This window comes from Heterocephalus glaber, unplaced genomic scaffold, assembly GCF_053883595.1.
Source record: "Heterocephalus glaber isolate CG9 unplaced genomic scaffold, H.glaber_assembly_v1.0 deba00001572, whole genome shotgun sequence".
NCBI lineage: Eukaryota > Metazoa > Chordata > Mammalia > Rodentia > Bathyergidae > Heterocephalus > Heterocephalus glaber.
Window position 1 is genome coordinate 10,869,289 of NW_028258357.1, and position 144,179 is coordinate 11,013,467.

The window sequence follows — 144,179 nt, forward strand, 5'->3', positions numbered from 1 at the left end:
TACACAATATCAATTATACATTTTTTAAATTACAGTATCAAGATCTACAAGACATTACCACAGATTTTACAGAATGTAAAAGGATTTAGAAAGCATATTACAAAAAAAACTGTTTTGAAATAAATTTGACAACTTCTAAGAAGTACTTTGGAAGACAAATTAATGAAACTAACCCTGGAGGAAATTTAAAATTTGAATAGCACCTACTAAAGAAAGTATATTCCTAGCTAGAAAACCTACCTATATGACAACAACAGGCTCATATACATTTTAACTGATAAATTATATCAAACATTTAAAGCAAAAAAAGGAAGGAAAACTTTTCCCCTCATTTTAGGAAATCAACATTGTGCTAATCCTAAAACTGGATAAAGATAATAGAAGAAAAATGTATGAACATAGACAGAAATTGGTTTAACCAAACAAACTATTAGAAGTCAGATCTGGTAGTATGTAGAAAGTGTGGTTTTTTTATAGGGATGGCAGTGTTGGTTCAGCATTGGAAGATCCACCCCCGAAAGTCATCATTTTAACAGAGGAAAGGAAAAAGCCATATGATCCTGTCAGTAGTCGGAGAAAAAGTATTGGACTAAATTCTACAGCTGTACATGGTAAAAGCTATCAGGAGACTAGAAGTAGAACAGAACCTTCTCAACAGATTAAAGACATGTACTCCATACTTCCAGCAAAAATGCCTCAGAGAAGATAAAATGCTTTCTCCCTAAGGTGAGGAACAAGGGCAGATATGCCTACTCTTCATCTACCCATTAAAATTTGAAACATAGGCCTACACCAAAATAGCCTGGCAATAAAATGACATAATTAGGTTAGGATTGGCAAGGTAGAAGCAAAATCTTTATATGTAGATGAAATGATCATCTACAGAGAAAATACTAAGAAATCTCTAGGAGCCCTTAGAACTTGTATTTGAATTTAGCAGAATTAGAAAACACAAGCTATATATAAAAATTCAGGTCTATGTATACTTGCTATAAGTGAAGAATTAGATATTGAAATTTAAAAGTTAAGTAGGAGTACAACATACCTGGAAAAGTAAAAAAAAAAAACAAAACAATGTTGGAAGACGTTTAGTACCTAATTTTAAGACTTCCTCTAAAGCTACAGTAATCAAGGCAGTGTTGGTGTAAGGAAAGACATATAGATCATTGGAATAAAACAGAGACTCTAGAAAGAAACACACATATATGGTCCACTAAGTTTTGAAAGATTATTTAACATTAACATTTTATAGAATATAAACTCAATTCAAGAGCCGAGGAAAAGATAGTGTTTTCAGCAAATAGCACTAGAACACCTGGTATCTGTGTGTAAAAACTTAACCTCAACCTTTTATTTCCATACATAAAGATAACTTGAAAGGATCTATGAACCTAAATATGAAAGACTAAAACTATAAAACTTTAAGAAGAAATTATAAGGGAAAATGTTCATGAATTTAGGGTAGGCAAGAACTTCTTAGGATACAAGAAACATGATGCATAAAAGAAAAAAATTGATAAATGAGATTTTATCAAAATTTAGAACTTTAAATGACATCATTAAGAAAATGAAAAGTAGTCCTTAAACAGGCCATATTTACAATGCATATAACCTATGACCAGAATATATAAAGAACTCTTACAGCTCATTGATAGACAACCCAATTAAAAAGTAGACACAAGAAGATGATAAATAGCCAGTACAGCATAAGGAAAGGTGTGCAACTCTAGAATCAGAAAAATACTAATCAGTACAATAACAAGACTGAATTATACACTCATTAGGGAGATGAAGTTAAAAGTTTTAAAAACCTTGTTATGACTTTTTCTTTTTGTTGGATTCTCCCCCTTTGCATTTAATTTGTCACGCCCAATGGAGTCATTCTGCTGGGCTTCCTGGGGTTGTAATCCTCACTGTCTTTTCCTAGGATATTGTCTAAAATTATGTGGAGTGCTAGTTTGGTATTCATGAAGTTCCTAAAGTTCTGTTTATCATGAAAGTATCTTATTTCTCCAACAATGTTGAAAGATAGTTTTGCAGGGTACATCGATCTGGGTTGGAGGCTGTTTTCCTTTAGGATTTGAAATACATCACTCCAAGCTCTTCTTGCCTTGAAGGTTTGCATTGAGAAGTCTGCTGTGATTCTGATGGGCTTTCCTTTGTATGTGATTTGTTTCTTTTCTCTCACTGCTTATAGAATTTTGTTGTTCTGTTGGGTTTCTGGAATCCTAACAATTATATGTCTGTGTGTAGATTTTTTTTGATCAAGGCTATTTGGGGTCCTATGGCCTCACTTATCTGTATGTCAAGTTCTTTTCCCCTCCTTGGGAAGTTTTCTGCCATCACTTCTGTGAACAGATTTTTTATGTCACTTGCACTCTCTCCTGTTTCTTCATTGATTCTGATCAGTCTTATGTTATTCTTCTTTGCATCATCTAGCAGCTGCTGGATTGATTTCTCATGGTCCCTTACAATTTTAAAGCAATTTTTCTTCCCTGGTCACTAATTGCAATCTTATCTTCTATATGTGAAATTCTATCCTCACATTGGTTCATTCTGCTGCTTAGACTTTCAATGGAATTTTTAATCTCCTGGAAATCTGTTTGCACCTGTTTTATGAATTCCATTTGTTTCCTATGTTGGGATTCCATCATGTTCCTCAGATCCTCTATTTTTTTATCTGTGTCCTCTCTAGATTTATTAATCATGTCTTGCAATATAGGCACAATCTTTGCTGTTATCTGAGAAATTATTTCTGATTTCATTTTTTCCAGATCCTCTTTTGTTGACAGTTCAGGGAGTCTAGGTGGTTGAGTATCAGATTGTTCCATCTCATTTCCCTTTGGAGTTGCTCTAGGTGATCTGAAAGTCTGTTTTTGAGGCTTGTTAAGTGTCTTCTCATTTCCACCATTGGGGGGGTTGCTGGTGGCACCCATGTGACTCACCTCCTCTGCCCTAGGAGTGGTGGAATGGCGGTAGGGAGCCTCCTCCTGGGTGTTGGGATTGGCTCACCTCTGGCCTAGGATTGTGGAATGGTGGTGGGGGAGCCTCCTCCTGGGCCCTGGGATTGGCTCACCTCTTCTGCCTTAGGAGCAGTGGAATGGTGGCCTAGATCCAAGTTTCTGTGTGGTATCATGGTCCTTCAATCTGAAGGATTTCTTTTAAGATTTTATATAATGCAGTTATCATGAGAATAAATTCAGTTTTGGGGTTCCCTGGGGGAAAAAAATTTATTCCTCCTTTGTCTGTGAAAGGTACCTTGCTGAGTAAAGAATACTGGGTTGACCTTTTTCCCCAGCACTTCAAAGATGTCACTCCATTGGCTTTGGCTGGTGTAGTTTCTGATGACAAGCCTATTCTCACTCTTATTTTACAAGTGTTTACTCCATTCTCTCCTTTTGTTTTTCTGAGATTCCTACTACACATGTGCTAGACCATTTTATATTTTTTCATAGCTCTTATATGTTCTTTATTTTTTACTTTTTTCTCTCTGTTCCATTTTGAGTAACTTCTATTAACCAACTGCCAAGTTCACTCATCCTTCTCTTGTCTATGTCCAGTCTATTGATAATGCTGTTATGGACAATCATTGTCTGTTAGCATGGCATTCTCTATGATTTTTATGATTCTTCTATATAGTTTCTATTTCTGGTGAAATTCTCTAGCTACTTATGATTTTTATCTACCTATTTCACTAGAACCTTTCATGAAATAATCAAGGAAATTTTCAATGCTTGTCTCATGTTTCCAACATTTACCTATATCTGAATTCTGTCTCTTGACAATAGGTGGATTTTTCATGCTTTATTTTGAGTGTTTTTTTGAGTGTAGTGAATTGGAATTGAGTGAAAATTGAACATTGTGTACAGGGTAGCTGCATAATTTACTAAGGTAAATATTATTTATTTCTGCAAATGGAAATTATTCTTCCACTAGATTTGATTTTTTTTTGTTCTGGGTGGGGTTCGGTGGATTAATAACCCTACTTAGGAGCTGAGCTAGGTTGAGTTTGGATGTTTCTCTGTTTATTTTCAGTACACCACCTGTTTCAAATTCCTTTAGTATGTTTGTGTTATCATTCTTTTGCTGTGAAAAAATACCTGAGAAAAATAATTTAAAAGAAGAAAGATTTATTTTGCTCCTGCTTTCCGAAGTTTCAGTAAGTGATTGGCTGGCTCCATTGTTTCTGGTTCTGTAGTGAGACAGAACATCTTGGAGGTAATGTAAAACTACTCGCTTCATGGCAGTCAAACAGCAAAGGGTGTGGGGGAAAGGACAAAAATATACCCTTGGAAGGCAGTCCCCCAGTGTCCTTGTTCCTTAAACCAGGCCCCACTTCCTGCAGTTTCTAGTATTTCCCAACAGCATCACCATCTGGGAACAAGGCCTTCAATACATGGGGCTTTGGAGAACATTATACAGTGCTTAGAATGGGATTTTCCCGCCATGGTCTTCCAAACTCAGTTGTTTCTGGCTTCTCTGATACTTGGTTTATGAAGAGTTTTCTTCCATGCTTTGCTCACACTAACAGTGGTACACTGTGAGTATCACTTTTTACCTGATACTTGGTAACCTAATGGTCAGTTGATAATGGGGAGTTTTCTTCTGCTTCACTCTCCAGCTTAGGCAAGTCCTGTGTCCCTGGGTCTTTGGATGTTGGGATTTTTCAATACTTCTTTCCCTCTCCAACAGCAGGACATCTCTAGAGAGCTAGCTCCAAGATGGGATTTTGCTTTTCTTCCAGTGGTGGGAATTTATTTTCTCTCGTTCCTTCACCTGGAGCAATAGAGTTTATTGCTTTTTCCCTGGTGAGAAGAAGCTTGTTTTCTGTAGGAGATATTCAAAGAAGGGTGAAGACCAAGATTTCCGTCTTTCTCAAGAGCAACACTACAGTCTATGGTGAAGAACAAATGCATTAATGCAAACTGGTCTTGCATGTGCAGCTCCTGTGAGCTCAATACACTCATAAAAACACTCTTCCCTTTTAATAATTTAACTAATCTTTTTGAGTTCTTTATATCCACTTTCTTGACAACTTTTTCTTCCTCCCACCTTCTGCTCCAAGTGCATTAGTGTTCAGATAATTTATAGCCTTCAAAACTTTCTCTAAACAACTTTCATATGTTCATTATAACAGCATAAAGAAATTGTATTTAGACAGTCACTAATAGTTGATCTTTTATTCCTTTTATTTTAAAAATGGTAATATTTAAAGTCAGATTTATGTTTTCAGTCTATAATCAGTTTATCCAATCCTGACTTAGCCAAACTAATCACTCAGAGCTATCAGATACATGGAAATTTGTAGACCAAATTAGGCACAAACTTCAGGAATACTGGGAGAACTCCAGAACCTACTAGTCCTGGACAGGATGTGGAGCAGCAAGACTGCTCATCCATTGCACATGGAGTGCAAAATGGTACTGGCACTTTGGAATAGAGTTTGGAAATTTCTTACAAAGCCAAATATACTCTTGTCATGTGATCCAGTATTGCATTTGCTAGTACTTACATAAAGGAACTGAAAACATACTTATATCCACATAAAAATCTATCCATAGATGTCGACAGCAACTCTATTCATAATTACCAAAACTGGGAAGCAACCAAGAAGTCCCTTAATAGATAAATACACTGTGGTACATCCATATAACAGAATGTTATTCAACACTAAAAGCAAATGACTTACTGTCTTAGTTACTTTTCTCATTACTGAGACAAAATACACAACACCCACAAGCTAAAGAAGGAAAGGTCTATTTACCACACAATTAGTAGAGGTTTCTTCCCAAAATCAACTGGCTCCAAGGCAGACAGGCATGGCAGACAGGTATCACAGAAAAGAAACACTTTATGGTGGGAAGAAGATAGCAAAGCAACAAGGAAGCAACAACCAAACATCTTTCTATCCATTATATCTCATCCAGGCTATGTAGAGCAGGTAGCACTCACACCCTTAATCTTGGTGCCCTTGATCTTAGCATTGAACCATGAATCAATCCCAGCATCACATACTCTAGTAGATCCACCCACCTGTGAAAAAGCCCTATCTATGACTTTGGGGGGGAATATCTAGACACAAACCATAACATTCTACCCCTAGCCTCTCAAAGACTCATGCTCATCCCTTTATGCAAAAGACATTTAGTGCATCTCTAAGCACTGCCAAAGTCCTAATTGTTTCAGCATTGCTGAAACATCCAAGTCCAAAGTCTCCTCTGAGATTTAAGGCAATCTCTTAGCTGCAAGCCCCTGCACAAATGAAAACAAGGTCAAACATTTCCAACATTCAATGGCACAAAATAAATATTTCCATTCCAAAAGTTACAAATGGGGATACAAAGGAATGGGAGCAAAGCAAGTCCAAAATCCAGCAAGACAAACATTAAATCCCACAGTTCCACTTCCAGCAATCTGTGGCAAGTTGTGAACTCCAAAGGGCTTGAGTGACTCCACCTCTATAGCACTGTTGGTGATGGTAGCTCTCATGGCTTCTCTCTAGGGCCAACTCTGCACCCTCCTTGTAGTTTTCCTCAGACAATCCATGTTCCTGGCTTCTTCAAACTTCTCAGTTCTCCACTGCACCTTTGACTTCACACTCACAGCTTCACACATTGCCCTTTTGGGAGCACACTATCCGGCCTCCCAGGCCTTCTTTGGAAATCTGGGTGGAAGTCTTCCTGACTCCACAACTCTTGCATTCTGCAGGTCCTTAAAATCAGCACCACATGGATGATGCCAAGGTCTCCTGCCAGCTGGAGCAGTAGCTAGGCTTCCTTCCCTCTTGGTTGTAGGGGTTGCATGCCTATGAACCAAATTCCAAGGAAAAACTTCCCTAGTCCACTGCCATTCTGGAACATGGTGCTCTGGGGCTCTCTTCTCAAAGTCTTTCACTTTTGCAATTTTGAGACTGCAAAGGGTGGATTCCTGCTGCTTCTTGTGATGCCCTCAGGTCATCTCCTCTGTTGTCTTCTTTTGAGATACTTGCCTTTTTCTTGATAGTATTTCATTTCACCTCTGTTCTATCATTGCAGGCTGCAACTTTACTGGAGCTTCCTTTCCAGCCAAACTCAAAACATTGTAAATCATTCTGGTAGGCTCTTTATTTGATTCTCAACATAAAAAGCCCCCAACATTAGCCATTCCACCTCCTCAATATTACACTGCTTTGAAATTTCTTCTGCCAGATTAATTAGTCCATTGCCCTTAATATCAGTCTCAGGCAAAGTCTCTGGACATAAGCAAAATGCAGACAAACTTTCTACATCATATGGAGTCCAACAGACAGTGCAGTTCTTCCCAGCAGAAACCTTCTGAGCCTGGACTTTACTGGCAGAATTTCTATCAGTATTCTGGTCTTCTGAGCTCTGACTAGTATCTCCCATCAAGCACAGGCTTAGGTGTTCCAGTTTTACTTTTCAGCCAGCATCTCCAAGCCTTTCCTAATTCTTCCCTTTCCCACAAGCCAGCTCCAAAGGCTCCTAAACTACATGGCCAGTGAAGCCATTCCTGGTACAAAATTTTGTCTTAGTTACTTTTCTAATTGCTGAGAGTAAACACTTGACACCCAAATTTAAGAGAGGAAAGGTTTATTTAGATCACAGTTTGTAGTTTGCAGTCCATAATTGGCTGTCAGGGTGGCATCAGAGAGTAGAATAGTTCATGGCAGGCAGAAGGCAGAAAAATGACAAGAAAGGGACAACCAAACCTCTTTCTATCCATTATATCTCATCCAGGCTACTTAGGGCAGGTAGCATTCACACCCTTAATCCTAATGCCCTTGATCCTAGAATTGAACCATGAATCAATCCCAGCATCACACTCTCTAGATCCAGCCACCTCTGAAAAAGCCCCATCGATGACTTCTAGATCTTGGGGGGACACCTAAAGAGAAGCCATAACACCTATCAAGCCATGAAAATATGCAGAGTAAACTTAAATGTATATTACTAAGTGAAAAAGGTTCATTTGAAGAGGTTGTTTATAATCTTATTCTAACTATAGAACATTCTGGAGAAGGCAAAAACACAAACACCATAAAAAAATTAGTGGGGAGGCCCACCATTCCATCAGTAAGTTTGCACAGATCCTAGGGATCAGCTGATTGGACTAGAGTGGCACGGCTGCAGGTGGATCCCAGCCTGGCAGTGCCCTGGCCCCAGAGGCTCAGGCACACCTGCCCAAGCCAAAGGATCACCTGGAAAAGAGATGCAAAGGAGCACAAGCAACAGCCAGAGGCTCACTCCGATACCATTGGTAAGTGCATGGAGACCCTAGCCAGAAGTCTATGCAGACAACAGTAACTGGGGTGCACAGCCCCCAGTCAAAAGCCTTCCCAGACAATGGCTACACAGGGGACCTAGCCAGAGGTACACCTAGATACCATCCCAGGTGTCCATGGGCCCCAGTCAGAAGACCACCCAGACAACAGGTAGGCTCAGGGATCCAGAAGGCAACCATTCTGAACCCAGGAATTGGTGTACTGATGAGCAGCTGAGTAAAGGTTGCTCGGTGGCTTGCTGAGAATTGAAGACCACTGGGTGAGCAAAAAGTCACCTCAACAGAGGCACAGCAGGCTGCATCTGTTGAAATGAGAAGACATGTAAATAAGTCTCAAAACCAGACTTCCAGATCACCTAAGGCAACCCCAAAGGGCAACAAAATGGAAGAATCTGATACTCAACCACCTGGATTTTGTGAACTGGCAACAAAAGAGCACCTGGAATAAATGAAATCAGAAATAATTTCTCAGATAACAGCAGAGATTGTGCCCATAGAACAAGACACGATTAATAAATCCAGAGCACACACAGACTAAAATAAATTGGAGGAGCTGAGGAACATGATGGAATCCAAGCATAGGACACAAGTAGAATCCATGAAACAGATGCGAACAGATTTCTAGGAAACTAAAAACTCCATTGAAATTTTATGCAGCAGAATGAGCCAATGTGAGAACAGAATTTCAGATATAGAAGATAAGATTTCAATTAGTGACCAGGAAAAGAAAAATTTCTAAAACATAGAAAGGGACCTCGAGAAACCAATCCAGCAGATGCTAGACAATGCAAAGAAGAATTACATAAGACTTATTAGACTCAGAGAAGAAACAGGAGAGAGTGCACATGACATAAAAAAAAAAAAAAAACTGTTCACAGAAGTAAAGGCAGAAAATTTCCCAAATCAGGGAAAAGAACTTGAAATACAGATGAGTGAGGCATATAGGACTCCAAGTAGCTATGATCAAAAGAAATCTACACATAGGCATATAGTAGTTAAGATTTCAGAAACCAAACAAAAGAACAAACTTTTACAAGCACTTAGAGAAAAGAAACAAATCACATACAAAAGAAAGTACATCAGAATCACAGCAGACTTCTCAACACAAAACCACAAGGCAAGAAGGGCATGGAGTGACGTATTTCAATCCCTAAAGGAAAACAACCTCCAACCCAGATTGATGTACTCTGCAAAATTATCTTTCAAAATTTTTGGAGAAAGAAGATACTTTCACGACAAACAGCACCTTAGGAACTTCATGAATATCAAACTAGCACTCCAAAAAAATTTTAAACAATATCCTAGGAAAAGACAAGGACCACAACTTCAGGAAGCCCAGAAGAATGAATCAATCAGGCACCACAAGAAATTAAACACAAAGGAGGAGAATCCAACAAAAAGAAAAAGTTATGACAAAGATAAGTCAATACATATCAGTTATAACCATCAGTGTTAATGGTCTCAATTCACCAATCAAAAGAAATAGACTGGCAGAATGGGTCAAGAAACAAGATCCAACAATATGCTGCATAGAAGAAACACACTTACTTCAAAATGAAACTCATAGACTGAAAGATAAAGGGTGGAAAACAATACTCCATGCAACAGGACCCTTCCAAAAAGCAGGAATAGCTATCCTCTTTGTAGATCAAATGGATTATAAACCCACACTGAATAAGAGAGACAAAGAAGGAAATTACATCCTTGTAAAGGAAACAATCCAAGAGGAAGTGATGACAATCATAAATACATATGCACCAAACACTAGTGGGCCCAACTATATAAAACAAATACTAAGGAACATGAAAACTCAAATAAGCTCTAATACAATAGTAGTGGGGGACCTCAATAGCCTGCTGTCACAAATAGATATATCAACTGGACAAAAAATAAACAATGAAATACTAGAACTCAATCAAACTCTTGAACAAATGAACTCAACAGATGTTTACAGTGTGTTCCACCCAAAAAAATCAGAATACACATTCTTTTCAGTTGCAAATGGGTTGTTCTCCAAATTAGACCACATACTTGCTCATAGAACATGTTTAAGTAAGTGCAAAGGAATTGAAGTTATCCTTTGTATGTTATCACACCACAGTGCAATGAAATTGGAGATCAATAGCAAAAGACACTGCAAGAATTTCATAAAAACATGGAAATTGAACAACACACTTCTGAATAACCAATGGGTCTCAGAGGAGAATAAAGAAGAAATCAGACAGCTCCTACAATTAAATGACAATGACAATACAACATATCAGAATATATGGGACACAATGAAAGCAGTCTTATGAGGGAAATTCATAGTAGTGAATACTCATATTAGGAAAACAGAGCGAGCCCAATTAAACAACCTGATGCTGAACCTCAAGTTTCTAGAAAAAGAAGAGCAGGACAAACCCAAAGCTCATACAAGTGAGGAAATTATAAAAAGCAGAGCAGAAATCAATGCAATGGAGACTAAGAAAAGAATACAAAAAAATCAATGAAGCCAAGAGTTGGTTCTTCGAAAGAATCAACAAAATTGATAAGCACTTAGCCAACCTTATCAGAAAAAGGAAAGAAAAGGCCCAAATCCATGCAATTAGGAATGAAAAAGATGAAATTACAATGGACCCAGCAGAAATCCAGTGGATCACCAATACCTACTTTGAGAACCTATATGCCAATGAGATAGAAAACACAGAAGAAATGAACAGATTCCTAGATACATGTGAACAAAGTTGAACAAAGCAGATGTAAAAATTCTAAACAAACCAATATCAATCAATAAAATTAAAAATATAATTAGAAACTTACCAACTAAGAAAAGCCTGGGTCCTGATGCTTCACTGCTGAATTCTACAAGACATTTAGAGAGGAACTACTGCCATTACTGTTTAAACTCTTCAATGAAATTGAAAGGGAAACAATACTCCTAAATTCATTCCTAGAACCAAGCATCACCTTGATCCCCAAAGCAGAGAAAGACCCAACCGAAAAAGAGAACTATAGGCCAATCTCACTAATGAACATAGGTGCAAAAATTCTTAATAAGATCCTGGCAAATAGAATGCAAAAGATCATCAAGAAGATCACACACCCTGTATTTAAAATTTCATTACATGTATACAGCAAATAGCCAAGCATGGCTTTTACATCCTTAATGATTTTTTTCTATACAGGGTGGTTTAAAAATACATTTGAATAGGTTGTCCAGTAATGTGACATATAATGCATGTACCTTGTTCTCATACATATTTTTGAGGAGGTGTAAAATAAAGTTTCAGTAATTTTTATTCAGATATTCATCTTTTTAAAAATAGTGTTGCAGTTTTGTTTTTTGCATTACTTTTCAAAACTCTTTGTTAAGTTTTTTCCTCATGGCACACTTTTCTTCTAATACTTCAAATTTTGGTAGGAAATATAACCCTGACCAAGTGGGATTCATCCCAGGGAATCACGGATGGTTCAACATATGCAAATCAATCAATGTAATACGCTATATCAATAGAGCAAAGGTCAAAAATCATATGATCATCTCAACAGATGCAGAAAAAGCATTTGACAAAATCCAACATGCATTTATGATAAAAATCTACAAAATATTGGAATAGATGGTCTCTACCTCAAACTGATGAGAGCCATCCATGAAAAATCAACAGCCAATATTATACTAAATGTTCAAAAACTGAAATCCTTCACACTAAAATCAGGAACAAGACAAGGATGTCCACTATCACCACTCCTGCTTAATATAGTTTTAGAAACATTAGCCACAGCAATTAGACAAGAGAAAGAAATAAAAGGAATAAAGATAGGAAATGAAGAAGTCAAATCGTCATTATTTGCAGATGACATGATACTCTATATGGAAGACCCCAACAACTCCACCAAAAGTCTTCTACACTTAACAACCAAATTCAGTAATGTGGCTGATTACAAGGTCAACACACAAAAATCAATAGCTTTCCTCTACATGAACAACAGAGTCACTGAGAGAGAAATAGGGCAAACAATTCCTTTCACAATAGCATTCAAAAAATTGAAATACCTAGGAATCATCCTAACAAAAGAAATCAAAGATCTCTACTCTGAAAACTATAGTACTATGAAAAAACAGAATGAAGAGTATATCAGAAAATGAAAAGACATCACTGGCTCCTTGGTAGGAAGAATCAATATAGTGAAAATGGCCATACTTCCAAAACTGCTATGTAGATTATATGCAATCCCTATTGAAATTCCATCAACATACTTCACAGATCTTGAGAAACAATCCAAAAATTCATTTGAAGCAAGAGACCTAGAATAACAAGAGACCTAGAATAGCAAAAGCAATTCTAGGCAACAGAGACATGGCAAGGGGTATCACAATCCCCAACTTGAAACTATACTAAAAAGCTACTGTGATAAATACTGTGGTATTTGCAAAGAAACAGACCTGAGGACCAGTGGAACAGATTAGAAGAGGCAGAAACAACTCCAGACACAATCAGCCACCTCATGTTCAACAAAGGAGCCAAACACCCTCACTGGAGGAAAGATAGCCTCTTTAATAAACGGTGTTAGAAAAATTGGGTTTCAACTTGCCAAAGATTACAAGTAGACCTATATCTCTCACCATGTACTAAACTAAAATCAAAATGGATTAAAGATCTAAATATTAAAATAGAAACCCTGAACCGGCTGGAAGAGTAGTTGAGTAGAACGTTTGAAGACATTGGTGTAGGAAAAGATTTTATGAACAAAACCTCAGTTGCCCATGAACTAGCATAAATAATCAACAAGTGGGATCTCTTCTTATCAAAAAGCTTCTACACTTAAAGAGAAACCACCAACAGTGTGAAGAGACAACCTACTATGTGGGAAAAAATTTTCACCAGCGGTCCCTCAGACCTAGGTCTACTATCTAGAATAAAAAAAGACCTTAAAAAAAATCAGACCTCCCAAATTTAAAGACCCAATCCGAAAATGGGCATCTGAAATGAACAGACCTTTCTCAGACAAAGAAATAGAAATAGCAAATAAACATATGAAAAAATGTTCAACATCACTGGTCATTCCAGAGATGCAAATGAAAACAATGCTGAGATTCCACCTCACCCCAGAAAGAATGGCTGCTATCATGAAATCAACCAATGACAAATGCTGGCATGGTTGTTGGGAAAGAACACTGCTCCACTGCTGGTGGGAGTGTAGAACCACTGTGCAGCCACTGTGGAAAACATTATGGAGATACCTCAAAGAACTAAGATTGGAAGTCCTGTTTGACCCATCTATTCCCCTGCTATTCTCCTCTTTGTATCTTCCCCAAAGAATTAAAAGAATCATACCACAGTGATATATGTGCACCCATGTTCATAGCAGCACAGTTTGTAATAGCTAAAACTTGGAAACAGCCCAAATGTCCATCAAGTGGAGACTGGATAAAGAAAATGTGGCTTTCTTATAAAATGGAGTACTACTCAGCCATAAAGAATGAGAAACTAGAGACATTTATAGCTAAATGGATGCATATTGAGGCCATCCTCTTCAGTGAAATAAATAGGACACATGTGTAAATACTGAATAGTTTCTCCAGTGTGAGAAACTGAAAGTGTAAATAAGGACTAAAAGGTATAATAGATAATGTGAAATAGGAAGAAAAAGGGCAAAGGGGAGGGGGAAGTGGGAGGGGTAGGGGAAAGGAAAGAAGGGAATGGAATTAATATGAGAAAAAGAAAAAATGGGAATAAAGTCTTTGTAGATAGGGAGGGATGGAGGGGTTGAAGGGAGGGCAGGAGAATGGGGAAATAATAAGAACCAAGATGAGTTATGTAAAGGTGCAAATTTCCAATGATGAATGTCATCACATTTATACTTTAAATGTATCAATAAAATTAAGTGAAATAAAAATATTAGTAGGGAAAGAGAGATTAATAGGCAGAGCACATATATTTCTTTTTCTTTTTTGATAGTACTAGGTACTGATCCCATGACCTTTACACCGAACTACATTGCCAGCCCACAGAGACAGAGTCTCACTAGGTGGCAAGCTGCCAAAGCTGGGCTTGAACACACAATCCTGCCTTAGCCTCCCATAGTGCTAAAATCACAGGTATATATAGCATAAAGAATCATTAAGGCAGTAAAACTCAATAATAATAAATATATGCTGTTTTAAATTTGTCCAAACTCAAAGAATGTACATCACCAAGAAAGAAAACTGTCAACTTTGTAAACCAGGGACATTGGGTGATGATGTATCAACATAAATTTAGTAGATTATGACTAATGTGCCACCTGGGTAAGGGATGTTGGCAGTGGGGTCAGTTGTATATGGAAATACCTGTATTTTCTGTTCAATTACTTTGTGAAACTAAAGCTATCCCAATGTCCATTTAAAGGGCACAGGGGAAAGAAATGCAACATCTAAGCCAAGGATCTAGACATTATGGCAAGCCCTTTACCATGTGTTATAAAAATGGGAAAACAAATTTAAGAAAATTGATAAGTACAAGCACCAAATCATGCATCCAGGAAAATTTAAAACACACTTGAAAAGCAGTAAGAAGGTGATACATGGGTCTGTCTTGGCATCTAGAAATGTTGGAAGCAAGGCCAGAAAAGCAGGCAAATTATCCTAGACATCTGGTGGACCCAATCAGATGTATGAATCTGCAATATCAGCTAAGGAGCTCAACTCGGAGGCAAGGAGAAGCAATAACACTTATGCGCAGAATAGTGATATGGAAAACGCTATCCTCTAAGAAAATCTGTCTGGTGACAAGCTAGAGACAGACTGAAGGTAAAAGAAACCAGAAACAAAGAAATGAGCTATTTAGTGTAATAGCCTATGAGTAAAGGGGCCAAACCCACATTAAGATGCTAGCAGTGCAAAGAGAGAAAATGAGGAGACATTACAGCCAAAAAAAAAAAAAAAAAGATAGATAGGGTTGACTGATTTTCTAAGAGTGATGAAGGGAATGGAGAAATCAAATACACAAGGTTTCATACTGGGATAATAGTTGTGTAATTTTTTCACAAATATCTTCAATCCATCTTTTTCCAAAAGCTTTCTCCTTTCTGCTTTTAAACTTGCCCATGCTTGAATTAGCATAAATGTTTGGAAAAGGTAAAAAACATTTATCCTCAAAATGTTTCTGAGGTAAACTATTTCTGAAATAAGAACTTGTTTGCCAGCCAAAACTCAATTTGTATTCAAACTGTGGTTTAAACATTCTGTCCAAACATGACAGATGTTGAAATCAATTGGTTTGCAGGTCTTATTTTTTCCCTTTGCTTGAAAAATAAAATCTTCTTAATTTATCTTCTATCAAATGTATTTACCAAAACCTCACAATGCATATAGACCTTTGTAAAGTTAGTTCAAAGCCAATTTGTTGGTTTTTAGGAGCTAAAAAGAAAGGTAATACAGACAAAAACTATTAAATAATTTTAAAAATGCAAAAGAATATGTCAGAGAAAGCACACACACACACACACACACACACCATAAAAAATTTCTCTTTTAATTATCCAATTTTTTACTAACTTTTTACCTAAGGTTTCAAATAAATTTTAGAATAATTTCAATTAGGAAGCTACTTGAAATTTTTATCAGACCCTATTAATGATGTAAGAAAGCTTAACATTTTTATAACATTTTAAATTCAATCATTTAAAATGTCTTGTTTGTTCATATTATCTCGAACATGCTAGAGTCTGCTAAAAATATCTCATATGTAAAATGAGTTTGAGACTCCTTCTATATATTATGGTGAACAATAAATATTGACACTCTGCTTGATAGAAAAAAATGAGTATAAGGCTAAATTCAATTAATACAAAAGAAAATGAGATATACAACTCAGCCCTAAGGCCACCTGGCCTCTCTCTGCCTATTTACTTATCTATAATTAGGACTAATAATAGAATTTAGCTTTTAGGGTTGTGAAGATTAAATGAAATAATATGCACAAATACATACTATGGTACCTAGTGTACGGTAAATGTTCAGTGAATATTATCTATCATTATATTATAACATCCTATTATTATTCAGTTATAGCCTTATATTTATTTTGAAATAAAACCTCTCTCTGTGTTTAGTACCCATTGAAATCTTATATTTTAATTCAAGATTAATATTTTTTTATACATTAAAATACTACTGAAAATTCAGTTCCAATTATTTTGCCTTTCAAATGTTTTTAACCTACAATTTTTGAAATGGCTTTTAATAGTATTAGTTTTCTATCTTTGGTTCTTAATATTTATGTGTGTGTGTTACTTGGGATTGAACCCAGGGCCTTTTCACAAAGCTACATCATCAGCCCTATTTTTAAAACTTTATACAAGACCTTGCTAAGACACCACATCTCCCAGGCTGGCCTCATACTTGAGATCCTTCTGCCTCAAACTCTCAGAGTGCTGGGATTATAGGTGTGTGCCATCACACCCAGATCCATTGCTTTTAAATGTAGAAAACCTTCCGGGTTCTAAAATGCAAAATAGCATGTTACTTTTTTATACTGGCTGCTCATTTCATCTTTATCTGTTTAGCGGACATGGGATTATGGGAAAGATTAAAGTGGAGCCCAAATTTAATTTTTTAGCAAACATTGCTTAAAACACAAGTCTCGCATATTGAATAGCCCTTTTCTTCATCATTGATTTATATTATATGTTCATTCTGGCTTACTGACCAGATACAAACGTCTGGGTCCCACCTCCCACCCTCTCTCTGGTCTGAGCACTTGGTCAAGTGCACCACTTCAAACTGAAATTTTCTCCTCTCTCCACAAGCTCTTCAGGTTTCTTGGTTGCATCCCGTGTTTCTTACTTCAGTGGGATGCTCAACATCACATGTGGGTGAAGCCCCAATCTGTTCCCTAGTGAGACAGGAGATGAGAACGTGCAAAACTGGCTGGGGAAGTAGGTGTGACTTGTTATTCCCAGGAAATGTGTGCAAAGCAGTTCCCGGAGCCCTGGGCTTAGTGCAAGAACAGGTTTTGGATAGGAGGCCTTAGACCTGACATCAGCCTGAGGAGTGGGTGTCACAAAAAGGACAGTTCACATTGAGTTTCTGCTGCTGTTCTCCTGTAGCTTGACATTTTTGCTACTTTTACTCAACCCAAACTCACACTGCAGAGCCTGATTTTTTTCCTACCTTTAACAAAACTTTGTTACCATTTGTGTTTGTCTTGACAAATTCTTTACTCAGAGTGGAAAGAACCTTGAAACTACCTCCAGGAGGAGACGTCAGCCTCCCCAAACACTAGGAGTGGGATCAGACATCCCCGTGTTGTCACTGGCTTGGCCAGCTTTGCACGCTCTAGGCTTTTACTTCCATTCTCTTCTATACTCTTCTATACTCTTCCATTCTCTTCTATACTCTTCCTTCAAACTCTGTGTTGGACACCATAATTTAATTTATATTACAGGTGTCCCAAGGCCACAGCAATGATCTGCTCACCTCTCTAAATCCTAAATCTTAAACAGTTCCATACTATTCCAGGTTAGATCTTCAATGTTTTCATGAAAGAATTTTATATTTTACCTGATAATTTTAGTTGTTCTAAGTCTCCACTCACTAGATATACAGTAGCTCTGCATTATAATTTATCTTTTCCATGTATCTAAATTATGTTTCTTCATTATGAAATCATCCTAGGTAGTACCAATATAGTACTTAACCCAAGGTAAACAGATATAAATAATACTTGGGGATAATTATAGAGAGATCAATAGTGCTGTTGGCCAGTCAAAGCTTCAGGTTGCAAAAAAGGGTCAAATACCTCTGAACCAGTAACTCCGAACTGAATGATTCTAACTCTGAAACACCAATTCTTAAATATTATGCCAGAAACAATTATAACTCAATTGTAAAAGAAGAAAGAATCTAGATTATGTTTATAATGTGCCTTTATGTGTTCAATTGCAAGATATGTATAAGGCAAGTATAAAAGAAGAAAGGAAAAATACAAATGTCCAAGAGTATGAGGAGGCGGCCTCATAAATATGATTTTCTGCTCTCCAGCAGGAGCTTAAGAAGAAATTTTTTTACATCCTTGATTTCATTAACAGTTAGGAGAACTCACAGGTACTCTAAATGGCTATGAAACCGTATAATCATATTTTTATTTTCCCCCTGTCTGTATCCTCTGCTAAACCACGAGGAGGCCACAAGGAAAAGCACCGTTGATTTGTTCATGACTCTGTTCACAGTGTAGTTCTAAGTGCGCTGCTTATTTCTAAGTGCCAAATACACTCTTTACTAAATGAATGTGTGGATATAATATTTCTACAGGCATAGACATGGCTCTGCCTCAGGGAATTTTAAATCTACATAGAAGATAGAAGAACAAAGGATGACCATTTGTTTGGCATTTACTACATAAAGTTTTCACACATTATATCATTTATTGCTTGCAAAGAATTCATGAAACACTAAAAATACTATAACTTGTGAATACTGCTATCTACTTTTAAGCTGAGGAAGTTGAGGAATACAAAGGATATGGAGCTTTCCCAGCATCACATTCTTTTTACATGGTAAAGCCAGTTTTTAATTCAGTGTTTATGGTCTTCCTCACAATTCCTTGCTAGTGAAACACAAGTGAAAAATACAACATATAATTAAATTTAAAATGTACAGGTGTGACTATAAGTGATCTAGAAATGAAAAAGAATGAGAAAATTGAAAACAAAATAGAATAGGCTCATGGAGTAGAGTAGTGTGTATTCGAATTAACGCCTCAAATCGAGAAGTAAAAAGTGAAGCAGAGGTCATTTCAGGACAAGCAATTTCAGAACTCTCATCAAGACTTTTAAAAGTCAATAAGAAATTTAAATAGAACTGGTTGATTAGCACTATAAATACTGGAGATGAAAAATGCTATACTCACAAGTCACAGGCTTATTGATAGCATAGGCATTATAGTGGCACGTGAGAATGAAATTGATAGTCTTAACTTTTGCCTCCTAAGAGTGTTCTGAAAAATAATTGGCTGGGAAATGTTGAGAATATCCATATGATCCATTATTAATCTAAATGATAATACTCAATATCTGAATCTGTGTTCTGCCTAATGATAACTGCCCAGAAAAGCCTGAAGAGCCAATGACATGTTCTGATTCCTGCAAAGAGCTAACATGGTAATTTTACCACTTGATGAGAAGGAGGATGCTAATTGTTCAGTGCAAAATTGGCAGTGACCTCTCTGATACTTTGAAATGACTGGACTCTGGATTCATGTAAAAGGTAGACAATATATCTTGTTGGTTAAGCATTGCTTTTATGAAAGCAATGCCATTATGCTGATTTGAGAAACCCCGTTCTGATTGTTAATGAAAACTTAATGGAGCTAACATAAGTAAGATGATCTTAAGCTTGCCTCACTCACTGAATCACTTTTTTTCCTTTTGGGAAGTTGCTGGGTCATTGAACATTGATATTGTGCCAGTATATGCAAGAAAAACTGGCGAACAGCACTGAGAAGGTGAAGTAGCTCCAGACAGCAGGCGAGGAAACATATCTGCTCCAAAAAGATGAAAAAATAGGACTTGAATACCAGAGTAAAGGTTGGGAAATAAAGAAGGTAGAAATGATCCAGGCAGACCTAATTTTGCTTCCCAACTCTACCATTTAATAGTTTCATTGACTCAGGGAAGTTAGTTAACTTCTCTGAGGTTCTTCTTCTCTTCTCCTCTCCTCTCCTCTCCTCTCCTCTCCTTTCTTTTCCTCCCTACCCTGCTAGCCCAGGCTCCCTCCTCTGCAACCACTCATTGCCTTGCCAGGCCTCTCTCCCAGCCCCTCTGAGCTTCCTTCTTCATCACAAAGATAGTTTATGAAAAGAGTACTACCAATGCTTACAGTGAGGAATAAATGAGAAAATTCAGGTAAAACATTTAGCACCGTGTTTGACACAAATAGCTTCCTATCATCAGCAACAACAGCAGTAGCACTGACATTAGGGCAAACAAGATAAAGGTATAAAAATGAAGATATGAAAAGAAAAGTGAGGAAGAATAAAGTCGAGTAGCTCAGGGCAGACAGGTGTGAGAAATCTAACACATTAAACCCCAGAGCCACAAAATATGGGAAAGGAATTTAGAGATCATTTAGTCAAACACTTTTGTCTTGCAAATGAGCACCCCAACCCTAAAAATTGTCTCAATGGTACAACTACTTTTGAAAATATTTTGGCAGATTTTTAAATAAGGTTAAGCATAGACTTACCATGTTAACATGGGTAACCTAGTAATTCCATTCTTCACTATTTATTCAAGAGAAATAAAAACTTATGTCCATGCAAAGGTTTGCATACAAATGTTTATAGAAGTTTTATTAAGAATAGCTCTAACTGGAAACAATCAACTGTACATCAACAGGAGAATATATAAATAAATTTCATACAATGGAACGTATGCCAGCAATAAAAACCAGTGAACTGCAGGAACACACAAGAATGTAAATGAATCTCAAAAGCATTAATGCTTGGCAGAGCGATGCAGATTCTATTTATAGAAAGTTCTAGAAAATATATGCTGACCTACAGAGATCTGTCATAGTAGCCCCAGGCTTGGGGATATGTCTGTGATATTGTAAGCAATAATCTTTTGGGGTAATGGAAATATTTTATATCTTTTATAAAATAGTTTATAAATGTGTCTTCATTTATTCAAACAATAAAGATTAGTGTACTTTATTATATATAAATTATACCAAAATATACTCAGTTTTTAAAAGAGAGTGAGAAAGAACTGGCTTGATTCCTTGTCCTTTTCAGGGGCAATGGTAGAATTCACAGTCAGGTCTTAATTAGTTAGCTAGTTAGCTAAACTAGCAATTAGCTAGTGCTCATTAAGCTGATCTTTGCTTAGTAATTAGTGCAACATTCCACTGTTTTGCTCTTACTGTGGGAGGTAGCCCAGTGCAGTGGCATAAATCTCAGCTTTCAATGCGACTCAATGGCATGGCTTCTCTCGTCATAACCATGCCCTTGTCCACTTCCTTAGAGCTCTCTGAGCTGTTTCCTCAACTCTCAATTGGAGATAAAAGTCATATTATAAGATGCTTATAAAGAGAAAAGGATATTATATAAAAGGTGATCAGAAAATGGCACTCCATAAACGTCTATTAATTAAGGACATGTCCGACCTAGAACTAAGGGTGGGCGCTTCCGGCTGCATTCATTCATTTGTGCCTCAAATATTACTTGGTGTCTGTGAAGGGGCAAGTGCTGATCTAGACTCTTAGACTTCAGCAGAAAGCCAAAGAAATGCATTTTAGAGGGCGGAGATTGCAAATCAACAAACCAACACGCTCATAACATGGCAGGTGGAGATCCATTCCAAAAACATTAACAGAGTAAGGGGGAAAGAGTATGGCTGGGGATGACAGGAAGATGCTATTTTACATAGGTGCTCAGAGGTAGCTGACTTACTAAAATGGTATTTGAACAGAAGCCAGAAAAAGAAATGAGAAGAAGTTATGCCGAGAAATAGCTGAGTGGAAAGAATTCCAGGGAAAAGAAGAGCGGGAAATCGACTTGCCTTGATGCAGAAATTACTTGGCAAGTTTGGGGTTATCAAAAAGACCTGGGCAGCTGAGCACAATGTTTTCAAGATGCAGAGTTGTGCTGTCCTCTGGGCAGGATGTAATGACAGTTTACCACCTGTTCTGAATGTTTGACCTCTGCCTCTCCTGAATTTGTAACAGGATTTTCCACATAGACTCAGACCTTCAAATCAAATTTCTATTGCTATTTTTATGCTTAGCTAATGGTTTTGGAGGCCATGAGGGAGTAGTTACTTGGATATGTACACTTTGTAAATAGTAAACATTTATTTATTTTGTTTCAATCTGGTTTTTTGTTTTGTTTTGTTTTATCCATACGTGTTTGCAGTCCAAAATGTTTACATTCTTTGTGTGGGACTGGTACATGCACATAAATAACACATCTTAGTTCCTTTTTTATCCCTTCTCTTTCTTCCCTTTCCCTCCCTCCATGTCTTGATCCCCTTCCCATTTGAGAAAGTTCTTAAAATAAAATAAAAATAAATTGATACTGTCTAAATCAGTTGCTTCTTTGCTGTAGGAAGATGTAAATCCAAGCAGTATTCTGAGGGGCAGCAGTACTCCAGGATGCCATTTTCCATCAGCATGGGGATTAATGTTTTCCATTCCCATCATGCAGTGAGAGAAGAGAGAAGGCTATACTGAAGAAAAGGCAAAAGAAAATGCTCATTGCAGCACTTCTCAATTCAATTTTCTCCTGTGTTTTAAGAATCAAAAACTCAAAGTCCAAAAGCACTAAAACAATAGTTCCATTAGCTTAACCATTATCTATTAATCTATGTCAACAACGTGCTGGAGCCTAGCATCAGCATTCGGGGAACTGAAGACAGGTGTCAAGGCTGGGTCATCCAGGAATGCTCAATTCCTTTGTAAGTGACAGGGAGCCTTGAAGACAGTCCTGATGGCAGCAAGTCCAATGATTTGATCCCAGGAAGTATCTATGGTAGAGGATAAAGACTGAAAACGCTTCCTTGTCTTCTTAAAACAGTATAATCCAATGGAACCCTGGACTACTACAGCCACAGACTAGGACGTAGTAGACTACAACCCCCAAAAGCCTCAGGGTCCCTCCAGGGCAGTACCATCTATGATCTAATGGCCCAGGTGGTTAAAGACTACAGGCACGGTGCGCACTGGTAAAACACCCCAAATGCACAAGAAATAAACATGACATCTCTGAAAAACATGGACTGAGTCAGGACCCATCAGCAAAACACTGGAGACCTGGGTGGGAATTCAGGAGGGCAGCTTCTCCTTAGTTCTCAGGGGATGTTTTGCTGAAGATCCCTTTAAAAGTCTAAGTGCCTTTTCAATGCTATTACTGTGTACCTCCCAGTACATTTTGTTCACATCATATAATCTGCACCTGAGCTCTACTTTCACTGGAACAAACAGTGAAAGTCAGTTGTGTTAACAAATATTCTACTGAGAAAAGAATGGAGAAAGAACCCCGTGAGGGACCCAGTTCATCTGTGGGAGGACCATGAGTCTTCAGTCAATTCAGCCCACTGCCCTGGACAAAACAGTAAATAAACAGATTGAAGTCTATTTGGCTACGACTGAACCACAAAAGCACCAAGTTGAAATACAAATTTAATTTTAGCAGAACATAGAGATAAGGCACTGCTTAGTTTTCTGAAGTTCACAGGCTGTGGCCTGTGCTCATCTTACGTGTAGACCAAAAGCAATAGTGGTCACACCATCCTCACAATAAACAGCAACTAGAAGTGTTCCTGAGTCCACATCGGTTACCGTATAATGTTATCACAGCCAAGAAATTCAAAGGAAACAAGTATTACAACACATCACCTGAATTTAATAATATTGTCTCTATATGAAACAAAATATGGAAAGCTCTGTATTTTAAGGCTTTAGTTTAACATTTTTAAAAATACTCGTAACAGTCTTGCTGGATAGCAATAAATACTGTGCGCTTTGGATTTTTAAAAGTGTTTTACTTATCATTTACCAAAAATTTCCCATATTTGTCAGTGCTTTACAGTTTTCAACTGTTGCCAGAAAAGTTCACTCATTTAATCCTCAAAAAAGCCATGAAAAAATAAATATTATTGCCTTTTTTATTGCTGCCAGCCGTTTTCCTGAGGAAACCAAGACTCTGAGATGGTAAATTATTTTCCCAGATTTCTTCAGGCAAGTACCACTGACACGACCAAGGATTACAAAGAGAGCTTTGACTTCAAAATCCATTTCAATTTTCCCATTTCTGCCTTCTTCAGAAAAACCTCAAAATATAATTTGACACAAATAAAACCCATGAGTGAAGACTCTCCCCATATGCAAGGCATATTTTATGGCCATAAATATTAAATGCAACTGTTTTATTTGTGGGTGGGGCATAGGAGGGAAAGAACTGACTCAATTTATACCTCATGTCTTTCTCCACACATCCCCCAGGCTTTTAAATAAAAATCCTTTTTGTAAGTTAGAGCAACCCATTGCCTTTGCCAAACTCCAAATCTAGTCAGATTACATTTTCTGAAATCCATACAATGAGAATGCTCAACATTAAAATTTTCACTAAAATCTGTTCTAATGCATAGGTTTTAACTAAAAACTACATTTTAAGACTGGTTTCCCTAAGCAAAGATGACTATACATTCTCATTTATGCAAATTCAGTGTTCCCGTTAATTTTAAATATGTTATTTGTAAGGTATATCATGCCTTGGTTTTCTGCTACTGTATATGTAGTAAGTTAAACAGAACACCATAGAGTACAAAGATGCCAATTTGCAGGGCTACTCTGACCAATGGGCAGTGGTGACTTGGAGCGCCATATTGCTCTGAGAGCAGGCCCAGACCCAAGACAGGGAGGGCAGAGACTGGTGAATGGTGCCTGGCATGGAAGGGAGCCATACCTACTTCCCATTCTGAAGTTATTTCTTACCAGACTGTGAAATAAAATATTAAAATGCCTTTCATTAAAAGTCAAATTCATAATTTACATGTCAGTCTATAAAGAGAATCACATACTTCTTTCTAGCTCTCCGAGTCGGGCTTCTGGAAGGACTCCAAGGGATGGTTTTAATCAATGGCACATTGGGTGGGTAATTTTAGAGCCTGAGACAGCCCTGTCTGGCATCTGACCGGGCTTCGTTGGTGCAGTGTTTGCACTGTGGGCAGTTAAGCAGAGATGTGGAGAAGGGAGAAAGGAAGGGGAAAGGTCGAACTTGGAGACCGATTAGAATATTTAAAAGCGTGTTCTAAATATTAGCAACATCTGACCTGCCGCTGCCACATGAAAGTTCAGCAGGTCTGGGAAGGGCAAGCGTCGGGTGTCACCCCTCCGCTTTCAGCTCCATCCTTACCATGTGTCCCCATGTGTGCTGTCTCCAGTTCACTGTGGGCCTGTTGGGAGACTGAGAGACTTGGTATAAAATTCAAAATATTGATACTGAAATGCAAAACAGTTTAATTAAATAAAAACTGCCAATAACTCAGCCTTCAGCTTTCTCGTTGATTTGGAAGGGAGTTGGTTATTTGTCGGTGGTATACTAAGACTGTAAGACAAACAATATAAATAAACTCTGAATAAATAGCCACACCCTCCTTCCAATCACCAGAAAACTCAAAGAGCCTCTGTTTCCCCCTTATTTTTCATTTACTAGGAGAATACAATCCTTTTTAGGAGCTGATGTGAGGTGAAGAAATTATGGACCTGAACCTGACTTAAGTATGGTTTCAGAACTCCATCCTCTTCTGATCATTTTGGCTTGCAAGATCTTTGGTGCAGCCCAACAGGAGGGGCAGCGGCTCGTGTGGCCACCCCCAGCCACTCCATACTGTGGATTCCAGTGAAGCAGCCAGCTCCAGCCGGCTCTGTATCTTGGTGCCCCTCGGCACAGGGGCAGAGGTGACAGTCAACCAACTGACTCGATGTAGGATGATGCCAGCCCCTAAGAGAGAAGACAGGCTCAGAGGAGTCAGTAGCTTCAGGGGGAAACAGCACATGGGCCATCACCCTAGCCCCCAAGGAAAGCCCACAGCTACTATAAACAACAGCATGGAGTTTTACCCTGCAAGTGACTTTTCCATGGCAGGTTAGAGATGGAGAAGAAACTAGTGCAACATCTGAATATGGCCGGAGAGAGTCAAATCAGGTGCCATTTGGGGAAGGGATTGATTGTGTGGCACTGGGCCACAGGCTAGCTTCACCTTAGCATTTTCTGTGTTACCCTAACATGTGACTGGGTGAAGGGAAGTCAGAGCAGGCAAGATGCAGAGAGAGTAAGGGCTTGACATAGATTCTTGGCTAGGAAAAAGCAACCCTTCTTCATTGCTGGGGGAATGTAAGCTGGTATAGCCACTATGGAAATCAGTATTGAGATTCCTCAAAACTAAAATAAAAATTCCCATTCTAGGTATCTTCCTGAAAGAGTGAAAGACATTATATTACAGTGATGCATGCATACCCATGTTTACAGCAGCACAATTTTTAACAGACAAATCTTGGAAGGGCCCAGTATGGCCATTAATAGATGAATGGAACAAGAAAATGTGGTATTTACACCCAATGGAGTACTACTCTGCCACAAAGAAGGGTAAACTTGAATACTTTGTAAGTAAATGGATGCACCTTGAAAACAAAATATTAAGTGCAAAAATCAGACACACAAGCTTAGATCTTCATGGTTTCTCTCATACAAAAAACCCAAAATATAAATAAAGACCAAAACAAAAGGTAGATATAGGAAGTAGGTAGATCTTTTTCAAATGGGAAGGAAAACAAGAGATAGATGGAGAAGGGAACACAGAAGGAAGGGAGGGGAAAAGGACAAAAAGAGAATTGGAAAAATGGAGAAAGAAGTTTTGCAAATAAGGAGACCAAGGTGTAAAAGGAGCAGGGAGGAAGAAGAGGGGGGAGGGGAGCAAAAAAGAATGTAGATGTGTTAGGCACATGTACCCACTCCCCAGGATGCATGGAATCGCCTTGCACTGCAAATACACACTAAGAAATTTTTTTAGAAAGATCTTCGTTGCTGTAGGAGACAGATGTGATCCTTCCTATTTGTAAAATTCCTGGAGGAAAAGTAAGCCACCCAAGGCTTCCTGCTGTGGGTCGTGGACTGAAGTATATTTAACCAACAAAAGTGAAAGCCACAGCTGACACAGTAACAAGGGGACAGTGTGTATTTCTTGCCCTGGGCCTTGAAAAGCAAGGGATCAAGAGGCAATCTCCTCACCACGGGCACCCCAGGCAGATACTCTCATTCCTTGTTCCCTATGTCAGATGTGAGTTTCTAGCTATTGTTCAGTGTTCATGATCCTATTTCTCTTTTCATCATGCAGTCTACTTTTGGGTATTGTAAATCCAAAAACTTGTTGGAGAAACATTAAAAAACCAAGCACTGCCTTCAAAAAGAGATCATTTTTTTGTGGCGCGGAAAACATTATCAATTACTCAGGTGTTCCCTCCTCAGAGAAGCTCCTTTTGCTCTACCATTTAAAATGGTAACTCCCTTGCCTGTAATCCCAGCACTCTGGGAGGCTGAGGCAGGAGAATTGCACACTGGAGCCCAGCCCGGGCAACTCAGTGATTTAACAAGACCCTGTCTCAAAATTTAAAAAAAACAAAAAAGGGGTGGGGAAGTATCTCAGTGCTCAGAATCTAGGTTCAATACCCAATGCCAAAAAATAAAGATAGTAAATCATTCTCTATCCTCCATGTTATTTCTCTTCACTGTATTTATAACTTCCTGGGATGATGTTACATATGTATAGGCTTCTTTATTGTCATCCTTCCCCAGTAGAAGGTAAACTCCATGTGGGCTGAGGCTGTATCAGTTTTGTTCATTTTGCTGGATACATGAGTAAACAGATGAGCTGGCAGCAGCTTACATAGTGGTTAAAACTTGGGTTCTGAAGGCGTACATCTGGGTATGAATTTTTTACAGAGATTACCTTGGGAGAATTATTAACTTCCCTAAAGGCTCAGTTTTCTCATCTATTAAATGGGAGATAAAAACACTCATTCATAAATTGGTTGTCCTTGATACATAACTAGCACTCAAAAATACCAGAAAGAAGCATCATACAAAGAGAAACAGAGAGAAGCTGTAGATGCGTCATAAAGAGAGAAAAGGGTCCAACCCAAAGACAGGACAATATATACAAAAGTCAGAACATAACACAGCTAGGGCTGAGGATTTAGCTCAGTGGTGTTACCACCTGCTTTGCAAGCGCAAGGTCCGTACTTCGATCTCCAGTACCAAAAAAAAAAAGACACAGTAACACAGCTATACAGTGTCACCAGCAATGTGTCATGACAGTGTCATAACCTCATAACATATTTTCATCTATTATCAAAAAAACAAACTATCATTTGTCTTCAACAAAGGGACTCGGCAAACTCTAACAGCCTGGGTAGATTATTTTATAGCTAAGATGATGCGGGGATGGACAGTGGTGAAAGAGAAAGCATCCGAGTCTGTCTCACCGGCCACGGACCCTTAAACCTTACCTGACCCTCACCACCCTCCACACCACACATCTGAGAGAGGTGAATTACAAAGAACTACGATAATAGAGAGACTGTTGGGCTCCCACTTGTCCTTTGAACTGTCTTCAGCATTTAGTGTGTTTCATTCAATTCAGTTTCAAGTCCTAGCTCTTGCTTTTCTGACCTTTTATCCTATAAATCACCATTGGTATGTGAGTTTTCTGTTTTTAAGGGGAATGTGGAACAGTCCTTGGACTGCCAGCTTCCTTTATTATGTTGAGCAAAAGGACCTTTCTGGAGCCTCAAGTCATGGATTTCAGTTCCTATCTTCATCAAAACAGTCTACACTAAAACAACGAGCTCTAGCCATCATCCTTCAACACCATGTGCAACAAAGAATGTAGTCAGGAGACATGGGCTTCATTTCAGTTATGCCTTTCGTGAGACATACATGAGCTTTCCCAGTTAGGAACTACCAAACAGGCCACCTAAGAGTGACCAAGACCTGTGAAAGATCCAGGTGGTCTTGAACCTTGGATCATAGCAGACCCTGAGCTCCAAGAGGATGCAATTCATTTGGCAGGAACAATATGACACCCTGAGGAATAGCAGCAGGGACCAGGTAAAAGCTTAAGCAACAGTTGCCATCAGAAAATTCAGAGCAAATTCAGAAAACCCCTGCAGATTGGGGCAGTTTCAGATGAAAGGGAATCCAAGACACAATACAGCACAGATTGGAAGACAGACAGGCTGGAGAAATCAAATCAGAAATGAGCAGAGGGTAGAGCTCCAGCTTCCTGGTGCATGGAAAAGTTCTAGTTTCTTCCTGTGGGATTGGAAGGAGCACTGTAGGACACCAACAGGAGAGACCACATTACTGAGGGAAGAACTCCCACCCCCAGAGCAACACCGATGCTTGCTTGTGGGCTTGGAACCCGTGAGTGGTACCAGAGGCAGCGGGCTTGACTCACTCAGCTCATCTGCTCTGCCTCGTGGCTGTGATTTCGGACCTCTAGTCTCCATTTCCTTGTCTATTAAAGTGATTCAGACTACTCACCTTACTGAGGTTTGGAAGGGTCAACTGGTACTCAGGTAAGAGACTTTCAATAATGGTTAGGCTTTATAAGCATTCAATAAATGTTCATTGGGATTTTGGGCTTATACACAGTAATAATTAAGGTTCAGTCATTACATTTGCCAGCCACTCTTCAAAGTGGGATATATATATATATATATATATATATATATATATATATATATATATATTAGTCCCTTAAATCCTTCAACAACCTGATGAAGTCTGTACCATTACCATCTCCATTGTTTAGATGAAGAAGCAGAGGTACAACGAGTGAAAGCAACTTGGCCCAGAAGTCAAGCTAGAATGCTCCAAGCCTGAGCTGTGCACTCTCTGCTCACTCTGCTGCCTCCCTAAATGAAGGTACAAGGTCACCCTCTAAAGCAAGACTACAGAGTCAGCACAGGTTCTGCAAAATTTCTCCAAAGAGGCAGAACTGCCATCTGGCCAAAGTAGGCCTTCCCCATAAACTCATTAGAGATATTGATGTAATAATCCCAATAGGGCAATTGGTCAACCATCAAACACAGAAAAATGAAGGTCCAAGGGACTAAACCCAACAATGAGTGTACAACCAAACCAGGTGAGAAGGGACCACCGGTCCCATGAAGAGCATTGGAAGAGGTGTGGCTGGCAATCCTACAGAAGAGCACAGGGCTCCAGTTACCTTAACTGAGGTGTGCATATTTCTTAAGATCAACCAAATCCCATGGCTGTGATTTGATTCTACAAACCACTTATTGGTTTGCCTATGAGGAAGCCATGGCAATGTAACTGTTTTTGGCAACTTAATAAAGTAGGGTACTGACTTTTTCTTTCCCATGTGCTCTTCCCCTGAAGATCTGTACTCTCAGATAACATGAAAATCAGGTCTTCAGTGTGAAGGGTCAGATTTACATAATAACACAGAGTCTGTGAGAGCAGAGTCTGCTTCCCCAGTGCTTTTGCAGTCTTCTGGTCAACCTTGCCTAGAGAGAGGCCTGCACTCTAATGGACTTCTTTTGCAGCTTCAATGTGGACCAAAGTGTGGCCACAGCAGCAAGATCATAATGTTGCACACTATTCTACATTAGAACATCATAAATCCTAAAATCTTTAGAGTGGACCATCCTCAAATTAGGGTTGGTGACAGTGCATCTACACATGAGTACGTGTGACTTCAAAGTCAAGCTGTAGGGAATAGAGAGAATAAACTGAAAATAGGATAGAATCGGGTCCCAACTAATGAGGTAACCTTAGACAAGTTATTTTAAGTAAGCGTTCTAAGGCTTGATTTCTTCAAATAAAGAATAGTAAACTGAATACTTACTTCACTTACTTATAGTTCCTTTATTAGGAACAAAATCTACAAGAAATTCTTTTATACAACAATACACTACATACTACACAATGTGAAGGAACGCCACTGTAAGTCTCGAGTATAGTTACAACTGTCATCCATGTAGCACTAACTACTCACCTGGTACCCTTCTAAGGATATCTTGTATCCTAGCTCATTTGATGTTCACAATACTGTAGTACCTTCTATGATGTGTTCCCTGAGAGCTGCCTTATTTCCCCAGCTATTCAAGACAATATGGGCAGTTAGTTCACTGCTCACAGGGAGTTTCTCTCCAGGAATTTCTTTCAGCCAAAGAGAAGTGTCTCATCTGAGATTATAAACCCTCTCTGGGAGTTGCCCACTTCCAGAGACTCGTTGGTGTTGGTGAGAGGGGACAAAACCTAGCTCCTCTTTTTGAGGTGGACTGAAGCTGCTAAAGCACCTGCCTCACAGCCTGGCTTCTCCTTCAACCCCATGGTGTACATCTACTCCTCACACTGCCATTCCTGAGAGCCTCTCAGCTAGCCCTCTACACAGATGCCTGTTTGGGGGAGCACTGGCCTGCAGCATTATCATCTTCATGCTCAAGAGGTGAATGTCTTCGAGGTCATGTCACTAGTCAACAGCACAGCTAAGATTTAGAACCAGACCATTTGGAAAATGTTATGATTGTAACATTCTGCACAGGAATTTCCCTAAGTGAATGGACCATCTGTGTCGGATGTGTCATTTGGTTAATGGGTGGGCTAAAATCTAAACCCTAGGATCTGGACATTGGTTGCTGCCACAACTTCAAAGGAAGAGAAGAGCTACTCTTAAAAAAAAATACAGGAAGACAAATTTGAATCTTGGAAATTAACCTAGGATGGAGGAATTAGGAACAAGAGAAAGTGGAGGAGGAGGTGAGACAATTTAACTGTGATTCTTCTCCGTGAGATTCCTCCTCCCAGATACCTTCAGGAAAATCGACCTAATTTCAGAAATACTTGGCATTGTGTTGATTTGTTAGGGTTGCCACAACAAAGTGCCTCAAATGGGGTGGTTTAAAAGATAGAAATTTATTACCACAGTTCTGAAAGCTAGAAATCCATGATCACTGTGTGGTGGGGATGGGCTCTTCTGAGGGTACTGAAGGAAAGATCTCTTCCAGCTTCTGATAGTTTTCTGGCCCTGTATGGCATTCTTTGATATGTGTAGAAACATCACTTTCATGTGGCTTTTAATGCTCACATAGTGTTCTCCCTGCATCTGTCCAAATTTCTCCTTTTATTTAGGACAATATTCATAATGGCTAAAGCCCCATCCTATCCCAGTATGGCCTCATCTTAACTGTTTACATATGAAACAACCCTACTGCCCAGGAAGGTTGCAATCTGAGGTACTGGAAGTTAAGAGCTCACCAAATGAACGTCTGTGTACGCCCATCAATCCATAACTAGTTTGGGTCGGATTTCTCTCAGAAACTTACAAAGGGGTTGAGCTCTATGTTTGAGTTGATGTGGAGCACAGATCATTTATTGACCATCACATGTGGCCAACAGGACAGTGAGAAGAAATTCTGGAGCAGCCCAGCACTTTTTCAAATTGAGGAATTGAGGTTAGAGCCAAGCCCACCCACCTCTCAAAGGGAGGCAGATCCAATTAAAATCTTGATGACAGCGTCTTTAAGTAAACTCAAGCGCTGCTGTCAGTTGCCTCCCTGCTATGACCCTAAGACCCTGTAGAACTGATTCTATTCTCCCAACTTCCCTCTTCCCCAGAAAAGATAATCCACTCCTATAAATCTTTAAATCCATTAAGAGGAAATATTTCTTCCATTTCTTTTATGTTCTTTAATATGTCCAGTACACAAAGAAATATCCTGCTGGACATTGATTACTAGAAAATGTGTTGAAGAGACTCGCAGTACCTAGACTGCCTGTAAACACAACTCTGAATGATGGGGCACTGCTGTGGCTAGATTGATGCATATCATTTCTCTTGACATCTAACTTAAAGATTGGCTGGGAGTACAAGAAATATAATGTTGTCTAGCACAGAAATTTTCCACTCAAATATCCTCAGCTAAAAATCCAGCTCTGTCATTTACTAACTATTGGGCTTTCAGAAATCTGTTTTATCTTTCTGTGCCTCAATTCTCACATCTATAAAATGTGGATAGTAATAGATTCCATCTTAATGAGGTGTTGCAAGAGATAAATGAGTTAATCCAAATAAAAAACTTAGAACGTTGGCTCTCATGTAGCAAATTCTCTATAAATGGTGGCTGTTACAAATATGGTCACAATAGCAACTGTCTTTCATGTGTCAAAATATGATGCAACCAGAAGTTATAAGAAATAATTAAATTAATTCGAGCTCTTAAAATTAAGTACAGCAGAGAAAACATTCTACATACAACACTCATTCTCTTAGGAAAAACTAAAATCAATGTTCAAGGGGCAGAAAGTATTCACCAGGTACTTAGCCAATGGTATATATTTCAGAAACTCCCTGTACTCTGCACCTATATCATCATCAACCAAGGAAGTACATCATCATAAATATTAACTATTGGCTCAAACCTCTGATTTAAATCTGTTTTTAGTCCATTAACATTATCAAATAAATAATCCAGAGATTTAAGAATATATATATTAAGCCAAGATACAAACTCATAGTGCCCATTATCTTTTTCTTCTTTTAAGAATGTATTTGGGAGGAAAAAAAGGTCATTTTATAAGCAATAGCTATTATGAAAAGAATTGGGATAAATGAAAAAAACTGTAATGCTAGATTAGGTTTATACTAGGTAATAAAAGCCAAGGATCTGAGTTATTTAGCAAGTCTGACTCTTTTAAAGGAAACTCTAGTAGGATGTTGTTCATATCTTAGCAAAACCTGTCTATGGTCTCAGCTTTATAAATCTGACCATTTAGAAGACAGCAGAGGTTCTTCATGGGCAAAATAAGAAAATAAAAATTTGATTTTCAGGGCATCATTGGAGATGATTTATCCAAAAGCAACTTGAAAACTGTGAAATATATACACATATATATTATATATAGTTGGTATTGTTAGACTTATAAAGGGAATTACAACTTCTCAGACACTAGATGTAAAAAAATAGAACAAATTGAATATGACATTTTGAAGCAGCAACATTGGTATATCACTTTGGATTTTTAAGGGAATTTTTATATTTACTACATCTGTTCATTTTCATGAACACCTTTGGAGGAAGGTAAGTAGCTATAATTATATCTGTTTACCAAGAATAAGACTGAATCTCAAGGTAATATACATATAGATCAAAATCAAAATTAGAACATTCTTTTTCTTTTCTGGTGTCAGACCTTGGTCCTGTCTTCTATGCTTTTTTAACAAAAGAAATATATATGTGTATTACCTTTATCTTTAATCATCAAACTTAGAATTCACCTCCTTCATTGAGCATCTCTTTTTGTTACCTGCAAAAAAAAAAAAATGTCAAAATTATAGAAGTAGCAAAGCCTATGCCACTCCACATTATCTTGCCTCTGTCTTCCAAGGAGAACCCAGACTAGATCCATTTATTTAAGTTACAGCTCTTTGTTCTTTGTTCAGAAGGCTACTTTATCTCTTGGTTGTGCTGCATAACAAAGAAGCCCAAAGGATAATGCTTTAATAATCACTTATTGCTCACAATAATAATCACTTATGCTGCTCACAAGTGTAGGGGGTCACCTGGGCAGTTAAGACTGCAGTTGAGTTTTCTTGTGGTACTATAGTCGGTTGTGAGTAGGGTGAGAAATTCTGTCTGCTACTTTGGGTTGGGCATATATTTGCCTTCCTGGAATCACACCAGACACAAGGGACTCAGAGCCCTTACTTTTGTCCCTGTCCTCCTTGCTCCTTCTGTACCCCCTCTTTGCCCTTTGCTTTCTCAGCCACCTTCCACTCCCCATCTGAATGATGCCATGACTAGGATTTCATTTCTGAAGTTGCAGTTTAAGAACAAAATGTCTTATTCATTTGAAATTCCTGTTTCAGAATAATGATTTCAAATGTTAGAAAAAAATTGAGTTGGCTCTCTTCCAAAGAAGTTCACATTAAAATATCAGCATGACCCTAAAGAAGTTTAAAGCACTCAATACTTTAGCGGGAATTCCATATGAACATAGTATTGGTTAATCACGCATTTAGTTTTCATTATCTCCTAAAGCAGTCTTTTTTCCAAGAAGACAAGAAGGTTAGAAAGCTGAGATACTGAAATAAAAATACAAAGAGATCATACTTTTTCTGAAATATCTAGAGCCATCCTATTTATAGTGAAATATTTTTTTCATTCAGGAAAAAAGAAAAGGATTTCAGTAGCAACAGGTTTATTTCATTCAAGAACTTAATGTGAGCCAGAGACAGTGAAACAAAAATCCAGTAAATTAACTATTTTCTGAGGCATAAGGCAGGATGGTGTCTTTACATTAAGCAACTGGATCGCAAGTCATAGTTATAAGATACTACTCAATCCTCTAGGTTTATGTGCATGGCATTTTAGATTCAAGTGCTTGAAAATATTACATCTTTTTTTTTAATTCCCTTGTAGTTCTGAAAAGTTTTGAACTTATTTAATTCTTCTTGTCTTCTCCCTCTTTAAAGATGTTCTACGTTTTCTCTTTTCAAAATCAAGACTGCTTGAACTTTAGCTGAGAGTAATGAAATTTCAATCTTGCCCACAATGGTGACTACATCCTCTTTCTGTTCTCTTGGTATAGTAAGAATAGCAACCACCCAGCATGAACAATAGGACTCCTTTTCAATTCTGCGGGTTGGCTGTTGCTGAATGGCCATGCATAGATATAATCCTTGGCAATCCCATGGGTGGTATTTCTCATTCCTTATCATCCATGCTGCACACAGGCAGAACTTGATAAGACACCCAGAAAGAAGATAATGGCTGCTATCAAGCTGTCTAGGTAGAAATAATAATAATAATCTGTTTATGGGAAAGCAGCTGTCCTATTGTTGTGAATTTCATGAAATCCTAGAGTCAGATTCTCTCTCCCTTGCCAGCCCATCCCCACTCCTCATGCCAATCCAATCACTTTGGGGCTTTAATGATGGGCATTTTTTTCATGATCTTTTGATATGATAGATAAGGATGCATGGAAATATCCCATAATCATATTCAGCCATAGAATATACTTAAAAGACTAGACAAGAGATGCTTTATAGAAAGATCAGGAGGTTGGAAGACTTTGAAATGAACACAAGGAAGTCCACTCTTTCCTTTTAAAATATGCACAAAACCCAAAAGTAAAACAGAGAAACAGTCCAGTATTTGCTGCAGTCGGAAATCTGAACCTGCAACATTTCATAGGTAGGTTTTAATATCTCAGAGTGAAACTCTAAAGAATTGTGATGTGATTTTGTCAGCCGTAGGGATCCCACCGGTGTGTGCTGCTTTTCATTTGTCCTGAACAGAACAGCAAAAGGCTCAGAAGCAAGCTGGCAGCCACTTCGTTATTCTCCTTTCTTTAAGCCACATTGCTCTCCTGGCTGGGGGAAAAATAAGTCTCCCTGGGCCAAATACGTGGTGATCTTGCTTCCCAGTGTTGAGAAAGAGCATTCCCTTCAACAGAGGGGTGCAAAGACACTCCTTTCCTCACCTGTCCACCTGTTTCCAGGGAAAGAACTAGGTAGCCATTCCCTTCAGGGGAAACAAACAGTCGAAGAGAACCAAACAGAAATCAGATCCTTAGTCCCTCCTGAAACGTTAAAACACAGGCAAAAGTTTGCATTTTCCTTTCCAGGGAGAGGAGAGATCTTTCATGCCAGAAATAACCCATAAATGTTCTGTCACTGTCATGAGCGATGCCTGTGCTATGGCTTCCGGAGAGGTTCTCCACACTTCTCCCTGACACAACTGCCTGCGCTGTCCCCAGGTGTGCCTTTTAGTGAGGTGTGGCAGAAGCCAAAGGGGAGGAAAGAGAAGGTCAGGGCAAGGTAAGTGGGCACATGACCTGGAAGAATGTCCACTGGTGAGCTCCCCATCTCGTGCAATAAAATCACTCTGTAAGCTCAAAGTTCTCTGCCCACAGTGAGTCTCACACCCTCTCTGCACAACAATGTCACTCCCAGCTGAGCGATGTCCCTTTCTCTCTCTGCGAGCCAACGAATCCTACCTCTGACACTGACTACCTGTGTGCCTTTAAGTTTTCTAGGACTCGGTTTACTAATATGTAAGATGAGCCTATTTCACAAAGTTTTTTTTTAAAACTAAGTGAATTAAAATACGTGAATGTAAAATGTTTACCATAATGCTGACAGGCAGTAAGTTCTGGATAAATATGGTAGTCATTATCATTAACTTGGTATCACCAGCCACTTCACAGTAGCTATCAATAAATATAATCCAAAGAGGAAAGTGAAAGAACAGATGAAATACACACATGGATATAGAATATGTAAGCTCACACTGTAAATGCGCGCACACACACACACACACACACATTCTGTCGTCCTCCCACTGTAAGCTGCACTTCTCTCTGCCCAGCTCAGATCTCAGAATGGGATTCTCCTGTCCACTGACCTACAGGGCTGTGTGAGAGTGGGGAAGACACTGATTAGTGTTCAGGAATTCTTCTTTCCGGCAGCGTTACTGGAAATGGCAGCCTCATGGAACCCACAGGCTTTCCTCTGACAGAATCTGACACCAGCTTGACATGAAGACACCACCACACGTGGGGCACGAGCAATATGCCCCTCACCACAAGTCAGGCCCAAGGAGGGACAGAGTCGTGTTCTGTCCACTGGTCAGCAGGAGACACGGCAGAATTCAGCAAAGAGGAGATATGGCCCTTGACGTGCACTTCCTCCTCCCAGTGGACTTGTTTTGCGGGTCTCTATAAATCACAAACGACCGCAGAATTCTGGAAATATCTGGATTCAGACTTGGCATCTCTTCCATAGGACATCAAAGGGGTTAATGTCTGGCCAGTAATCAAAATCTGGCAGCTCCTACTGCACACATAATAGGCATTGTTGTTCTTGAGAGTTTGTCTGTTTTTTCTGGCAGGCTTGAGTGTTTGGAACCAATTCTGAAACAGAAAAAAAAAAAAATCAGTCTGCTGCTTTTTTTTTGCTTTTTTTTCTTTCTTTTTTTTAAACATGCATATGCAACAAAACATAAGGCTGGTTTTAGAATGGTTGTTTTGTTAAATTTCCAAGAAAGTTGGTGGCTTACTATTGAGAGAAGATGATTTATCACCTTAAAACACATCTACTTCAAAAGAAAATGAATTTATATATGTGCATGACACAGGCACCATATAGTATGGTGGTTACGTTCTCTCAGATATGAAGCAACACATTACAACTGTATTAGCTGATCAGTGAACTGTAGCTCTTCCATTCATCTGCATAGAAAATCCATTTGCATGACGTTATTGATGTGCTTGCTCATCAACCTTCCCAGGTCACTTGCAATCTCAGGACATGCTTGGCACTCCCACCTGATGGGCCCCCAGATGTTGCCATCTGAAACAACATGAATACGTCTTACTAAGTTACGGATACAACAAAATCCCACCACAAAACCCCAGATTCCTTGCCAGTGGGAGAGGTGAGGTTTTATTCCCCCTTCCAATCTCTCATACACCAACACTTTTGTGTAAACCACAATGGTGCACTTTGTTTTTGATGGCAAATGGCTATGGAATTTCTAAATGCTGATTCTGACTTTCTGTTCTTACCTTGTTGCGGATCTTAAGCGGTCCGTGGATCAAACTGGTTCATGGAGGACCGTCCTGGACCATGGACTTAGTTGTGTTGGAGACCAATATTCCAAAGGAGGGTACATGAATTTTTTTCTCTAAAGAACCACAAAGTACATATTTTAGGCTTTTCAACCCATATAGTCTCTTGTATCTACTCAATTAACTGTTGTAATATGAAAGGAGCTACAGTAAGTCCCAACTTAGGAATATTTGAGCTGCGAGTTTGCACAGATGCAAACAGACCTCACATTAGGAACATTCATGGGTGCAAACAAATCCTGGCAGTATCTCACCGCTGGACATTGTCACAGTGGTGCCGCTGTGTGCTTACTGTAAGTGCGGTAGTGTAAAATAGTACAGTAGTTGGGGACTTACCATATTTGTGTGTGTGCAGTTGGGTTTTTTATGTTTTATATTGTATGTCTGTGTCAAAGGTGTATAAGACTCACTTTGTCTGACTTACAAATGAATTCGACTTATGAGCATCCTCCTGGAACACAACTGGTTTTAAATCAGGGACTTACTATACAATGAAATGAATGAGCTGTGTTCAATAAAACTTTGTTAAAAGCAAGCCACAGGCCTATGGACAATGGATAGTCAATGATGATGATAGCTTTTGCTGACAAACTACCATGTATCAGGCCCTTCTGATTGTCCCATTATACCATAGGTTAGGTGACACTGCTTTCTTTTTACAGGTAATGAAAATGTGAAAACAAAAAAATTAGGAATCATTTTGATATATTCTGAAAATTGATGGATGCTCTAGGATACAAACCACAGTCTCTGAGCCTGTAATATACCACATACAGAACTTTTTCATTTCGGTCCCGAGACAAAGTCATTAAATGAATTGGTCACTGAATGAGGAATTCTATATTGTGTGTACATTACAATATTCAGAATGAAGTAATGGTCAAAGGAAACTCCAATGTGATCACTTTGCTTTTATTTCCATAACTCTTATATGCACTACAGTGTATATAACAGAACACAAAACCACAGTACTATACAGTACAATCACCAAAAATTATAGTACTATATGAAAAAGACATTGATGTTCTCTAAACAAGATGTACAGAACTGTACAAAAAAAGATGGGTCATAAGTCCAAGCAGTGAGTTGTAAATCCAAACTGTCATTAAACAGGTAGCTCTTTAAATGAGGAATATATATGTAATATATGTATATTATATATATATATAAAACGAATGAGATGTCTTTTTAACTATGAATGAAAAACTTACAATTTAATACCTTATAGGTCATCTTGTTTCCCTTTCTATCTCCCCATCCAACATCCTCCTCAGAAGTACCAAAGTCTTACTGACCAATCATGCCATGGGCTCCATATACAGTCAAGGCCAGACCTGGATACAGTCTATACCAAACACACTCATCCGAACATTTGCATGTTCAGCAAATATGTGTTGGTTGTCTACTGTGTATCAGGCACTGGGGTAATAAATGGGACTACTGTAGTAAACAAAATACACAAAATCCTGTCTTCCATTAAGTAAAACAGCAGGTTACAAAATAGTATATATGGTATTGCCAACTTTTTTATTTTCAAAAATGCATTAATGTATAGAGAAATCAAGAAATTGTCTAGAAAGGTGTTTACTTAACTATTTTAATCTGTTGCTGGCAGTGAGATACTAAGCATATTTTTTATTTAGGAGTGTTTTTGATTTGTGCTCCTATAAAATATTTCTAAGTACAAGAATTTAAATGCTATAAGTATGTGAAGTGGTGAATATATTCATTAGCTTGATTATAGTAATCATTTCACAACGTATATGTATCTCAGAACATGATGTACATCTTAAGTATATATGATTTTTTTGTCAATTACAATCAAAAAGGGAAAAATTTTATATTGTAGTATGGAAAGATAGATAATAAACAAAAAAAATACGTTCGGTGTGGGAGTTGTTGGAAGAAAAATCAAATAATAAGATAACCTAAAGTAACAAGGGAATGCTTCTTTTTTAATCCAACTCTTTTATTTCTTCCTTACCAATTAAATTGTGTAAACCTTGAAAAAAATCTATACTCTCAAATGTATCTACTAGATAAAAATACATTTATAGAATATTTTTATGTCCCATGGTACCAATCATACCCAAAGAGTCCTGTAGGGAAAGATACTGAGGAACTATAGATACCACTTGTACCGGAAAAGACGTTGAGGGAGAAACTAATTCATTCGCTTATCCTGCAAATATTTAGTGTCCACTTCATGCCGGGCACTCTTTTTAGAACAAGTAATCCAACAGCAAACAGGAAGATATTAACTCTCGTGGAGTTCCCGTTATGGCCATTACAATCTAAGCAGTTGGAGAATAAACCAAAAAAAAAAGTAATAAACTATGTTCAAAGGTGTTAACTCCGATGGAGAAGAGACAAGACACTATGGGATAAGGAGATGGGAGTGTACAGGAGAGGGCAGGGCGAACCTTAAAATATCCAAGGGGCGTTTTCTTCACCGCCCAGCTGGCAGCTCCAACACCAACTCTCTCAACATCCAGCCCTGCTTTTTAGTTCACTCACGGCGACAAGCAGCACGTTATCCATGAAAAGGAAGCACAGGATGTTTTGTGTTGAGTGTTCTATTTAAGTCCATAGAAAGAAATGTTATTCTTTCAAAGTCATTTTTGCCCTTCCCTTTCCCTTGCTGGAGAGAAAATATTGAGGATCTGGCAGCTGAAACAATGTCGGGATGGGAGAGGGGAAAGGCAGGAAACTCGGGGCCAGTCTTCCCGCCATGACTGTTTTAACAAGGATGTAGCTGTGGCCCTGTCCTCTGGGGTCCCAGCACAGTGACAGCCAGAGGCAGAGCCTGCAGCCACCGGACCTGTGGACTCCGAGCCGTTCTCCTTAAGCGTGAAGGTTGCTTTTTTCAAATAGTAATGAGATGCTAAGATAGATTTGAATTTTAATCAGATTCAACACGGGAAACAAGTGTTTTTCTTCAAATGTGAAATATTTCTAGGCTTTTAAAAGTGTTATCCACATAAAGACTAACTACTGTTTTACATATCAAAACTGCCATTCTTCATTGGTATTTCAGGAAAAAAAATGTGATGATTCAATGAAACATTACTGTGAAGATTTCTTATTTTCCTATGAACTTTAATTGTTTCTCAGGGTATTTTTTTATCACTTTTTACAAACTAAAATATGTTTATAAGCTTAAGACAAAAACTAAGGGATTTCGGTTACTGTACCATGAAAACAGACATAACCAAAATCTATTTCTTGGTAATAACACTTTTAAGAGATTGCAACCAGTTCTTCAAATATTATGTGGCCTTAATGCTAGGAATACCAATACCAGTAATTCTCCCCCAAACCAAAAGGGGTTCAAAGTCAGTCCCATTTGCCTGGAAAGGATGTAGTCAGTAGCTATCCTACCAGCAGTAAAAACACTTACCTCACCTGTATTATGGTAACACTATTCTATACCAAGAATTTTTCTAAGTGCTTTTACAAAATACACTTTAGCAAACCCTTACCACATGACAGACAGAGAGGTTGTTCCCATTTTGCAGATGAGAAGAATGCACTCAGCAATGTGAAGTAACTCACCCAAGGGTATACAGCAAGTAAGGCTGATTCTAGTCCGTATGGCCCTGATTCTAAAATCAGCACTCTTGCCTGTACTTTCTGTCTTATTTTTTTCCTACATTCCTCTTTCTCCCATAATCCTTTTAAGAGGTATGTACTTCTTTTATAATTAAAAAAAATATGTTTGGAATAGAACTCTATGTATTTATTAGTCTTAAATTGATTCATAAAACAATTTCTTCTGCAAACTTCAGAAGAGAATAAATCCCTCTGGGATGCTGTGGGGCAGGCTGGGTCCTGGGACTCTCTGCTACTTCTGTGGGATGAATCAAGCTGTTTTCTATATGTCATGTCTATCCAGCAATCCATGGGTCAAACAGCAGATAGAAACTCGACCCCATCTTCAATCCACTTCCTTCTCTCCTCCATGAGAATTCTCTGAAGGCCGCTAAAAAAATCAAAAGAACAGAGTCAGAGCCAGCACTTGGTGGAAACTAGGAGACAAGGGAAGCTCCCTTGTTCAACTGTGACTTTAGTTTTCCTTAGAGAAAATAGAGCCAAAAGGCCTTGAGTGTCCATGCTTGGGGGATGACCTTGTCCTGTAAGCTTGATATTTTTCATCTGTGCATATATTTGGATCTGTAAGTGTATGTTTATAACAGATAATCCTATTATAGAGCATCCAGAGTAATGAGACAAATATATTGGAGGGAGGAACAATTATTTACTCTATTAAAAGGATATTTCACATGAAAATATAAATCTCTACTGCATTAATTTGCAATAAATTCCCTTAAATGTGAGATGTCAATTTTTCCATTTAACCCAGAGGGGCAGACAGACTGGGAAACCGAGCAGGCCATGGCAGAGGGGGAAATGCAGACAATGAAGAGGTAAGGGTAGCCCAACACATATTCTAAGAGCTCCCCTCAAATCCACCGGCCCCAAACCTCTTAAAAGGATGTCCATTTGTAAAAGTTAAATCTGTTCATTTTAAATGATAATACTACCTACAGAAAGCTCTTCCTAGCTACTAAGCTTGAACATTTTTATCAGTCAAAGAGAATGTGGTCCCATGGATGTCAAGTTTGATATGCATCAGAAGCACATGGAGTGGTTTTCAACTGACTTAATTTGGACATCACAGCTAAAAATTCTGATTCTGTGGACTTAGGGGAATCTAGGCATAGGAAATTGACGAAGTCCACCTCCGATCCCCCCAGTTAACACACAAATTGTGAAATTCACCTAATTTGAAAATCCCTGAGCTAGTTAATAGGAAGCAGTAGACATTTCTTTCAACTTGAGAGAAATAAGGAAATTACTTTACAGGACAGCTGTGAGGTAAGAAATAATTCCAGACTTTTTCAAGCTGTTAATTGAAAAGACATATCCATCCTTTGTAAAGACAAACTGAAGGCTGCAGCTCTTTCATATAAGGTATTCCTAAGTGCTTGTAAACCAATGTCCTCATATTGCTCCATTAGCCCATTTTATGTTGCTTTAAAAAAAAAAATACCTGAGGTTGGGTACTTTATGAGGAGAAGGGGCTTATTTAGCTCACAGTTTTGGGGGCTGAAGGTTGAAGATCCAGTCACTCCCACAGTCACCCTGCTGTAAGAGTGTCACAGCGGATGGCACCACAATGGCAGGAGTGTGCCTGAAAGAGATCACAGGGTGAAACAGGAAGCCAGAGCCACTCAGAGGGCAGGCTTGCTCTTTTTATAGGACTCACTCTTGCAAAAGCACCACTAACCCCTTACAAGTACAGTGTCCTAGTTGACCTAATTATCTTGCACTGGGCCCTACCTTTAAAAGATTTCCACCACTTTAGGGCTGCCACACTGGAGATCAAGCCTCCAATACACAAAACTTTGGGATGACACAGTTAAGCCACATCCAAACTGCTATACCAAAATACTACAGAGTAGGTGGTAACTTAAACAACTGATGTTTATTTCTCACCGTACTTGAGGATGGGAAGTTTTAGATCAAGTTGCTGGTCATTTCAATTCCTGAATGAAGGATCTTTTTCTGACTGCAAATAGCTGCTTTCTCACTGTGTCAGAGAGAGAGAGAGAGAGAGCACACTTTTTTGGGTTTTTTTCCTCTTTTGATAAGAACACTAATCCTATCATGAGGCTTCTCATGGCTTCAAATAAATCTAATTACCACCCATTATGGTTGATATCTAGATATTTCCCCAAAGCCTCACGTGACCATAGGTGGGGCTTTTGGGGGTGACTGGATCATGGGTGTGTGATGCTCATCACTGGATCCATCCACCGATGTGTTTTATAGCTGGGTATGATGTTGGGAGGTGAAACCCGGAGGGAAGAGGTGGGTCACTGGGGGCGTGGCCACAAGGGTATAATCCTGCCTCCTTCCTTGACCCCTTGCTGCTTCTGGCCTCCCACACCATGAACTGCTTCTCCCCTGTGTTGCCCCTCTGCCACACCATCCTGCCTAGGAACCACCCAAATATAGACTGAAACCTCTACAAACTCTACAAACTACGAGCCAAAATAAACCTTTCCTCCTTTAATTTGTGGGTATCAGGTATTTTGTCCCAGCAACAAGAAAGTAACTAAGACAACTCCCCAAGTCTCTACTTCCTATTACCATTACACTTGGAGATAAAGTGTCAACATATGAAGAATTTTGGAGATACACAAACATTCAGTCTGTAACATGTTCAATTCTTCAGAGAAGAGGCCATGAGCACCAGCCTGTGTCAGGCTATTGTTCCCCTCAGATAGATCCCTCCAACTTAGTTGAGTAAATGTGAGTCAATCTTCTTTTCAAAAACAAAATAGTTGCTGATATTATTTTCTACTTCCCAGTAGTCAAGAATTTGTAGGAATCAAAAAACTACTGAAGAACAAATTATAAGCATTTAGCATCCAATTTACTAACTACTTGACAATCGCTTGATTAGTGCCATTAATTTACCTGTTCGAGGTGAAACAGGAAAGAATGAAGTTATCTTTCCACATCTTGTTCTGTGACTGTATCCATGAATTATCAGTCTACTTCATATAACTACTGTCTTGTGGAAGTTATGTAACTTTTCCTATTTCAATTTTTTCTTTCAATTCAGACAGACTACAATTCATATTTTATAAAAGTACTATGCAGTCTAGTAACTTTGAGATATTTATATTTAGACATACCAAGGATGGGACAGATTTCTCTCCTTCTATATTTCTGTTCCATTAAAAGGCTGATGAACCAGTGTACGTTCCATCATTTCATTATCTGCTTGCTCCCTTCCAGCTACCACTGTCAAGATTTTGAGCATAGACTTGCTATCAGATCTGTACTCCTGAAAATAAGGAGTTTGTTCAGTGAATAGCAGTTACATTCTAATTATATTAATTCAGACTGCAATTTCATTGAAATATAAAGAACCTGCTGTCGGGGTGGTGTGGACAATGGAGGCTGAACATGTCAACGACATGACAAATTCCTCGAGCAGAGTGCCAGATGTATTGTTGCCCGGGAATTCTTTGCTGAGAGCAAATTCAGTGAGCACTATCAGTGTCAACTGGAATAAGGAATTGGTTCATTTGTTATCTTTCCAAGTTGCAGGTACATCTGCCAGAAGAGTCTGCCAACAGATGAATTGGTAATTAAAATCATTTCCGTCTTTGGAAGGAGTGATTCAGAAATTGTCCCTCTTTTATTTCTTTCTTTCCCTGTGTAGGAGAAAGAATACTTGGGTGAATATTGATGAGAATTTTACATGGGTGATACCAGAATTGTGTGAGTTACTAAAGCCTTGCTATTCATATTAGTATTTGATCACTTTTACTGGGATATTTTCTTTCAGCTCTCCATATAGACTTTTAAAGCTCTGTGTTTTTCCTAAGGCTTTATCTTCCTTTGTGTTGTAGAAGTTATTTGCCACAAAACCTAATATGGGTTAAATTCACCTAACAATATTGTATTCCTTCCCTCTGCCAACTAATGTGCTAGAATACATAATGAATAATGATGATCAATTATCCTGGGTTTCTTTTGCTTTAGATAACCAAATAGTAATACAGGGGAAAGTTTCTCCATATAGAAATATCCCAGTCAAAAAGTGAAAAAGAAATGATTAGCAGATATGTGTCTTTCAATATTTTCAAAACTTATAGAATATACAACGCCAAGAGTGAACCCTAATGAAAAGACAGACCTTGGGTGATCATGACACATCAATGAGGGTTCATCCATTGTAGTCCATAAATGTATGACCCAGTGAGGGACATTGGTAATGGAGAAAGACATGCTCGTGTGGGGATATGGCATATTTAGAAATTTCAGGTACTTTCTACTCAATTTTGCTGTGAACCTAAAGTTGCTCTAAAATATGAAGTTTGTTTTATAAAAAAGCATAATGTTAAGATATTCTCTTTTTTAAAAACAAATGAATTAATGGGCTTAGGTGAAAATCCTTAATAGCTGGTAACATCACACACACACACACACACACACACACACACACACTTCCACTTCTGGAAATATCATTACTTACACATCGCTACTTAAGTAATAATGCCAAAAACATGAAACCAAAACCTGATAAGATCTCCAGCTCTATGAATTTCCAGGAAGTACAAAGGACAAGATGATAAATATGTTAAGATCTCCTTAGAGAATATTGTCAAGAAAATACACACAGTTAAACAATGTTCAGAGAAAACAATCCAATCTCTGCAACCAAAAATTCCAAGAAAAAAAATAGAAGATGAAGATTAAGAGAAGCCTTAGAAACACATCAAGTCATCACCCTCTACAGTTGAGATCTAGGTTCATCTTTTTAAACAATAGATTGTAGGGCAACTGGGGATATGGGCAAACTGCGTATTTCTTGGTGAGAAGAATTATTGGCAATGTATTGAGGTGTGATAAAGGTGCTGTGGTTATTTTATGTGAAATAATTACTATCTCTTAGACATATTGAAATATATGCAGTAAAAACAAGGAAGTTGGAGTTTGCTTCAAAATAAATGGAGGCAGGGCTGGGGATTTAGCTCAGTGGTTCCAGTGCCTGGCTCACAAGACCAAGGTCCCAAGTTTGATCCCCAGTATGAAAAAATAAAATAAAATAAAAAAATAAAAATAAATAAATGGAGATAGCAGATGAACAAGATTGACCTGAGTGGGTGCAGCACTTATGCGCAGTGGTTCATCACACCATTTATTTTCCTTTTTATATATTTGAAATGTTGTAAAATAAAAGTTTATATAATACAGAAATTTATTTAATCTCCCCAAGCCACAGTTTCCATATTTATAAAACAAAAGTAGTAATATCTATAATAGGGATAATACTGCTTTTTAGGTTTTTCTGGAAATTTAGTGTACTTAAAAGCAGCTGACACATAACAGATATTAGGTAAAGTTTTAGGGATAAGTTTGATCCATTTGTCACTGAACTGATCAGTCTGGTGTTAGTGGTGATTTTATAGCATTCCTGGAAACTAGCAAAGCTGGGGAGGGAGGGAAAACCAACAGAAGTGTCTAAATCCTCAGGTGCCACCTATTCAGGCACATAAGATGCTGATTGAGATTTTTTTTCAAGCTTGAGTTGTTATTTTTAGATTTGCTGCTCCTGGAAAAAAATATATATATGTGTGTGAACCCTGGTTTTATTAACTATTTATTTATTCAATTCCAGGCAACTCCAGTTGGAGGAAGAAAAAAAGCAAATATATTATATCTCTAAAAGCCATTTACTCTGGCTCCACCCTCACTTCCATTTTCTTCTGTGATATATCAAAAATACCAGGTTACCTTCAAAACTAAACAGTTCTAAACCTACCAGTTTCCTCAATTCATTCCAATATCCTAACCAATCTCTCTCAGCTTTGCATCCTTATCCTATTTACTACCCTCACAAAATCCTGTTTACAAAAAAACTAAGGTTTAAAGGGGGAAAAAAATTAAAAAGTGAAGCACAGCCAGAAAAGCTTAGACTCTGTCTCAGCTTGCTCTCAGGGATGATAAGGCCTGACCAAGTAGGCATTCTTCCGGCTGCTTATGCAATGGCTGAGTTTGTTTGGATTCTGCTGCAGACTGCAGGCATGAGTGTGGGACCTGTGTCCTTTCCAGTTCGCGCCTGCATGTCCATTCATCTTATTTCTAATAAAGCCAATTCTTATTTTTCTAACTTGCTTCCAATTCTCAAATGCAGCTCCAAAGAAAACAGAAAGTAATTAAAATGTCAGCACTTCCCGGAGAAAGAACATTAAACTCTCTTTGGATTTTCTTCCCACTAGAAATGTTGATTTTCTCTAAGGCACCAGGTCCCATGTGTAGCAACCTGCAGTCACCCAGAGCAGAGCTGGCCCATCAGCCAATGCACTCAATCCCCTCTGTCCTTTACTTTGTTTGCATTTCTTTTCCCTTGCCATTTTCCAAGTGGAGAGATTCTCTAAATGAAGTACTTAAACCTATCTCTTATAATGAGCTAATATCTACTCCATTATAATATATCCAAATTTTATGCAATAGGAAACAAGGTCCGGCAGCAATAAGCTATTTGATCTAACGTGAAAAAGTAATGTGGAGCCTAACAGCTTATTATTCAGTGCAGTGCAATAAATTAACTGAGCAGCATTTTGCATGATGAGAGCCTGATTATTCCTTTTACTTTCCTTTGGATTGGTTTGGATGGATTATGATTCTCTTCAGAGTTAATCAGGTTTATGTGAAACAACTTCTTTTTAAAATGTATCCCATTAAAGAATGAAATAAGGGAGAGAAAACATGTGCCATCATCTTGTGATTTGTGTCTGTAAGGCTAGTCCTTTGGAAGAGAATTCCCCAGAAAGAAGAAAATTTTGTGACCACTGGCTCAGCAACTGTTCAATTAAGGAGAAACAAATGTTCCTGTCCCAAGCCAGCCCCTTTCCCACTTTCTCTCCATAGATTCCTGCCATTTCCTTGGTTTGATTTTGCAAAGTACAGTTGCCTTTTGTTCCCTGAGGGAGACTGGTTCCAGGACTCCAGTGCTCAAGTTCAAGTCAACTGGCATTGTATTTGCATATAACCTACGCAGAATACCTAATAAAATGTAAAACACTATGTAAATAGTGGCTATGCTGTATTGTTTGGGGAATGACCACAAGAAAATCTGCATGTGTTCAGTACAGACACAATTTTTCTTTCCATATTTTTGGTCCACAGTTGGTTGAATCTGCAGATGTAGAATCTGGAAATGTTGACGGTGAGCTGTACTTTTAGAGAAACTCTTGGATCTTTCTGTCTAATATCTCCCATACCCTGTCATCTCTCCTCCCTGTACCCTATTACTTAGCACTTTGGCGCACACATCAGGCTGACCAGCACGATGATCAGTGAATATAGAGGTCCCAACTCCGGTAGCAGCCCCACCTCCCATTAAAGGTCCCCAGTATGCCTCAGAATCCACGCCAACAACCAGGACTGCCACAAAGCATCACAACTGTCAATTCTGAGGACTAAGCACAATTCAGGCACTTCTTTAATCCTTACAGCAACCCTAAAATAGGTATTATCATCTCAATTTTATAAGTGGAAACTGAATTTAATGGGGACTAATATCTTGGCAAATTTGCACAAGTGAGTAAAAGGGTTGAATCTGAGTAACTTCAAAATCTGTGATGTGTTATGTTTCTGCTGAGAAAAGAAAAAAACAGCAAAATAGTGTCTCCCTGTTTCTGCATCACTGCCAGGAGAAAAACAACTCAAAATAGTGTTCTCTGAGCAGCAAGGGTGAATGTTCATAATCACCTGAATGGAGTTGATTTTATGATACTTGGAAGATAAATATATGGTACAAACTCTGCCTTTTATGGAGAAATTTGCACTTATTTTGTGGATTAGAAACTGTTTGGGGCCAGGAGACTTGTTTTTGTATATAAAAAGACATCAGTGTTGTATGGTGTTTGAGCCAGAAAGCCATAGTTTTCCACGTGTAATGTACTTAGTACTGACTGTAATGAGTTTTCTTAACACAAAAATATGCTTCTGAAGCAACTGAAGGATTCAGTGAAGTACATTACACAAACACACAGCACAGGTATTCCAACTAATAAATGTCTCTCTCTCTCTCTCTCTCTCTCTCTCCCGACTTGCTTTCAACCCCTTCCACCCCCCATATCCAAACATCAATTTTCCATTCATAAAGGTATTTGACGTATGTGTCCCTAGAACATAAAAGTGTTGTAAATGAAACCCTTGAGTGAAACCCTTCCTCTCGTATTAGCTGCTCTTACAATTATTAAATCTCAGCAAAATGATACTTTTTAAAGATTATTTTAGTTATAAAATTTGGAATGAAGGTAACCAGCATTCATCTCTACCTCTTTTTTCTCCTAATTCCTCCTCCTTTATTACTTCCCTTCTTTCTTCAGGTTGTGATAGTAACTGCTGCTAATAATTTAAGAAATATTTAGATGGAGATCAAGGATATATGCTTTTAAACTTTTATCTCCTCACTCTGACATGAAACTTTCACTTAAGAGGGAAGAGAGAGAGAGAGAGAGAGAGAATTTTAATTTTTTTACAAAGTTTAAGGAAAAATTGGAGAAATGGTCATCTAGTGCACAAGAAAAAAATTGCATGGTACAGTTTTATAATATTATAAATGGCTTCAATTTTAAAGATGTGTATGGGTAACATTTTTCTCTGAAAATAGCACACTTTGTTGGGATCTGAATAAAATGTCTGATAAAAATATGATATAATCATTTTTTAAGATGCCAATTTATTTTACCTTTGGCTTATGACATCTTTTTTCCTAGAGAACTCAAAGAATTGTATAGCTTTCCTTGTACTAGAATTAGAATATTGTTTGACACCATTTGGATTGATAAAATGGCAGCTCAGACAGATTAGATAAAATAGACAGGTTCTTACAGAAAATAACATCAAATTTTGTAATTGAGAAAGTAGGGAAAGCTCACCATGAGGAAACAGTGGGTCACTCGCTACATGGGGTAGCTTTCTTGGAGATAGGTGCTTTGCTCTGGAATCTTCCTCTCCAGGTTCTAAAAGATACGCAACCAAACTGGATATGGAATGGAACGCTGTGCAGCATTTTGGGAAGGGATACAAAGGTGACTGATAAGGTGAGCCTTGCAGAACAAGGAGAGCTTCCCAAGCTCATATCTGTGGAGCAAGGGTGAGGAGGGAAGACATCCAGGTAGATAGAGACATCAGCATGTCCAGCCTGAGTGGCGATGGGCTGGGCTGTGAAAGATGAAGGGCATGGAAGCTGGACTGTGGTCAGATTTGTTTTTTGGGAAGACAAAGATGACAAGAGGGAAGGATGGAGCTAAGGTGTGAATGGAAGAGACCAGTTAGGGCACCCTCATCCTCTTCAGGGGTGTTGACCAAGAACTCTTGGCTATGATACTCATTGAACTGAGTTCAGCATTCTGGATTCAAAGTGATTGGCCAAGATCCCCTGTCAGATTTGGTCCTTATTCCTGCACATCTATATCACACCCATCTCAGCAAATTAAAAGTACATCGTAGGTTGTTGGGCAGCTTTAACCAAATTTGTACATGCCATGATTAAAAGCAAACAAAGTTTAAGACAGGATGCTGCAGGAAACCATGGATAAAGCAGAGAAAGAAAAGAGGAACCCACGAAGGTTACTTGGAAGAAAAAAATCAAAGGGGATAAAGCAATCCAGAGATCTGACAGATGGAAGTGAATAGAGAGGAACTGTGTCAGACTCAGGGAGAGACTGGACAGGGGCCACAAATGCTGGTAATGAACACAACCAAGCCTACACAAATGGAGTCAATGAGATCATTAGTGAACCCTGAGAATTTGTGGAGGGTGAAAGTACAGAGGTCCAAGTACAAGTGAATTGGGGAGTCTAAAGGGATAGAGACAGCACACAAGAAGCATGTTTTTAAATTTGTCTATGAAAGGAGGAAAGAGGAAATCAGAGGGGCGGGTAGATTAAGGTCAGGAATTTTTTTCATTTTATTCTGTCATTTGTTTGTTTGTTTTGTTTGTTTTGGCAGTGCTGGGGATAGAACACACAGCCCTGTGCATGCTAAGGGCTACTTGGAGCTACTCTCCAAGCTCTACTTTGGGAAGAACATAGAAAATTTAATGATGGTAATGAGCCTAGGGAAAAGATACAGTCTGAGGCTGTTCTGACCAACAGAAATATAGATGCTAGAAATAAATACTTCAGGTGATGCTGGAGATGGTTACCAGTGAGTTAAGGAAGGAGAATTTCATTAAAAGAAAGCAAAGACAATCTTGGTTTCTAGTGACAGTATATACAACAGCACAGTGGAAAAGAAACTTTAGCCCCTCAATGGTCAGAAACCTCCTCCATCAAGTCCTAGCTTATCTTAGTGGCAATGTCTCCCTTAAATAAATATTCACCTCTCTAAAGCTTAGTTTATTCATTCATAAATAGGAAGAAATCCACCTACTATATTGGTTAGCTTTCCAGCTCTGTGGCAAAATATCTGAGGAAAACAGTCTAAAAGAGAAAATTTTTATTTTGGCTCATGGTTTCAGAGATTTCAGTCTATAGTGGCCTGGCTCCTGATTGCTTTTAGGCCTAAGGTAAGATCATCAGGACAGAAGCATGGATGCAACAGTGGAAAGCTGCTTACCTCATGGTGACCAGGAGGCATGGAGAGAGGGGGCTGGGAACAAGATACACCCTTCCTGAGCACACTCACAATAGCCTATGTCCTCAAACAAGACCTCATCTCCTAAAGGTTGCACAACCTCCCAATAGCACAAGCTGGCAATTAGGCCTTAGCTATGGCTTTTGGATGACTTTTCAGGTCCAAACCATAACACACACCTTAACAAGTGGTGTGATGTTTCAGTATCCACTGATCCCTGCTGACACTTCCCATCCCCTTCCCAGTTTTCTTTGTTCCCTGTACCCCTGGACTTAAAACGTTCTAATATACTCAATGGCTATTTATCTCATTTATTTCCTGTTTCTCCTACTAGAAGTCCAAAAACCACTGAGGATTTTTTCCAATTTTCCTCACTGCTACATCCTCATCATTCTCATTTCTGGCACATAGCAGGTTCTCAATACATAATTTTTGAATGAATAAATTAACAAATGATTAAGATGTTACAAAGCAGTTTCTCAATTTCAGCACTATTGACATCTGAAGCCACATAACTAATTTGTTTAGGGGATTATCCTGTGCTTCTGTATCCTGTAGCATGTTTAGCAATATGCCCAGGCTCTGAGCAGTAAATGTCAACAGCACCCCAACCCCCGTGTGGCAAGTAAAACTGCTCCCAGACATTACCAAATGTCCACTGAGGGGCAAAACCATCCAGAACTGAGAACCTCTACCACAGAGTAAGTGAGAAAATTGGTAGTTTTTAATGTTATTATAAAGGAGGGAGGAATGCAAAATAAAAGTAACACTTACCAAATTCTCTTAAAACCTGCTTAATTTAAAGGGAAAAACATACTGCATCTGTGGTGGTGTTGGCTTCCCAGAAAACTAACATTTTTTTTTTCTTTTTGGCTATTTTACCAAGAAACATGTTTAGAGAAAAAAATAGCTCATAAATCAAGAAAGTGCTTGCTTAGCTTTTTGTCTGATCGTTGAATGTGAGAATTTTTTCCTTGTCACCTCTGTGGACAAACCATAATTATCCCTATCCATGTGGTTTTATACTATCAAAGCTAATAATGTGCAATAGATAATTTATGGGTGATGCTTTAAAGAAAATGACATCTCTGCCTCCACATTCTAATTAATAAAGGATTATAAGGAGCCTGATGATACAGTGATTTGTGCTTCAGGATAATCTTCCCTTTAGCTTTTCCATTTTACCACCTCTTTCCTTCGCTTTGAATAGAAATCAGTTGTTTTGTATTAAAATGGCTAATATTGACCTCTCCATGACACGCAGATCTCATGAAACGAAGAATGTTGCAAAAATTGCTTTAGGGAGAATGAAAAGAAAATGTCAGAGAAAGATCCAGAGAAACCTTGGCCTTAGATACTCCCCTTAAGCACAGACATCACTAACCAGGCAGTAGTCATCCGACCAGCAGGGCACTCACGGTTTAGGGCAACCACATGGCTGCATGTGTTGAAACAGTCCCCGTTTATGCCTGATGTTTCAGTGTATCCATTCACAGAAGCCCCTTTCACCCCTAAAATATCTGGAGAGCGATGGTATGGTCACCTTACTCAGAGTTAGTTACTTAATGCAGGACTGCCCACACAAAAGCAAAGTGAACTGAGAGATTTGTTAGAAACCAGCTCTTTGCTTTCCCATGTTCAAGCCTCAGGCACAGCTCAGGCATTTCTCAGCCCTCCATGGCAGACTCAGCTACAAAGATGGTCTTCACTGTAGCACCAGCTCAGAGATAAACTATCTGCCAGTCAATAAATGAATCAGTCTTCCACCTAGCTTTATTGATCTGTGTCATTTCTTCCTCACTCCCAAGAAAAGTGGAATGGCAATTAGGTCATCATGGTGCAGGGTCTGGCTTGCTTGGGGTTCCTGAAGACATTGAGATTCCCAGAGGCCAAGTGGTGTGCACTGGCTCTCAATCAGCCTGCCCTCTGATTCTGGTGCTGGCTGGGAATGGCTTTCCAGACTGCTAAGTACTATCCAAAGGGTCCTAATAAGACCCTCATTGCCCCAGGACCCAGGACTCCTCAGATTAGGGTAGGGACAAAAAATAGAGATTGCTAACTAACCAAGACATCCTGCTCAGTTACTAAGAAGATCAGCCTGTTTTTCTTAGGACCAAGAATACACTCCAGAGACTGTATAGTACAAGGACCTGGGGTTAGCAGCATAGCCATCTGCCTACTCATACCAAGGTCCATGGGTCAGCAGGACAGCAGGGTTCTTGACTCAAAGCCAAGCTGAAGAGGAGAGCGGCTGAGAACTCACTAAGGATTAAAGGGACAATTAGACCATCGCTAATATGTGGGCCCTGTCTCAGTTTCTCTCTCGTTGCTGAGGTACAATACCAACACCCACATCCCACCTCCTAACAGCAAGTCAGCTGTCGGCCCTCATAATCCAACCAATTGTGAGGGCATGAGGCTTTGGGTAACATCTAGATATAAACCGTACTAGGGCAGGAGTCTCCTCGTGACATAGCAGCTCTTCTTGTACCAGCCTCAACTCTCCTCAGGTTCCAGAATGAATGGCTGTGGTTCCTCTCATGTGTCATAGTCCCTCTCTGCTTTATACTTTTGCATATGTAGTTCCTTAGAACATGCTCCAACCCCTAACTCGCATTGACTTATGTCTCCGTTCTCAGTGTGATTGTGAATTTTTTTTCATGACACACTACTTGAACTTCCCAGATTTTACACAGGGCCTCCTCTTAAATACCCCGTTTTTAGTAGGAGTTTTTGATGAGCTCTTTGACATCATTTCCTGATGTCAAAGAACTCATCACACCCTGCTATGACTGTGTTTATTTAGTTGCAAACCCTACTAAATTCTAACCTCTTTGAGGTAGTAATTGTGTCTTGTTCTTTGCTCTCAGTTTTCCCCTAAGTGTGTACATAATACTGAGTACCTAGGAGGCACCCAGGGAACAAATGTTGAATGATTATGGAAATGAAGGGCCTGTTTCACCATGGTAGCAGGAAGTGTGAAGGAGACTAGCATGAATAGTTACCCCTTGTCATTTATGTTACCTACCATGTGCTGTGCCACATAATTTACTCACAAAAGTTATTGTGCAGATTGCTTTAATTAATGTATTTGATGTTTAAATAGGTAGTAGTTAATGTCACTGTATTACTTAAACCTCAGTAAAACTATGGGATATAATTATTAAATCTGCCTTTTAACATATGAGAAACTGAGTCTCAGAGACGTTACTGGTGATTTGAAAGAAAAATGGTAAAGTCCAGATTCTAAATAAAAAGTGCCTGACTCCAAAATCCAAGCTCTTTGCTATAGCACCTTGACTCTGTGAAGTAAATGGAAGGAAAAATAAAAAAGGAAAAGAGGGAGGAAGTAGGAAAGGAAGAAAGAAAGGAAAGTTAAAATTATTTTTCTTTCAGCACTACCCAACCCTAATCCTTGCAAAATTATTTAAGTAAGAATCGTTGCATTGTACTATGGCCAAGCTTCACCTGTTACACGTATGATTATTGAGGGAAAATTATGGGAATAAACCAAATCTCTGACATGAAGCTGCCACACATCTTGAATGTGACATCAGAGCCTGCGGAGGCCAAAGCTCTGTCACACTGTCCCTTCCTGCCTAGGGGCCTTGGCCCTCGGATCCAGCACCCATGAGTTGTGTGCTGGCCCTGCTTTGATTCGGGCCTGAGTCGGGCTTGCTAGCGTGTGTCATGCTGGGCTGTGGAGGATGAGTCCAATGGCCTGGCCCAGTGCTTTAGCCAGTCAAGGTGAAGGATCGACACAGAATCATAAAGTGTTCACGGAGGTGGCACAGGTGGCCTTCCAGGCCAGCTCCTTGAGCCTGCTATACAAACAACCTTTCTCTACCTCTACTGATAACAGCAGAATCAGGAAACCCATAACTCTCTCACACCCAGAGACTGGAAAATTCATCAAGCAGGAGCAGTGCCCTCTCTCTTCTCTTCCCCGCCCCACAAAAAACCAAGACTAAAAATGCTTTCCTAATGTCAATGCAATCCAGACAACTCAGAAAGATTGTGTGTGTGGCATGTATTTTCTTTATGGAAATTTCTTAGATGAATCCAAGATATCTACCTTACAATGTAGAACCATCCTGGTCAGGCATTCAGCTAAATTTCTTTCTTCATTGAGCACATACTAGGTGCCAGACTCCATGCTAAAGTCTAGGACCAAAATGTAAACTGAAAGAAATGATCCCTGCTCCTAGGATGCATAGTCTCATGTAGATATGTATAAGCTATAACATTCCCCTCACAGAAAATAATCAATTAAGTCTTTCTTATGTAATGAGTTGATTTCTGTAAACAAGTCTAACTGAAATTTGGCTTATAATAACTAAAATATTGCGAATAATTCGTAAAAAGATCAAATTGATGAGGAAGACAAAATTATTTCTCAATTGAAAGAAATGTGTGCATTTAAAGAAGGAAATGGTGCAGGAAACCATTCTAACAGCTATGGCTACTAAACATTACCTATTTATGTTGTAAGGATCAGTGAAATAAGAAGCCATTTTATTATGAAACTTTAGCATTGAGAAGGGGTTCTGTAATGAAATCCTATTCACTCTCAATTTAAGATGAGAAAACCAAGTCCTATAAAGAAAAATGACTCACTGGACTTCAGAAAAGTTGGACACACGGAGCTCAAGTTTCCTGACTCAGCACCCTTTCCTCCAAAAACAATTGTCAGTGAGTCCTGGGCATTTTTGCCTCTTTCTTTCTTTCTTTCTTTCTTTTTTAATTTTATGGGAACATTTTAGATATAAAATATAATGACATACATCAATGGAAATTTGCACCTTTACATAATCTCTCTTGGTTCTTATTTTTTCCCCATTCCCCTGCCCTCCCTTCAAACCCTCCATCCCTCCCTATTTACAAAGACTTTGTTTCTATTTTTTCATGTTCTCATATTAATTCCACTACTTTCTTTCCTTTCCCCTACCCCTCCCACTTCCCCCTCCCCTTTGCCCCTTTTCTTCCTATTTCATGTTATCTATTATACCTTTTAGTCCTCATTTACACTTTCAGTTTCTCACACCAGAGAAGCTAGTCAGTATTTACACGTGTGTCCTATTTATTTCACTTAAGAGTATCGCCTCTATGTGCATCCACTTAGCTATAAATGTCTCTAATTTCTCATTTTTTATGGCTGAATAGTATTACATTTTATTTTTTAAAAACCACATTTTCTTTATCCAGTCTCCAGTTGATGAGTATTTGGGCTGCTTCCAAGCTTTAGCTATTACAAACGGTGCTGCTATGAACATGGGTGCACATATATCACTGTGGTATGATTCTTTTAATTCTTTGGGGAAGATCCCCAGCAGGGGAATAGCTGGGTCAAATGGGACTTCCAGTCCTAGTTCTTGGAGGTATCTCCATACTGATTTCCACAGTGCTTGCACCAGTCTACACTCCCACCAGCAGTGGAGCAGGGTTCCTCTTTCCTCACAGCCCTGCCAGCATTTGTTATTGGTTGATTTCATGATAGCAGCCATTCTTTCTGGGGTGAGGTGGAATCTCAGAGTTGTTTGCACTTGCATTTCTCAAATGACCAGTGATGTGGAACATTTTTTCATATATTTACTTGCTATTTCTACGTCTTTGAATGAGAAATATCTGTTCATTTCAGATGCCCATTTTGGGATTGGGTCTTTAAATTTGGGAGGTCCGATTTGTTAAAGTTCTTTTTTTATTCTAGATAGTAGACCTATGTCTGAGGGATAGCTGGTGAAAATTTTTTCCTACATTGTAAGTTGTCTCTTCACACTGTTGGTGGTTTCGCTTTAAGTGCAGAAGATTTAAATAAGAAAAGATCCCACTTGTTGATTGTTTGTGCTAGTTCACAGACAACTGAGGTTTTGTTCATAAAATCTTTTTCTACACCAATGTCTTCAAGAGTTCTACCTAACCTCTATTCCAGCTGGTTCAGCATTTCTGTTTTAATATTTAGATCTTTAATCCATTCAATTTTAGTTTAGTGCCTGGTGAGAGACATAGGTCTAGTTTTAATCTTTAGCAAGTTGAAATTCAATTTTTTGAACACCATTTATTAAAGAGGCTATCTTTCCTCCAGTGAGGGTGTTGGGCTCCTTTGTTGAAGACAAGGTGGCTGAGTGTGTCTGGAGTTATTTCCGCCTCTTCTAATCTGTTCTACTGGTCCTCGGGTCTGTTTCTTTGCCAGTACCATGCTGTTTTTATCACAGTAGCTTTGTAGTATAGTTTCAAGTTGGAGATTGTGATACCCCCTGCCATGTCTCTGTTGCCTAGAATTAATTATGCTATTCTAGGCCTCTTCTTGTTCCAAGTGAATTTTTGGATAGTTTTCTCAAGATCTGTGAAGTATGCTGCTGGGATTTCAATTGGGATTGCATGGAATCTACATAGCTGTTTTGGAAGTATGGCCATTTTCACTAAGTTGATTCCTTCTACCCAGGAGCAAGGGATGTCTTTCCGTTTTCTGATATCATCTTCAATCTCTCTTTTCAGAATGCCATAGTTTTCAGAGAAGAGGTCTTTCATTTCTTTTGTTAGGTTGATTCCTAGGTATTTCAGTATTTTGGATGCTATTGTGAAAGGAATTCTTTGCTCTATTTCTCTCTCAGTGAGTCCATTGTTTGTGTAGAGGAAAGCTATCGATTATTGTGCATTGACCTTGTACCCAGCTACTCTACTGAATTTGGTTCTTGAGTCTAGAAGATTTTTGGTAGAGTTGTTGGGGTCTTCAATATAGAGTACCATGTCATCTGCAAATAATGACAATTTGACTTCTTCATTTCTTATCTTTATTCCTTTTATTCCTTTCTCTTGTCTAATTGGTGTGGCGAATGGTTCAAAAACTATTGAACAGGAGTGGTGATAGTGGACATCCTTGTCTTGTTCCTGATTTTAGTGTAAAGGATTTCAGTTTATGACCATTTAGTGTAATATTGGCTGTTGGTTTTTCATAGATGGCTTTTATCAGATTGAGGTAGAGACCATCTATTTCAATTTTTTGTAGGGTTTTTATCATAAATGAGCATTGGATTTTGTCAAATGCTTCTTCTGCATCGATTGAGATGGTCATATGGTTTTTGTCCTTGGCTCTATTGATATAGTGTATTACTTTTATTGATTTACGTATGTTGAACCATCTCTGCATCCCTGGGATGAATCCCACTTGGTCAGGGTGTATGATCTTCTTGATGATCTTCGATATGCTATTTGCCAGTATCTTATTGAGGATTTTTGCATCTATGTTCATTAGTGAGATTGGCCTATAGTTCTCTTTTTCAGTTGAGTCTTTCCCTGCTTTGGGGATCAAGGTGATGCTTGCTTCCAGGAATGAATTCAGGAGTATTGTTTCCCTTTCAATTTCATTGAGGAGTTTAAACAGTAGTGGCAGTAGTTCCTCTCTTAATGTCTTATAGAAGTCAGCAGTGAAGCATCAGGACCCAGGCTTTTCTTAGTTAGTAAGTTTTTAATTACATTTTCAATTTCACTGATTAATATTGTGTTGTTTAGAATTTTTAGGTCTTCTTCGTTCAACTTTGATAATTCACACATATCTAGAAAGCAGTCCATTTCTTCTGTGTTTTCTATCTTATTGGCTTATTGGTTCTCAAAGTAGGTATTGATGATCCTCTGGATTTCTGCTGAGTCCGTTGTAATTTCATCCTTTTCATTCCTAACTGCATAGATTTGGGCCTTTTCTGTCCTTATTCTAATAAGGTTGGCTAAGGGTTTGTCAATTTTGTTTATTCTTTCAAAGAACCAACTCTTGGCTTCATTAATTTTTTTGTATTGTTCTCTTAGTCTCCATTGCATTGATATCTGCTCTGATCTTTATAATCTCCTTCCTTGTATGAGCTTTGTATTTGTCCTGCTCTTCTTTTTCTAGAAGCTTGAAGTTCAGCATCAGATTGTTTAATTGGGCTCACTCTGTTTTCCTAATATGCATATTCACTGCTATGAATTTCCCTCATAAGACTGCTTTCATTGTGTCCCATAGATTCCAATATATTGCACTGTCATTGTTATTTAACTGAAGGAACTGTTTGATTTCTTTAATTTCCTCTGTAACCCACTGGTTATTCAGAAGTGTGTTGTTCAGTTTCCATGTGTTTATGAAATTCTTGTGGTTTCTTTTGCTATTGATCTCCAATTTCATTGCACTATGATGTGATAATATATAAGGGATAACTTCAATTCTTTTGCACTTACTTAAATGTGTTCTATGAGTGAGTTTGTATTCTGATTTTGTGGGGTGGAAGACTCTGTAAACATCTGTTAAGCTCATTTGTTCAAGAGTTTGATTGATTTCTAGTATTTCATAGTTTAGTTTTTGTCCAGTTGATCTATCTATTTGTGAGAGTGGGCTATTGAGGTCTCCCATTACTATTGTATTAGTGCTTATTTGATTTTTCATGTTTCTTAGTATTTGTTTTACATAGTTGGGCCCACTAGTGTTTTGTTCATATGTATTTATGATTGTCGTCTCTTCTTCTTGGATTGTTCCCTTTATAGTGATGTAGCGTCCTTCTTTGTCTCTTTTAATCAGTTGTTGGTTTGAAATCCACTTGATATGCAAAGAGGATAGCTACTCCCTCTTTTTTTGGGGGGGGGCAGGTCCTGTAGCGTGGAGTATTGTTTTCTACCCTTTCACTTTCAGTCTATGAGTTTCTTTCTTTCTTTCTTTTTTGGTACCAGGGATCGAACTCAGTCCTTTCACTTGTGACTCAAGCAGCAGAACCACTGAGCTAAATCCCGGGCCCTTATGAGTTTCTTTTTGAATTAAGTGTGTTTCTTTTATGTAGCATATTGTTGGATCTTGCTTCTTGACCCATTCTGCCAGTCTGTTTCTTTTGATTGGTGAATTGAAACTGCTAACATTGATGGTTATAACTGATATGTATTGATTTATCATTGCCATGACATTTTCTTTTTGTTGGATTCTCCCCCTTTGCTTTAATTTCTTGTCATGCCCAATGGATTCATTCTGCTGGGCTTCCTGGGGTTGTGATCCTCATTGTCTTTTCCTAGGATAGTGTCTAAAATTTTTTGGAGTGCTGGTTTGGTATTCATGAAGTTCCTCAGGTGCTCTTTGTCATGAAAGCATCTCATTTCTTCATCAGTTTTGAAAGATAGCTTTGCAGGGTACATCAATCTGGGTTGGAGGCTGTTTTCCTTTAGGGCTTGAAATATGTCACTCCAAGATCTTCTTGCCTTGAGTGTTTGCGTTGAGAAGTCTGCTGTGATTCTGATAGGCTTCCCTTTGTATGTGATTAGTTTCTTTTCTCTAACTGCTTATAGAATTTTGTTCTTCTGTTGGGTTTCTGGTATCTTGACTATTATATGCCTATGTGGAGATTTTTTTTGATCAAGGCTATTTGGAGTCCTATATGTCTCACTTATCTGTATGTCATGTTATTTTCCCCTGCTTGGGAAGTTTTCTGCCATCACTTCTCTGAACAGTTTTTTTTATGTTATCTGGACTCTCTCCTGTTTCTTCACTGACTCTGGATCAGTCTTGTTATTCTTCTTTGCATCATCTAGCAGCTGCTGGATTGATTTCTTATGGTCCCTTAGTATTTTAAAGAAATTTTTCTTTTCCTGGTCACTAATTGCAATCTTATCTTCTATGTCTGAAATTCTGTCCTCACATTGGTTCTTTCTACTGTGTAAACTTTCAATGGAGTTTTTAATCTCCTGGAAATCTGTTTACATCTATTTTATGGATTCCATTTGTTTCCTATGTTGGGATTCCATCATGTTCCTCAACTCCTCCATTGTTTTTATCTGTGTCCTCTCTAGATTTATTAATCATGTCTTGCACTATGGGCACAATCTCTGCTGTTATGTGAAAAATTATTTCTGATTTCTTTTTTTTTTTTTTGTACCAAGGATCAAACTCAGGACCTTGTGCTTACTAGGCAGGCAGTGGAACCACTGAGCTAAATCCCCAGCCCTCTGATTTCATTTCTTTCTTGATCATCTTTTGTTGCCAGTTCAAGGCGTCTAGGTGGTTGAATATGAGATTGTTCCATCTTGTTTCTCTTTGTGTTGCTTTAGGTGATCTGGAAGTCTGGTTTTGAGATTTGTTTAGGTGTCTTCTCATTTCAATGGGGGTGGGGGGGCGGGGGGGCTACTGGCACCTGCAGAACTCACCTCCTTGGTGCTGGGGGTGGTGGTATGGCAGCCCAGAAGGCTCACCTCCTCCTTGGCACTGGGGATGGCTCTGCCCCTCAGCACTGGGGGCGGTGGTATGTTGGTCCTGAAGGTTCCTCCTCAGTGCTGGGGGCAGCTCTGCTCCTTGGAGCTGGGGGCAGTGGTATGGGGGCCTGGAAGGCTCCTCTTCCCCTTTTTCTTAAGATTGCTAATTTACCACACAGGTAGTAGTTTGTTTCTAAAACAATCTCTCTCCCTCTCTCTCTCTCTCTCTCTCTCTGTCTCTCTTTAAAATAAAAGGTACCAGCTATCAACTATATGTTGCTTAATAATGGGAATATTCTGAGAAATGTGATTTTAGGAGATTTTGTCATGGGAACCTCATAGAGTGTATGACAAAGACAATTCTGATGTCACAAGTCAACATAATCTATGGGACTTCCATTATATACACAGATTGTGGTTGACAGAATCGTCATTATGTGTTGCATAGTTGTACATAATGATCTGATTCCTATTGCTACTGCTATAAGGTGAACAAAAAAAATACCTCCTGTCTGTTAATTCAACCTGGACAAAAGATTCTTAGACAAAGCACAGTTGGTTACCTGACATACTTTGCTTATACTCATGGATTGTTTGATTTTATACAGAAAAGTTTAGTGTTTAAACATAAAGGCCCAAGTTGAACATAGCAGAACTCTTTCAAAGACTCAAAATAAATATTATATTATTATACTTAGTCTTTGGCAAGAAACAGTTTTTTCCAAGGTAACTTTCGTGTACATTCCATCCTGTGGTTATGCAGGGTTTACTTTAGCAACTTAATCTATTTTACATACTCAAGTAGCATAAGTCCAGCTTACTTGATTAAGAAAAAAAAGACAACTTGAGAAAATGAACTTTAAGTGTAAATTTTTTCAAAACAGAAATTTCATATGCATTACCCATCTTCCAGAGCTAGAGCTCCTGATATTTGACATTATGTGAACATCAGGCATTTGGCTCAAAGCAAAGACAGGAGAAGAGGTCTAGAAAATATATTCCCCCTACCAATGGTGTATGCCCCTGATCAGGCATTTCTTTATCTTGGACTAAGTTTTCTCATCTAAACCATGAAAAACTTGGAGTAAATTATCTTGTGTGTTCCTTGGAGCAAGAAAAATACCCTGTCCATTTTATTTCTTGTTTTTAATTATTTGCTCCAAAATCTAAATAAGACTCAGCATGTGTCCCAGGGACAGAGATGGGGCATGATGATAATATCCACAGCAAAGGAGGCTCCAAGTCAAATCTGAAAGTGCACATGCATCACATGTCCATTAGTGCATGAGTCATGTGTACTGAGATAAGAGAAAAAAAATCTTCCTGAGACCCCGGAAAGCCAATAGCTCTTGAGAGGTCTATATACACACACTCCAATGAATGGAGTTCAAGATGTCAAAAGTATTAAACATTCTTAAAATTGTTGTTTTTATGTTGATCAGCTGTCCTGAATTTACAGGAGCAATATGGGAACTGTGAGTAGGTTTCCTCAGAGATAAATATGAAAGAAGCAAGTAATCATTCCTTCAACCTAAGATCATTCCATTAATTCAGGTAAACCATAGTTCGTGACATTATGTTATGGCTCTATTATATGATGCCACAACACTAATCATAAATATGATGCAGAAAAATGTCTATGATGAAATTTTATAAATTAACTTACATTCTTAGCTTTTACATTATAATTTCTGTGGTGGAATTCCATGGTTAAAGTAATAATTGGCACCATAAATAAAATCAATCTATCTTAAAGACCACAGAAGCACATCTTTCAAAATAATATTTTATAGAAAGCATAACTTTCTAATGATATATTAATCATCCTTTGCACTGACCAAAATATCAAATAAGAAACTTAGTGATGTAGCTCCAGAAAATGGAATGACTGCCAAATAAAATGTGAGATGAGTGAATATCCATCTCCCTGAAAGAACATACAGAATCCTTTTAAGATAAGTATGTTTAAATAAACTACTTTGGACAACACTACTTTCACTGTAGGTTTTTGGCTGTCTTCATATTTTGATGTCTTTACAGATGCCTTTGGTACCAGTGGGAAATTTATACTGAGAATGCATTCTTTGCCACTTGGCAGAGTAAACATAATAAATGAATATCAGAGTTAGGATTTTGTTGTTGGTTTTTTATCTGAGGCAGGCTTTAAAGGCCTTTTAGGTTGGATTATACTAAACAAAAGGGGGATAAACAGATTTTTTTAAAAAAGACAAGGTCAAAGGAAGGAAAATCAAATCAATGCTCTTTTTAAAACAGAAAACAATAGCAGAAAAGTTGATTAACAGGGACAGTATGGGGTGTGTGTGTGTGTGTGTGTGTGTGTGTGTGTGTGTGTTCAGAAACACATGCAAAACAGCAGACCAAACACATATCCTATCCCAATTCAATTACTGTGATATGATCAAATAAATAAAGATGTTCTTAACAGCCTTGCAAAACAAGAAAGAATGATGTCAACAACAAAGACATTATGATAATCTTAAAAATAAAATACAGAGCAAATAGCATTGAGTTCTTCACACTGCAAGAGCAGGGAAGAACACATAGGATAGAAGAGGTGTGAAGATGACAGGGACCATGGGAACTTCAGGCAGAAGGAAGCCAAGGAGCCACTGTCCGGTTGGTTAATTGTCACAGTGCTTTTAGAACCACTCAGTTGCTCTGCCAGCCCCCACTTCCTATAACTACGTGCAGCAAGAGAGAAGCAGTTGCCCATAGTCTTGACCAGATGAGTGTGCACTTTGAAACCAAAGAGATAGGCCAACCTTTGTCACAGGTATCTAGTGATGGTCTTCAGATGGGCTGGAAGCTCAGACTTCCTCCTAATGGGCTTCCCTGTCGTTTTGCAAGTCATCACTCACAAGCTCCTACAACTTCAAATAATTCAAATGAGCTTTCAAAGGTATCTTCCAACACCACTAAGGCACCAAGATAAGGAAAGATACAGGACCTAAGAAAGCAAGAAAAAAAAAACTGCATTGTTCACTTTAATTCATTTTAAATCATTGATGCATACTACAAAAATTATTATTTTTATTATAATTTGTAATTAAAATTTCAAATGATCCCAAATTTGAAGGTGGTGAAGCATAAAGAAAATGAAAATACATTACCCACTCTCATTTTGTTTTCTGGGAGCATATAAATGCTGATGAACTTCAGACACTAAAACTAATTATACTTAAAGATATATCTGAAGAATTTAAAAGTAAAACTTCTAGTTAAACATAATGAATTGACTTTACATGTTTATTTATATTTATTACATATTTACATATTTTATTTCAAAATGCTAGTAAAATATTTTTAAAAATTAAATGTTCACACAGGTATCCACGCATAGGTACATGCACACAGGCATTTTAAGCCAGTTAAGAGAAAAGAGAATTGAGAAAGAAATTACAGCAAATGAAATTTGTAAAGTTTTCTAAAAAGAGGGAAATAGATAAGTGGTAACTAATTTTTTTCTAGGTTTTTTAGTAGTTCTTGGAATTGAGCCTAGGACTTTTGCACAGAGCTACAACTCCAGCCCTTTTTTATTAAATTTTATTATTATTATTATTATTATTATTATTATTATTATTTTGCGGTAGGGTTTCCTTAAAGCACTAATTTTCTCAGGCTGCCTCCTCAAACTTCATATTCCTCCTGCCTGAGCTTTTCCAGAGTCCTAGGATTACAAGTGTTCACCACCACACCCAGCTGGTAACTGATTTAATTCAGAAAAGCCTAAACTTTATGCCTGAAGAGAAAGATGCCAACAAGAAGCAAGGAAATTTGTACAGAATGATCAGGGTCAACTGGAGACTCATCTCTCAAAGTTAGAGTGAAGGATGAAGAGAGGATTCAGATGGAAGCTGGAATAAGAAGTGATTAGAAACCCAAAAGTCCTCCCCATTCGATTAGCTAGGTGATTCCTCTAGCTTACTCGAAGAAAGAAAAGCAAAGTGTCTCAAGATGTCAAATCTGAAAAATTCTGCACTCCAGAGACATAAAGCACATATGACAGATTTAATGAAAGTCTGCATTAAAAAAACAAAAAAACAGAGAGCCCTCCAATCTTGGCACCAGGATGATTATTCCCATCTCCCCCACGAGAGGAGGCTGGAGACGTCCTCTCCAAAGAAAACCTCTGGCACAAGAGAAAGACTTACTGATGCACTAATGTCCAAATTGCATTCACAGTGTGATTAAGTGAGTCATTTACGGCCAGCGGGTCCTGAGTGTCTGGGGGCCTCCACTGGTTGAAAAATACCTCTGCTCTACCATTAGTGAAATAATTTAATATCATCTTTGGAGTCTCCGCCCCCCCCCGCCAGTAAATAATTCTACTCTTGATTACTAAGAAGCCCAGTAGTTAGTAAGACCTATCCTTGAACACAGACCGTTAGATCAGCTCATTAGGTCATCATGCTTAAATGTTAGTGTCACTAGATATTGGAAGGAAGTTCCCAAGTTGGAAAGCAAAGGACGATGAGGAGGAGGAGGAGGAGGAGGATGAAGATGATGATGATCTTGGATGAAACAGTTAATTCCAAGAGCAGAAGAAAATTTTGAAAAAATTTTATACTTTAAGATAATATTAAAAGATATTATAGCCATGAAACTAAACAAGAATAGGATGCTTTTTTGATCAAATGGTTTTATATTGCTTTCATCCATTTTCTCTTTTTTATTAGTATATGTTAGCAATATGTAATAAATACATTCATCATGGGGGAATTGATATACATACATACCACATTTTGATCCTTTTTATTTCCCCTTCCCCTCCCTTTCTCTCCCACTCCTAGATCCTCTGCTATCCCCACATAAATCTATCTCCCTGTTTCCTATCATCTATCTTTTAATTTGTTCTTTATTTATATTTTGGGCTTCTTATATAACAGAAACTATATGATATTTAACCTTCTGGGTCTGATTTATTTCACTTACCATCACGGGTGGAAGGATGCTTTTTTTTTCCTTAAGAAAAGTCACCAAAAACAAATTGTTTCTGCATAAACTGAAACTTTTCAAGGAAAAAGTAAAAGATGATTGTAGTAATTATATAAGAATTAGATCAAAATAATAAAGAGAGGGAAAAGAGATCAAAGGGAAGAAAAGAATTATAGGACCAACAACTCAGGAAAGCAAACATAGGAATTCTTATTTCAAAAAATAAAATTAGGGGAGAAAGGTTAGATGTCATGACACATAGCTGTAATCCCAGCTACTCAGGAGGCTGAGATAAAGAGAGCTGCGAATTCTGGGTTTGAATTCCAGTACTGAAAATAAAAACAAAAGACACCAGAAATGTCAATTAATTTGTATAGGAAACTGCAACATAATTGAAATATTATGCCAATTAAAACCTTCAAAATAACAGCAAAAATCCCCAGCATGACTTAATGGAATGTATTGAAACATTAATTTTTCTGATAAAGAAATTACAAATCCTCACTAAACAAAGGTAGTTATGAGCTCAACTGCTTTATGACAAAATAATTTATGATAGATTCTTCCTGCAGTTGAGAACTTAATCAGTCATAAGACCACATCATGCCAATTTGTGAGCAGTTGTGTTGAGAAACGTTTTCTTGTGGTTCAAAAAAGTATCTCTCCCAGATAACGGGGTCAGTCTTTCACTTTGAGATTGGACTCTCTTTAAGAACTCCAGACATCAGATGTCTGAAAGCTCATGACTGCCCAACGGAAGTTAACCACTAACTGGTTGGATAAAGTCCACCATTCATTTCCCTCTCTATCTAACCTTCATCCAATATGCTAATCTTGAATCATGCTATAGAGATATTGCCAACAACAGCAACAGTAACATGCTTCTTCCCAACATATACTGAGTTCTCGCCACATGAGCATACAAAGACATTGGAAAGCAGAATCCTCAGGTTATGAGAACAGAGAGATAAGTAAAGCAATGGATTTATTTAATTTTTAAATTAAAATTACAAATATAAACAAAAGAAAAAAGAACAGTAATGTCATAAACCCCATGTGTCAACTTCAATAATTATACACTTCAGGCTAATTCTGCTTCATTTAAACCCCCATCCAATTCTTCCATCCTCCATATCACTAGATTATTTCAAAACAAAACCAAAACATCATATCACTTCATACACACACATACACACACACTTCAGAGATAAGAACTTGTCCTTGAATATAACCACAATACATTATCATAACTAAAGATAATTGACAGTAATTACAAAATATTGCCAGCTATTCAGTCAGTACTCAGGTTTCCCTGTCTAATAATTTCATTTTAATTGTACTGACTTGAATCAAGAGTCATTTGTTATCTGTTTATCCAGTGACATGGTATGTATAGAAAAGAGTTGATACGTATTTAATTTTTCGCATTTATTTACTAGTTTTCATGTTAATGAGTTGGTTGTCTTGCATCCTCCAAAGATGGTCAGTGATTTGGGGGTTTGAGGCTTTGTTTTTTTGGTGTGTGTGTATATATAGCATATGTGTGTGCCTTAATATCACTGTAGGTTTAAGTATATTTGATGTGTTTCAATTCATTAAATTATTATTTTATTGAAGGCCAAATTGTTCCATCTTTGCTTAAAGAAACCTTAAAGAAAGAAGGAGGGCAGAAGGAAGGAAGCAGGAAGGGACGAAATCAGAGAGGGAAGGAAGGAGAGAAAGAAGGAAGGAAAAAAAGGGAAAGAAAGAAGAAAGGAAGGGAGGAAGGGAGGAAAACCAAAATAATAACAATACTATTACCAACAATCATAGCTTAATTTATTTTTAATTGGTATATAATAATTATACATATTTATACTGCACTGTATGATATCTCAATACGTGCAATGATCAAATCAGGATAACTATTATATCTATTACTTTAAACATAATTTCTTCGTGCTAAGAAAAATCACAATTTTCTCTTCTAAGTAATTTGAAATATACAGTAAATTGTTATTAACTATTGTCACCCATTGTGAACACTAGAATTTATTCTTCCCAACAGGAGTAATTTTGTACTCTTGTTCAATCTCTTTCTAGCTCTCTCTTCCTCCTCTCTGACAACCATGGTGCTCCCCTTTTCATCTATGAAATTAACTTATTTAGCTTCTACATAGCAGTGAGAACATAGTATATTTGTCTTCCCAGCTTGACCATTTTGCTTCCTCCAGGCTCACCTACAAATGGCAAAATTTCATTCATTGGTTGTATGGCTGAGTAATATGCCACTGTGGATATATACCACATTTTCTTTTTCATTCATCAATTGTTGGACATTTAAGCTGACTTCATGTCTTGGTTATTATGAATAATACTTGAATAAACATAAGAGCACACAAGTCTCTTTAATATACTTGTCTTCTTTCCTTCGGACATAATCCCAGGCGTAGAGTTGCAGATCAAATGGGATTTCTACTTTCAGTCTTTTGTGCAATTTTTAAACTGTTTTCCATACTGACTGTGGTAATTTTCATTCCCACCAACAGTGAATAATTCTTTTCTTCTTATGGTACATCTACAGACTTTGTCATTTGAAATAATTCTTCTCTGCGATTCTGCCACTAATTTGAGATTCAGTTTCATTTGTGTCCCTTTACTTTCCATTTTTCAAGATTGCTTTGTTTCATGATTAATTGTCATAATCATGTAAAACATTTATATGCTTCTGAATTCAAAACAAAAACAAAATATACTCAGACACATCTACCTTCTAATTCTCCTCCTGTTTGCTCACTCTCCCATAAATAAATTTTCCCACTATTTTTTAAATTAGGCAAATTTACACTCAAATTATCTTTTCTTTAGATAAATAGTAGCATACTATACACAATTTTTTCTACCATAATATTTTTGAATTTAAGATAAACCCTGGAGATCATTCTGTAAACTCACTGATATTTTTTTAAAGTATGTTACTTCCTAGGCCAGGTGAGAAATTTTGGCTATAAAATGGGATCATTAGTAGGCTACAGCTGGAAAAAGAAAGATTTAACAGAAATGTATTATAAAAATATGCAGATTAGGGCTTTGTAGTAAACCTTCATAAAATGACTCACGAAGTTCAGGGCATCGTGCTGGGAAAAATGAGAGTAGGTGGCTTTGCTCCTGAGAGGCATACACAGTGTGCAATTTCACTGTGCAAAATGCTTTTGCTACTACAATTTTCCTTCGCTTTGCCTTTTTGAAAAGTAATGTTCCTTCCTATTTTAGTGGCACCATTTGCATTCCTATTATTCACACTGAAGTGTGATTTCCATTTTTATCTTCCCTTTGTTACTTGTTTTCATCCCAGCATTTCTCCCCTTGCTCTTTGCCTTTCCTTTATCTTGCCCTTAAATAGAGGGTTCATGCAATGGGAACAGTGCCATGAGTTTTCTAGCCATCCTGCCAGGCCTTGTCCCAGTTTAATGATATAAGCTCTCTTGAACCATTGCCAACCAAGCTAGGACATCCCACACATTTGCTATGGAAACACCTTCATGACTAATGGTCCTTAAATTAAGGCATTTGAAAATTGAAGCTAGAAGGGGTTTTCTTTTTCTTTATTTTTAAGTATACTCTCCAGCTAAGGAAAAAACAGAGTAATTCTCTATAAGTTTGAAGTTGCCATGTTATCATCACATGGAGATTATTTAAGAGGAAGACTCCTAACAACCTCAATCCCAAGGTATCTGCATAATGAAAGCAAGGGTTTGCTCATACTCACCTGTGTCTTTAACCGAGCAGCCTCTGCTCCCTTCTGCAGCATGTTTATGAGTTCAAGCTCTTTTCCTGAGAACAGAAGCAGAGACATTGAAGACCTTGCATGATTTGGATGCTGCCAGGTCACCAGATCACTTTCCCTTCTCACTCTGTGCCCACAAATTACAAACCTTGTCTAGACCCTCTATGCCATTCCATGCCTTTATACAAGCTCTTGCTATAGTCTAAGAACATTGCGATCACCTCACAAGTAAATCTTCCTTTCATTCTTATATGCCTTGCTCGAGACTCACCTTCGGTAGGAAGGTTTCTTGGCACATCTTTTCCTCCTACCCAGAGAAAGCTGATTGCTCTCTCCCTGAGTGATTTATTATATGTCCACGGAATTGAGACCATCTCAAGAGCAAAGAACATGTTTTGTCTAAGCGTTCTCCACCACCTGGCACTATATTGGGTTTGCTCAATAAGTGATGGTTAACTAAATAAGTGGATGAGTAAAGGGACATGTGTTGTGTCTCTCAGGTGGAAAGAGGAGATTATACTACCAGCCACCTACATGCATGCTGCACTGAAATATCTGAATTCATATTTCTTCTGCTTCACATCTCTAAAAAGAATGGGGTTTTAATAGATCCCTGATTTCAGACTATTGCAACATAAAAATTATGGCCACCTACAGCCAAACAGAAACAATTTATTTTAACTTGAAGGAGGCAAAATGGACTTTTCCACTCTCTGCACTTTTAAAACTCCAATCTTCAGAGCCCAGAAAACCATTCCAGAAATCATCTTACCTTCTGTTGAGCCTTCTTGTATGAGCCCACATCAGCCCAGCCTTTATTCTATTACATCCTTCTAATCTTTACCTTCCATTCCTACCCCTTCCCCTTAATTGAAGACTAGTCTAGGGTCACATCTACAGATCACAGTGGATAATTGGCAAAAGTTGCTAACCTGATTAATTTATCTTTGTCAGTGAAGGAAGATTAGAGCAGGGCATACCTGCTTGATTATATGATTCACCTACATAAAATTATAGATGGCCTGGCCTTGTTCTTTTGTAAGTATGGGTTTGAACTATGTAAGATCGCTCTATTCTTTTTAAAGTATTTTCTTGAACTTTTTAATTTTTAAAAAAGCAAATTTTTAAAAGCACTTTTTTGCTGTGATGAGGCAAGTCTTGGAACCACCCAATGAGAAATACAATCACAGGACACACATCATGCCCCCTAACAAAAAGCCATCAAAAAGCACACCTGCTGCTGTTGTCCATCTCCTGCATTGCAAAGCAGTGACTTTCAAGTAGATCAAAAAGACAAAAAGGGAAACACTTCCACTTTTATGAGCAGCAGAAGTCATTCCTATCCCACTTATCCCTTCAGTATCTCCAAATGCAATGGGCTACTTTGGGGTCAGCTCCCTGACCACAGAAGTGAGAGTTTAGTCCTTATTACATTTATGTCTTCGCAGTAGAGTTAATGTTTAGCTCATTTAAAAGCTAATAAATACATAAAACCATTTTCTACCTCTCCTGCCCCTACTAAAATCCCAATGGTTAGGAAAGTGAATGACTTCACTCACACTTGCCTTTTTCTCAGGTTCTGGTCTTTATATACCTTTCCCCAATAGCCACTCTTCCTAACCTGACTCTACAGGTGTGGAGTTCAACAGAGCAGCTTTCTCCTATGCTAAATACATGATATTTTTGTATATTTCTTTTTCATTCACTAATATTTTTGGGATTCCCAGGAAAATCTTAGTTTGCCCAATATTCCAAAGTAATTAAAGACTTGATTTTAGAGAAGATGAAATTTTATACGTTCTCAAAGCAACTGGGGTATCTAATCCTTAACTGTGAGTATTGCAAAGGAAGACAGAGAACTGGCTCATTTCCTCTGTTTCAGCAAACAGCATCTTCATGACAAATGAGCTCAGCTGTTAACAGCCTGGGCAGGGGCTGTTATCTACCACATCACAGCAGACTGAGAAGAACAGGATGTTTTGAGTACAGTGCAAACCTCTGAGCTAGAGTCAAAACCATATTTCCCAGACTAGTGTTGACCTTGTTTCCTCCCATCTTCAATAAGAATGCTGGTGTTCTAGAAAATGTTAGCAAATCTTACCTGAGAGCAAAACAGTTCGGCTCTGATAAACCTCCTTATTTCCACTGTATTAATGAAAAGAAAGCTCACTCTGGAATACAGGACTCGTGCTGTAACTGAAGCAAGCCCCAGAGCAGTTGTAGGGTATCTGTCAGGGAAATTAGAGTTTCCTTCAGACTCGCCAGCTGTAAAATGAAGGTGCAGAAATCAGTTGTTATTATTCTGTTAAACATGGCCTGATATTCAGAAAGCAAAACAAAATAGTGACAGGAGGTACTGATAAGGAAGTGGAGGAGAAGAGAGTAAAGTCCCTAATATTGGCCATGCTTTGCACACATACATAGTTGTAATCTTCAGCCTATTTCAGTTAAAAAAGTGAATATGCTAAATCTGTAAATCTATCAGGGCTGGCTATCATCAAAAATTCTTGCTTAGTTGATATCAAGCTGGTAGAGCATGAGGTTTTAGAATCAAATAGATCTGGGTTTGAATCTGGATCTACTATGACTGGTGGAAGGATTTTATACAAGTGACTTTGCCTTTTGAGCCTATTTTCATTCTTAGAATGAAACGACCCTTTACACAGGGTCTGTCCCTGGAGAAGCACTCATGTAAGTGTCATTATTACTATTAAATCAGTGTATTTCTCAGGGTCCATTTGGTTGGAAGTGAAACAGAACAACTCAAACTGTCTCAAACAAAACAGGGGAATTTTTCTCCCATCAAGCTGAAAAACTCCAGAGGCAAGTTTGGTTTGGGCACATGGGGAACGTGACCTCTACTGAAGTCCCAAGACTTGGTTCTTACCCTGCCTTCTTCCATCTGTGGATTAGCCTTGCTCTTTTGCTTGCGTTCTTCTGCAGGTTCCAGAACAACACCAGTCTTGCAATTCTCCCAGCCCGTAAACTTTGGCTCCACCAGATGCCCCCTTTGTATTTAACAGCTGGGATGCCATGACCATCCCTGAACATATCAGTGCAACAGAGCTGGGATAAACAATACACCGTGAACCTGTTGATTTAAAGCTTTAGTCATAAAACTATTTCCCATGATACTGGCAGAAACGACATCACAGGGAATCTAGACAGGGTGGAGTAACACAAACTGAAGATTTCCACAGCTGTTAACAGGTGGCTTTTTACCCAGAAAATCCTTTGTTGTTCAGACACTGTGACATAAAGCTCTAGAGCTGCCCAGTGAGAGAACAGAACACAGCTGACTTGGTGAAGGGAGCAACATTTCCTGCATGACTCGTTTGAGTTTATCACTGACTCAAAGTGCCCCCCTCTATTCTGGGACAGAGGTGCAGCGCACCTGTCCACATTTTTGCAAAGCCATGTGGGCAAGCCCAGGCAGAGCAGGACAGTGTGCTGCACATGATCACACATGGAGCAGCTGATGATTCTAGTTGGAAAAAGAGAATGATCCTGAGATTTGGGCCACTGCCAGTGGAAAATTCACATACATGAAAGCAATAGGTTTCATGCTGGTGGTTTCAAGGGGGCAGAGGAGGGAGGAGAGGCAGAGGAGGTAAGCAAGTGCATGATTGGAAATAAAAAGTTCCACTGGGTTTCATCTATTTGTGTGGAAAAAAAAGAGTTTAAACCAGTGTTTAGAAATGTAGGAACCGGAAGTGCTGAAAGTAAAACAATTCCCTGTACTTCAGATGGATTTTCACCCAAGGATCTTTTTAAGGAATTTACTGGAGCAGTTTTAATCACCCCAAAACAAATACTGATTGGTTGTCTGTGTGTTTATAAAAGCATATCTGACCCGGGAGCTGTAGGGCAATCTGGGTCATAATAGGACAACAAAACCAGAGCATGTTAACCTCCATGTCTTCAAGGCCTGGTGATGTGCTCATCGCTGCTTATGTGCTGCATGTGGAAAACAGCTCCAAGGCCACCTTCAGCACTGACATCCCTCCAGGCAGAAGAACAGAACTACTGAGAGGTTGTCAGTTACTTATAATCTGGGGCTGAGCACGTAAGAATGGATCTTTTCCAATTGTGGCTATGTTTAACGTGGACTCACAGATGGTGTTATCATGAATTTAGTTTTTCCCACAAAGAAAACACAGGGCCTGGTTGAAGTCACCCCAAAATGCATGACAAACCAGAAATAAGTCCTTTTCCTTCCCCGATTTTTGTTTTAGCAAGTACCACCTCACGATAAAGTCGCTAAGTCACCTCACAATGACAGCCTTCATAGCAAAAACAAGATGCAAAGTTCTTTTATGAAAACCCCTCAAGTAACACACTTTCTGTGGCCTTCCTAATAGCCAAGTATGAACAATCATGCATTCACAGATGAAGAAACTAAAACACAGGAAAATTAAACAGCTTATCACAGATGACCTAGTAAGTCATTCACCAAATGTGCAGCCCCTGACAACTGAGGACACACACGAGGTGACACTGACAACTCGACCTCACCCTTGTTTCTGTGATGAACATTAGAAAACTCCATCTGCTGGCCTGAAATACCTCACACTGCTATGAAGATGACAAATTCAATCAGATCCTCAGTAAGCAAATCCAAATCAGGCCTGACACCATCTTTATTAGATCACAGAATCCTACTGGTGTGGCTCTGAGTCCCCTTGAGGTGCATGACTCCATAATGTAGGTGATTTGGAGCCCAAAAGGACTCTCAATAAAGTGATGACAGATGACACTCATCCTGGATGAGGTATAAGGAAGGTTAGAGAGACAAAAATCAAAATAACAAAAAAAAAATTTACAGTGGTCCTACTCAAAGCAATAGCTTCCTAATGGGTTGGAAATAAACAAAAGGAGAACCCAGTTTTGATGATAGTAAAGAAAAAAAAAAGGATGAAGACACTGTTCCACTCTCATCATGGAGACAAACAGAATCTTCTCTTTTAAAGCTAAATTTCAGGTTAGTTGTTTCCTTTCACAAATTTTATTTTTTTTGGTCACAAAAATGTCATCTTCTAGATCTGAAAGAAATTTCCTCTAACCTCTGACAAGCCATTTTCTTCCTTTTCTTTTTTTTGTCTATTCCGTCACTTTTTTCAAAGGTGGTGCCAGAAAGACCAGCCATTCAGATGAGCAGTCAGTGGCCATTGAATTAATGAGACTTGAGAAGGACCAGGTGCCAAGGTGCCAGCATTGCACCATTAGAGTCACTCCAGTGAATGGCACATTGCATTTCCGAAATGCTCCAGTCCTGAGTAGCAATGTAAGGCCTAGCACAGCACCCAGGCCATCAAAGTTGCTCAATGTTTATTGAAAGAGTGAAAGAATGACTGTTTCCTGCAAAAGATAATAAGCTGTGCTTATACTGGTTAGGGTCCATGTTGAAAATATGGAAGTATCTGGAACGTATTAACTCATTTGCTCCCATGATATGTGGTTGTGCAGTGGATTCACATAGTGGCTGTTTGCCAAGAAGCCCAAGTCAGCTCTTAAAGAAATAGAATAATGGGAAAGATAGTGTGGGACAGAAGCAACAGGATATGTGAAAAGAGACTAGAAAGATCCTAAGGTTTTGGCAAAGGGAGAAGAAACCCAATAGGTCAGCTGTGTCCTTGGGAGGCAGCTCAGCATGAAGACCCAACATCATTCTGTCAGAGACTTGGAGGAAGTTTTCCCATCTGAGGAAAATACTACTGATTCACGGTAATCCCAGAGGTTCAGGAGTTCAAGTCCTTGTTCTCCGATTTTCTAAATCCAAGACTTACGGCAAAGTGTTTTACTTCTGTCTGACCTAGAAACTGTCACCCTGAAATGAGCATAGTAACTCTCTTTGAGCATTTAGGAAGATTAAATGAGACAATGCAGATACTCCTCAATGGTTTACCTCCCAATAAACCCATCATAAATTAAAAATATCAAGTCAAAATGCATTTAATCTACCTAACCTACCAAACTTCAGAGCTCAGCTGGCCTACCTTATAGATACGCAGAACACTTACATTAATCAACAGTTAGGCACAATCCTCTAACACAAAGCCTACTTTATAATTGCATGTTGAATACCTCATGTAACTTACTGTATACTTGTAGCCAGAAAGCACTGGCAGCTCAGAACAGTGTAGATTACCCTTCATTCACACAACTGTGTGGCTAACTAGGAGTTATATATCATGAGAGAGGATCGTACCACATCACTAGCCTGGGTAAAGATTAAAATTCAAAGCACAGTTTCTACTGAACTCATCTCATTCATACCAACCTAAAGTCAAAAACTTAATTGGAACTCATGAGTTGAGGTCCATCTATACACATAAAGCCCACTAGAAAAATGATGGCCTAGCCCAGGAAGCACTCAACTAATGCTAGTTACCATCTTCATCAGTATCTTCATCATTTCTTCTCTATATATGACGGGGGTCATCTCTTAATCAGTTTTCTCATCCCTGGGACGAAATACTCAACACCCACAACTTAAAGGAAAGGTTTATTCTGGCTGAAGGTTTCAGCCCCTGATCAGCTGGCTCAAAGGCAGAGAAACAGGATGGCAGATGAGCACGATGAGGAAAATGTGCTCAACCCCTGGCAGCTAGGAAGCAGAGAGAGAACAGAAAGCCCAGTGACGAGAACATGCCCTTCCCCATCACACCTTGACTGGCCTACCTCCTAAAAGCCAGTCAGCTATGGTGCCCCGTGATCAATCATGAGGCTTTGAGGGAACATTTTAGATCTAAAACATAAGAGGTAGGCAATTTATTTCTTGTCATTACAACTCACACAAACATACAACGGAGAAACTGGTGAACTAACTCGGCAGCTGTTGCCTTTGGTTGGTATCCTATGTCTACAGGAAAGAGAGAGATAGTGTACTTCTCATTTACTACTGCCATGACCAATTTGCTGGACTTGTCCCTTCCTGAGTGGCTCTACAGAAAAATTGGATAATAATAGTATGCATCTCACTGTATGCTTCGAGATTTGGATGACTTCACGCCCAGATAGAATCTAGAACAGTCACAAACAGAAAACAAGCACGATCGTTGTTATTCCATGCATGTGTATGTGTGGGTACATGCATATTCTTCTCATAGGTTTTCTAAGGATGAATATAATATGGGGAATCAATTTTCAATCTTATAACAAAAGATAGGGGAGCACATGGGTATTTACCAAGATTGGCTCTTTCACAGCATGCAGTACAACCACAACTAGCAGGACACAGTTACTGAGACATGGCCTTCGGTCTCAAGTTTCCACTAAACTGCTCAGAATAGTAAGTCTATGTCTCACCCATGGCTCTGCGCTCAAACTGAGGTTAAAGGCTGCCGTGCCGATTAAGGTCACCAAAAAATGATTAAAGGAATTATGCTGGGGCTTGTGAAAGGAGCCAGAGATGATCACCAAATTAGCAGCCCTCATTCTCTGTGCTGTTCTGGGCATCAGCTTAGCATCCCAAGCACTGCATTCACCCCGACTCCCTCAGTGGTCCTCAAGGGAGAAACTAACATCTTATTCATTTCCAAGACAGTAAAACAGAAAGGCTCTTTCCAACTCTGGGAAATAGCATTGCTAGCAATGGGTGATAAGCAGAGGAAACAAGTTTGGGGTGGTTTTCTTCTGAGTGTTAAAGTCTGAGTGTCCTCTCTGAGAAATACTTATCTTTTAATGCTCATTTAAGTCTACCTCTTCTAATGCATCCCACCTGAAAACTCAGAGATTCTTCATAGCTACTTCTATAGCAGACATACCTACAGGTATAACCATAAGATATTAGGGGTGGGTATTTACATCTTAACCCTTAAAACTTGTACAGAAATAGAATAGATACAAGGTACAACTGTGTGCTTGGGACCTGCATGTGTATATGAGACAGGCAAATACACCCATTTCTCATGAAAACACACAGCAGCCTTCAAGTTAAGGAAATAGCAGTGCTGTGTGACAGCAGTGAGCAGAAAGCTGGCTGCTCATTGACATGCAAGTGGCAATAGCAGGCATTCTGCTGTGCTTAAGGGATCCCATGACTGGTTTAACCACAAGCAGGTTATTAAAGTGAAACAAGGCTATTCTGTCCATTATGAAAATCACTGTCCTTTCCCTGTGAGTGGCACATCAAGGGCTATTTATATTTCAACCAACAACCAACAATAAATCTATATAGTGCTTCAAATACATTTCCTGGTTTGAAGAACAATAGCTGTTCAAAATCACTAGGTTACACAAGAAACTGAATCAAGCGGAAATAATCAAAATTCCAGCGTTTTGTGAATTCTATACAAACTGTTAAATCAGTCATAAGTAAAGCCCCTCAAAGCCCTGGAGTACAGTTTTTAAAAATCACATTTTGCAACCTAGAAATGCAGAGCCAATTGTAATAATAATAACTAATAGCTGCATGCAGTATTATCATGTCCTATATTTGTGATTTGTCATGTAATAGAAAATACTGCGAGTACTTACTATAAAGCTAGGTGTATTATATGCATTATAGCATTCAATTCTCACAATGGCCCTGTAAAGCAGATTTACTATAACCCACATTTTAAAGATGAAGAAACTCAGCCTTTAAAGAAGTTCAGTAACTTGTCATAACCAGAAACCCAGTGAGATGATGGGGGAAGATTTCTAATCCAGAATTCTGACCTTCACTGGATGGAGCTCCACAGATATTCACTGATAGAAATTGGAGTTCACCTAGTAAAAGACCATGGGGACTCAAGAAATTTTGCCCAAAGTTTAAAAATGTACAGTTTAATCTGTGGCAGCTATTAACTTTCATTTAAAAGTCACTGTTAAAGTTCAAGTTACCCGTAATAAACTCGACCATTCTTTCACTTTTGTATCCAACCAATATTTATTTGGCACTTGGTCATTGTGGAGCATATGCCAGGAACCTGGCTCTACACCAGTGGACCAGACAGATGTGGCTCCAATTCACAATTTGCAATCCATGCAGGAAAGGGATATTAAAATAATCATTTGTTACAATTATGGCAAGTATGCAGGAGTGAAAGGCCTCAAAGTAAGGAAAACAAGAAATAAGACCCAACCCACTCCAGGAAAGTCAAAAAAGCTTCTCTGAAGAACTAATATTTAAGGGGACGGAAGACTGGATGACCATTAACCAGATCCAAGAAAATTGGTGGGAGAAAAATTTGTCTTCAAGTCATAGAAATCCTAATACAAATTTTGCTTAAAACACTAAAAGGTATTTATTGGTCACTGAGATCTTAACAGCTTTGGCACAATTTGATCGAATCTCTAGCTTCGTTTCTCAAATACTCCAATTGTCCTTCCAAATTATATATTGGTTTCAGTCTCTTCATTTCTATCATGACAATGCTTACCAACAACAACCAGTGTTTGCTTATCACTTTCAGAGAAAGAAAATCCCCTTTTAATGCTAATTAAGACATCCCCCAAACCAAACCACTAACCAATTGATGCCAGAACCAACCACTACCGTTGAAAAGGGTAGATTCTGTGTACCTTTAGATTCTAGGGTGGGTCCTTTCCACCCAAACCACATGGGGGAGTTGTATATGGAAGAACTAACCATAATTACAACTCAAAGAGAAAGCTGTCTAGATAATGAGAAAAATATGTGCAAAAATCTTGGGTGGTAAGATCAGATGTTGGAGGATCTAATATAGGTCTAGTATGAAAAACAGAAAATGAGGAGGAGAATGACTTGAGATAAAGTTTCCTAGTTGGCAAATGGGGAGGTGGACAGATCTGTGCAGGAGCTTGAAAGCCATGTCACAAATTTTGGACATTATCCTAAGGTAAACGGCGAACTTCTATTTATGTTATGATCAAATGTACATATTAAAAACATCTTGGCTGGACATGGTGGCATATTTTTGTGATCCTGAAAGTCTGAGGCAGGAGGTTCTCAAGTTTGAGCCACATCTGGGCAACTTAAAGACTTAGCAAAACATGGTGTTAAAATAAAAAATACAAAAGGGCTGGAGATGTGCCTTGGTATAAAGGCCCTGGGTTCAGTCCTTCATACTGCAAAACAAAACAGAATGTAAGCACCTGCAATGGTTCATCTTGACTATCAACTTGATTGGCTTGAGAGATTAGTAAAGCACCCTTCTGGGTGTGTTGGGGTAGGTCATGGAGCGTGATCTTGGAGACTATGTCTGGTCTCTAACCCCTTCCCCTCGGGCACTCTTCTGTGCTCTGCTTCCTGACTCCATGATCTGAGAAGCTCTGCTCCACCACTCCCTTTTGCCATGATGTTACTGCCTTGGAGCCATCCAGCCATGGATTGTACCCTCTGAAACTGTGAACCAAATTAAACCCCTCCTCCTTTAAATTATAAGTAGCAAATATTTTGTCCCAGAAACTTGATAGCTCACCAATACTGCATCTTTATAGAAGAGAAAAATTGATCATAAGTGTATATGTGTATGTGTATATATATATGTGTGTGTGTGTCTGTGTGTATGTGTTCACATGTGTATATACACAAACTATTTCTGAAAAATATACTAATGTGGTTGTTCATAGGAAGATGTCCTTGGGAGCTGGAGGACTTAACAGACAGAGTTATTTTCATTGTATGGACTTGAATTTGCCTTCTTTTTTTTTTTCTGTCTTCATTTGTTTTTTATTTTTTTAAGAAAAGTAAATTCAATGACTGTTCTGTCCACTCTATGAAGAGAAAATTGGAAGTAGGAAAGCATCTGGAAGACTAGTTAGGAGGCTTCCACAGCTGGCCAAGCAGGAGATGGCAGTTGGCTGAGCTCTGGACAGGACAGAAGAAGGATTTGAGCCAAGGCATCCTGAAGCTCCAGCTCTTCCCGTTGGCACCAGCACAACTGAGAGCTAAGCCTTGGGTTCCTAAGAGACTGGGGCAGAAAGTGACTGCAGAGCCAAAGTTTGTTCTTCCTTTTGTCCATTTTCTTGCACTTGATAGGTAAACTGGTATGTTGTTATCATGACGAAGAGGGTATTTAATGACTAAGCCCAGCTAATGCACTGCTGCCCATAGCTATCTTTTTTTAGGTGAGAACACGTAGCATCCACCCTCTTCTCATTTTATAAGATATAATCCATTGTCATTATTTACAGCTACCATGATGTGCAATAGAGCTCTTAGATTTATTCCTCCTATCTAACTGTAATAATGTATCCTTTGACCAATATCTCCCTAATCCCACCCCATAAACTCCCCAGTCTCTGGTCCCCATCACTCTATTCTCTTCTATATGGTCATCTTTTTGGATTCTACATATGAATGAAATTATTTGGTATATGTCTTTTTGTGTCTGGCTTATTTCATTTAACATAATAATATCCTCTAGATTCTTCTAGGTTGTTGAAAAAGATTAGGATTTCCTTTTCTCCTGGTGGAATAGAATTCCATTCTGTATAAGATAGTAAAACACTTTATGCATTCATCTTCTGAGGGACACCTAGGTTGATTCCATATTTTGGCTATTGTGAATAGTGTTCCAATCACATAAGAGTGCAGATGTCTCTTTGTCTTACTAATTTCATTTTTTATATATACTCATTAGTGGTAGTGCCAGATCCTTCAGTTATTTTTAAGCATGAGATTCAATATGGTAAGGAGGTCTGAGAAAAAGCCAGAGCCCAAGGAATGGTTATAACAGGATGACAAGGGCCTGGGGAAAGGGATCAAGTTTTTATTTGTGCAGAAGTGCAGACCTATGTGGTTTACCTGTCCTAGTGACAGCCCCAGTTGTAAAATTATTCAAAGGTAACACTTTTGAAAATGAGACTCTGCATCCGACCTGAACTCCTGATACCAAGAGTGTTGAATAAAATGGGGGCCTTGAAACTCCTCTATTTCCAGCAAGAAAGAGGAAATGTGCAGCTTCTGCACATCCTGCAGGCTGACTGCATGAGCAGGGGATGTACTGGGTGAACGCAAACCAAGCAATGTGATAGTATGCAATGTCCCCTCATTACTGGCCCCAGTAAATAAAGATATGATTACCAAAAGAAAGAGCAAACATCCATGGTAACTTTAGTGATGACTGTATGCCATTAGCAAAATTAGATCTGGAAAACCTCTGGCAGTTACATTAGTTAAGTTACACATGACCACAGTTGGTAACCTACCAGCGCCATGAAGGTGAAGCATATATATATATGTAGAATCATCGAGTGACCATTCAGGAAATTTTCATTTGTTTAAAATATGATAATGGCTACTTTGATGGGGAACCAGCAGGCATCAGTATACCTGGATGTCATTTTTTATACCATATTTGGAATTCTGGGGACTTTTCTGCCTTGTTTTGTGCCATCCAAGGACTTTGGGAATTGGAACTTCCGATCAGAAGGTAAGTTTCACCTTAAAGAGAGAACTACAATGAATATAAGACAGAATTAGGGGGAAGAAAATAGAAGGTATACAATCAAGACTTGGGAGAAAGAGAATAAGGGATAGGCCAGGAAAGGTCAGATGATAACTCCATCTAAATACTACTGTCCACTCTTAAGAGTTTCCTGGCTAATTTTGCCCCAAGGAAAACTAAACCAATCTATTCTATTGCACCCGGGCTTTGCTACTCATGGTCCTGTGGCAAAGAGACTGTACTATACACCATTTCCCTCACACGTTTATCATTTCACCCCGTAGGGCTGCTTCAACAGGAAACTCTATGATACCATGCTTCCATCCCACTAAACTTAATCCCTCTCCAAAATCCCCTTTTTATCCCTCAAACTGGATGCAATCACTCCTTTTGAACTTACTCTCATTTCAGGATTATATCTTGTCTCATTCACGGGTACATAAGAGCTTTGTAGTCACAAACAAGCCACCTGGGAACTGGGTTTAAACATTCACCACCTGTTCTGGTTTATATCTAGATGTTCCTCGAGAGCTGCATTCACTTATTTATAGGGTTTTTGCATGGTGATTGGATCATGGGGGCTCCACTGATGAGTTTATAGCTAAATGTGAAATTGGGAGGTAGAGCTTGGTCAGAGAAGGTGGGTCCCTGGGGGTGTGGCCTGGAAGGTTCTGACTCCATTCCCAGCTCCTCTCTTTGTTCTCTCTGTCTGCTTCCTGGCCACCATGCCATGAGCAGCTCTTCCCCACCCAGCCCCTTCCACCCTGCCTTGGATCCAGACAACTATGGACTAAAATCATGAGCTAATTACCCCCCTCCTCCTTTAAGTTGTGAGTGTTAGGTATTGTGTCCCAGTGAAGAGAAAGTGACTAAAACCCCACCTTTCCGGCTATGTGACATTGAATAATTAACTTATCCTTTCTGGGACTCTATTTCTTCATCTGCAAAATAATCAGGTGATGTATCTCATAGGGCTGCTGTGAGGAATAAATAGGTAAATATATCTAAATCTGGGGTGACTTATAAGCTCTTGTAGGAATTTATTATTACTATTACATCTGTACATAATAGTTATTAGTATATTTGTGCATCTCTTATTTAGATTACATGTATTTTAAATTATCTCAGTTTCCTTTTCTACATATATCTTGTTCTGTTTTGTGTGGTATTACAGAAAAAGTGGTCATTCATGAAGAAAAGAGATTCATTTCTTACAGCTCTGGCAGCTGGAAAGTCCGAGGTCAGGGTCTTGCTGTGTCATCCCGCGGTGCAAGGTGCAAAGTGAGAGAGCGCAGGTGCACACGAGAGCAACTAGCGATCCAAACTCATCCTTGCATCTGCTACCTTCTCCCTGGTAACAATTCCTACAATAACAGCAGCCTCCTCCAGGCCCCACTTCTCAATATCAGTGCATCAGAGACTAAGTTCCCAACAGGAACTTTGGTAGACACAGTCAAACCATAGCAACGCGGTGCATGCATCATCAATCACCGAGTAGCTAATCACCCCAACATTCGTCAGATTAAATCAACAGACATTTAACGTCTCACAACTGATAAGAGCCCAAAACCTGGAAATGGCTCACAGTCTTTCCAGAGATTGAGTTTTCATATTAAAGCTCAGTGGTATACACCTATCATCCCAGCCCTCTGGGAGGCTGAGGCAGGAGGACTGCAAATTCAGGCCAACCTTGGACAATTTAGTAACTTAGTGAGACCCTGTCTCAAAATCATAAAAAGGGGAAGGGTGTTGGGGATGCAGCTCAGTGTGAAAGCCATAAGTTCAATCCCCAGTACCACCAGGAAAATAAAATAAAAAGCTCATCTGGGGAAGGATCTAAGCTCACTGAGATGTCTGTTGGCAGGGCTTGGGTCCTCACTGGATGTCCCCTGGAGTAGTCACAGCATAGCTGCTGGCTGCCCCCCAAAACTGAGAGAAAAAGAACTACTCTAGAGTCAGTCTTTCTGTCACCTAATTTCAGAAGTGACAACCATCATTTCTGCTGTATGAGGTTTTAGAGGTGAGTCAGTACACCTGCCCACACTCGAGGAATACACTACACAGGAGCGAATCACAATGTAAAGGTACAGTTCCCAACGAGGAATGTCATCATATCGTATACCTAAAATGTACCAATAAACTTAATGAATGAAAAAAGAGCAAATTACAGGGTGTGATAGTCACAAGTGGCCATCTCAGAGGCTGCCATCCACACACGGGAAGAAATCAGTGCATGCAGTATGCATTCATTGTGCTACGATTGCTGGATATTCTTTATAACTCTGAAACATCACCCATCTAATGGGCTGAACAGGAGACCTGGATGGGAAATAATATCTCACTTGTTTATTTTTTCATTTAATAAACACTGGCTGGCTTCACTTTTATGTCAGAGGTTATAGAAAGACCTAGGGATACTAGATTTTAAAAATTAAATTTGGGGGAGTAGAGAGAATCCAGCCTTTCTCGTTTAACAAGTAAGGGTACTGAGATCCAGAGCTGAAAAACAGACGCAGCGGGAGTCACACATAGCATAGCTGGCACCAGCACACATACATTCCATCTCTCCCAGGCCACAGGTGGGACACGACTGCTATAGATGCTTATGATTTCATTAAATTCAGACATTCTATTAGAACATCCTTTAAGAAGATACAAATTATAATCTCTGAAGTTCCCACATTCCTAAAATAGAATTTTGCTAGCTCTGTTTTTCCCTTCTCCTCTATTGTCTCTTGTATTTCACTGAAGTGCTAGCACATCATCTGAGAGATACAACACATTAGGCATCACCTGAGTTAGACACCTTCAGAGAGAACAGGTGCTATTCTGTTGCAGACACAAACAACTGACCTCCAAACCATCCAAGCTACAGTTCTCTTTGCTGCCCTATGGAGGCTGATGTTTCCTTGTTTCCTTTTGCTTCCCTCCCACCGAAAAGCAATGTATACACGGGGTAAATTCAACAATACCACTTTCCCCTCCTGCAAAAATAGAATAATCCCTGCTCTATTCGTGCTTGGAAATGGAATGCACTTCAAGAGGCAAATACAAGCATTTCTTGTGATATAAATAGGCTCCATCATTTCAAGGAGTGGTGTTGAAACCGAAACATTGACAGGTAATTATCAAAAGTACCTTAGAAAAGCAAGTTTCTGTGGGCAATAGCAGCAATTTATTATTATTATCGTTGCTAGCTTCCCTGATGGTCTCCATTTATGATTCGAGTAATCTTATCTCTTTTGATGAATCTACCTTTTGTTTTTCATTAAGGTGTCAATGCGTTAGACAAAAGGTCTGCTGAGTACAACAAAACCCATAGTCACCAAACAGAGGAAAAACAGAACTTTACACCTGCAAGACAAAACACATTGTCCTTGCAGGATGAAAATATATAAGTTAGAAAGCACATGTACACACACATGCATGCATTCCATCACACACACACACACACACACACACACACACACACACACACACATATTATTCTTGACTGTCCTGGAGATTATATTAGGAATCTTTTAACCAGGTTAAAGTGAAATATGTCAGGGTTGACAGTTTAAGACCATACTTGTTGGAAACCAACAACTTTCTGCTCCTGCTGACATCTTTGTGTCTATTTCCTGACAATCTTGGTGAACCCCAAGGCTGCTATGCAAAGAGTAAGAATTTCCTGCAAAAATGTTCAAGACCCTTTCTCCATTTACAGATTCTAAGTTGCACCTGACATGATTCAAAGTATTATTTATCTCTATACTGTCTGTCCCAAGGCTTGAGCAGAGAGAGGTCATAATTCAACAGAGTCAGTAGGGGAATGCTGTGGATATATCATAGGAACAAGCCGAAACCCACAGTGGGAACTTAGGCAAGCCTTTCAATAGGACCTTAAGAATCATAGCCAGGTTTGGTGGTCCACATCTATAATCCCGGAAAACTGCTAGGCTGAGGCAAGAGAATGGTGAGTTTCCATCCCATAGGGGCACTTAGTAATTGTGGTGATTACAATGGAGTGCCAATTTCATTGGTTTTTGGATCCGCCCAAAAGATTGGTACAGCACACTTGGAGACATGACCTTGGGGTATTACATATGGCAGGCTTTAAAGGCCTTTTAGGTTGGATTATACTAAACAAAAGGGGGATAAACAGATTTTTTTAAAAAAGACAAGGTCAAAGGAAGGAAAATCAAATCAATGCTCTTTTTAAAACAGAAAACAATAGTAGAAAAGTTGATTAACAGGGACAGTATGGTGTGTGTGTGTGTGTGTGTGTGTGTGTGTGTGTTCAGAAACACATGCAAAACAGCAGACCAAACACATATCCTATCCCAACTCAATTACTGTGATATGATCAAATAAATAAAGATGTTCTTAACAGCCTTGCAAAACAAGAAAGAATGATGTCAACAACAAAGACATTATGATAATCTTAAAAATAAAATACAGAGCAAATAGCATTGAGTTCTTCACACTGCAAGAGCAGAGAAGAACACATAGGATAGAAGAGGCGTGACGATGACAGGGACCATGGGAACTTCAGGCAGAAGGAAGCCAAGGAGCCACTGTCTGGTTGGTTAATTGTCACAGTGCTTTTAGAACCACTCAGTTGCTCTGCCAGGCCCCACTTCCTATAATTACGTGCAGCAAGAGAGAAGCAGTTGCCCATAGTCTTGACCAGATGAGTGTGCACTTTGAAACCAAAGAGATAGGCCAACCTTTGTCACAGGTATCTAGTGATGGTCTTCAGATGGGCTGGAAGCTCAGACTTCCTCCTAATAGTCCTCTCTGTCGTTTCGCAAGTCACTGCCCACAAGCTCCTACAACTTCAAATAATTCAAATGAGCTTTCAAAGGTATCTTCCAACACCACTAAGGCACCAAGATAAGGAAAGATACAGGACCTAAGAAAGCAAGAAAAAAAAAATAAAACTGCATTGTTCACTTTAATTCATTTTAAATCATTGATGCATACTACAAAAGTTATTATTTTTATTATAATTTGCAATTAAAATTTCAAATGGGGTATTACATATGGTCCTGGGTCCCTTTCTCTCGGCCACTGTTCCCTGTGTTTCTTCCTGACTACCATGATCTAAGTCTCTTTTCTCCCCCACATCCTTCCACCTTGGAGCAAGCCAACCATGGACTGAATCCACTAAAACTATGAGTCAAATTAAACTTCCGTTCCTTTAAATTATGGGTGTCAGGTATTGTGTCTCAGCAACAAGAAAAGGAATACAGTGACTTAGCAAGACCCTGTCTCAAAGGAAAAAAATTAAAAGGTCTTGGAATATAGTTCAGTGCAAAGGCTCTGGGTTCAATTGCAGTACTCCAGTACCACAAAAAAATAAGCAAATAAAAAATAAATAAATGATCAACCCATTCCTTCTGAGATGTTTGAATTTTTATCTGCCTAATATCCTGGGCTAGTAAAACAATCTTGGAGAGTTGTCAAGACTAATAACCATAATATCCTCAATGAGGAAGGAGGAATGGAATTTCCCCTGTGCTCAAGGCCAAAACTGTTTAATTTTTTTTTAATTCACAAAACACTTAGAATTAAAAGAAAAGATCATGTAAACTCAATTCCCTCTATCCTCAACATAGAGAAGTTATTAATCTTATATGTCCAGAAAGGAAAGAAACAGAAAAGCTCAAATTTTTAAAAATATCCAGAACATAAATTTTCAGATAATCAGGAAAAGCTATTTTCTACTTGTCAAAAATCAATGGTACACATATTCTGGATAAATATTTTGTTACCAAACCATAACTAGCGATGGAGTTTGAAATATACTGTACTTACTGTATAGCACACTGAAACCTAGCCAGTTCCAACAAAAAACATGAAAGTATAAACTAGAATTTTATTTTTCCCACTCTCATTGTATGTGTACTCAATCAAGAAAAGCAAATATTTAAAACCAAAGAGCAAAACTAGAAATTCTGTCGATTGTAATATTCCTGTTTTGTTTCCCCAGAGTATGTTTGTTTATTGATTCATTCTCTCAACAAGCATTCATAGAGCTTCTCTTTTGACTAAGCCCTGCAATAAGGAAGGAAAAGATACATAAGCTACTCGGAGCCCGTTCCCAGAGGATCTCGCTTCCCAATGAAGTGACACACTCCTAAGCAAGTGCTCAACTCCAAGTGCCACCTAACTGAACAAAACAACATCACTGGGATCCAACATGCTGAGCGGCATGGTCTTTACAGAGATGGCGAGCCTTAAAATACAAGTAAGAATTGGCCTGTTGGACAAGAATGGGAGGTCCACACCTGTTTCAGAGGGGCTGATGCAGTTCGCTGATCATAGCACAGTACACATAGGGACAGACAAAAGAGTCAGTAGGAGATGAGGAAAGGCAGGGACCAGCCTTTAGCTGACTCATACTTCAACACTAAGGTGTTTAGATTCTACCCTCTATGCAATAGAAAGCCATCAGGAATTCTTAATGAGAAGATATTTCTTTTATTTTCATTAAATAATTCAGGTGGAATCACGGAGGATAGGTGTCTTAGTTACTTTTTTGTTGCTGGGACAAAATACCCAACACTCACAAGGTAAAGGAGGAAAGATTTATTTTGGCTCACAGTTTGAAGTTTCAGTCCATAGTTGGGTGGTTCCAAGGCAGTGCAGCATGGCAGAGGGGCATGGCAGAGGAGAAACAGTCCATAGCAGGGTAGGCAGAAGGCAATCAGACTTCCTTCTTCTTTCTCTTTTTATTCCATTCCGGCTGCAAGCCTACTGGTTGGTACCACCCACATTCAGAGTGGGTCTTCCCTCTTCAGTAAGTCCATCGTCCACACCCCAAACCGTGCTAACCCAATCAGTGGACTAATCCAGTATCACACACCCATGATCCAGTCACTCCCAAAACCCCCACCTACAAGTACAGGAGGCTTTGTGAGGATGTCTAGATATAAGCCATAACCATGGGTGAGAAGGTCAAGTTACTATCAGTATTTCAGATTGCTGCCCAGGATGCTCTGAACCTACACCAACTATGGTGGCGCAAGCTAGATCCTATATTGACTAGATCTCCCCTTTTGATAGTGTCTATCCCATTTGCCCTTATTATCTCCTACTCAATCAGTCATTCCATCATTCTCCAAGCATTTACTCAGTCCTTACTAAATGTCAACACTGTGGTGGGGGCTGGAGAACCAGGGACACACAAGGCAGTGTGTGACCTTGGCAAAGCTGACAGTTCAGCGGTACAGACAGATGTGTTTAAATACAATTGCAACAATGTGCAGTAAGAAAGAAAATGGGAAGCCATGGAATGGACTAATTATGGGACCTTCTCTGGGGAAGTAACACTTAGGCTGTGACATAAAAGATGAGCTCAATTTTAGCCAAAGAGCATGTGTTGAAAGTAGAAGGAGGAAGAGACAGATACATTGTCCAGCAAGTGGGGAATAACCCAGAGGCAGGAGAAAGCATAACACTTGAAGGAAGTGAGAGAGTTTCACATGCCTGGAGAGTTGAATAAGCTGGAGAGATGGACTGGAGTGAGAGCCCACAGGGCCATGCTAGCCATGTGCTAGCAAACACATGAGGCTCTGTTACAGAAATAAAACTCTAAAGCTTGTTACTTTAACCAACAAAAATTTATTTCTCTGTCAAATAAACTATAATGCAGATCAAGGGACACTCTAGGGCAGTTCTCCATCTTCATAAGACACACAGAATCTCAGTACCTTTTAATGTTGCCATCTCAGTATGTGGCCTTCATGGTTATCACAGCAGATGAAGACCGTGTATGGAAGTGGCATATGCTTTGACCCAGAAATGACACACTCAACCCCTGCTAGTCATAACTAGCCACAAAGGCCCAACTGACCATAAGAGCGACTAGAAAATGTAGGAAGCATGTGGATCATTTGGGGATTGCCAAAGTCTCTTCCAATGCATGAAAAGAGCAGTAGGCTTTATCCTGAAGGTAATGGAGAACCAAAGAACCTTAAGCAGGGGACCGGCCAGGGTCAACGTTGTGTTGGAGAAATTACCCTGGCTACATTATGAAGAGTGTGCTGGCAGGACAAAGAGAGACCACTGAAGAGGATTTTGAAAGGTTCAAGTATAAAATGGTAGTTTCATGTACATCTAAATCTAGTTATGTTTATAAAGATCCTAACAAAGAATTGGTTTAAGCTAGTACTTACAACAAAGGAGAATTTTCTTAAGAATAACAATAATATAAACAATTAGCTGAGTTTACCTTGTAGTTTAACAGATTATAAATAGCTGGATTTTTCTCCATAGGTTTAGGGAGAAGGGTTGTTGGAATGGTGAAACTGGGTGAGGAATTCCTGCAGTTATCTGATGGAGTATTTTGAAGGTGAGGGTAATGCTGAGATCAAGGAAGTATACAGAGCTCAGATTTAGATGGCAAGCTGGGTAATAAATAAGAAAAGATAGATGATTTTCCAGAACCAGGCCTCTGGGTAAGAGTCAGGATCAGGGAAGAAATCATCAGCAAGGTCAAGAAATGGGAACTACAAATTACTCTTACATACTTTCAGGAACCTGGTAACTTTCAGGCATGGCTGCAATTACAGAACTAGAAACAGCATGGGCAGTAAACATGCTTCTCCAAGTCATTTCTTCATCAGGCATCCTCTTACCGTGTCTGGGTAGAACTCTTAATTCACACATTTCTCCCACTTTTCCCTATTTTAGTAAAATAATTTAATTCACTCTTGGCCCCTAGCATCAAGCCTTCATGATTCTTCCTTCGCCTCACATCCAATTCATCCCATGGTCTTTGACTCCGCTCTGAACTCCGGCCTGATCCCATTCATTTCGCACATCTATCCTCGTCTAGTTCATGCCATCACTTTCTCTGAGCACAACCACCACTTGCTAACTGGCTCCCACCTTCTGTTCCTGCCCCCCATGATATATTCACACAGCAGTGACAGTGGTCCTTTGGAAACATCAATACGATCCCATTACTCCCTTTTGGCGGTTCTGAATGCCGATTAGAATAAGCCCTTGTCCTACAAGTCCTTTCACATCTGGCCTCTGCTCCCTCTTCTCATTACATCTCTAACGTTTCCTTTTATCCATTACTCTCACCCTCTTTTTGCTCCCCAAATGTGCCAAGCTGATCTTGGAGCTGTTGCACTATCCCTTCCTTCCACTTGGAATCTCTTCTTACTGATCCTTCCATGACTGTGTCCTTCTTGTGCAGTCCTCAGCTTAAATATTGTCTCCTTAGGCCACCCCGAAACACCAAATAGGAAGGAGCCACTTCTTATAAAACAGTGAATCTATTTTGATGCTCTATGAATACCTTTTACTCCCTAATATTTTCTTCCTACATTACTTCCATGATGCTATTATTGTATCGTTGTTTGTGGTCTGTTTCTTTTACTACTTTCCATCTTCTAATGTTAGTCCAACCCAATCCACCTTGGTCATTGCTGCATCCAGTGCATAGAAACAGGTCTTATTGCATAGTAGGCCCTTTGCTTCTAGTTTGATGAAAAAATAACTGAGTGTAGAAATGAACAAATGAGTGAATTGTTCCTGCTTTCCTGTATCTGCACTCTCTTCCTCTTCACTGTCTTCTTTTCCTCAGCCTAAAACATTGTTCAAATCTCCTGCATCATTTAAAAAGCAGCATCCTTTCTTAGTCCCCCCTAGCTTTCCTTCATCCATTCTCCTTGCTCGTTTATACAAACCTTTAAAATCTACACTTTACAATGGTCATATCTCCTTTTCTAGCTTCTGATCTTCAAACCCATAGAAACTATTCCAGGTAAAGAAACAACTAATCTCCACACTGCCAAATCAAGTGGCTGTTTTCAGTCCTGACCTTGTTACATCTTATACTACATGGTATGGCATCTCTCCTTCCTTCAGTATTCTTCCTCTCTCATGTCATCCTCTCTTAGTTTTTCAAGTGCCCCCTAAAACAGATTTTTTAAAGCTGTATTTCTAGTCTATAACCTTTTGTTCCAGTCTATATACTTGGATATTGTGCACTCACTTTAAAATCAGCATGACTCTTCTAGAACAGCTTGGGCCAGGGTAAATTGTCCTTTCTTTGGTATGAGGCCAAAGAAACAGAGGCAGGCAGGTAATTGCACAGACGACAATTATATTGGGAGAGTTTACTGACAGATCTGTGTAGACTTGGCAGTGGTAAGACTAAGTGTTTCTCCCAAACTGTGGAAGAAGGAGGGAAATCTAAACTGGTTAGGACAAAAGTGACTAGCTTTTGAGTGACCTAGCTGCAATGTACTTGAGTTAATTTAAACTAGTATCAAAGAATCAAGCATGTTCCTAGAGTCAGAGTCTGACTGTAAATCTCCACATACCATGCTAATGGTTTTATCTATTTATAGTTTGCCTGGAAACTATGCAAGAAAAACCAACTAGGGTTGCTCTAGGGGCGATTGTGACTCAGGATGGCTGAAGTCATGGTGAGCTGGATCTATGCAATGCCTGAATCTATCAGGTACATGTGAATACCCCTGTTTTAAAGAAGGGCACTGGGAGTCAGAAGTTAGACATTTTACCTAAAAGTGGTTAACTAGCGAATGACAGGACTAACCTTTAAATAGAATTATCCCAGACACCAAAGCCCATTTTGTTCTACCATGTCCCCTTGTCATTACAATAATCTGAAAATAGCCAAAATATCTTTCTACAGACTAATCCCATGTATTATGGGATGGAACTATTAGAATCCATTATTAGAAGGCTTTTGAAGTATGTTTAATAGGAAAATGCTTACGACATATGTTAAAAAATTTTTAAAGTCAGAAAAAAATGATACATATAGTAAGAGACTCATTTTCCAGAGTTATGATTAGAATAAAATCTGGAAAGAAACAAAAAACATTACATATTATCTTTGTATGGGAAGATTATAGTTTAAATAATCTGTGTTTGTCCACCACCTCCTGTATCCATCCTTGTATCAGTCTCCCAGTGTCCTTTTGGAGAGTCACCTCCTTCTCATATGTGCATCTTGGTGACATGATAGTTGAGGTCCCTTGTTCACCGTTGCAGAAGTTAACCAATATCTTTGAAGTTAACCATTGGTGCCTTGCCTAGATTCTTTTTATCACTAGCTTGGTACAAACCAAGGAGCTTATGACATCCAAAAATGAACTACCAAGATTCTTCAGCTAAGTTATATTAAAATAGAAAAATGATAAATTTCATTCAGTCTTATAATGGTAACTACCCACAGAAATCAAGTTCTTACACAACAATCCCTAGAGATTTTCTTCTTACTACACTTAAACTGGTTCTCTGTCCTGTCCATTCTGGAAGCTTCCTAATAATCCTTTTAATAAGGATTATTGAAAGGATTATTAATATGACACCTTATTGGCTAAATTAGTTCTTATTAGTTTCCATTACTTATAACCAAAGAGTTCTCATTGTTTCATATCTGTATTTCCTATTTTTCTAAAATATATATATGTCTTGCCTTTATATTCAAAAATAGAAAAATGGAAATTAAACATCTACCTCTAAAAATAGTAAAATGTATTGGTCTGAAATACATGTATCTATAAGAAACCTGGGTTAAATGAGTAGCTTGATCTCTACTGATTCCTGATTGCTTCCAAGTTAATCATTCCTCTCCACACTGTTATTTCACAGTGACAGCAGATCAATAGCATTACCTTCACATACAAACAGAAAACATTTTGATGTGTCTTTTTAGTAAGTCAGTGGATGCTAAGAGCTTACCAAAGCAAGAATTGCCTTATATAGAACAGAAAATATATTTGTTTATTCATCTGATATATTTATTTAGTGCTTTCCCCATGTCGATCAGTGGGTATACAGAATGAATAGTACACAGTTTCTGTTCATTAGGTCTTCTCACTGTAGGGCCAAGCAAATGCATAGCAGCCAGATTACAATAAAATTCAGAACCATTAAAGAGATGCAGACAAAGTGACAGGGAAATTAGACAAAGAAAGAAATGAATTATCTGTGAAAGAAGAGAATGGAATTAACATGAGAAAATGAAAAAATGGAAACAAAGTCTTTGTAAATAGAAAGGGGCAGAGGGGTTGAAGGGAGGGCAGGGGAATGGGGAAAAAATAAGAACCAAGAGAGATTACGTAAAGGTACAAATCTCCAATGGTGAATGTCATTATATTGTATACCTCAAATGTACCAATAAAATTAATTTAAAAAAAAGAAATGAACTCCTTAACGATTCTAAATGCAAGAAAGGAAACAACGAAGACCCAGGCCTTACTGTATTCACTAAAAAGGATGCTATACCTAGCTGTGAACACACGAATTTGCAGAAAGAAAGCTCATTCCAATAAGAAAGCTCACATAGCATGACATTACCATTTTAGTGGCAAAATAATACTGAAGGTTCTAATTTCTATTTCTTTTAAAACTACATCTAATAAATTGTGGATAAACATAACTTAATGTTCAATTATTTTAAAACATACAGTTATGTCCTTACCATCAATTTATTTTAGTAAAATAAAATTAAAAATTCACCATTGACATCTCCTTCTAGTCAACCCCACTGGTATTCAACTTTTCCAAAATCCAGTTCCAATTTTCCTCAGCATTAGAGGTGCTAAGAGATTACTTAGACTTTCCCTCTGAAGGACCCACCCAGATGCTGTCTCTTGATCACACTTTGTGTAAGATGGACAGGCTTCTCTTATGTGTATCTTCACATCAGTCTGTACCTACTACAGGTTTCTTTCTCAGAGGACATGATCTGACATCTACCCACACTGCCCACCTTGGCCAAGATTGTGATTTGCTGTATTACAGCTTCATTATAGGTTCACATGTGAATAGATCTCCTCAAGAAAAAAAACTTGCAACAAAAAAGAATAATGATCCTACTTGTAGAAATTTTGAAGATTTATAGAATAATAAAGCCTAAAGTCCTATATCTGGAAATTCTAATTTAATAGATCTGTTGTGAGGTTTCAGACAAATTTATGCACATAGATGAAAAACATTTTTAAGTTTCTGTTTTTACCAATACATGTTTGTAGTACCTAATGTTTATGTTCATTGTGAGGTGTTCGTAAGAGTACATAACTCATCTTAATGCCTTTCATAACCCTTCCCTGAGGCTCTATCTACTTTTCCTACTTCCATATCTTGGTCCCTTTCCCAACTGCAAAAGATCTCTCTCCCAGTTTCCTATTTTCTATCTCTTACTTTGCTCTTTAAATTATTTATACTTTGGATTTTTCATATAAGAGAAATCATGTGATATTTAAGCTTATGTGTCTGATGTGATTAACAGTATTGGTCTCAATTTACACCCATTATCCTGTAAATGATTTAAATTTATCCTTTTATATGGCAGAGTGGTATTCCACTGTGTATGAATACCACTGTTTCTTAATCCTGTTATCTTATGATGGACATACAGGCCACTTCCAAAATTTAGCTACTATGAATTGTGCTGCCATAAACATGGGTATGAGTGTATCATTGTAATATGATGTCTGCAACTCTTTCAACTCTTTCATACCTAGAAGGGAAATAGCTGAGTCAAATGGAATTTATAGTTTTAGTTTTTGGGAAATCTCCATACTGATTTCCATAGTGGTTGTATGAATTCATGCTCCCATCAGCAATGTAGAAGGGTTCTTTTCTCCCTGCAGCCTCCTCAGAACTTGTTATTGTTTGATTTCTTGATAATAGCCATTCTTCCTGGAGTAAGATGGAATCTCAGTGCTGTTTTAATTTACATTTCTCTAATGTTCAGTGATGTTGAACATCTTTCATGTATTTATTGGGCATTTGTACTTCTAATAATTGTTGATTCATTTCACTTGCCTATATTTTTATTGAGTCCTTTTTTTTTTTGAAGTCTAATTTTTTTTAGTTCTTCATATAGTCTAGATGTTAGTTTTCTGGCAAATTTTTTTTTCCCATTCTGCAGGTTGTCTCTTCACTTTATTGATTGTTTCCTTTGTGTGCAGAAGATTTTTAATTTGATATAATCCCATTTGTTAAGGGCCAGGGATTTAGCTCAGTGGTGCCATCGCCTGCTTGCCTTGAAAGTCCAAGGTCCTGAGTTCAATCCCTGGTACCAAAAAAAAAAAAAAACAACCCAGGAGTCAAATCCCATTTGTTAATCTTTGATGTTATTTCTCGTTCCATTGGGTTCTGTTTGGAAAGTGCTTGCCTATGCCTATGACTTGAAGAGTTTTTACCTAGTTTATCTTCTAGCAAGTTAAGTGGTTCCATTTTAATATTTAGATCTTTGATTCATTTTGATTTTAGTTGAGCACATGGTGAGAGACATAGGTTTAGTGTCAATCTTCTTTCCCATTTTCCCAGGACCATTTGCTAAAGAGGCTATCTTTCCTCCAATGTATGTTTTTCCCCCTTTGTCAAAGATCAAATAGCTGAATTCCTGAGTGTCTGGAGTTATTTCTGTGGCCTATATTCTATTCCATTGATCCATATATCTATTTTATGCCAGTACCATACTATTTTGATCATTGTAGCTTTGTAATATTACTTCAAATCTGGGATTATGATGCTTCTTCTTTTCTCTTATTTCCCAGAGTTACTTATGCTACTCCTGCTCTATTCTGGTCCCATAGGAAGATTTGGATTGCGTTATCTAGCACTGTGAGGAATGCTGTTGGTATTTTGATTGGAATAGTACTAAATCTATATATCAGTTTTGGAAGTATGGCCATTTTGTCAGTAATGGTTCTGCCTATTTCCAGGAACAGTGGATATCTTTTCATTTTCTGATGTCCTTATTGATCTCATTTTTTAGTTCTGTAGTTTTCGTGTAGAAATTTTTCATTCCCTGAATTAGATTATTTCCTAAGTATTTATTTTTTCTTGATGCTATTCTGAATGGTATTGTTTTTCTATCTTGGTAGATTTCTTTCTAATTTCTTTCTTGGATTCATTATGATGTACAGGAATGCTATTGATTTCTGTGTGTTGATTTGTATTCTGCTACATTACTGAATTTGGTTATTAATTCTAGGAGTCTTTTGGTGGAATTTTTTGTGATTTCTGTACAGAGGATCATATCATCTACATATAATGACAATTTGATTTCTACCTTTCTTATGTGTATCCTTTTTATTTCTTTCTCTTGCCTGATTTCTTTGGCTAATGTTTAAAGTATTAAATAGAGTGGTAACAGTGGACATCCCTATTTTGTACCTGATTTTAGAAGGAAAGCTTTCAACATTTCCCCAATAATATAATTTTGGCAGTTGGTTTGTCATAAATAGCTTTTATCAGACTGAGATAAGGTCCTTCTATACCTATTTTCTTCAGAGTTTTATCATGAATGGATGTTGGATTTCTCAAAGGTTTTTTCCACATCTATTGAAATGATCATGTGATTTTTGTTCTTGCTTCTGTGTACATGGTGTATTGCACTTACTGATTTTCACATATTGAACAATACTTGCATCCCTGGGATGAAGCCTACTTGGTCATGATGTATGTCTTTTTATGATTTGTTACATTTTGTTTGTCAATATCTGGTTGAGGATTTTTGCATCTATGTTTATGAGCAGGATTGTCTTCCAGGTACCTTTTTTGGTTGGGTTCTTGTTTGGTTTTGGAATCAGGGTAAAGTTAGCTTCCACAAATGAGTTTGGAAGTATTCCTTCATTTTTAATTTCATGAAAGTATTAGAAGAGTATATCTTCTCTGAAGTTCTTATAGAATTCAGCAATGAATCTATCAGGTTCTCGGCTTTTCTCAGGTAGTAAATTTTTTATTACTGCATCAATTACATTTCCTGTTATTATATTGTTCAGAGTTTTAATGCCTATTTGGTTTAGTTTTGGCAATTCATATGTGTTAAGGAATCTGTCCATTTCTTCAAGATTTTCCAATTTTTGAAGTATAATTTTTCATATTAGTTGCTAAAAATCTTCTGGATTTTGGTAGTGTCTGCTATGATACTGCCTTTTTCATTTCTAATTGTATTGACATGGGTCTTTTTTTCCCTTCTTTTGGTAAGTTTGGCTATGGGTTTGTCTACTTTGTTTTTTCTGTCAAAGAAGCAGCTCTTCAAGTCATTGACTCTGTATTTTTTAAACTTTGAATTGCATTAATTTCTGCTCTGATCTTTATTATTTACTTTCTTGTACTAGGATTTGGTTTGGACTGTTTTTGTTTTTCTAAGTATCTTAAAATACATCATTAGGAACTTTCTGGGCCACCATACCACCACCCCCAACACCAAGGAGCAGGGCTGCCCCCAGTGTAGAACAGATGAACCTTCTGGGCCACTGTATGACTGCTCCCAGCTCCAAGGAGCAGAGCTACCCCTACTACAGAGGAGGTGAACTTTCCAGGCCTCCATACCAACACCCCCAGCACTGAGGAGGTGAGCCACACAACCGCCAACAGCACAGATTCCCCTTTTTCCCCACCTTGAAATGAGAAGACATGTAAATAAGACTCAAAACCAGACTTTCAGATCACCTAAAGAAACCACAAAGAGAAACGAAATGGAACAGTCTGATACACAACCACCTAAACTCCCTGAACTGGCAATGAAGGAGGATCAGGAAAAATTGAAATCAGGAATAATTTCTCAGATAATAGCAGACATTGTGCCCATAGTGCAAGATATGATTATTAATCTAGAGAGGAGCTGAGGAACATGATTTCCCAACATAGGAAACAAATGGAATCCATAAAACAGATGCAAACAGATTTCCAGGAGATTAAAAACTCCACTGAAAACTTACCCAGCAGAATGAGCCAATGTGAGGACAGAATTTCAGATATAGAAGATAAGATTGCAATTAGTGACCAGGAAAAGAAAAATTAGCTTAAAATTTTAAGGGACCATGAGAAATCAATCCAGCAGCTGCTAGATGATGCAAAGAAGAATAACATAAGGCTGATCAGAGTCAATGAAAAAACAGGAAACACAGAAGTGATAGCAGAGGGCCGGGGATTTAGCTTGGTGGTTTTGCCACCTGCTGCGCAAGCACAAGGACCCAATTTCAATCCCCGGTACCCCCCCCAAAAAAAAAATGATGGCAGAAAACTTCCCAAGCAGTGGAAAAGGACTTGACATACAGATAAGTGAGGCATATAGGACTCCAACTAGCCTTGATAAAAAAAAAAAAAAAACTACACATAGGCATATAATAGTTAGGATTCCAGAAACCCAACAGAACAACAAAATTCTACAAGCAGTAAGAGAAAAGAAACAAATCACATACAAAGGAAAGCCAATCAGAATCACAGCAGACTTCTCAATGCAAACCCTCAAGGCAAGAAGATCTTGGAGTGATGTATTTCAAGCCCTAAAGGAAAACAGCATCCAACCCTGATTAATGTAACCTGCAAAACTATCTTTCAAAATTTATAGAGAAATAAGATATTTTCACGACAAAGAGCACATTAGGAACTTCATGAATAACAAACTAGCACTCCAAAAAATTTTAGATAATATCCTATAAAAAGACAATGAGGATCACAACCCCAGGAAGGCCAGCAGAATGAATCAGTTGGGTGTGACAAGAAATTAAATGCAATGCGGGAGAATCCAACAAAAAGAAAAAGTCATAACAATGATAAGTCAATACGTATCAGTTATAACCATCAATGTTAATGGTCTCAATTCACAATCAGAAGAAATAGACTGGCAGAATGGGTCAAGAAGCAAGATCCAACAATATGCTGCACACAAGAAACACACTTAATTCAAAAACAAACTCATAGACTGAAAGTTAAAGGGTGGAAAACAATACTCTGTGTGACAGGAACCTGAAAAAAAGCAGGAGTAGCTGTCCTCTTTGCAGATCAAATGGATTTCAAACCAAAATCTGAAACACTTCTGGTCCCAAGAATTTCAGATAAGAGATAGTCAACTTGTATGTACAAAACTATTGTGAACATGTGTTTTCATTCCTCTTAAGTAAAATCTTAAGAACAGAACTGTTGGTTCTTAACAGTAATACAAGTAATTTCTATGTTGTTTTCCAAAATGGTTTTATCATTTTACATTCACATTAGTAGTATTAGTAAGTTCTAACTGGTTCACACCTAAGCTGACATCTGTTCTTTTAAAACTTTTAATTTCATCTCCCTAATGAGTGTATGAATCTTGTTATTGTACTGATTAGTATTTTTCTGATTCTAGTGTTGCACACCTTTCCTTTGCTGTACTGGCTAGTTATCATCTTCTTGTGTCTACTTTTTAAATGGGTTGTCTATTAATGAGCTGTAAGAGTTCTTTATATATTCTGGCCATAGGTTATATGCATTGTAAATATGGTCTGTTTAAGGACTACTTTTCATTTTAATTATGTCATTTAAAGTTCTAAATTTTGATATAATCTCATTTATCAATTTTTTCTTTTATACATCATGGTTTTTGTATCCTAGGAAATTCTTGCCTACCCTGAATTCATGAACATTTTCCCTTATAGTTTCTTCTTAAAGTTTTATAGCTTTAGTCTTTCATATTTAGGTTCATAGATCCTTTCAAGTCATAGATCCTTTATGTATGGAAATAAAGGGTTGAGGTTAATTTTTTGCATACAGATAACAGGTATTCTAGTACCATTTGCTGAAAACACTATGTTTTCCTCTGCTCTTGAGTTGAGTTGATGTTCTATAAAATGTTACTGTTAAGTGATCTTACAAAACTCAGTGGATCATATATGTGTGATTCTATTTCCAGATATTCTGTTTTATTCCAATGATCTATATGTCTTTCCTTATGCCAACACTGTCTTGATTACTGTAGCTTTAGAGGAAGTCTTAAAATTAGGTAATAAGGGCCAGGGATTTAGCTTTGTGGTTCCTCCACCTGTCTCACAAGCACAAGGACCAGAGTTCGATCCCTGGTACCAAAAAAAAAAAAATTAGATAATAAATGTCTTCCAACACCATTTTCTTTTTCTTTTTCTTTTTTCTTTTTACTTTTCTAGGTCCCTTGTACTCCTACATAACTTTTAAATTTCTATATCCAATTCTTCATTTAGAGCAAGTATACATAGACCTGAATTTTTATACATACCTTGTGTTTTCTAATCCTACTAAATTCAAATAGAAGTTCTAGGGGCTCCTAGAGATGCCTTAGTATTTTCTCTATTTCATCTACATATAAAGATTTTACTTATACTTTGCCAACCCTATGCTAATTGTTTCTTTTTATTGCCAGACTATTTTGGTTTGGGCCTATGTTTCAAAGTTTAATGGACAGATGAAGAGTACACATATCTTCCCTTGTTCCCCACCTTAGGGGGAAAGCATTGCATCTTTTCCATTCATATAAGGCATTTTTGCTGAAACATGGAGTACATGTCTTATCTGTTGAGAAGTATCTGTTCTACTTTTAGTCTCCTGATAGCTTTTACCATGAACAGCTGTAGAATTTAATTCAATACTTTTTCTCCAACTAGTGACAGGATCATATGGCTTTTTCCTTTCCTCTGTTAAAATGATGACTTATGGGGGTGGATCTTCCAATGCTGAACGAACACTGCCATCCCTATAATAAAACCACTTTCTACATCCTGCCAGATCTGACTTCTAATAGTTTGTTTTGTTAAACAAATTTCTATCTATGTTCATACTTTTTGCTTCTATTATCTTTATCCAGTTTTAGTATTATCACAATGTTGATTTCCTAAAATGAGAGGAGAAATGTTCTTTCTTTTTTCTGGTTTAAATGTTTGATATAATTCATCAGTTAAAATGTATATGAGCCTGTTGTTGTCATATAGGTAGGTTTTCAAGCTAGGAATATGCTTTGTTTAATAGGTGCTATTCAAATTTTATATTTCCTCCAGAGTCAGTTTCATTAATTTGTCTTCCAAGATACTTCTTAGAAGTTGTTAAATTTATTTCAAAAACAATTTTTGTAATGTGCTTTCTATATCCTTTTAAATTCTGTAAAATCTGTGGCAATGTCCTCTAAATTTTGATATTGTAGTTTTTAAAATGTGTAATTGATATTGTGTAAAAGGAAGAAAAGGTCTAAAGGAGTAGGGGAAGTGGGGAGGGTAAGGGAAAGGAAAGAAGGGAAAAGAAAAAATATGAGAAAAGAAAAAAAATGGAAACAAAGTCTTTGCAAATAGGGAAGGGTGGAGGGGGTGAAGGGAGGCCAGGGGAAGGGGAAATAATAAGAACCAAGACATATCATGTAATGGTACAAGATCCCAATGATGAATGTAACTGGATTTTATATTTAAAATATACCAATAAACATAATGAAAAAAAAAGAAAAACCAACAGTCAATATCATACTAAATGTTCAAAAACTGAAATCCTTCACACTCAAATCAGGAACAAGACAAGGATGTGCATTATCATCACTCCTGTTCAATATAGTTTTGGAAACATTAGCCATGGCAATTAGACAAGAGAAAGAAATAAAAGGAATAAAGATAGGAAATAAAGAAGTCAAATTGTCATTATTTGCAGGTGACATGATACTCTAAAGACCCCAAGAACTCTACCAAAAGTCTTCTAGGCTTAATAACCAAATTCAGTAAAGTAGCTGGATAAAAGCTCAACACACAAAAATCAATAGCTTTCTTCTACACGAACAACAGACTCACTGAGAGGGAAATAGGTCAAACAATTCCTTTCACAATAGCATCCACAAAACTGAAATAACTAGGAATCAACCTAACAAAAGAAATCAAAGACCTCTTCTCTGAAAACTATAAAAATATGAAAAGAGATTCAAGACAATATCAGAAAATTGAAAGACATCCCTTGCTCTTGGGTAGAAAGAATCAACATAATGAAAATGGCCATATCTCAAAAACTACTATATAGATTCAGTCCAATCCCAATTGAAATCCCAGCAGCATTCTTCATGGACCTTGAGAAAACAATCCAAAAATTTATTTGGAACAAGAAGAGACCCAGAATAGCAAAAGCAATTCTAGGTAACAGAGACATGGCAGGGGGTATCACAACCCCCAACTTGAAACTATACTACAAAGCTACTGTGATAAAAACAGCATGGTACTGGCAAAGAAACAGACCTGAGGACCAGTGGAACAGATTAAAAGAGGCAGAAACAACTCCAGACACACTCAGTCACCTCATCTTCAACAAAGGAGCCAAACACCTTCACTGGAAGAAAGATAGCCTCTGTAATACATGGTGCTGGAGAAATTGGGTTTCAACTTGCCAAAGACTAAAACTAGACCTATATCTCTCACCATGCACTAAACTAAAATTGAAATGGATTAAAGATCTAAATATTAAAACAGAAATGCTGAACCGGCTGGAACAGACGTTAGGTAGAACTCTTGAAGACATTGATGTAGAAAAGATTTTATGAACAAAACCTCAGTTGCCTGTAAACTAGCACAAACAATCAGCAAGTGGGATCTCCTCTTACTAAAAAGCTTCTGCACAGCAAGAGAAACCACCAACAGTATGAAGAGACAACACACAACGTGGGAAAACAATTTCATCAGCTGTCCCTCAGACAAAGGTCTACTATCTAGAATAAAAAAAGGGCTTAAAGAATCAGACCTCCCAAATTTAAACATCCAGTCCAAAAATAGGCATCTGAAATGAACAGACATTTCTCAGACAAAAAAGTAGAAATAGCAAATAAATACATGAAAAAATGTTCAACATCACTGGTCATTTGAGAGATGCAAATGAAAACAACGCTGAGATTCCACTTCATCCCAGAAAGAATGGCTGCTATCAAGAAATCAACCAATAACAAATGCTGGCAGATCTGTGGGAAAAAAGGAACACTGCTCCACTGCTGGTGGGAGTGTAGACTGGTGCAAGCACTGTGGAAATCAGTATGGAGATACCTCAAAGAACTAGGACTGGAAGTCCCATTTGACCCAGCTATTCCTCTGCTGGGTATCTTTCCCAACAAATTAAAAGAATCATACCACATACCACAGTGATATATGTGCACCCATGTTCATAGCAGCACAATTTGTAATAGCTAAAACTTGGAAGCAGCCCAATTGCCCATCATCTGGAGACTGGATGAAGAAGACGTGGTTTTTTTTATAAAGTGGAGTATTTGTCAACTATTAAAATGAGAAATTAGAGACATTTATAGCTAAAAGGATGCACATTGAGCCAATAGTCTTAAGTGAAATAAATAGGACACACATGTGTACATACTGAATAGTTTCTCTAGTGTGAGAAACTGAAAGCGTAAATAAGGGCTAAAAGGTGTAATAGATAATGTGACATAGGAAGAAAAGGGGCAAAGGGGAAGTGGGAGGGGTAGGGGAAAGGAAAGAAGGGCATGGAATTAATATGAGAAAATGAAAAAATGGGAACACAGTCTTTGTAAACAGGGAGGGATGGTGGGGTTGAAGGGAAGGCAGAGTCATTAAAAATTTATTAGGTTATTTATTTGAGCTCACTCTCTTTCTCCAATGTGACCGTTTGCAGCGATAAACTTACAGCTTAGGACCACTTTTATTATATCCTATAGGTTTTGGTATTGTAGCAGCATTATCATTTTATTTTAAGAATTGTTCAATTATTTCTTTGATATCTTTTAGGACCCATGATGTATTCAGAGGTGTGTTATTTAATATCTAGATATTTGAAAATTTTCTGATTTTTTTTGTGTTTGATTTCTAGTTTTAATGTGCTATGATCTGATCGTATATACAAGATGATTTCAATCCTTTTGTATTTACTTAAAAAGCCTTTTTGGACTAGGATTTGGATAAAGTTCCATGTATTGCTGAGAATATGTGCTGCTTTGTTGTAGGTTTGGACCCTCTGTAGATGTCTAGTAAGTCCCTTTTTTCAAAGGTGTAGTTCACCTCTGATATTTCTTTGTTAAGTTTTTGTTTAGTTGATCTATTTGTGAAATTGGGGTGTTGGGGTTAATGACTAATTGTGTGTTTTTTTATGTCTAGTATTGTTTGTTTAATAAAGTTGGAGTTTTTAAGAAAAAAAACTTCCTTGAAATATACTCATATTATGAGAGAAACTTGGTTACCTAAGGAACAAAGAAGTAAATAGTCATTGCATCTTAGCCCCAATACACCCAAATAAACTTCAAGCAAAAGTCAACCCTGATTGCAAATAGATAGATAGATAGATAGGTAGATAGATAGATAGATAGATAGATAGATAGACAGACAGACAGACAGACAGACAGACAGACAGACAGACAGACAGATAGATAGATAGATAGATAGATAGATAGATAGATAGATAGAGATAGAGAGATAGCGAGATGAGAAAAAGGCCAGATGTAGAGTTCTTTGAGTCTATTGTCCTCTACTTTCCTTGTTTCTGGATTTCCAGGATCAGTTTTAACCCTCACAGGAGCAATTAGAAAATAATGACAAAGGATAAATCTCAGAATCAGTCTGTGTTGACTACTAGACACTGACACAAACAGTAATATCTTGCATAAGTTATTAAATGATCCTGAACCTTAGCTTCTTCATCTAAGAAGTGATACAAAGATAATGACTTCATTGCAGGGCTCTTGAAATTTAAGTGGTGTCACATATCAATCTCATCTGACTCACAGAAGATGTTCAGTGATTAACTGCTATGACTACACTTGGAGTCATGTTCTTGCCAATAGTAGCAGCACACCCAACCTTGCCTCCTCCCAAAATAACACATGACTCAAAAAGATTCCTTCTTTTCTTTTCCAAACCTCACAATAAACAAGTATGTCTATGCCTTCTTTGATGGTCGTCTATATCCTAATTCACATCAGATGATGGCTTCATGCTAGAAGCACCTCTGAGAAGATACTTAGAGAGCAGACATGTGAATTTGCAGGAATATCTGTTGTGCCCCCAAGCTCTGTCATGCCAGACGTTCCAGAATAACTGGCACTGCCAAGTGACTACCACATTATCCACATCAGGTGTTGGTGAGCACACAGGCTTCAAACGAAGGGCACACAGGGTGTGGCCTCAAGTCTCACCACATGCACACCCCCAATGGCTCTGTGTGGCCCTTAGGAGTGGAGGCATCTGTACCAATGACTGTACCCTACGGAGGACTGTCACTTCCTGTTTTTATATTCATCCTGAGTTCAGGCAGGAACTCTAACCACATTTGTTATAGATCAGTATTCTTAAAATTGGAAAATAGGAAGGTTAAGAAGGATTTAGAAATCACACAGCCTAACATTTCTCAAGGTGTGCATTCTGTGAACCACTTATGGAATCTCTAAAGATGGGACCAGAAACCTGCATTTTTAAGCAAGAATTCCAGGGAATTTTGAAGCACTGTCAACATCAAAAAATCACTGAGCTGGCCCAAATAGCCTCATTTCAAAGTGAATATGTTAAAGCCCAAAGGATATGGATGAGTTGTCTAAAACAGTGTCACTGAGCAGCTCCCAGAGGTTACAATCAAAGTGGCTCTAAACATGGCCCCATTATCCCCTGGAAGTAAAGTCACTCCTGACAGAAAATCACTGTCTAAAGTCACAGTATTAGTCAGAAGTGGAGACAGCCAGCATAAAAATGACCTGATTCACAGTCCACCAATGTCCCTTCATTTGCTGGCTCCTCTCTTGCTGTGAGAAGCAGAGCAAAGTGGAAGGAGAGATACTCAGGCCACAAAGGCCACAGGGTAAGAAAGTGGACACCACCTCAGACAACAGGGCTGCTTTTTCTCCCAAGGACCTGAAATATCGCTTCAAGCTTTTTCCGTGACTTATGCATTAGTCACCCCTTCTGCTACTTCTCCATCTGATTCAACCTTGATCTTACAGGATAACTGGCAAGATCTGGATTGGCAACATCTTGAAAACACATGCATAAAGGTGCTACCCACAAACTTCTTAAACTGAGATTGAGTTCAAGGTGCCCCTGGGTAAAGCCAAGAATGTCATATTCTAAATTTAGTGTTGTGCCAGGAAGAGGAAAGTGGTGGGGAGCAATGGAAAAGGAATTGGGAAATGTGGTTTCTGCCCCCAGCTCTTTCCAAACTATCTTTGTGGACTTTAGCGAATCACTTCAGCCTTCTGGTCCACAAGCGGTCTTCCATCAAAGGGAGGGAATCAAACAGACCCCTACAGCTGCACTGGGACTCACCTTGCATCCCCAGCTCAAGAAGCACTTTGTTTCCTCATCAAAAATCCAGACCTTGGGCTGGGGATTTAGCTCAGTGGTGCTGCTGCCTGCCTTACAAGCACAAGGTCCTGAGTTTGATCACTGGTACCAAAAAAAAAAAAAAATCCAAAACCTATCTTTCCTCCAAACCAATTGATTCCTCGATTGCCTTTGGTGATAATGATAATGAAGTTGGGGTTACACAGGACAAAGCCTTATTCACAACAGACACACTCTGAAGTATTTAGGGACAAAATGTCATGATGTCTACAACTTACTCTTAAATGGTCCCCAAAATATGTAACACACATATTACATGAGAATATATGTGTATGTATTTTTATATAGAGAGGGACAACAAATATACTGAGATAACCATATACTGAATCTCACTGAAGGTTATATGGGTCTTCTTTCCATTTTTCTGTATGTTTTAAGTTTTTAGTTGAAGCTAAAAAGAACAGTCTCAGTTCTATTTCTTCCACCAATCCTTTCCTGGATTCACTGAAATAAAATTTCTTGAAATTCCCTCAGCACTTATGCATTCCATGTTTATCACCCTAGCCCTAGAATTGGTTATTTAAACATTCACATAGTGGGGTCCTAAAACTGTGAACACAATAGTTAGAGCATTTGTCCTAAAATTACTCTTTAATCTACAGTTTCTCTGTTCCTCTTCACAAGACCTGCCAGAAGCAAGAAAACAATGAAAGTGAATTTTTGTGCGATCTTACCAACCCAGATTGATCATATGAACAGTTCCGTTAGGTAACTCAGTTGCATTTGGATAAAGGCCAGAACCTGGCTATCCCTTCTCCTTTTCAACCCCAAAATAGTATCCGGATGCAGAGAGAAACTTGGAGTTTCATGGGAAGGAGTCACCAGAATCAGCTTACAAAACTGGCTCCTACTATCATACATGTTATTTAGACCTTAACTCTGAATCTGGTAGTAAGGTTCTTGAGTAATATGTCAACATCTGCCAATTGTCAACATCTGCCATCCCTCTGGTCATTTGTTCCGACCTCCATAATGAGTCCTCCACCATCGTCACTCACCAAAATGTCACAGAGTGATAAATAATAACTTGATATTAGTAATAACTAGTTTACTGAGTGCCTACGATGTGCCAGGCACTGTGACAAGCTTTTTACACATAAAATTTCACTTAATTCCCATAACTACCAGATCATTCTAGACTAGAATTATCTTACAAAACAGCCACTGGTCTCATTGCCTGCTGATTGAATTAGCTTTTCTTCAAAGGCTTTGCAGCCTTAAATACTACTGATCAATGCCATATTTGAAACTCTGAATTACTCTAACCTCCCAGTTTTGCTCTCCAAATGTATCTGTTTCTCCAGGTGTGTCATTTCATTTTCTGTCTTCTATAAATGCAGTATTTTCTGATCACCTCACATTTTTAATTCCCTTTCTACATTCCCTTCAATCTCCTTTATGCTCCTGCAAAACCTATCCTTTAAGGGTCATTTAGTGTTCATTTAATTGACATACTTTCATCACACATTTACTTTGTACCACCCACTGTTCAGGGTCCTCGAAGATAAGGCTAAGAAAGAGAAGTAGGCCCAACTTCTGCCCGGGTGGGCTTTGCAGTTTAGTGAATGTCCAAGTTTCCGTCTTGGCTCAGTTCCCCTAACAAGAAACAATCTCCTCTTGTATTTTCCCTCAAATATTCATGACACCAGTCACCCAAAACAAATATAAAAGTATCGTGTATTTGAAAAAAATACCAATAAAAATATGCGTGGTATTTGTGCCACCCACTAGACATTGACGAAGTGGCTCTGTATCTCTCATCATCCTATTCAGGGATTCATTCATTGAGGATAACAATACTAACATCAGTAACCTGCATTAATTAAATGACTTCCCTATCCCAAGCACTCTACAAACATTGCCTCCCATTCTCATGATAGCATTGCCTCAAAGGAGTGATTTTTTTTTTTTTTACTAATGAAGCACTGGAGGCTCAGAGATGATAAGTAACCTGCCCAAGGCCACATAATTAGTAAATAACATTATCAGTGTGGGAACCCAGGTCCCCCTGCTCCAAAGGCTTCTCCACAACACACAAGCTGTCAGGCTTCTCTGTTGCATCCTGCATGGAGTTCGTGAATAGCCAGGAATTTGAGTCAGGGTGATGTGAAGAAAAGAACATAGTTTGGGGGTGTAAAGACCAGCATTCTATTCCCAGAGATGCCACTGATTGCTTATGTGTCCTTGGCCAAATTCCTAAACTTCTTTGTATCTTAACATACTCATTTTTAAATCATCACTGCAAAAATAAACACCCAAAGCCACTTATCTCACCGGGTTGTTGTGAGGATTAAATGAAATGATAAATACCTGGAAAGGCACCAGGTAAATAACAAGCATTCAGCCAAACAAAGCCTATTTTCTTCTCTTTTTGTAGATGCAGATCATTTAAAAGTTGGCCATCTAGCTCACTGTTGCGCATATAAATTCTCAAGTTTGATACTTAGAAACACCTGCAGAAGGGTCTTTCAAGCACTCACGAGTATATTAAAGAGCCAGATACAGGCACTGCTCGGGGAGATAAAGGCAGTGCAATTGAGAGAAGATGGAAAACCAATCTAGGAACCAGGCAATGGGAGGCGGTGTCCTTCCTTTTGTTAGAAAAGCTATTCTCAAGCAGAGCCCTTGAAGCTTTTGTGTATCAAAAGCATTTTAAATGCTTTCCTCAGCGCACTCATGTGGTATTGCTTCTGAGGGAAAGAAGTGTGGTCTTATCAAAATGCTATTGATTTTTTCAGGCAGAATCCAGAGACCTCATTTACCCATGCCTGCAAGCAAGCCCCGAAGCCCATTCCTTTTCTCTATATGCTGGCCGCCTACTCCAGGACATAGCATGGCTAATAAACTAAAGGCTCGCATTTATTCAGTTTCTAGTAGGCACTCTGATCAACCTCGTACACCTGCCATTTCGTTAATCCTTAAAAATATCTTTGAGGTAGAGATTATTACTTGATTTGCTATAAGTCAGGAAACTAAAGAGCTCAGGGAAGCCAGGCACAATGACACATAGCTAGAAATTGTTGGCGAGATTTGAGCTGATCCATGCATTTATTCAACATATTTATTGAGTGCCTACTATGTATCAGGATTATCTGATTCTAAAGCTAATGCTCATTACACTACTAATTCTTCCTGGTAAAATAAATAGCAGCATTATCTGTCATTTATAATGTTCTCTCAGAGTGTGAAGGCAATTTGGAAAGCCCATGAGATGCTTATGGCTCCAAAAAGGTATTGGGATTCACTGGCAAGGCCAGGCAAGGGTCCACATGTCTCAGCACTTCCCCATGTGTGTCTCTCTTGAAGTCAGATGCTTAAAAATAATGGTGCTCACAGTTTGTAATAGCTAAAGCTTGGGAACAGTCCAAGTGCCCATTAACTGGAAATTGGACAAAGAAGATATTTTTTTATAAAATGGAGTACTACTCAGCCATAAAGAACAAGAAACTAGAGTCATTTATAGCTAAATGGATGCATATTGAGGCCATACTCTTAAGTGAAATAAATAGGACACGTGTGTAAATACCGAATAGTTTCACTAGTGTGAGAAACTGAGAGTGTAAATAAGGATTAAAAGGATTAATAACTAATAATTGATACTTTGAAATAGGAAAAGGTCCAAAGGGGTAGGGGTGGTGGGAGGGGATGGGGAAAGGAAAAATTATGAGAAAAGAAAAAAAAATGGAAATGAAGTCTATGTAAATAGGGAAGGGTGGAGGGGTGAAGGGCGCACAGGTAATGGGGAAAAAATAAGAACCAAGATACATCATGTACAGGTACAAGCACCAATGATAAATGTAAATGTACTGTATACCTAAAATGTACCAATAAAAGAATTTAAGCAAAAAATGATAATAATAATAATGGTGCTCTATAGTTAGAAATACCATCCTTGGGGAAGAGTATGAATAGCTATGCTTGGCTGCTTATCAAACTTTACAACAATGGTATACTTCAGAACTCTTAGTTATTAGAAAGTTGAAAAGAGGCAAAGAGCAATACACACAACTCACTAAAAAAGGAAAAAATTCAACTCTACTAGAGCCTTGCCTTTAAGCCAACCGTGGTCTGTTTTAGTGTGCTGTGCTTTTAATGATGCTATCTGAGCCCCCTGTCACCCTGTGAGGTCAGGAAGATGAGGCTGTTACACCCATTTCTAACTGGAGGAAACAAAGTTAAGTTGTAAAGCCCATCAGTACTTTATCAACATCCAAGTTTGCATCACTGTCAAATGGCAAAATTCCTATTTGAATGTAGATTGTTTTGCTCTTTTCAGTAAACAATCTACATTAGTCAGGATGAACCAGGTTATATTGCAGTAATAAATGGTCTCTGGTTCTCAGGGGATCACAGTAATAAAGCATGATTTCTTGTTCATGTTCCCTGTCAGCTGTGGTGTCCAGAACCCTGCGGCTGACAGAGCAGCCTCTATCTGGAGCATTCCCCATCATGTGGCAGAGTGACAAATGCCAGCGATGGCCACACATCAGGCCTTCTGGCTTTGGTGGTGAGTCTGTCAGCCAAAGCAAGTCATACAGCCTGTCTACATACAATATGGCGAGGGTGGGCTCTTCTTGTATAGGGAGGGGACTCTAAGAGAAGTGATTCAATTTATATCACCTTAATAACATGGAAAGTGGTTGGTAGCTTTCCTTTCTTATGAAGTAAATTTATTCTCTAATTCATGTGGTACTGATTGAGAAATATTTCTAGTGTGTCTATCAGCCAAGCACTCATCTTCAATAATGTACACATGAAATCATTAAATAAATTTAATATTTAACAAGGAAACATCCTAACTTATGCCTGATGAACACTCAACCTTCTGCATCTGCAAAGAAAGCAACTTTCATTCTGGGAATAAACTTTCCACTGCTGGCAGGAGAACTGGGAAACAACACTGAGCTCTCCTGTGAATGGGCATTGGGGTGTCATATCTAAATGTGTAATGAGTAAATATTGGCAGAAACCGCCTTCGCCATGTGACTTCCAAACAAACACCAGTCAGCAGGGAGCTACCAGCTGTGCCCAGTAGGAAAAAGCACTCAGACACTCTCCTTCTACAAAGCACAAAATTCCCCCTGTGCTCACCTCGCCCTGAAAATGTCGAGAGAAAATGGATGTTCACATGTTCAAGCATAAAGCCCCACCCCTGGAAAGTCCTTCTGGCAAAGCCATTAAAACAAAGTCCAGTGGAAGACAGAAGTGAGACATGAAACAAGAGTTCAGGCATTTACAGAATCCTACCTTCCCTTAAATCAACTGGTATCTTGGGCAGAAAAGCGCATTTAGTAGGAGTTTAAAGTAGCTGATTTCTAATGCTAGGTGACTTACAATGCCCCTTACAGTGCAGAGATCCTATGGTTATACAAGCTTATATGATGGAAAGAAGCAAATCTATTTTCTTAGGTAGAGAAAAGAAGGAGAAAAGGATATGCTTCACATGATAAAATCTCACAGCAAATACCCCTACTTAGCACCCAGCCCCCATGCCAAAATGTCCTGGAACTCTAAAGTTGTCTCAGGCTAGGCAATCTGCATATGAAATTCTATTCCTTCAAAATGTTGGGCTCTGAGTCACAACATGATTTGCAGAAATAAGACTTCCTCAATTCTTTTAGACTGGTAGCGGGGAGGGAGAATGAGTGGAGTTAGAGCTTTGGCTTGGTGTTTTCTTAAAGGGCACCAAGGGGAAAACCCATAGAGAAGCATTGCCCTTTACTCACTAATGAGAATAAGATGTGTCGTCCTTGGATGGGGGAGACTCATTACTTTTGCATCACACTTCACATTACTTTAAGTAGAAGTAATTTTTTTCCCCATGACTTTAAGTAGAAATTTAAATGAAATGAACTTGGATTAATAGGTATTAATCCTAAATAGGTCAATTGTTCTTTTATGATATCCACAGATATAGCTCTATAACTTTGCTGGGATTGCCAGCAAATCTCTACAACTGATATTTGAATTTTAGTATAGATACAAGTATAGATATAAAATTGGTCTCTCTTGCCAACATACCATACAGGGTATTTGAGCAAAAGAAATTAAAGGAGAAAGGATGATTATATGAACTCATTCTTATCTTCTCTGATAACCAACATGGTACCCTGCTGCCTTCTCAAGCGACTTACCACAGAAAGAGTATGTGATCAGAAGATATGTAGTATCTGTAGAGTCAAACTGAGCACGAAGAAATTTCACTTAACACTAAAGGCTATTCATGATAAGTAGTACAAGAGACATCTACTAAGAAAGATTGTGATTCATTTTGAGAAAAGGGTATGGGGTACAGAGTTACAGCCTCAAAATGTTTCAAAGGATTTGGGATTTAGGGTTAACTTGGAATCTATACCTGAGAATTGCCTTCTTCCCCTCCATAATCAGTTCAAATCTCTCTATCCCCTGAATCAAATGGCTAATGGAGCCCATAGAAAGTAGTAAAATTTAGTCAAACTCAATAGATCTTTGATAACCAGCCTTTATGGAAAGGTGAACGGAATGCGCAAAGCATCAACAAGGCTGTGTATTATGCTCAAATACCATAACTCTCTGCTTCATTTCCTTCCATTTTCTCCCAGAATCCATTGCATGAGTCTCCCTAAGAAAGACACAGCATTAAAATAGAGGTTGTGATTTGGGTAAGGCAACAGGAAAAAGTCACTAATGAATATATTAAGTAAATGCCACTGAGAAAACCCAGAGCACTGGTCCACTGCTGTGAATTTGGACCCTGAATGAGATCCTGAATCTGTAAATACACAGATGAAGAAAGTGGTTTGGTGTCTCACAGATATGTCTGTGCAAGAGCCAAGACGTTCAACTGCACATGTGTGTTTTTATAGGCTCCTGGCTTCCTTGTTCTGGCTGCCTCCCATACCAATTTTGGCAAGGCTCACTCTGGAGAGGCCTGAAAAAGTTTCCATCCAGTCACTCCCTTTGGTTAATTATTAGCAGCTCTGGTAAAAATTGTTGGTGGGGCCATTGGAAGCAACTAACTGAAAAGATGTTTTCAGAGTTCATTTGTGTGGGGATTTCAAGAATCTGTCCTACATACATTGAGATAACAGTGGGCAGAGGTGAGACACTAAACTAGTAGATGATGTCTACTCCCTCCTCTGTGACTAATTGGCTTTAGTGACCCTGGTCAAAGCAGAGACGGTAACTCATAAAATGAACTAGGAACTGTGTGTTCTTAGCCTTCATAACAACAGATAACCTAGGTTTTTTACAACGTTAGACACTGGAACCCATAGCCTCTGCACTTTCCATTAAACATATAGTGCTTTCATTTACCCATGTTTGAGTGTCCATACCTAAGTAAGCAAAAAGATGAAATTTGCTGCTACAAAAAGATTTTCCTAATTCTGTAAGCCCATGAATCATTTGACCTAGAAGAAATAACAACTTCTCTCTAATAATTTGTGCATAGCTTTTCCCTTCTTGGCTTGGATCTCCCAGTAAACTTTGGGGACATATAAACAAAATTGTATTCTCCATATAAAGATGATAAACTAGTTGTTCACTCATTAGCCATCACTACAGTATGGCTCGTACTCCCTGGAGGCAATTGCCTCACCCTTGTTTATATTGCTCAGCTCAGTCAGTTTGGAAGACATTAAAAAGCAGAACTGGGCTGGCTGTTTTACGTTGGTGGTGAACTTTGTACCTCAGTTCTGTTGCAACCCCCAAAGTTTACTCAACTCCACCTGGCAATTCAGCTCTTCAAGATAAAGGAGGTTTTCTCTAGGGGAAACCAGTAGCAGTTTATCTTCTTTTGGTTCTGCTGCTGGTATACAGCTGGTTGGCCTTTGACTAGAGAGTCATCTGCCAGTGGGAGGTAGGAAAAAATTTAAAGTAACAAAGGTGAGACATGAAGGGGGTCACTGCCAAATAAGTAAGAGCAATAAAAGCCAAAATCCAGGTAGCATTGTTTAGAGCAAATGTAAGGACTTGTTTTGGAAAATTGCACTCGTGTGTGTGTGTGTGTGTGTGTACACTTGTATGCACTTGTGTGCACTTGAGCATTGTGGAAAATTGTACATAGGAGGAAGTCAGAGAACTGTGAGTGCAGGCATCCTGGTAAAAGAGCCAGTGAGGACCCAAATCCCACTCCTATTTTCTACCCTCAAATGTTCTATACCGTTTGGATCAAATTCTCTTGCTTGAAATCAAAAGTTTCATTTTCTTGATCTTTTCTGAGTCCCATATAGTCATTCTCTTGGAGAAAATTACAATGAAAGTAAAGTGGAAGACAGCAGGGTGTGAATTGATCCACTGATGGAATGCTAAGCAACAAAAAACATTCATGCTGTGACCTGTACACCTGTAAAAACCTTCTCCATACTGAAATTTGAATGCAGAAGAAAGGCAATGGCCTTTGCCAGCTCCAGCCAATCCTAGTGTTATGGGTTGAATTGTTTCCAGCTAATGCATGTTGATATCCTAACCTTCAGTACCTGTGAATATAACCTTATTTGGAAATAGGAATTGTGCAGATGATCAAATTAAGAAAAGATCATTAGGATAAACACTAATCCAATATAAAAGGAAAAATCTGAAAAGTGAAGAAACACACACACACACACGGAGACTCTCATTGCTCTGAAAATATTCAGGAAGAAATTGAAATAATAACACCTCCAAGCCAAGGAATGAATGCCAAAGATTGACCGGGAAGTACCAGACCCTGGGAGATGGCATGGGACAGATTCTCTCTCACAGGTTTCAGAAGGAAGCAACCCTGCCAACACCTTGACCTTAAATTTCTGGCCTCCAGACTATGACACAATATATTTTTGTTGATTAAGCCATGTAGTCTGTGGTTTTTTGTTACAGCAACCCCAAGAAACTAATACACTTAACATTTTCTCAAGGCCAACTCCTATAACCACACATCCTTCCTCTTGTTCTTTGTCAGAGGAATGAAAAGGAGCATATAAGTTGAGTCCAGTTTTCCATCCATCTTTTCCTCTCTTCCCTCAATCTTGACTTTTCGAATTTTCAAAGAGATGTTCATGAGAAATTTCCAACTTCCAGTGCTAATTTTACTCACAGGCCAAATAGAACAAAAATAAAGCGCAGTTATTGAATTCCTCTGGGAAATTTTTTACCTAAAAGACTTGAGGACTCAGCCTGGACCGTCCCATAGCAATTGAAGAAGAGAAGAGAAAAAGGATTTGTCTCTAAAGGGTCCTTCAGCTCCAATCCAATATCAAATCATCTAATTAGATGCAGATATCCTGTTTGCTTTTGGGTTACAGTTCCATTTTCAATGCATCTGCTGTGGGCCACATACATTGGGACAGGTTTGACTTCATTGTTTCATTGCTATTGTTTCTTCTTAAAACAGTGAATGGATCTTGATACCTAAAATTAGGTTGGAGTTAGTTGTCATCTACAGGATGGAGCAAGAAGCATAGGGATTCAGAAGATGTATGTTAGCATTAATTTAAGAAGGAGCTGAGAGGTGAACAGATGGCAGTGCATGCTGGGTGCTCCTGGCGAGAAATCTGTCACTCGAAAGGATAGATGAATGGAACACTTTTGTGTCCAGGTCACAGGAGGAACAGGAAGCTAAGTCTAGCTTTGGCAACTTCTGATATAAAATGCATTAAAAGAGGAATGAATTTGATTATAAACAAATGATTTATTTTTCATATCTCTACTCAATTTCCTCGGAGAATTTTCCTACAAGAGTTGAGCCCCTTAAATCACTCTTCTCAGGGAGTAAGAAGTTCAAATATGACAATGAGGCTTCAACTGATCCGCATCAGTAAGCTTTGAAAGGATGGCAGAAGTGTAAGAAAAACATCCAAAGGCAGAGAAGATTTATTTCTTCCTAGCTATGACAACATCATAGAAAAAGTGTTGTATAGGCACAATGCTAATAAAAACTTAGGTGCTTGATTTGTCAGTAAGAAAACCAGAGCCCCCGGATGGTTCTAGAAAGAGCCCCCAGAAACTCTCGCCCTCTGTGTCCGGTTTTTCTTCCTTCCCGTATTAAAAACAGGTACCTGCCACTTGGCTGGTTCCTCTAAGCAGACCTCTCTGTCAAGGACACTGCAGAGGTAGCCTCTGCTTCTGAACTGAGCCAGTTTCCAATATTCTTCCTTGTTCAACATTGCTTCCATAGAGATTTGTGTCCACACTGTCTAATAAGGCTCCTAGCAGGCACCAACAATAGTTGCAGCAGACAAGGGCACAATGATGCACATACATTTCATGTAGCCCAGATGCTTTCCTAAGGCTTTAAAACATCAGCTCTGTTTTCCAGCAAAAGACAAATGTTGTCACCTGCTTTTCTCTGAGGACGTCAGCTGATGTACCCAAAGACAAAACTTCCACAATGTCTAGCCATCAGTTTCTGTCACCTGTCTCCATATTCACAGTGGCATGCCTGACAGGTGACAGCTCATCAGTGAAGGGGGGAAACTGAGTTAGTGGAGATGATCTCCACTCTACTCTTCCGATCTTGCAGCAAAGCAAAATACATTAAATATTTATTGAGTAATCATTGTATGCAAGAGCCTGTTAATAATCAAATGCATAATTCACATTTTCCTCAAAATAATTCTTTGAGGCTGGGACAATTACTACCTTCATTTTACATGTAAAGAAATGAAGACACAGAATGTTCAGTGACTCGCTCACATCTTGGGAGTCAGAGAGATGGAGTTGGAACCCCAGCAACAGATCCAGAGGTTTAGCAATCTTCAGAAACACAAAACCCACTCTGTACCCTGATGAGAATGGAGGCTGACATGGAGGATTAATCTCAAGATAAAAAGAACTACCAAAGTTTTGATCAAAATTTAAAATAGGGCCATTTCTTGTGGGGACCATCATGTGCACCGCTGCATGTTTAGCGACACCACTGACCTCTACTCACTGGATTCCTCCTTCCGCAGAGACACAGCAGAATTGTCTCTAGACAGTGCCAACCATCTGCTAGGCAGTGAGGAGGACTGGAATGAAATGACTCCCCATTGACAATCACGGACCTAATGTGCTCAAATTTATCATTCCGTGGTGTAGCAGCTTTTCCCTAAACCTAGTATAATTACAGTATCATTTCTAGTTATTCCAACTGTTTGGTGCAGCGTCTCCACAGGGACTGTATATACATCCACCCCTGAAGGTGAGGCTGTTCTAGAAGTGGGCAGAAAGTGAAAGTGAAAAAAACAAGATGACAAATGAAGACACAAGGTGAACTATCATGCTGCTGAATCTCTCTTTTTCATCAGTTCGAGAATCCTGCCTGGGGCTTGTGTTTCTTCAGATTTGAAATACCAAGTGACCGTGAGGTTCTGCCCTCAAAGTGACATCAGCACTTCTGCCACAATTCCTAGAGCCTTTGAGGCTGAATTAGAAAAGATAAAAAGGCACCCTCATCTGCTTCTTGCTTCTTTGCACATTCTGTTCCCTCTGCCTGGAATGCTCCCCTTCGTTTTGGTTTGTCACAGTCATAACCTTGTGGGCTACTTCCTTGGTGAAATCATCAGAAACCATAAGGTATTTTGGCTTAGCTGATGGATGTCTGTCTTCATTCTCCACCCACTACTGCAATGTAAGCTCCGTGGAACAGGAGCTCATTGCTCTATCCCCCATTCTTAGGGGGAAAAAATGATGGGTACATACAGGCATTCAATAAATTGCATTGAATTAACTCACTAATTCTAGAAGGTAATTTACTCCAAACATTCTGCATGTCTCTTTCTGAGCAGAATGACCTTTTTTTTTTTTCTTTGAGAAGCATTCGTGATTTAAGTCAAAGGGAAGCATCTTAAGGGGTGAGCTGCCATAGGTTATCTTATTGGACATCTTGAAGGAATGGTGTAGACATCCCAGTGACCCCAGAAAAGATTTGAACACAAGCTCTTTTCTATGTGTCAAGGTTTTCTTGTCCATGTGGGAACACTGGTCCCTATATGATCCAGCAACATTTTGTTCCTACTGACTACTCCACCCTGTTACTCCTTCCTTCAAGAAGAGTTTTGGAACTTTGTGCAGCTGACCCTGTACTCAACACTTCATGGTTTTGTCTTCTTCCTCATTCATGAGCTCCTTTGAGAAACAGAAAATTTTATGAGGGAGGAGAAACATAAATGTAACAAAAACAAAACTGTGAAAAGAAAAAAATGTTTTTTAAAAAACTATGAAATTACTATAGGTTGATTCATCAGTGGGACACATGGAAACAATTATACCAAAATTTAACAGTTATGAAACCTGAAACTCTCTTCAATATTTTATTCAGAACTACATATTTGGCATTCAAGAATTCTACTTTAATTCTCTGCTCAATGTCAAGAATACGTCTAATTGATTAAAGGATTCGCAAACAATTTTTTTCTGAATTGATATTAGAGAAAAAAACAGACCACAGAAAAAGAGCCTTCAGTGGATGTCTCTGTGGCTAGGAAATTTCAAATAAAGCTTGCTTTGTGTCAAGCACCTGAATGAGGTTAACAAGGAAATGATAGCCGAAGGCAGGTTGCTATTCTGGCCTTGAACTTCTTGGCCTATTCTAGGTATAGTCATCACTGTATACAGCATCCAATCAGATCAGGAAGGCAGAACCTAGACATCAACCTGAAGTATTTTTTCTTTTCGGTTTTGATTTCTAGTGTGTTATTCCTCTCTCCTGGCATAATGCCATAACAAAAGCTCATGGAAGAACTTTACTTGATATCCAGTGATTCCAAAAACTATCTCTAGAAGTCATACAGCAACCATAACCAAACTCTTTTCACATTAGTAGTGCATTGCCAGAGCAACAAAATTTCAAGACTCTGAGATGTTTATGAAGCGAATGTTTAGGAGGAACCATACTGGTCAGGTACATAATATATATATATTCAGCATTCTACTGAGTTCTCCTTCTCCTTCTCCTTCTCCTTCTCCTTCTTTCTCCTTCTCCTTCTCCTTCTCCTCCTCCTTCTTCTTCTTCTTCATCTTTGTATTCTTTTCCAATCATGAACTTAGGAAATGGGTCCTGAATTCTCTGCTTGAGGATCTCTATCTTAGATATAGAAAGAGAGGCAAAGTACCAACTATAAGCCAATGTTAGCAATGTAGACTGAGAAAATAATATAAGCACACAGACTTGATAAAGCAGAATGTATTCAGTAGCTCTGATGGGTTAAATATTTTTAATGGTAGAGTCTTAGGTTTAAACATATTTTGTCAAATCAAAAGCCAAAGATTTCACTGGATAGGCAAAATAAGAAAATCTATCATTAAAAAAAGAAAGTTTATCATTAAATCTTGGTGTAATGAGCACAGAAATGTCCACAGGGATGCACTTAAATAACTGACTAGGCAAAGAAATCTAGAAATAATTTTTTTCAAAGGCAAAAATGAAAGAAGATGGCTGTAAAAGAAAGTTTCATAGGACATTGTTAAAAATAGCAAGGAAGACATCACTCAAGACCACTGCACTGAGTGAAAGAAATGGGGTTCAACTTGGGATAAATACAGCACAGGCAGCTGGGGATTTTAGAGCCAAGAAGGAAACTGAGGGGTGTCAGTGGGTAAAACCTTTTGAAGAGTGGGAGGATCCTTGCTAAACTGACTTAACAGGACTCTTTGCCAAAATTGTGCTCAATGCGCCAGTATTGAGGCCTAGACAAGAAGAGAGGCTCAAAGGAGTCTGACTAAAATTGGGTGTGGGAGAGAATCTTCACCAGTGTGGAAGTGACCAGGGGAAACTAAGGCTGAGATCCTTTACCTCATGAAGTTGGAGAAGAGGCTATGTGTGGTTTGTGGAGTTTAAGGAGAGAAAGAGCACTCTAGTGAAAAGTACCTGCCCACTGCAGGGCCCACAGGCTCCCAGAACATCTGAGCAGGGGTAGGACACAAGAGGACTTCCAGAAATTCCAGGGAGAGCCTCTGGAGATCGTACCTCTGACTCACATGATGCAAGAGTCCTGAAGTCAGGAATTTGTGGGGATCTTAATCTCTTCGCTCAGTGGTCACTCAGCAAGTATTACAGGGAGCCCAGGACATTGTTAACACAGCTCTAGGGCTTGCGATATAGCAGTGGACACAGCAGGAAAAAGAACCAAAGGCAAGCAAGCAATTAGAAGAGGCAGGAAGCAGATAATAGAAAACAGTAAATGAATAAATTGCATATGAAGTAAGTTAGATGTCATGGAAAAAACAGATTTCAAGGAGAGGAAATAGTAGTCATGGCTGTAAATAAAGCAGTTAGGAAAGACCTCAGCAGAAGGAAGTCTGTGAGTCAAACCCAAAACGAAGTTAAGGAGTAAACCGAGTGGCTGTCGGAGAAAAATGTTATTAAAAGCAATTGGCTGGTTTCTGAGGCAGTCTCCACATTAAGGTCTGGACTCTGGCTTCATAGTCTAACTGCTCACGCTCTTTTCTTCTTCATCTGATTATCCTCTCCTCATATCTTGGGTTTGGGCTTGAAGGGCATTTCCTTAGGTTTTTTTTTATCTAGGTTAGAAATACTTCCCTGCATTCCCACAGCATTCAACCTCTCTTATCAAAATGATTGTACAGTAGGAAGCAGCGAGTTAGGTCTTTTGCAAATGGGAAGGGGACCAAGAGGTAGGGAGAAGAGGAGAAGGGGAAGTAACGAGAACTAAGAAGTGTGATATACCAATCCCCACAATGAATGTTATCATGTACTGCAAACATGGACTCACAAAACTTTTTAAAATTTTTAAAAATAGCTATGTACTTCCATTATAGCTTATTGGTTTTCTCTCTTTGTTACTCCGTAAGGGCTCTGTTAGATCTTCAGTGCCACTCAATATTCAGCTCAGTGCCCAGGAAGTAGCACTGTGCTGGGAATCGGACAGCTTGGGTTCATATTGTGGATCTACTACTAACTAATTGCAAGTATGTGCCCTTGGGCAAATTACTCACCTCTCTGTGGCTCAATTTCTTCATTTACAAAACTGGAGGATGGACCTAGCAAGTGCCTGGCTCAGAGCAGTTATGTGATAATCGAATCTAATGATCTCTCCTTCCTTCCGGAACCTGCCAGTTCACCAGAAGGGCTTCTTTCCATGTGATTTGTCCAAGACAGTGCAGTGTGCGGCGATAGTTGAATCAGTGAGGCCGAGTCAGTTTGACTACTGAGATTGCTCTTTTGCAATTGCGTATATGGGGATAAAACCCGTTAGTTGAGAATGAGAAGGGAAGCTGGGTGCAAGGATCACAAGTTCCAGGCCAGCCTGAACAATTTAGTGACATCTTCTCTGGTGACTGGTAGTGTAGCTCAGTGGTAGGGCAACCATGGGTTCAATCCCAGTGCTGAAGAGAAAGAAAAAGTGAGATTTAAGAGGTAACATACAGTACTCAGGAGGCCTGAAATATCCAGGTATGACAATTGCCTACTCTTTCATCACCTTACCTATTAATGCCTTTCATTAGCCCTTTCATTGTAGGGTGTCTTTTAAACACTGCTCGCATAGTTGTTTAACCTGTAGGCCCCTGCTGTAGCTTCTGCAGGAGGCTGTAATTGTAGAGGGAGACTGCATTTTATTTCTCAGGGATTTCATAATGCCTTCCATGGGTGCCTTTCCCAGAGCAGGCACTCTACATGGATGGAATGAATCATAAGTAAGGGGAAAAGAGGAAGAAAGAGGAGAGAGGATTTTGGTTAAGTCAAGAGTTATATGAAGAATAGAGGCCTAGGAATTGTTCATGGAAATCAATGTAAATAACTCATGCAAATGAGCTGACTGAAATATATTTATGATTCCCTTAGGGGGAAAAAATTCCATCTCCATCCATAGGATGTATATTTATCTGTTCAGAATCCCTCAGATACAGTCTTGCCTAAAGAAAGAGATGGCTTGTCAAGATTCTTTCTTGACCTTTTACATCTTCAACCTCCCCCCGCCCCAGCTTTTAAAATAAATTTACCAAAAATAGTTAGACAGGGAAGACAATAGTTTTGTCTTCAATGAGACACATATTTCTCCATGTGGCACAAATGAAATATTTCAAAAGATAACACACTTACAGTTCAAAGTTTACTAAGAAAAATTAGCTACAATTTTATTAGATGAAAGCATCTCACTGCAAATAAAGCAATTGTCTATTTTTACCCTATACAGAAACCCTCTAAATTAGGCAACAACAACAAAAAAGCATAGCTTCTGGAGATTACAGGATACATTACTAAACACCAGCATCCGTTATATGTAGGTCACTACTGGTAATCTGAGTGCCAAGGGGTGATGAATTTAAACAACTATAAGGGAAAGTGGTTTGGTACATAGAGAAGGATATCCAGTCCACAAAATGAGCCTACCAAATGTGAAGCAATGAATTAAAAAAATTATAGGTCCATCCAACAAAAGTAAAGATGAAACAATCCATGGATTTTTCTGTCTAATTTTTATTAAATACAAAGGGTGATAGACAAATACTGTGAATGTTTAAATTTTAAAAATGTATTACAGTACATTCCCCCTCCAAATTCTCCCCCTCACTTCAAACACAGGAAGTATGATCAAAACTGTGGTGACTGCTGCTGACAAGTGCCATCCAATAGAAAGACAGCCTTATAAAAAACATTATGGTGTGTCTCCTTCCACCGTGCCCAAAGTTAAAATGACTGTGAATGTTAAAAAAATGTTTTTAACCAATTTGAGACATTAAGGCAGCCATGGCAATATAACTAAAGACAGTCACAAAAGAGGACTCCACAACTGCTCAGAAAGCAGCAAAAACAACACGATAGTTATGTTCAAAGTGTGTGTGTGTGGGGGGGGGTATTTTAAGGGACAGTAATGGCAATATGTCTTTTACTGTAATAAAATTTTAAAAATTCAAACACACACCATACTTTGTAATCTCACTGGATATTTAAACAGAGCAGCACCTCCTACTCTAAGAGTCCAGGAATCTGGGAGGACCCACAGGCATCTTCTCGGGGATTGTGCATTATATAAAAATGTTTAATTTTTGTACATTAATGTTAATGATTTTTAAATTGTTATATAATTTTAACTATTTATTTTCTGTGCTGCTATAACACATTAGCACAAGCTCAGTGTATCATCGTACCATCTTGTCAACCGAAACTTACCATCTTACAGTTCTGAGGTCAGGAGACTGAAACAGGTCTCACTAGGTTAAAATCAAGGTACCACCCAGCTCAGGCTCCTTTCTGTAGGTTCTCTGGGAAAAATCTATTTTCTTGCCTTTGCAGCTTCTTGAAGCTGCCCACATTCCTTGGTTTGTGGCCTCCTTCCTTATTCAAAGCTAGCCATTCAGCATCTCTCTGATGCTGCTTCTGTCACCACCTCTCTGTCTCTGAGAAATTTCTCCAAGTAAAAGGATTCAAATTAGTGGCTTGAGCTCAGCTGTTTCAAGGTCTTCAAACTTAATCATACCTGCAAAGTGCCTTCTGCTATGTAATATTAAAAAAAAAAACCCTTACTTTTGTAGGTTCAGTGATTAAGATGTGAAGATTTTTGGACATCAGTATTCTGTCTAACAGAATTGTTTTTGCATTATAAATGGCAACTGAGAAACTCTTTCTTCAAAAAAGGCTTCATAAATCAGCATTTTTCAGATTGGAGTGAATGTACAATCCTGAATATCTATGATATTTTGAAGATGCTTTTCCATTTGAGAAACATAGTTTGGTTATTTTTCTATCAATCATAGATCTTTTTGTCTAATCAGACATAAGATTCCTATGAGAACCAATTAACAAAGGCCTTGGGATGGTTAATGTTGGTTGTCAACTTAATTGGATTAATAAACACCTAGCAATTTACTAAAGCACACTTCTGTGTCTGTTAAGGTTTCCAAAGACAACTTGATCATGGAGTCACCATTGGATTAATTCACCGATGACATCATAATTTGAAGATGTTGCTAACAAGATGGGCATAGGAATTAGGGCCTAGTTGGAGGGACTATTTGGAAGATCATTAGAGTTAGATGATGTCTAGAAGGTCAGGCCCCTATGACGGCATTAGAGGCTTTATAAAATGAAGAAAGACCCAAGACAGTCCACTCCTGTATCTAATCATGCGATGCCCTCCACCATGTTGTGATGCAGCCGTAGGCGCACATTAGACGTTCGCACCATGCTCTTGGACATTTTTGTCATCAGAGCTATGAGCCAAATAAACTTCTGTACTTTATAAATTAGCTTGGGGTATTTTGTTGAAGCAACAGAAAATTGACAACACTTTGATTAGTTGATATTAGAAAAAGAAGCAACAAGCCACATTGTCAGTGGAAGGTATCATAAAAAGTGGGATGATGTTAGGAATAAATGGAAATTTGCTTCAAACATGTACTAATAAAAATTCAAAATCATTTCTTAGAAATGAAAACGAGTAGCAGGATTAGTTGTTAGCCAGGGGTCCATTGATGAGCTTTTGTGAACTGCTGAACCCTTAACATCAAGTACTTATGAATTTCTCTTAGGAAAAAGACACTACCATTCATAAGATTCTCAGTATCACTCCAAAAATATAGAGAACCACTGTTCTCACTTGGGAAAGAAAAAGTGATCTGAGACATCTGAGAGGGTTAAGAGATCTTTCTGTGTTTTCAAATGAGCAAATGTTCATCAAACCATTGTTTTAAGGTTGAGTGTGAGGAGAAATGCAAAACTCACAAAGCTCTTGAAACCCCCCCGATGCCTTTTGCTCCTCCTCCCATGCCCTGCACCCCCAGGCTACCCCAGTTGGCCCTCGCAGCAACATGGGACCTGGGCCTTGCCTTCAGCCTGACATAATGCAGTGGCCTCAGGTGTGGAGAAACTGCATATATAAAACAGTAGGAGCTCAGATGTTCGAAAACTACATTTACCCGCATACATAGCATACAGATACACATAGGCAGGCACACCACTTTTTAAAAAAGAGGTTATTATTACATCGAAAAAAAAAAAAGAAGAAGAAAGAAAACCAATGTTTCATTCACAGTTCCTCAAATGCCTTTCTCATGTGAAATTACCCCAAAATGGAAAGGAAAAAAGGTAATACCACTCGAGATACAATCTCTTATATCACTTTTTTTTTTCTGGACCCAGGAATCGAACTCAGGACCTTGTGCTTGCTAGGCAGGTGAGGTGCCACTGAGTTATATCCCCACCCCACCCCTTATATCACATTTTTAATGATGCCGTTTACCATCACCACACTTCTAAAAATGAAGGAAGTGCATTGCCAACAAAATTCACTGGGACTCTACTCCAGAAATAGTCAAGGTCAGACCACACCTCTGGAAATACTTGCTCTTGTTAAACTATGCTTAATGTGTTGAATGGCAGATTCTACAAATGTTCAACATATTCTGATCTCTCACTGTGTCTTTTTACCAGTTCTTCTCACATAAATAGCTGGGGTTTCCAAATCTCTGCTATCTCATTATAAATGCAGCTCATTCACATTTTGTTGAAACACCCTGTGTTACTTCTTGGATTCCAATTACCCAACAGAAGGTGCATTGAATTTGCCTGGGAAACAAGGACAATGTCTGATTGTAAAAATTTATGGCATTCCCTCCCTCCCCTCAGAGTATTTTAAACATCTAAGAAAGTTGAACCCTAGAGGAAAATACAAACATGCTGCTTGAAACACACACAAAATTACATATCTTATTTGTAAAAAATACTGCCACCATCTTGCCAGGCAGTGCAGAAAGCAAACATTTATCCCTGAACACCTCACACAAACATTTCTTCTTCCTTCCCATCAATGCCCAAATGGCCTAAGTAATACATTCAACATTTTGCTAAATATACCAAGATCCCGTGTATAAAATTGTGAGATTACATCTTGGTTTTATTAATAAGTGAAGTAGTAAATTCTAGATCAATCAGTAAGCTTCACAGAAAATGACAACACCTAAAGAAAATCTAAGAATAGCACAACAAAAATCCATTTAAGCTTTCCTTTTGATGGTTGTAAAACATATTTAATTCCCTAGGCAGCAAGAGACTTCCTCACAAACACACAAACACACACACACACACACACAGGTTCCAGGACCCCCAAGCATACCATAATTCAAAAATACTCAAGTCTCTTAAATAATGTGCTATAGTCTTTGCATATGACCTATATACATCCTCCATATACTTAAGTCATCCCCTTTTTTTATACTGTATTGTTCTGGGCATAATACAAGTTTGAAAGTCCGAACATGTTCAGTACATACATGTTTTCTGAATGCTTTCAGTTTGGAGCTGATTAAATCCACAGACACTAAATCTAAGAGATTACTATGTAAGTATTTATGCATATATGTATATATTTGTGTGTGTATCCACATACACATATACGTACAATTTGCACTGGACCTTCACCTGTACACACCTCATGAGGAAAACAAAATAGATGATAGACTGTGGATCAGAGGGAAGCATGAAGGATTTGGAATCAAACTGGCCTTCAACCTGGGTTAGAATTGTTTTGTTTTGCTGGGGATTTAGTTCAGTGGTTCCAGTGCCTGCCTCCCAAGCACAAGGTCCCGAGTTCGATCCCCGGTACCAAAAATATATATATATATATATATATATATAGTTTTGTTTTGTTTTGCTTCTTTTCTTGAGACAGGATCTCGCAATGTAATTCAGGCTGGTGTTGAACTTACCATGTAGCTGAGGCTGGCCTTGAACTTTCAGCAATCCTGCTGCCTCAGCCTCCCAGTTGCTGGAATTACAGGTGTGGGGCTCTGCTGTTTTCCTCAAGGGTCAATGAGAGAAACACTGCTTCCCTTATGATACTATTGAGAAGACAGACCTGTACCTGGCACATACCAAGCACTAGATAAAAGGAAGCTGTTAGCATTAATCCTATAATTGATTAATTCATCTTCCAACATTGAGATTGTACTGTACCATGACATCAGGGAGCCCTGAGGGTACCCTTATTTCATGCCATTGGTATATAATTCAACTCACATAAGTGTCTATTGTACCATTTAATTGACATTCTGAATCCTCTTTGTGAATGTTGGTAGGTACCAAAGTTCAAGTAAATCAGGGTGATTTCTCCCTCTCTTTCCAAGGGTTATCCATGATTTAAAGATGTGGCCTCGTAGTCTAGTGAAGGAGAAAATAAATTATCTATTTTAAAAGAGTACAGGCACTTTTATACTGGGATGACATTCTGAAACCTTAAAAACACTTCTTATTTAGAACTCCTACCTTGTCCCATGTCAGGACTGTTGAATTCTTTGCCAAGAGGGCATTATAACAAAAAAGCAGAATCAAAGTTTTTGAGTTTCAAAAGCCTAGTTCTGGGGAAGTCGGGGACAACTGGATGGGGGAGAGTGGTACGTCCCATACGCCTCTTGCCACCATTCACCCAGCCCACCATCTACTAAACCATCTCTCCTGGAAGTGAGGGGAGGAAGGAGTATCAGAACAGAGAGAACATGGACATAGAAGGGTCCGTGCACAGGGGGATCAGGAATGTCAGGCTGCTCCCGATGCAGCGGAGCGCACCAGTCCTGGGGAGACTTGTACTTCCTTCCTTCAGTTACTCCTAGAGGAGCACTCACAGGGCAGAAAGTCAGCATGCTATCTCTAGGAGGTCTCACTGAGTTAACAGAATTTCATGTTGCTAAGAACAATTAAGAAGAAATAGCGCTTAGTATCCCGAATTTTCCATTTCCCAGCACTGCCTTGGAATATAAATTGCTGGGTGGCCAGAAGAGAACCACAGCTGGAGGTTTTGCTGTATCTGAAGGTCTTTCAAAGTCGGTAATGAGAGTCATGTTATAACCACCGGTCTGGATCCACAATCATGGAATCAGAAAAACCAATGAGCATTGAGAAAAGAATTAAAATCATTTTTATTTGCTAGGCATGGTGGAACATGACCATAATCCTACCACTCAGGAGGCTGAGGCAGGAGGATTGTTGTAAGTTAAAGGTCAGCCTGGGCTACTTAGTGAGTTCAAGGCCACTGCAAACTACACAGTGAGACCTTTTCTCTCTCTCTCTCTCACACACACATACACACACACACACACACAAATTCTTTTTTTATTAGTCTATGTTTGCAGTGTATAATAATTACATCCCCAGGTCTAGCCCCACTGCCTCAGCTCCATCTCAGCTCACCAGGCATTAGATTCTCATAAGGAGCATGCGAACTAGATCCCTCACATTTGCAATTTATGGTAGGCTTCGCACACCTAGGAGAATCTAGTGCTGCCACTGATCTAACAGGAGACAGAGCTCAGGCAGTAAGGTGAGCCATGGAGTGGGGCTGTAAATACAAATGTAGCTTAGCTCACCTCCCAGTGCATGGCTCTGTTCCTAATAGGCCACAGACCGGTGCCAGTTTGTGGCCAGGGGTTCAGGGACCCTGATCCTATAACACGGGCTTTGGGTCTACATAAGCCATGTAAACACCATGTGTTTAGACACAACCCCGGGAAAAAGATAGGAAGAGTATCCTGACTTACAAGAGCCTAAGTAATAAGAGGAAGAATGAGAGTTCTTTTGAATCTACATTTTTGTAAATTAAATTGGGCAATACAAAAAAATCTGAGCTGAAATCTGTACCTTTCCCACTAAGATCAAGGTGTGTCCAAGTTCCCATGATTCCCAAGGGAGAAGCTGAAGGAATCAGAATAGGGAGCTTGACTTTGGGACTGAAAGATGAAAAGGAATTCCATCCAGACTAGGAGTGCTGCCGGGGATTTAGCTCAGTGGTTTCACTGCCTGCTGTGCAAGCACAAGGACCCGAGTTCGATCCCCAGTACCAAAAAAAAGAACAGACTAGGAGTGCTCCGGACAACTGCACAATGGTACAACGGGGGAAATGGAGAGTTGAAGGGACAACGAATAACATGGATGGCTGGTCTTAGGCAACAGAGTGTGAAGTGATGAGGAAAGCAGCTGGCAAGGAAACCTGGGTCAGCCGGTCCATGAGGACTACGGCACAGAATGTCCTCGGGGGGCCAGGGACTTAGCTCAGTGGTTTTGCCTCCTGCTGCGCAAGTGCAAGGATTCAAGTTCAATCCCCAGTACCAAAAAAAAAAAAGGAAAAGAAAAAGAAATAAAGACACACAGAATGTCCTCAGACAAGAAGAGGGCGTCCTGGCAATTATGTATGAAGTAATTTGGGATGAAAGTGGAAGAAGCTTATACTAAAACTAAAGACCACGAGTCCAATCTAGCGCGGATAGAAAATGAAAACAGAACTGACTCAAGGAGAAAGTGAATAAGAATAATGATAAAGAAGGCACTCATACATCTATGCAAAAACAGCCAGAAATGAATTTAAATGTGTTTCTTTCACTTATGGGAGTTTTTGTTGTATGTCTAAATTTGATTTTGTTTTTCAAAGAAGACTAAAGTCCTCAAATCAGAAATCTTATTTAGAAATTCTTTTTTTAAAAAGTATCAAATCCTAAGACAAAAAAGTATTAGCATTTTGATTTGGTATTTCTATTATCTTATTATTATCTCATTAAGATGTCATCATTTTCCATACATTTTTAAAGAAGAGGAGCTATTCTAAGGCATGCATGTGGTTAGCTTTGAAACATGTTTATTTTTTCCATCAAAAGTAGATTTTCAATGAGATCCATCTCAGGAGGTTATGTTCTTTCTGGCAAAAAGAGCAAATTTTCTGAGCATTTCCTTTATTACTGCCAGATATATTTCTTTTCTGGTTATGATTTTTCTTACTTCATTCTTGTTTAAACCTATTGCAATTTGCTCTTCTTACTGCACTATAGTTAGGTGAAGTCATGTAGGAATAAGGGAAACCCAGTGTTTCCAAAGCAGTTAGTGAAACATACAAAGACGGATCAGAGAAAAGCTCTAGGTTTGCAAATATTAATTCCTTTCTGTCTCTGTAGTTACATACTGCAGCTTTTCAGACACCTTGCAATTTCCTGCTGTGGCACATAGTGAAATCGCTGGAATAGAAAAAGTTTTCATTTTATCTAGACATGATGCCTGTAATTCCAGCACACTAGGAGGCTGAGGCAGGAGGATCACAAGTGTGAGCCTAGCCCAGGCAACTTCGCAAGACTGTCTCCAAAAAAGAAAAGTTTAGTTCTATGCCAAAAACAAAGTAGTTTCTTGTGTACTGCTATATGCAAGCTGGGGTTAAGCATTATATATTCTTTAGGCATGGAAAGAAAGTATAAAAGTAAAGAGAATTGATTTAGAATTGCTTAGAAGCTTCTAAGACATACAAATCCAAGACAGCATTGTCTCTAACATTTTTCTTTATTATCTTCATTTTTTTCTGTTATAAGAGTAGTATAATCAGCTAACCCAAAACAAACTGGAAAAGAGGGAAAAAACAACTAAAAGTGGAATAGAGAATATGTTATACAAAATAAAGACGGGACAGCAGTAGACACACGGAGATTAAAATAACCCTGGGTTGCGTGTACAGACTGCTAAGCACCCTGTGTCCTGCACACAAGGACAGTTGGCCACACGGTTCACAGGCAGACCCGCTGCAGCACCAGCTATGGAGAGGAGCTCAAGGACGCAGCAACAGGAGCAGGTTGCAGGAGATCCTCTCACTCACTATATTATGGGGTGGCACACAGCAAACTGGAAAGACAGGGTGCCAAACTCTAGGACAAGGACTTCAATAATGGAGCTGGGGACTTTAAGCTACTTGATCAGTCTTGGTACCTCTTCTTCTTAGATTGGTGGCCAGGAAAAACAGCCAGATCAGATGGCAGGATGCGCACTCCAGGACTGTCCTCCAGGTCAGCTCTAGTAGCTTGGGAGATCACTCTAAAGTGATACGAATTTGAGGCCCACGCTTTGCAGTTGTATTGCATGAATTAGAAAGGGACCAGCAGGATCAGCTACACCTAAGTCTCACCTCTCCTCTCTGGCTTGATGAGTCGGGGGAGGGGGCCAGTCTAAGCTCTGGGAAGTAAGGGTTAAGTGATGAGCTTTCACCTCTCACCCTAGTCGGCATTCACCACTTTGTCCTTGCTGATGAAGCCCTGACAGACCGTTGGGATATGCAGGATAGAGACTTCCTGTTCCAGACTTCCTTGGTGGGAGCCCTGGAAGTCAATTCTGCCTTTTTACAAAAGATCAACACCCACTATCTTGGACAATAGGTGGAGACTATTCCGGGCAAAGTAACAAGACATAAAAGCAACATGCATATCTGATACAATGGACCTGGATGCCAGCCTTGAAGGGCCGTCAACCTAGAGTTTTACTTGAATTAGACATAAACATCTATCTTGCTTTGGATTTTCTGTCACTCACTTCTAAATAATTCATGGGAGTAAGCTCCGGGGCAGAGTACACTGGTCAATTTGGGACTCAAGCACAAGATTCATGCCAAGTGCTCTCTCTCTCTCCAGTGAAATGGAATGCATTTGACTATCATCATCTTTAAATATTTGCATCCTACAAAAAAAATCTCCCTTTGTCTGATCTCATACTCACCCAGCAAGTTAAGTATAATTCGACTTTCTACAGGGCAGGAAGAGCATACTCTGACCCGAAGCCAAGAAGGTCTCCTTCCCCCAGGAGTTACAATGTTCACTGCATATTAATAAATTTGTGTACTGATTTTTCAAGTAGCTTTGAGGAACCTATCCCACTGGACTGGCCAAATCAGGTTTCTGCAAGATTCTTGGGCTGGGTGAATTTTCAAGTTTACTCCAATCTATAAAATCTCTGGATGCTCACCCATCATTGGCTCCTCTGGCCCCACCTCCTGCTTGCCATGTCTCCAACTTGCCTTATGCTTTCTTTTCTAAGCTTCAACAATCATAGCCACAATTGGATGCAATCACCTGGATTGATTATGAAGATATGGTGGAGCCAATTGTGCTAGTTCTCACTAGCCAAGAACATAAGGCACACTAAAGACATGGGGGCAAACAATCATTCGCCGTGGTTTGTAGTGGACTTCTATATAAATTTCACTTTTAGAAATTATTTCAAAATAAAAGTTCCAATGGATCAAATCTGTATAACTATGAGGAAGGGACTATTCTGGAGTCATGCTAACTTGGAGTTTAATCACTAGCTACACAACTGAGAGGCTGTCTAACAAGTTGGTAAAGTCTCTCTAAGCCCCCTCTGCCTCATCTGTAAAACAGGAAAGACAGTGGTGCTGTCTCAACACATTCTCATCATGATGAAATCAGTATAGCATATGCAAAGCTCTGAGAACAGTACCTGGCATGTAGTAAGTGCTACTCGCTGTTATTCTCTTGAGGATTGAGATAATCCATGTAAAACACACATAGCATTCTGCCAGGAACAATGTGTACGTGTACGATCATTATATGTGGGCTATTACCATAATGATGAGCCAGAGTCACTCAGTATACCCTCTCCTTGTTCAGCCAGCAAGGGGCAGGGATGGTCACAGCAGGGAGATGGAGTCTTGCTGCTGCGGCAGCTGTGCTGGTAAACATAGCTTTGGCTGTCATTGAACCTTCCTCCCTAATAAGACTGGCCTTGAGACTGCCCAGCTCAGATAAGGGACTGGATTATCTACTAGCAGGGCCTTTTAGGAACTCAAGTGAGACATATGCCTCTCCGATATCCTCTGCTCTTCTTCAAGAAGCGGCCTCAGAACCAGGGCCGGGAAAGCTGACTTGCTAACCAAATGGCTCTAAACAGGCTGCTGTTCCAAGGGGTCCCACAGGCCCTGGAGCCCCCTCTTGGCCCCATGGCTTGCTCCTGCTCTTGTCCAAGCTGCAGAATGCTCCTCCTCCCAGGCTGTGTGATACCCTTTCAATTCTCAAAGAACTTTTCCATAAAGGCATTGAAAAAAAAAAAAAACCCATAAAATTTGCCTTTTCAAATGAGCTTTATTTAGAGTGTAAATTAGGATATAACTTTAAATGTCATGAGTCCAATTGCTTCATTTTAGAGAAAAATAAACTGAATCCAGGAGAAAAAGGGGAGCTTTTCCGGCAAGTTTCTGCTCAATCCTGCTCTTAGAAGGATTTTATTTGCATGTAAGCTCAAAGACATAGAATGATGGATATTTGCTGATTTTGCTACCCAAAAAAATGTATTTACCCTTCTCTCTTTTAAAAACAATATTTTTTCAAAATTTTGAGACAAGTCTTCACTAAGTTGTCAGGGATGGCCTGGAATTTTCAGTCCTCTTGCCTCAGCCCCCTGAGTACCTGAGATGACTGTCCTGTGCCATTTTTCTTGGTGCTCTAATACCCCTCCAGCAATTCCCTCCCTCCTTTCCCTCTACCCCCCCCACCCCATTACCCAACCAAACACCTACATACTCTTTCAGCCTTTGCCTTTCCTTTAGACTAAGTGATACAAACATAGAACAATCCACACAGAGCATTTGCTTTGACCAGAGTGACTGGTCAGGAATGGGGAATGACTCAAAAAAGACAAAAGAATGAGATGTTTGCCAGAACTCAAAATGTTAAATAGCTCTGCTATAGCCCCAAAAGGCTCACCTATGTAATAATGAAACCAAGGCCGCTTTTCCTTATAGGAAAGCATGGAATTTGTTTTGTTAATCAACTAGTCAGGCCAAGCCTGAAGCTAGCCCTTGAGTTTTCAGCTACATTTAGCCAATACTTTTACTTTCTAATTTATTCTCAGTCACTTTTGAACTTGTTGTTTCTCTACCTGGAATACACTTCCACCAGATAACCACACCAGATAATCAGTGAGCTCTATCCCTCTCTTCCCACCTTTGTTTAAATATCATCATCTCACTGAAGCATTTCTCAACTACTAAATTCAAAAATCACAGCCTTCACTTTCCAAATTTGCTATCCTTCTTCCTTTTTTCCTTCTGTAGCACTAACCAGAACCTAAGCGTCAATCTGCTTTGTTTACTTCCTTCACTGTCTGTCTCCTCTTTAGGATGTCTGCTCAGGGACGTTACAGATCTTTGTTCACCACTGTGTTCTCTGAATATACTCCTGGCCCAGAGTATAATAGAAACTGGTTGAGTGGTTGAATTAATCTACCAGATCTGCCTCATTGCCTGAAAGTGACTTGTACTTGAAACATTTTCCTAGTTATCAAGATGGGGACTGGAAATAATCACAAAAGTAAACAAGGACAAGTTAGAAAAGTCCCAGAACCTGACAATGTTCTCGTTGTGTTTCTGACCTTGACTCACCACTAACAGGTTTACCTGCAGCCCCAAAGACCTGACCTGCTTCTTATGGAGCATTGGAGTTTGACTTCTCCCACTTCTGGCCCTTATCTTCAGGAAAAAGAGAACCATATACCTATCTCCAACAGCTTCCTCTCTATCAAAGAAACAATTAAAAAACATTAAGTGCTGTGCTATCAAATCGAGTAATTTCTACCTCTCAGTACCTACAGAGATCAAGATTAGTCTCAGAGTTGGAAAACGATCTCCTTGGAGAGTCCTCACATTCTTCAAAGACAAGGGAGACAAATGAATATATTTTCCATTATGAAAACGTACCTGCAACACCTTTAATAGTTAAGGTAGGAACACAGGGATCTTGCAAGATCCCATTAACACCAATCATCCCCTTGGCAGCTCTAGAAGAGAGAATAACCACAGATTTTCTGGTCCTTTCCCACTAGCTGTCCTATGACTTCAAATTTGCACCGATGTCCCAGGAAATTCCCCAAACCCCAGTGGCAGTCCAAAACTAATGGTGTGATACCACTTTTTCAACAGTTTTGTTGTTTTTTTTTTGTTTTGCAATAGACCATCTATTAGTCAAAACGGAAACTTGGCAAAAGCAGGCTGAAGGACAATTCATTTTTCTCTGAGTAGAAATAAGAGCTGCAGACCTGCAGCCTTGATAAAGCTTGCACATTACCTTACCTTTTTGAGAGCAGATTTAAATAAGGACAAGAGGGTTTATGTCCCAAGGTAGGGTACGGTTGACAGGATAAACATAGATTGGTTAATCATTATTTCCTGCTATTTCCTGGTTATCATTATCTTCTAGAATTTATTAACAAGACTATCAAGTTAGACACACAAAAGAAAGCCAAAGAAGAATGTTAAAAGATGATTTTATTGATGCACTAGGACATTCATTTCTACCAGTGAGTATGGATTGTGGCTAAACTCATCATACATTCCATCCCAGTCTTCCCCAGACTGCCTACACATTTTGAATTGAATGACTAAATATCATTAAATGATACTATTTCAAATGGGCTTGTGACTCAAATTTTAGTGTCACTCAGCTTTTCTAATTTAACCAAGATTTCAACTTTTACCATCCTTTTTACTGACCCTTATAAAACCTCCTGGTAGTGGTCATGCTTAAACACAACCCTGATCATTTTCCTGATTTAACTATTCTGTAGGAGCAACTACCCACTGAAGAGATAGCAAGTGTGATGGGATTGGAGCAAAGAGAGATGAATTGAATCCAGGAGTGTAGAACAGTTTCTGAGAGGAGATGGGGTGAGGAGATGGGATAAGGAATGTAAAAAAGACTTTTGTGAACATTGCTGAGTTCATTTATTAGACATTTAGTGTGTACTCCTGCGCTCTGTACAGGAGATACAATAATAAATCAGAGTGAGTGGCTCAGCTGTCATTATTCAGAGTTTAAAGTGGAGGGGAGAGTCCTTATCTCAAACCACGAGCATAATTACGAAGTGTGATACAAAGCTATGGTCATCATATAGTATCTGAACGAGTATATGGTAGAAAATGAGAAGTGGAGGATCATGGGAAGTTTTACTAAGAAGTGATTTTGGAAAGAGATCAGGGAGAATGAGTGATAAGAATATGAAAGCCAAGTACAGCTGGGAGACAAGGAGGGGAAGGCACGGCTGGGAAGACTGTGGTGGGAGAGGTCATGGGAGACAATCAAATGTGAGAAAGCTGTGTGGCTGGTGCATGGAGAGATGAAACAGAGGTCAGCAGCAAAGAGACTACAGGGTATGGCTAGGAATGGCAGGACAGGACTCTAGCTGGAGAATAATGTGGATGGGAGGGCACTGATTAGACTAGAAATAATGATGGGGCCCTGCACATTCTGAAAGAATATGTAAAACAGGCTCAAGAGTTTTAATTGTGTTCTCTGGACAACAAGAGATCATTATAGGCACAGAGTGACTGACCACAGTCACTATTTTAAAATAGACTTAGGCAAAATGGGAAGTAGGGAGCACCCTTAAAGGAAGGGATAATAAAGAAGAGAAACTGTAATAGCCAAGTGAGAGGCAGCAAGATCCTGAACTAAGGCAATAGGAACCAAAAGGACTGAACCATTGTGAAGTCACTGAAAGCAGAATCAATAAATTTGATAGCTAATTGGATATGGATGTAGAAGTGGAGGTGGGCGAGAAGCTCATAGGAGACTAAAAAGTTTTGGGCCTGAACATTATAAGGCGGGAGACAGCAATAATAAAGTTTTAGAATAAGAAGAATCAGAAGTCTTAGTTCAAGAGCTGTTTGAGATATGCAGTCCTGGTTATCTGGTCACACAAATAGCCAGTTCTGATAATCTGGCAAAAATTATGCCTGGAAATAAGGGTACATAGGTCAGTGAGTCAAAAATATTTACCAGGTGATTACTACGTGCTATTTATTTACGTATTCAAGATCATAAAGCAATTAGACCAAATTTCCACCTCCGTAGAATATTACTCCTACAAAAAAAGGTAGTTTGCAAAAAAAAAGAAAGAAAGAAAAGAAAAGAACCATAGGAAACCCAAGATCATGTGGTTAATCTGTAAATGAACCAGAAATGAGTGACGTATAAGCAAAATAGTAGTTTAAAGAATTGGACACTATCGTATATAAATTCTCATAGTAAAACATTGTGAAGGTTAAGGATCTCCTCTTAGGAAACACATTAGAATGCAAATTCAAATCACCAACTACCATCAAAGGGGGAAGTAGACTTTAAAAGCTACTTGTGAATGTCATCCAAGAATTTAGAGGACACAGCAAAAGACAAGATAAATAATAGATCCTTATTCTTTGGAAAAGAGAAGACAGGGAAATCCCACTAGAAAGGCCATTTAAATATCTTGGCCCTTCACCAACACTCAGAGTATGTATTGAATTTCAAGAAAAAAATAAACTTTCTTTGCCATTTTTACTTCCACATAGGTGCCAAAATTACATCATACTGAGCAACAGGAGTGCTACGACTCTCAAGCCTGATCAGTTTTGAAAATAAAGAGAAAATGGACAAAATATACTAACTAAATTTATCTTCAAAAGTAGGCCCCCAAAAAGGTCATAAAATGCTCAAATGAGAACAAAAACTGAAGCCAAAAATAAAATAAAGTTGATCAATTTAAAAGCAAAAACCAAACATGAAGAATACACAGACGTATCTACCTACTCACATCTATATCTATGTATAAAATTAAGCCAAGAGCTTAGAAAAAAAGAAGAGTAAGGCCAAGGTGCCTGGGTTATGCAGTTTGTCAGCAAGTTATTAAAAATTTGGTCCATGTATAACTAGCTGATGCTAAAGTAACTGTGAGAGAACAGCTAGCAAAATGTTGAAAAATAATTCTAATGAAATGGAGAGAACCCTTCCTCAACTAGATGTCAACATTACTACCGTATTAAATTAAACTAAATTAGACTAAAAAAAAGGCCTCTGTAGTCAAGTCCTTACATAACGAACTGCAATTCAGCTTCAAATATAAGCTCATCGAATACTCGAGCATCAAGCAGTCACAGCAGCGCAAGCTTTAGCCAATCACAGGATGTCACTGGCCCAGACCATATTCAGATAAGGAAAACACAGAGTTGTAGTCAGTCTAGTTTTCTGGGTAACTCGCTTCCTTTGCTACCCAATTTGCTGCCTGCTTAAGTTCCAGGCCTGAGTGCTCCAAACCTGCTCCGGTTTGGGGGGGCTTCCTGATTTGTCAATTATTCTTTGCTCACTAAAACTCTGTTAAATTTAATTTATCTAAAAGCTTTTTTTTCCCTCTTAACATTACTTTAAATCTATAATAATTAAGACAGTGACATTAGGCAACCAGATCTTTGAAATGAAAGAGTCCAGACTCAACCCATGTATGGGAATTCACTCAGTTGAAAATGCTCATTTCAAAACAGCTGAGAAGGGATTGATTAACACCTACATAAATAGTCACACAAAAATGTGCATCTCAAAAAAAATATGATCTCCATTGACAGGAACATCTTGTTCTATTGATTTGGCCCATCGCTATATGTTTTTGGTTTTGTTTTTGTTTTTTGGTACCAGGAATCAAACTTGGGACCTTTCACTTTTGAGTCAGGCGGCGGAACCACTGAGCTAAATCCCAGGCCCTAGGATCATGATTTTTAATACAAATTTTATAATGGTTTACAGTAAATTATTTTATCCTTATCAAATATGATCAGTCAAATCTTATTAGTTTTCTTCTCTGACCATTATTTTTATTAATTCAAATTTTCCCAATTCAAATATTTCAGATATAAATTTGTCAAGATTGTATTCTTCTAGAAGCAAATAGATAGTAATTTATTTTACCATATGCATTTATAGCTGTCAGCATTAATTTGTGTTGATTAAAAACTAGCATGATCAAACCATGCTACATCAGATTGCCTCGCAATTTACGCACACATTTCACATGGGTTAGCAATTATACAATAAGAACAAACCACAAAGTATTAGAAAAATAGCAGTTTTTTCATTTTTTTATAATCATGGTGCAAAAAAAAATCCTTTCTATGCATAATCCAAAAATCTGAAACCATAAGGAAAGTTTAACTGCCTATACCCATCCCACATGAGCTATAACACGAACATATTCCAAATGTTTCATGGTGGGAAATAAAGGGGCTAAGAGTCAGGGTTTCTTAAGGGGATGGGGCAAGTGAACAAGGGGCTGATTCATAACAGATGGAAGTGGGAGCAAAGGACACTCAAAAGTCTGCAGAAATATAGATGAGATTTGAGTCTTTAAATTATTTTCAAATATTTTTATCACTACCAATATAATACATAATTGCAATTAAAAAATTAAAACAAACTAAGTTTAATACAAAGTAAAAGTTCCCATCACCCCCAAATCTACTTACAAAGATAACCATTGTTGGTAAATCAATGAGTATCATTCCAGGAGTATTTTTGCATTTTGTTGCGTTTTGTTTTTTGGGTTCATCAGCTTTTTAGTTCTCTTTACATAGCAGACCAGAAACTGGAAGTATGAGTTTCTTTTAGTGCAGATACAACTGTCTTGCAAATACTCTCACACACATGTTTTCAACAGTGTCATATTAAACAGCGTTGATCTAGCTAGTGTCACTGATTTAAATAATGTCTGCTTCTGTTTGGACCCTCTTCGTTAAGAGATGCAAGGGTGAAAAGATACAGATGCTCATCAGTAAGTAGACATCACTACTGCATTGATACTCCTAGAACCTTTCTTGAACTCTTTTTTTTCCCTCTTTGCAATATGTGTTCTCCTTAGGAAATATGAAAAAGCCCAAAGAGAAAAATGGTCATCAGTAATCTACCATGCAGGGTCGGGGATTTAGCTCAGTGGTTTTGCTGCCTGCTGCGCAAGCACAAGGATCAGAGTTCAATCGCTGGTACCAAAAAAAAAAAGTAATCTACCATGCAGAGTCAACTGCTGTTAACTTTTTTCTCATTCTGCAGCCCAGGCTACCTGGAACTTGCAATCCTTCTGCCTCAACTTCCCAAGTGCTGGAATTACAGGCCACGGGTCACCAAGCCCATCTCTTGCTGTTAGCTGTTGATGAAGAAAGATTCCATATTTAATAGACCCAGAACAGCTGTGGCCAATAGTCTTGCAAATGCTAGAGTTCAAAAAGACATTCTCAGCACCAGAAGATGAAGCTGAGCAGGTAGGAAGTGACAGACCACACAGCCAATAGACCCTGACAAACAGGATGAGGAGGAACCCAGAAGGTGGTCAGGGCCTTAGTTTGAAAAACTTTCTGTTGGAGGCAGAGCTCAGGGCAGAGACTCAGACCCTGATTGTGGGATGGGCAGATTCATTTCAGCAGGCTCAGTTAAGCTTGCAACATTGGCCTGTGCACCCAGCACTGTGGATGGGCACAGGGAGTCTGGAAAGTGAATCCAACTCAGCCTGAAACTTTATCATCGGTCCCCGCGCACGCCCTGAAACTTCCACTCAGGCTGAACCCACACACTTGGGGCAGTTCAAACCAGAAGTATTTGTTTTAAACCAATATAGGAGTTGACCAAGGAGTGACACCGAGTACAGTGGGTCGCTTTAAAAGAGACTTTAAAAATTGGCTCTATTTTAAGCTAGAAAGAAAGCAAAGTATCTTGACTGGCAGCACTAACACCTTTTTTCAGATATAGGTGAAGAGAAGACTAGGATTGTGAAAGCTTCTCACCCAGCTGAACTCAGGATCAGACTTTAGAAATGATCCATGGTTATGCATTCAGCTCTTCAGAAACCTTCAAGTGGTTATTGAACCTTTCCATAAAGAGCCTTGGGCCAGCCAGGTGCTGGAGCTGCACCCCAACACTGCTGTGGAAGTGCAGAACAGACCCACTGCATCTGTAAATGAGCGGATGTGGTCACCCTCCAAAAGAGTCTTACTTATGGGCAATTATCAAGTGTCACAAAATAGTCTTGTTTTGACTATTTTAGAAGATCATTCAATAATATAAAAGTGCTCCTCAGCTTATTGGGGAGATACAGTCCACCACTGGTCTGTGGTTTGCTGTCCCCTAGTCTAAAACCAGAGTTCCTGAATCAAGTTCACATTCTAATGACACAGAGAAGGATGAGCTAGGTGAAGAGGAGGCATTTTGAACGGAGAGGAATTCTCCTTAGATCAAGTGGAAGGGGGTCTAGATGGTGAAAGCACTCACAGGGTCTGGCAGTTCACCCAAGGTGTGTATCTCCACAGAACTGGCCAGCGGTAGCAAGAGGGGGAAGAGGGAGAAAAGTCCTCCCTCTCCAATTATGCATGCCCTGCTTTCCCAGTGAATCAGACCAGTGAAAAGATTAGCAGAGTCAAAATTGATTCAGAAGACCCCTCCCTCTTTGCATAAAGACGAGGCCCTACTTTGTACACAAATAAAAAGCAGCAAACAGTTCTCAGATCACCTCCACATCAGTCTACTGAGGAAGTCTTTGTTTACCTGCACTCACTGTATGCACAAAGCTCTTATGCAAATTCCAGCAACCAGCTCAAAATAAGCCTGAGCTTGGCCTTGATGGATTTATTTCTCATTTGCTGCAGGCACCCACCACTTCTATTGAGGAGAGAAAATAATA

At 38.7% G+C, this 144,179-nt stretch overlaps 1 long non-coding RNA gene across 4 annotated transcripts; it reads right to left on the reverse strand.

Annotated features, from left to right (window-relative positions):
* Window positions 1-20,576: 20,576 nt before the first annotated feature.
* On the reverse strand, window positions 20,577-88,805 carry LOC110349207 (uncharacterized). 4 transcript variants are annotated; one of them, XR_015443526.1, is made up of 14 exons: window positions 88,625-88,805; window positions 74,444-74,647; window positions 73,658-73,821; window positions 71,539-71,603; window positions 45,408-45,694; window positions 45,170-45,321; window positions 43,962-44,055; window positions 40,886-43,656; window positions 38,400-38,518; window positions 38,022-38,184; window positions 37,238-37,745; window positions 34,076-34,136; window positions 25,158-25,745; window positions 20,577-24,072 (listed from the first exon to the last, which is right to left on the reverse strand). It is a non-coding gene; the product is annotated as an uncharacterized LOC110349207 (long non-coding RNA). The 4 variants fall into 4 exon arrangements; XR_015443527.1 differs by having other exon boundaries at window positions 20,577-25,745; window positions 45,408-45,606; XR_015443528.1 differs by lacking the exons at window positions 45,170-45,321; window positions 45,408-45,694 and adding an exon at window positions 65,618-65,802 and having other exon boundaries at window positions 20,577-25,745.
* Between the last annotated feature and the right edge of the window lie 55,374 nt (window positions 88,806-144,179).